Below are 130686 nucleotides of genomic sequence, written 5' to 3' on the forward strand. Positions count from 1 at the left end.
GTTGTGAGATAAAAATTTGTATTTGTGGAGGGAATTCTTTTAAATTATTCTTTCAAAGGAACCAGTGAGCAAAGTTTCTGGTTCTCTCTTTAGAAGAGTCAATGACATGCCACATTTTTTATTCTCTCTTTAGAAGAGTCAATGACATGCCACATTTTTTATGGAAAGACTGAAATATTTGAAGAAATGATCTTCCAGCAGCAACCTGGTTTTCTCAGGAGGTCTCCCATCCAGGTACTAACCAGGCTCAGCCCTGCTTAGCTTCAGTGGGCAACCAGTCTTTGGCTACAGGGTGATATGGCTGCTGGCTCCATATGAATTGAACTAATCCATATGAATTGAGCGATTTAGTCCAAATATTCTGAAGAGACTCGGTCGCTTTATCTGAACAGATTGAATTTAGGCTTTTATTCACATAAAAATTTATCAACTCACACATCAGTTGTGGTAAACGGAAGCTTAAGCATGTTCGCTTTCAAGCAAGAACCAATGAGGTTCATTCTTGTTACATTTGAGCTTCTGCGAGAACCAATGAGGTTCATTCTCGTGTTACGCAGCACGTTTGAGGTTCATTCTCGTGTTACGCAGCACGTTTGAGGTTCATTCTCGTGTTACGCAGCACGTTTGAGCTTCTGCGAGAACCAATGAGGGTCATTCTCGTGTTACACAGCACGTTTGAGGTTCATTCTCGTGTTACGCAGCACGTTTGAGCTTCAGCGAGAACCAATGAGGGTCATTCTCGTGTTACGCAGCACGTTTGAGCTTCTGCGAGAACCAATGAGGGTCATTCTCGTGTTACACAGCACGTTTGAGGTTCATTCTCGTGTTACGCAGCACGTTTGAGCTTCAGCGAGAACCAATGAGGGTCATTCTCGTGTTACGCAGCACGTTTGAGCTTCAGCGAGAACCAATGAGGGTCATTCTCGTGTTACACAGCACGTTTGAGGTTCATTCTCGTGTTACGCAGCACGTTTGAGCTTCAGCGAGAACCAATGAGGGTCATTCTCGTGTTACGCAGCACGTTTGAGCTTCTGCGAGAACCAATGAGGGTCATTCTCGTGTTACACAGCACGTTTGAGGTTCATTCTCGTGTTACGCAGCACGTTTGAGCTTCAGCGAGAACCAATGAGGGTCATTCTCGTGTTACGCAGCACGTTTGAGCTTCTGCGAGAACCAATGAGGGTCATTCTCGTGTTACACAGCACGTTTGAGGTTCATTCTCGTGTTACGCAGCACGTTTGAGCTTCAGCGAGAACCAATGAGGGTCATTCTCGTGTTACGCAGCACGTTTGAGCTTCTGCGAGAACCAATGAGGGTCATTCTCGTGTTACACAGCACGTTTGAGGTTCATTCTCGTGTTACGCAGCACGTTTGAGCTTCAGCGAGAACCAATGAGGGTCATTCTCGTGTTACGCAGCACGTTTGAGCTTCAGCGAGAACCAATGAGGGTCATTCTCGTGTTACACAGCACGTTTGAGGTTCATTCTCGTGTTACGCAGCACGTTTGAGCTTCAGCGAGAACCAATGAGGGTCATTCTCGTGTTACGCAGCACGTTTGAGCTTCAGCGAGAACCAATGAGGGTCATTCTCGTGTTACACAGCACGTTTGAGGTTCATTCTCGTGTTACGCAGCACGTTTGAGCTTCAGCGAGAACCAATGAGGGTCATTCTCGTGTTACGCAGCACGTTTGAGCTTCTGCGAGAACCAATGAGGGTCATTCTCGTGTTACACAGCACGTTTGAGGTTCATTCTCGTGTTACGCAGCACGTTTGAGCTTCAGCGAGAACCAATGAGGGTCATTCTCGTGTTACGCAGCACGTTTGAGCTTCTGCGAGAACCAATGAGGGTCATTCTCGTGTTACACAGCACGTTTGAGGTTCATTCTCGTGTTACGCAGCACGTTTGAGCTTCAGCGAGAACCAATGAGGGTCATTCTCGTGTTACGCAGCACGTTTGAGCTTCTGCGAGAACCAATGAGGGTCATTCTCGTGTTACACAGCACGTTTGAGGTTCATTCTCGTGTTACGCAGCACGTTTGAGCTTCAGCGAGAACCAATGAGGGTCATTCTCGTGTTACGCAGCACGTTTGATTAAAAATGTGTTCATCATACAGGCATCAAGTCTGAGAAAATGTGGACTTTACCACTCAATTCATTTGGGTTAGTCAATCGGTTCATTAACTTTTTGAAGAGTCAAAGTGGTAGTTGCGTAGCTGTCAATAAAGGGACAAAAATATCTTAGATTTCATCAAAAAGATCATTTGTCTTTCGAAGATGAACGAAAGTTTTATGGGGTTGGATCAACATGAGGGTGAGTAAATGATGACAATTTAAATGTTTGGGTGAACTAACCCTTAATGTAGAAATGTCAAGGTGGAGATCATAAGTCTCATGAAAAGACTGAAATATTTGAAGAAATGATCTTTAGTAGTGAGACGATATTTTCTTTATTTTGTAAAAATATGTAGTGAAGCAATTGTTTCAATGTCATGTGGTGCAACTCTCCAAAAAAAGTTTTCAAAAACTGTTTAAAAATAATACACATTCATAGTATACATTTTTTTTATTACTTTTTATTTGATGTTACAACACATTTAAAGTCAGTAAATGCTTTTCTTGAAAATTGTGTTTTTTAAACCCATAAAACCAACTTGAATTCATTTCTAAAAAACTGACATTTCAAGCAAAATTTTTATAGATTTGTCCTTTTATTATTGTCTTCGACTACCTTATTTGTCCCAGAAATATTTTTTATATGAAATGAAGTAATTTTTCCACATTTCAAAATGACATGTCATTGTCTTAATTATCTTCAACATGCATAAATATTTCGGTCCAAATGGAAGGTTTTTGTTTCCTATTCTGAGGGCTTAAATTACTCCGACCATTCGTAAGTTTTCTTTTGTCCTGGTAAATTGGCACCTCAGGAATAGTATAATAGTGCCTCTATCTCTCCTCGGCAGGGACGGTCCCCAGTATCTCGCCTGTGAATGATTTCACAGCACTGTCTCCTGCGTCTCAGAAGCTGTATGGTGACACAAAGAGAGTGACTTTGGTGACGTATCGCCCCAGCAGAACCTTTCTTTCCATTTCGCTCATCTCGATGTCGACCTCTAGCGTGGCGGGACCCTGGACGGGCTTCACCAGCACCAACTGCCCCGTCTGTCTGCCGGCGCGCTGGACGCTGAAGTGCTGAACTCCCCGCTTCCCCAGCAGGCCAAAGCGCAGCTCGTCGCCCAGGACACGGGCCGCAGACAAGCGGAAGAGCACGGTGGGCGCCGACATGTTGGACACCACAGCCATGAAGTGGAAGTTAATGGAGACCGGCGCCTGCAGACAGGAGTGGTCTCCTTGGACACACGGGTTACGGTCACAACGCCTGGGCGGAGGAAGAGAAACCAGAGAGAGGCGGTGGGAAGCCAGACCAAACTTTAACCTGGAATTATGTCTTGGAAATATAGCAAGTCGATCGGCACAGAGCAGGAAATCCAGAAATATAGATTTAAAACAAATGTGGAGCAAATTATAACTTAGGGAAAAACTATTGTTTCTGCAAACAATGTGTGCAATAGCGGCCCTTGCAACAATGTTAAGAACACGTTTCCCATCTGTACCATCCCCATCCCATCAACTCGATTTTCAAATCTGTCAGTATGAACTGAAATTGAGCTAGCATAGCTAAAAGAGTTTGAGTTTACATGTTTGTGTTGTTTTTCGGTCTTAATGCAGCCTTCGGATTAATTGTTTGGGTCCCACTTTATATTAAGTGGCTTTAAAGGGATAGTTCACTTTGAAATTAATTTTTGGTATGTTTTAGCTTACCTCAAGGGCATCCAAGATGTAGGTGTCTTTTTTTCCGCAGTAGTTTCAATTTTTATATTTTTAGGTCAAACCGTTCTTGTCTGTCAGTCATATAATGCAGGTCTATGGTCACGGTCTCAAAACACAAGCACAGAGTCCAAATTAAAACAATTCCCCGTCGTCCAAATGAAACAATTCCCCATCGTAAGTACACATTGATGGCCTAAGACACGAAACGAGCGGTTTATGTGAGAAAACGAACAGTATTTATATAGTTTTTACCTTTTATACGCAGACATGTCCGAGTGATCTGATCTGACGTGTGCGCAGACTGGTGCATAGATACACACTAGATGTCACCTTGTCTACGGCAGTTCATTGGAACGAATGTCTTTAAGGTGACATCTAGTGTATATATCTATGCACCAGTCTGCGTACACGTCAGATCAGATCACTCGGACATGGCTGCGTATAAGAGGTAAAAACTATATAAATACTGTTCGTTTTCTCACACAAACCGCTCGTTTTGTGTCTTAGGCCATCAATGTGTACTTACGATGGGGAATTGTTTCATTTGGACGACGGGGAATTGTTTTAATTTGGACTCTGTGCTTGTGTTTTGAGATAATGACCATAGACCTGCATTATATGACTGACAGACAAGAACGGTTTGACCTAAAAATATAAAAATTGAAACTACTGCGGAAAAAAAGACACCTACATCTTGGATGCCCTTGAGGTAAGCTAAAACATACCAAAAATTAATTTCAAAGTGAACTATCCCTTTAAGTACTAGCCTATGTACTTATGTTTTGATGCAAGTACAATGTACTTATTGTGTTCATGTTGTATTGTAAAACACTTTTGCTGCTATTGAGGTGTGATACGGGTAAGGTTAGGGACAGGTGTGGTGTATGGGTGGGTTAAGGTGTAAGGGAAGGGTCAACAGTGTAATTATAAATCAATGTAATTACATTAATTAATTACAAGCTGTTATTACATGCAGGTATTTTTTAAATATAAGTACAATGTAAAAATGTATATACACAAGTCCATTTATATTAAATTATTAATTTCCATGTTAGTATACAGTAGTAAAAAACACTTAATATAAAGTGGGACAATTGTTGGTCATGACAGTTTGTTTTGTAGACTTCTACAGCCAGCTCTTGAACACCGCTCACCCTGAGATCAGGGCTAATCTGAGAGACGCTGGTGGTGCTGTAACTTACAGCGGTGAGGTTTTGATGTATGTGGCGTTGCGGAAGCGAAGACAGTCCACCGGCTCACAGCGATGACCTCCGTACGTGTTCACACACACCTGCTCGCTGCTGCAGTTATGGCTCGCCCTCACACACTCGTCAATGTCTACACAAAGTACAAACAACTTATTTAAAAGGTTCCTTTTATCTACTATGAAAATATTAGACTTCAGTTTGCCCATTTTTAAGTTAGTTGACTCATATCTTGGTCAATCTAGCTTTGTTCTAAATGAGCTGTTTACCAAGGCAGTATTTTAAGGCACTGTCTCAAGATGACGCTCAATGTAGATAAACACAAGCGTATAAGTAGTTTGTAAGTTTAGGGAGACTTATTTTGCCATGATTTGCGCTTCCATGTTAACTGTGTCTCCTCTGATTGGTGGATCTCTCTCTGGGATTATGGGTAATGTAGTTCTCCACAGGGAATTTGGCATATACATTATTTTTGTTACCTCTGAAACAATTCTCTATGGAGACAACGGATGGGGTTTTCACCTCCTGCTGTGAGGTGTTATTTATGTGGCGTGTAGAACTGATGTTGATGTAGAGCGTTACAAATCACTCCATCACTGAGGAACGTTGTGTTTCGGATGCTGCCCTAGAAAGCCGCTGCATCTGTGAGCAGCGCACTAGATAATGAAACAGAGCCTCTGTCGTAGTTTAAGATGATAATACAGGAGCAGATAATGCAGGTTTGGTGATGAACGCACCATGGCAGCTCCTGCTATCGCGGCCCAGGCGGTATCCGGCGGGACACTGGCACTGGAAACTTCCAGCTGTATTCACACAGGTGTGCAAACACAGACGGCCAGGTGGAGTTAGGCGGAAGAGCTCGCATTCGTCAATGTCTGAAACACACACACACACACACACACACACACACACACACACAGCGCTGCTTTAGGTCAGACGTCGCTGCTGTCATTTAAGTCCTAACACGACTGCTGTGGCATTTGCGTCTGAAAACTGTTCAAAAATGAAACTCATTAATCATACATCAAACCTACCATGCTGTATTAATTTCTGTTCTGTTTCATTTCATACATGATCACACTGAATAATTTAGCATTTTAAAAATACATTTAATTGACCATTGGCTGACATGCTGTTTTATCACTGGCATTGAGAGCCAGGAACAACACTGGAATAAGCTGACTTTCATGGCAGGTATTATAGAAGCAAAAATGATAGTATAAAAATAAAGTATAAAATACAGTCCAAGCAGAAGTCTGGTCTTCCACTGATCATTATCAACATTTATTCTCCTGCTGACTCTCGCCAGGTACTGTACATACTCTGTGTAATACTGGATACAGATAATAACCTTTCTGAGAGTTGATAGACGATCAATACTGAGTGTTTACTGGGCAAACAGATTAATTGATTGTAATATTAATTCTGCTACATCGAGTTAATTCTATTAACTGATCCAAATATTTATTATTAATTATGAGTTCAAATTAATTATTCACATTTTCCTAATTTGCTACTATATATATATATATATATATATATATATGTGTGTGTGTGTGTGTGTGTGTACTGTGTAAATATATATACCGTTGTAATCAAAACTATTCAACCCCTATTGCAAATCAGGTTTATTGGCAAAATTTACAGACTTTCAGCCGTTTGCAATGAACAAATCAAACAAAAATAATTAAAATAGCTCAACACAACAAATCTTTCAAGGGGGTTCCCCAAATTCAACTGAAAATGCAACTTTTAAAGTCCCCTTGTGGTGAAAATCAAGTTTTTTATGTTTATATGTGGTGTTTTTAATACGCTTTAAGACAAACCATGTGTAAATTCATAAGTCGACAGCTTTGCTGAGTATTTTCTCCTTAAAACTGCAGTGAACCAAAGACAGTCTCAAACACACACTTTGAAATCGCTGGTGTTTCTGACGTCACAAACTACCTTGTAACCAATCAGATCAACGTGTGATCGTCAACCAGTGGATCGCTGAGTGAGTGAGTGGAGGCGGGGCTCATTGCATATTCATAGAACCACACATACTAAATGAGGCAAGGGTGTCGAATTACATTCAAGATATTATAAGCCATGAAGAAATGTTTTTCACAGGAAAAAACGTTTAAATATGTAATTTTGGTGATCAAAGATGAGTTTTAAGGGATAAAATTATTGACTACAGGGGGACTTTAATGACTTATGCAGTCTCAAAATGATTTAATCCCTTCATGGCAAGCATCTTTAGTACTTAGTATAACACCCTTTTGCTGTTATAGATTTCCTGATCCTTCAATGAATCCATCTTGCCTTCCACGCGCTGCAGGTTTCCATTGCCGGAGGATATAAATCAGCCGCAGAGCATCACTGATCCACCATGCTGAACTGTAGACAGTCTTTTCAGCATATGCTTCATTGTTCTTCCTCCAGCCACACCGCTGATCCAGAGGGCCGAAAAGCTTTTTTTGCTTTTGTTTCATCGCTCCACAGAACAGAATCCCAAAACTGCTGCTGCTCATTTATATGATTTTGTGCACTTTTCTTGTGCTTTTGGGTCAGTAGTGGTGTACGTCTTTGAGTATATGCATTTAGTACGGGCCTTACTGTGCAGCTGAGACCTCATCAAGTCTTGCTGCAGGTCTTTTGTAGGCACTCGAGGGTTTTATCTGAACCTGCCTTCTCAGAAATCTGGTCGTTGATAGCTGCCTTTTTCTGCCCCGTCCAGGTAGTGTAACCACTATTCCTTTAACTTTGAAGTTGAAAACTTTGCTTCCTACTTGTTTCTATAGGAACATTTAGTGCCTTCGCTCTTTTTGTATCCTGTTCCTTGCTTGTGAAGGGCGATGATATCTTTATTTTTATTTTTTGGACCATCTTTCTAACATGCAGTCAAACATGACACTCAACAAACCTAGCCAGTTCAGATGTTTCATGTGTTCTAGCTCAAGCACACCTGGTGCAGCTAATGAAGCCCTTGATTAGTGAGACAACACCTGTTTTGCAGATTTGTGCTGTTGTGATGGACTCTATTCAGGAGGTTGAATAATTTTGAGACTGCATAAGTCATTAAAAGTTGCATTTTCAGTTGAATTTGGGGAAACCACTTGAAACATTTGTTGTGTTGAGCTATTTCAATTACTTTTGTTTGATTTGTTCATTACAAACATCTGAAAGTCTGTAAATTTGGCCAATAAACCTGATTTGCAATGAATAATTCAGATAACAACGGTATATATGCAGTGTATGTGTGTGTGTCACCTGTGCACAGTGTGTTGTTGTGGCTGGAGATGCTGAACCCCGGCTCACAGCTGCAGTGACTGGAGCCCAGAAACTGGATGCAGTGGGACGGCCTCACAGACGCTAATAGAGCAGCGGATCCATCAGTGTATCCATCAGTGTTTACAGGGGCGTCCACAACTGAGACCACACAAGCAGAACATGCTTATACACTGACCTTTGACCTTATAGGCTTCAGTCAGGGTAGACACCACATTTAATATGACAGCATGGTCCCGATGGAAGTAAAGTCCATTCAGTGTGTCATAACATGTCAAATATGGCTTTGGTTTGAGAAAAATAGAAATGGCCCCACAGCAACACAACAGAACACTGGATGAGCTTCATTCATTAAACCAACATGTGACTTTAAGTAAGAAAGTTGTTAAAAGGATTTACACAAAAAATGCTCAGCTGGTTTTTAATGAATGATTCTTAAATTGTTTTAAATGTGCACATGCAAAATATTTTATGAATAATTTATTCATGAAACAATAGAGGAAGGAATGCCTGTGTAAAGCATAAATTGTTGTTAACCTGAATGTAATTTATGCAAGAGGTTTTACGAAGGATTTACACTAATTTGTTTGGCTCGTGTTGAACAAATAAGGCATAAACTGTTCTACTGAATTGAATGCAAACATTTATGCAACAGATTTATCTTGTGTTTCATGAATGATGCGTACATTGTTACACAATTAATGCCAAAGGCTTTATGAAGGAATTACACAGATTTTTTATAAACAAGGCATTTATTCTTGCAATTAATTCAATGTTTTTGCAAAACGTTTTACAAAGAATTTACAGTATTTTGCTCAGCTGCTGCTGCTTAAATTAAGTGTATTTTTTGTTTATTTGAACGCAACAATTTATGAAACATTTTTTGGCTTGAATTTCATGAATAAGCCATAAATTGGTACATTAAATTGAATGCAACAATTTAAACAAGGTTTTTCAGATTTGTTCTGCTTGTTACACTGAACTGACACCAAGAGGTTCACAAAAGATTTACACTGAACATTCGTTCAACTTACAGTATATTTCTGAAGTCTCTAGACCAAGGCTTTTCAATCTCTCAGATGCCACTGATATGATAATATGATATGAAATATGACCAAGGCAGTTATATGATTTCATAGGGCAGTCATGGCCTAGTGGTTAGGGAGTTGATCTGGTGACCCAAAGGTTGCTGGTTTGATTCCAGAACCGGTGGGAAATGACTGAGGTACCCTTGAGCAAGGCACCTAACCCCTAATCGCTCCCCGGGCGCCACACAAAGGCTGCCCACTGCTCTGGGTGTGTGTATCCACGTTTGCAGTGTGTGTGTTAACTACTCACTACTCTGCTCTTTAATGTGTGTGCATTAACTTGGATGGGTTAAATGCAGAGGTCAAATTCCAAGTATGGGTTACCATACTTGGCCATCACGTGTCACTTTCAAAAAGACCCATATATTACTGTGGAAAATGTATATTATAAATGAGTAAAATATTTAGTTTCTATGACATGTCTACTCAGTGCAGTGCTGAACTCTTATATATATGAACTTTTTATATTTGTTTTTTGTTTATTTTCTTAACATTTAGTTATTTAGTTTTTTCCAATTCATTTTATTTAGTTACATGAAACTGTATTTATTTGTAACCATTTTGTATTTATTTTAATCAAATGTTTTGATTGATTTAGTTATTTCTATATTTAGATTAAATGTTTTTTAGGTCTCAATTTTTTGTTTGTCAAATGTTATTATTAAAAAATTTGTATTTTAATCAATTTATTTTAAGCTAACATATTAATTAATTGTTTATTTATTTACAATTTGATTCATTTTAATAAAAAAAAAATTTAATCAAATAAATGTATTTGTCGTCCTGATCTGTGTTTGTGTTTTGCTTTGGTTGGACTAAGGGCGTTTTTCCACTGGGTTCGTTTGCTGCGGTCCGAACCCGAGTGCGCTAGTTCCCGGCGCCCCCCGCAGCGTTGGTCTGGTTTCACACTCAATTAGTTGTATCGAACCCAGGTGCGTTTGCAGTGATCTTACGTCATCGCAAACGCACATGGAAAATGCATGGATAATACAACTCGACTGAGCATAGCTGTAATTTGTCTGGTTTTTTTGGTGCTATTATGCACAACATAGAGACATCACCTCTTCAGTGTCCCACAACGTTCCCCTGCCACTCATGGTTGTCGTGTGTGAGGAAACAATGATATCGACAGTGATACGCATGCGCGGGATACTATACTTCCTGAACAAGCGCGCACCCGAGTCCGTGTTGCTTGCACATTAACGCGAACCGCGCCACGGTTCGGGAGCAACCGAGCTCAGACCACCTCCTCCAGGTAGTCTCGGGTTCGGTACTCTAGTGCGCACCCGGGTCCGATGACAGCGTTCACATTAGCGATTTTTCATGCGAACCGTGCCCCGGTCCGCACTAAACTGCCAGTGTGAAAGCGCCCTGAGTTAGTTTTGCACTGTTCTCAGTGTTTTCTTTCTTCATGCTCATCTGTTGCCATGGTTTTTTATTTGCCCTCATGTGTCTCACCTGTGTCTTGTTAATTACCTCTTTAGTCCCTGTGTGTGTGTGTGTGTGTGTGTGTGTGTGTGTGTGTGTGTGTGCGTGTGCGTGTGTGTGTGTAGCCCTGTTTCACTTGCCAGTGTTTTGTTTTTATTTTTTACATTTTCACACTGCTTTTCTTATTTTCATTTATTTAAATCAAGTTTCATTTTAGTTTTGCCCTATTTGTTTATTTAATTTATTTATAGAAATTGTATTTTTATCTAATCAAATGTTATACATGCATTTATTTAAATACAATTTTATTCATTTGAATCAAATTGTTTTTATTTAAAATTGTATTCATTTTAAACTATTTATTTTAATTTAAGAATTTTTTTATGTACAATTTTATTTATTTTAATACAATTTTAATTTAATCAAATTTCTTTAATTATTTTTACACTGCTTTTCCATGGACTAGCACTGGACCCTGAGGGTCTCTGGAGCTCAGTTTGAAAACCCCTGGTCTAGACATTCATGTGTCAAACATAGGCTACATACTAAATACTGATGTCAGAGTGGAGTGTGAGTGTAAATGACAGGTAAAGTGTGTGTGCAGTAGTCGTACCCCTGCAGGACGGCTTTGCTCCGCTCCAGCTCCGGGACTCCAGGCAGACTCTGGTCTCCGGCCCCGTCCGCTCAAAGCCAGGGCTGCACACGAAGTGGACCTCATGTCCCGACTCAAACACACTCCCAAGGACCCGGCCGTTAGCCAGCGGTTCAGGAGGAGGACAGGCTGAGACTGGGAATGAGACGAGCAGATCCTACAGCCTGTACTTCAACACTGACATGGTGTAAAGGACAGTGATCTGTGTTGGGCCGTGGCGCTGCTGACCTCACCTGTGCTGCTGTGTTTGACTGTGCTGTTCTGCAACAGGCCCAGTTTCTTGCGGAGGCTCCGCAGACTCTGTAGGAAGGACGTCTCGTGGGCCGAGAGGAGCTTCTGCACCTGCCGAAGAGCACTCAGCACCTCTGGACCACTCCGACAGACCTGAGCAATCAAACACAGAAACACACAACACCATCTCACGCCACCTGTCACAACATATGAGGAAAGGCTAATCATTCACATAATTATCTGTAGATGGTTTTATTAGACTTTTTATATTTTAAGACTAATATTATAAGATAAATGCTAATATATATATACACACATACATACAGAGTGCATCCGGAAAGTATTCACAGTGTTTCACTTTTTCCACATTTTGTGATGTTACAGCCTTATTCCAAAACTGATTAAATTCATTATTTTCCTCAGAATTCTACAAACAATACGTGAAAGAATGTTGTTTAAAAAAAATTATTTTTTAAAATTTATTACAATGAGAAGAAAAAAAATCACATGTACATAAGTATTCACAGCCTTTGCCATGACACTCAAAATTGAGCTCCGGTGCTGTTTCCACTGATCATCCTTGAGATGTTTCTACAGCTTGATTGGAGTCCACCTGTGGTAAATTAAGTTGATCGGACATGATTTGGACATGACTGGTTACGTGCCAGCCTTTTAGTCTAGGGGTAATAGGCATAGCCGTAAATTATGGAGGGAGAGAGAGAGAGCACAGGAACTTCTTGTCTCCAGCCCCAGTAACACACGTCCAGAATGAGTGAACTTAAGTTGGTGTTTATTGAATCAAAAGAATATAAAATGGGAACATAAGCTTCAGTAGGGGGCAAAGGCCAACACAAACAAAAAGGTGTCTAACTCAGTTACCCATAACTTACCTATACATATACAGTTAGGGGCACTTGTCAATAACCTTTTAACAGGTCTAATTTTGTGACATATATAGCAGAGCCTACTCTGTCAACATAGTCCTCCAACCGAGGAAGAGGAAAGGAGTCAGGTTTCGTTAAGGAGTTAACCTTCCAATAGTCCGTACAGAAGCGTTAGGAGCCGTCGGATTTGGGCACTAATAGACATGGCGAACTCCATGGACTATGACTATTCACCGGTAGTCCATGCTGCAGCATATACCCCACTTCAGATCTCATTATGTCACGCTTTCTGGGGTTTACTCTATAGGGATGTTGCTTGACTGGATGAGATTCACCTACATCAATGTCATGTTTTAACATTGTCGTTCTGCCAGGCACATCAGAAAAGAGTGAAGGATAGTCACGAACCAATCTAATAATCAGCTCACTTTGTTCATTTGTCAGGTGTGCAAGAAAGCTCTTAAGTCACTCAATATGGCAGTTTTGAAGCTGCTTAGCTGGAACTTGTGCACCTTTTTCAAGTAGTTCATCCTCAGGCAGTACATGAACAGTAGCAACAGCTACAGGTGGAACAGAGGAGGAAGCAGGTTTCTCGCCACGCACAATAAACTGCTTCAACATATTTATGTTCGCCGCGGTTAGGAGTTTGAATGACATAATTAGTAATTACATAATTACCCGGATCGGGTAAGAAAACAAGAACACTGTCACCCAGATGAAAACTACGATATTTACTTCTCTTTTCATAGTGGGTCTTCATTTTTGACTGATCTGTGACCAAGTGTTCTCTAGCAATTTCGCAGGCCTTATGCAATCTCTCACGAACAGTGCTGATGTAGTCGAGTCTTTAGCTAATAATTGCTCACTTAGCAACTTCAAAGGGCCGCACAGTGTGGCCGAAAACAAGATCAGCCGGACTAAACCCAAGACTCTCTTGCCCTGCTTCATGGACAGCAAACATAAGGTACGGAAGACCCTCAGCCCAATCCTTCCCATTGGCTATGCAGTAGGAGCGCAACATTGATTTAAGGGTTTGATGAAATCTTTCAAGCACGCCCTGCGATTCAGGGTGGTACGCGCTTGAGAGTTGGTGTTTAAACCCTAACTCAGCAAGGGTCTGCGCAAATGTCTTTGAAGTAAAGTTTTGACCCCCTGGTCAGTTTGCACAACACGGGGCAGACCGAAGGTAGTGCAGAACTTCACCAACTCTTTAATTACTACTTGGGCTCTAATCAAGTGATTTTAATCCGGGCCAATAAAAGTCCCGGGAAACTCGGCGAAAGGTTTTTGTGACACACTAATGTCCTAATAGCACATATTTATGAGCCAGTTTTTAACACCTGCTCTTGGTAACCAGCTGGCAATACAATTTGGAGCAATTCTTGCGAATCATCATGCCTCCACTTACGCATGAGCACAGAATCTTCCCAAAAATAAGCTACCTTTGCATTAGACACTTGACTAAGGGGAACAGCAACTTCAATGCATTTTACCAATGAGGGGTCTAATTTCTGTGCAGCAGCCAATTGTTCCTTACCAACTTTTAAAGGAAATGTAACTGCGCTCTCGCTGTTAGGGCAAACTTCTGGCTCTACTGGTATCTTCCACAGATTCATCATGCAACACCAAAAATGATTCAGAGAGATCCACCATGTATCTGAATATAGACGACTGAGCAAAAGTCACAACGCACGCAGGGAACGCTGCAGGGAATTGATGTGCTAAGTCCGGTTGCTCACTCACGCTAGAATTATGGACAACAATTGGACGGGGAAAAACTTCGCCCCCAGTGAGGTCATTTCCGAGAATAATGCCCACCCCCTCGACAGGTAACTGAGAACGCACGCAAGTTTTACAGTACCTGTTACAAGATCTGATTTCAAGTAGACATTGTGATGAGGAATGCTTCCACACATTACAGTCAGAAATTAAATGACTGGGATCGAGACATTAAAAGCAAGCCCGTTTATCGCTTAAGTCATTTTTACGGCCTGGCCTCGACTGGCCCTCACCTTTGCCAATGCATGAGAAAACACGTGTCGCTTCCCTATCAGATATTTCGCAAACGGAAGGGGACACACTAACACGACGTGCGGGAAGGAACACATTCCGATGCGTCAACATGAACTCATCGGCCAAAACCGCGGCATCGGAAAGGCAACTTTCTGCTCATTTGAATGGACAACAACATTTTCCCAGAATACTACTTTTGAAGTCCTCCAGCAAGAACAGCTCTTGAAGCTGATCAAGAGTCGAGTTCTTGCTGGAGAGACACCATCTCTCGAAAAGGGTTTTCTTCTCCCTCGCGAACTCAACTAATGTCTGTTTGGCTGTTTTCATATGTGATCTAAAATTTTGACGGTATGCCTCAGGTACCAACTCAAACGCTCTCAGAACAGCAGATTTCACTATCATAGTCAAGAGACTGATCTATTGGTAAGGCAGAGCAAACCTCTTGTGCTTTACCAGTAAGGCTGCACTGCAATAACAGAGCCCACACGTCTTTTGGCCACCGCAATTTCGTAGCGACCTGTTCAAAGGCAACGAAATACAGATCCACTTCCACTTCTCTAAATGGGGGCATGAGTTTACGATATTTTCCAACATCAAAATCCCGCTCAGAAATCGTATTATCATTACTTTGAGGAGCAACAGGTGAAGTGACAGGAGATAAAGTAGAGGGGAGTCTAGAGCGAGGCATAGGAACTGGTTTTCGATTTAATTCCAGAGCACGCAAGTCTAACTGACGCATTTCAATGTCGCTAACTGTTTGTGCCTTTATGGCATGAAGCCTGATCTTCTGCCCTTCACATTCTTGTTTTTTTTATAAGGAGGTCTAACTCCTTCAACTTAACAGCTAACATGGACCCACCCAGAGACCCAGTTGGAACCAGCCCAACCCAGCTGCTTGTTTTACTGTGAGATTTTCCCATGTGGATTGTACTGTGTCTGTGGTGTTCTTTCGACGCACCCAAAAAATCTATTGGACGTCTCCAATAAACACGATATTTCCCTAAATATCTCGGGTTCACTGCCTCATCAGTCCGCACCCCAAAAACCCATTTGTTGAGAAGCTTTAGGAATGGAATCAATCCAGTCCGCACCCCACAGAACCTCGAGTTTAACTCACGTCAAACTCACTACTTGAGGGACTCCGCATGTCATGGATGTCCACTGAGACTTATGGTCTCCTATACTCACATAATAACCTCTTCCTCCTGAGTATGACCTGAACCATTTTAGGACTATCCCAGAAAGCCCCACCCAGTTTTCCAGCCTGTCAAGAAGTATGTTATTATCAACAGAGTCAAAAGCAGCACTGAGGTAGAGTAGTACCAGAATTGATGTTTTGCCTGTATCACTATTTAACCGAATATCGTTTATTATATTTATGAGCGCTGTCTTTGTGCTGTGATGTGGTCGATTGAAAATTGAAAACCAGATTGAAAATTGTCAAAGTATCCATTTGAGATTAGGAAGTTGTTCATCTTATTGAAGACAACTTTTTCAATGATCTTGCCTATGAAAGGAAGATTTGAGATTGGTCTGTAATTGCTCAACATGTTGCTATCCAGATTGTTATTTTTCAGGAGGGGCTTGACAACTGCAGTTTTAAGGGACTTTGGAAAAGTCCCAGAGAGAAGTGAGGAGTTTACCACTTCTAGGAGATCTGCTTCTAAGCAGTTCAACACACTTTTGAAAAAGAAGGTGGGGAGTGTGTGAAGGGCGCAGGTTGATGTTTTAAGGTGCTGTACTGTTCCTCCAAAATTTTACAATCAATTTCTTCAAAATCAGACATAGTAACTTTCTGAGGATGTGGTGTAATCTGTCTTACCTCAGTGCCACACAAGGATATGCTGATCGCCTTTCTGATATTATTGATTTTCTCAGAGAAGAAGGAAGCAAACTCACTGCATTTGCTGTCTGAGAGCATTTCACTGGGAATCTGGCTTGGGGTGGGGGGTTGTTAGACTCTCTACAGTAGCAAAAACAGTGCGTGAGTTATTTATGTTTCTGTTTATAATATTTGAGAAGAAAGTCTGTCTAGCTTTGCCTAGTTCCACATTGAAAGCATGAAGGCTGTCTTTATAGATGTTATAATGGACTATAAGTTTTGTCTTCCGCCACATGCGCTCTGCTTTTCTGAATTGTCTTCTCATATTTTGCACTGCTGTTGAGTTTCTCCCAGGTGTTTTTTGTCTGCCACTCTTCTTCCTGACTTTCACAGGAGCAATATCATTAATTACACTCTGTACTTTTGAGTTAAAGGACTCAAGGAGAAAATCAGAGTCCGCAGATATGCTTGGTGTTAAAGATATGGCCTTCATAAATAGCTCACTAGTGTTTACATTTAAGCATCTCTGCTTGACAGGCACAGATTTAGCTTCAATAGTAGGACAGATCAATAAATCAAAGAAAATACAGAAATGATTAGGCAGTGCTACGTCCTTAATAACAATCGATGAAATGTTTAGACCCTTACTGATAAGTAAATCTAGAGTGTGTCTACGATTGTGTGTGGGTCCACGTACATGCTGAGTCAGATCAAAAGTTTTTAAAACAGTTTTGATGTCTTTTGCCATATTGGTTTCTGCATTATCTATGTGAATATTAAAATCCCCAGCAATAGCAAAAAAGTCAAACTCTGAAGAAAATTGTTGATAACAGTTCTGTAAAGTCCTCAGCAAAGGCTGGAGAGTATTTTGGAGGCCTGTAAATAATGATGAGTAAAATGCGTGGAGCACCTTTTAACACAATACCCAGATATTCGAAAGACGGGTAATTCGTCTTAAGCCATCAGCTTACTTTTCCGTAATGTAAGCTGATGGCAGTGGGAGGCTGGTCGGATAGGAAAACCGCTTTTTTTTTTGTAGTAATCTTCCAGTCACAAAAGTTTCTAGTTTTTACGTTGATGCCAAGCTGTCGATTTAGCACTGTGCTGATTTGCTGAAGAACAGTAGCTAAGCAGGAAGCAGTGGTGTTGTATGGTGCAGTGGTGCTGGCCACTGTATGGTAGAGTGGCCAGACGGAAGCCACTCCTCAGTAAAAGGCACCTGGAGTTTGCCAAAAGGCAGATGACAGCCACACCTGAAGGACTCTCAGACCATGAGCAACAAAATTCTCTGGTCTAATGAAACAAAGATTGAGCTCTTTGGCCTGAATGGCAAGCGTAATGTGTGGAGGAAATCAGGCACCAATCTTCACCTGGCCAATACCATCCCTACAGTGAAGCCTGGTGGTGGCAGCATCAGCTGTGGGGATGTTATTCAGCGGCAGGAACTGGGAGACTAGTCAGGATCGAGGGAAAGATGAATGCAGCAATGTACAGAGACATCCTTGATGAAAACCTGCTCCAGAGTTCTGGACCTCAGACTGGGGCGAAGGTTCATCTTCCAACAGGACAACGACACTAAGCACACAGCCAAGATAACAAAGGAGAGGCTACGGGACAACTCTGGGAATGTCCTTCAGTGGCCCAGCCAGAGCCCAGACTTGAACCCTATTGAGCATCTCTGGAGAGATCTGAAAATGGCTGTGCACTGAAGCTCCTCATACAACCTGATGGAGCTTGAGAGGTTCTACAAAGAAGAATGGGAGAAACTGCCCAAACATAGGTGTGCCAAGCTTGTAGCATCATACTCAAAAAGACTTGAGGCTGTAATTGGTGCCAAAGGTGCTTGAACAAAGTATTGAGCAAAGGCTGTGAACACTTATGTACATGTGATTTTTTTCGTGATTTTTATTTTTAATAAATTTGCAAAGACTTCAAACAAACTTCTTTCACATTGTCATTATGGGGTGTTGTTTGTAGAATTCTGAGGAAAATTATGAATTTAATCAATTTTGGAATAAGGCTGTAACATTACAAAATGTGGAAAAAGTGAAGCCTGAATACTTTCCGGATGCCCTGTATATATATATATATAGGGGCGGCAGTGGCTCAGTGGTTCATGTAGATTGTCTACAAACCGGAAGGTTGGTGGTTCAATCCCCGGTTCCACCTGACCAAGTGTCGAGGTGTCCTTGAGCAAGACACCTAACCCCAGCTGCTCCCGACGAGCTGGATCGCCTTGCATGGCTGACACCGCCGTCGGTGTATGAATGAGTGAGTGAATGGGTGAATGTGAGGCAATATTGTAAAGCGCTTTGGTGGCCATTGGGTCTGTGAAAGCGCTATATAAATGCAGTCCATTTACCATTTACCATATATATATATATACGCACAATTTTCACAATATAGGCACAATATGTATGTGTTAATGTGCATTTTACAGAAGAATCCAGAGTCCGTTCCAAACAAAGTTTAAGGCTATTCTGAGCTTAATTACCCTGTCATTTGGACTGTCACTGCAAATCTGGTTAGTCTTGGACTAGATCTACTCTGTGTTTTGGGAAAATATAAGAGCCTGGTGTTAAAACCAAAGGCAAACACCACAGCGGTTTCACAGTGTGAAAAAAATATTTGCAGACTGAGCTGGGAGATGTTTTCAAGTGAGAATCATGATGTTTATGAAGAGAGCTTAACTGGAACTTTGTTATGACTACTAAACTCATTAATATGCTATTGATTTAAAATGTTGAGTATTCAGCATTAGGCCCTGGAGAAGCGGAATAATATATTCATATTTTGATTAAAATACTATCATATTTATATTCATTCTTGTATTTATATTGATATTCATAATAAAATGTATAATATTTAAATAAAACATGTTAAAATATTATTATTAAAAACATGAATTGATGAAATATTATATAGGCCAAATATATTATAATAGATTATTATTATTATTATTATTATATTATTAATGAATACAAATTAAAGACAGTGAACATTGATATATTGATATAAGCCCAATAGAAAATCTCATGACAGCAAGTGCAAATTATTTGTAAAAAGCTTATTTAGACTATATTGTTTTAAAGTCACTTACTTGCCCCTGAGATGTGAAGAGTTGGCTTGTAAAAATGATAATGAAAAAAAATACCACCTTCATCCTTAAAACAAAAGTCCTCAAAATCCAGAGTGAATGTCAGAAAACTCGAGATTACTGTCGTTCTCCCAGTGTAGAATAGATCCAGTGTGAGTCCTGACTGAACATCTGTGCTGTCTTTGCTTGTTTTGAGAAGATGTTTTCAACCCGCCCTTCAGATCAGAGCGCGCTCACATCTGCACGAGAACTCAAGCGTCAAATAGATTTAAGAAAGAAGATATTTTAAAAGAGACTCTGTCTTTACGAGACGGCGTGTGAAAGATATTGAATTCGATGTCGATTTAATATCTTTTCATTTGGATAAACATGGATATGTGTTCATTTTTTTCAAGGAAAAAATCTAATGTTGCAAACTACAGCTGGTACATTTTAATTAAAGGTTAATTAATAACTGATTTGTAATTGCATATAAGGCGGTTTTATTATAATAATGTTATGATAATAAAAATGCAATGGTATTTGAGTAAAAATATATTGTATGTATAGTGCTTTTTTCTAAATGCTCTTCTCTAGATCAGGGCCGATTCTGATTTTAGTATTATGAGGGCTTATCTACCAATGAGAGTATGATTTAATATATATATATGTATATGTATATGTATATGTATATATATATATATATATATATATATATATATATATATATATATATATATATATTGTTTGTTTGTTTGTATACTATGGTAGGCATGAACAAAACAGTTAGTTCTCGCATCAAGTAAATCCCTGAATGTTTAATTGATTTAATTTTAAATAACCAGCTAATATTCAGTATTTATATTTATTAAGAATATAGACAAACTTTATATTACTGTAATTGTTTAAATTAGCAATATGTGGGTAAAACATTTATTTATTTATTTTCAACACGTAACGTTTTAAATTAGTTTTTTAGTTTTTTTTTTTACTATTTTTTCATTTTAAAGAAGATCTAAATTTCTGATTTTCATTCATGGAGATGTGGAAAATGTGCCATGCTTTAGTGGAGGATTTCTGTCACCTGGTGGAAAACAAACACTTTTAAAGTCCCCCTGTAGTCAATAATTGTATTCCTTAAAACTCATCTTTTGATCACCAGATTGACAAATGTAAATGTTTTTTCCCCCCCCAAAAAAAATAAAATAATTGTCTTCATGCCTTAAATGCCCCGTGAAATCAAAATGTAAGTTTTTTTTGCTCTTAGGATGAATATGTTAGCCTTAATGTTATGAATAAGCTGGTGTGTCCAAAACAATGACACAATTTGCATAGGAGATATAAGCATTCAAAATTTACAGTCTCTCACTTCCGCTAAAATGGATCAGGGATTTTTATGACATCACTATTCCTTTTCTTCTGTGTGGGCCTCTGAGTCAAGGGGGTAATCTTTCAGAAAAAACTGAAGCTTCCCCGGGGGCCGCCATTGATTAGCGGACCATCACCTGCTGTTAGCATGCCATTGACTCCCATTCATTTTGGCGTCACTTTGACAGCGAATAACTTTACATCTGAAGCGTTTAAAGACTCCATTTGTCCATTATTTATTTCTAAAGAAACACGAAAATGTATAAAAGGCTCCATTACCTTGTATCTTACATTATGGCCCCGTAGAAGCAGTTTTAGTAAAAAATAGGCTAACGATTGCGTCATAACCACGCGACTCTCTGTCACACAGTAGAGAGATTACCGTATGGACAGGAGGAGAAGCTCGCGGGCAATCAGGGGGACGTGGAGGCAAAGTGACAAAATAATTAATCAGAATACTTAGCGAAAGTTGCTCCTGCTCCTAGCTCATGGACACCTCCTACTCACACTCTCCGTCTCTGCAAGATTCGGAAGGGAATTATTCAGATTTCTCATGCCACAGCTACTAGAAGACAGACGGGTTGCTCATATCACATCTACGTCATCAAGCTCAGTTTGAGTCTGTGCAGTACGCTCGACCATCAGGAAGTGAGAGCTTCTAATTGACTTCACTTTTCTCCGTTAAATCCAATGGGGTCGCTGTGTCCAGTTTATATACTGTCTATGCTCTGAGTGAGAACGTAGGCTTACTATTGGCCAGCATCACACACATGACCAGCGTCGGCCAATAGTGAGCCTACGATCTGACGTACAACCCAGAAGCGCTGCGCTGTTACACTACGTGAACTCACTCAGAGAAACAACTAACTTTCTGGGCCGGCAAGTTTCAATTACAGAGAAGCCTATGGAGGAGTGAGACAGCTCTCAGATTTAATAAAAAATATCTTGATTTGTGTTCTGAAGATGAACAAAAGTCTTACGGGGTTGCAACAACATGAGGGAGAGTAATTACTGACAGAATTTTTATTTTTGGGTGAACTAACCCTTTAAACATGCAAATTAACATGAAATTTCAATATCTTTTAATTGTTTGCATTTCTGAAACAATATATCGAACACCAAAGTTGTAACCTTCCCAAAAACAGACTAAACAGAGAGTTTGTTGAGTAAAATTAAATAAAAAACTGAATTAGAATGAATGAATAAATGTTACTGAAACTTATAGGTTCTCTTACGAGAGGTCTCTCGTACTGCGTAAGATATCTTACGCTAGGGGAAAATCCTTTTCCGCGAGATATTGAAGCCAAAAATTATCCTTAATTTTGTAATAATGCAAAACGCGTTGCAGCAGCAATGCAGACATAGGCGAGACAGCTCGCGCGCCTATTGGCTGCTCTGCGGCAACTGCAGCAGCCTATCGAGCGAGGCCTGGCGTGACGTCAGACCCAATCAGGGCACTTCGCGCCCGCTGCGTCACGTCCCGCCGAAATGGGCGTGGTCTAGGCCTATAAATATCGCTCGCAGGCAGCTATTATCTGATTTTTCATCCTTCAAGCGAAGCACACGCATCGCTGGAGCTGGAATAAGAAGCCGCGCCGTCTGAAAGAGAGCACCTTCAGCGGGACGAGTCACTGAAGTCGCTGGCCGCGCCGCCTTCCTTGCCTTCCTGCTGCGCTATCCGGCGTTATATCCTTTCTCTGCTACTGTGTTTATGTATGTGTGTGTGCTCGCCGCCGCGACACACACTCCCATTGCACTAAAAGAGCTGGGCGTCTTTTTCAAGACGCCCCTTTTCCTGATCACGCAGCTCTCGCACTCGCTGACGGCGACTGCCCTCACTGCGAGTTAGTTACTGCCTATGGTGACTCTGAGGACTCACCTGGCATCCTTCTCCGAGACTGCTCCTCCGCCTTTTTCTGGTCCCGCTGCGGACGGACCAACCTCCTTTTTTCCTATACATTTCCCACTCCCCTCTGGAATTCAGGCAACTGGAAATGTCAATATTGCAGTGAACAAGCCTGTTGTAATGCACGCAGGCCTGCAATAAACGCCAGCATGTTGACGCTCTCTGTTTCTATGGCAACTTCTCGCTCGTTCAGTTCCAGTAAATGTGACTGTTCCAGTGTATCCTGCAGTAAACAAGTCGGTTCTGTCACCCGCTTGCCTGCACACAAACGCCGTTTTTACGGCTACCCAGATAAATCCCATAAGTGTGAATTTTTCTGGTGCCCCGGCCACGGCCGATGGTGTTTTATGTGTAGAAAGAATGCCCACTGCCCAGTGCCCATCTCTACACACAAGCACAGCCCGTCACACAGGGCTCGCGCACATGAATCGACTCAGATCGATTGCGCTTCAAACATGGTGAATGTGCCCACTAACACCACGTTATGCATGTCTCACGGTTTCTGTAAAAACGAAACTTCACTCAAGCGAACGATGTTTTCAGTGTGGTAAATGTGCCCGCTGTCCCGCGCCCACATCCACACATAGACATGACAGTTCCTACGGGAACCGCCCAGCCCTCCCCCTCGCGGTTGACCACCGCAGAGGAGTCGAGCGCGGGCAATCTGCCCGCTGTTATCAGCGCGCCCCATGCCTCAAATGTCACGAGCGCGACGCTTGTGTTACAGCACTCCGAAGCCTCCCCATCGCTGAGCGAGCGGAGCGCGCTTCGTATTCAACCCCTAGCTATTCATGCGGACGCATGGGCAAAGCTGCCCGGGGTTTCGAAGTGGGTGCTGAACATTATAAAAAGAGGCTATTCGCTACAGTTTCGCCGACGCCCTCGCCACTATGTGGCGCGCGTCGAGACCACGGTAAAAACAGAAGTAGCACATTTACTTCGAGCCGAAGTGGCGAAACTATTGAGCAAAGGGGCCATAGAGCCTCTCTCTCAAGTTCAGAGCGAAGGAGGGCTATACAGCAGATACTTCCTGGTACCGAAAAAAGACGGGGGTCTCAGACCCATACTAGATCTAAGGCAACTGAACAAAGTGCTTGTGAAGCGACAGTTCAGGATGCTCACGACCAGACAAATCCTTGTGCAGATTCGCCAAGGAGATTGGTTTGTGTCAATAGATCTGAAAGACGCGTATTTTTCAAATACAAATAGCGTCACGTCACAGGCGATATTTGAGATTCGCCTTCGGGGGCCAGGCATATCAGTACACAGTCCTGCCGTTCGGTTTGTCCCTGGCACCCCGTACATTTACGAAGTGCATGGATGCGGCGCTCGCACCCCTCAGAATGAGAGGCATGCGAGTACTGAACTATTTGGACGATTGGCTGATTCTAGCGCAATCTCGCGCAGTGCTCATAGAACACACGACCATTTTACTCGATCACCTCGAGGATTTGGGTCTCAGTGTCAATTGGGCGAAGAGCTCTCTGTCACCCAGTCAGAAGATATCTTTCCTGGGCACAGAATTGGACTCGCTGTCCATGATAGCGCGACTATCACCACAGCGCGCGGTAGACATTCAACGCACAGCGAACTCGTTTCGCTGCGGCGCGTCTGTCCCGCTCAAGAAATTTCAGAAGATGCTAGGTCTCATGGCCTCAGCATCATCAGTGCTCCAGCTGGGCCTGCTCCGCATGCGCCCGCTGCAGTTTTGGCTGAAAGCGCGAGTCCCACGCAGAGCGTGGGCATCCGGTTCGCTTCGCCTCAGGGTCAATCAGAAGTGCGTCACAACTCTGAAACCTTGGAGAGCGAACGACTGGTACCAATCAGGTGTAAGCCTGGGGACTTCCTCGAGGGTGAGAGTGGTGTCCACGGACGCGTCCACCTCGGGATGGGGAGCGCTGCTCGAGGGCAGACCGTTCTTCGGCCAGTGGTCGGAACGGGAAAAGCTCCTGCACATAAACTGCCTCGAAATGACCCACAGACAGTCCAACTGCTGTGGAAGAAATTCGGCAGAGCGGAAGTAGACCTGTTTGCGTCTCAAGAAAACGCTCACTGTCCGGAATTTTTCTCCAAGAGCAGGAACGCGCTGGCCCATGTGTGGCCCCGCCGCCCGCTCTATGCTTTTCCCCCCGTCTCTCTCCTGCCTCAGGTGATAGAACGGATCAGGGAAGAAGGATGCTCAGTACTGCTGGTAGCACCGTTCTGGAAAAACCAACCTTGGTTCCCAGTCGTGATGCAGTTAGCAAGTACTGCCCCGTGGCCAGTACCAGTGAGGAGAGATCTCCTCTCACAGGCCCGCGGCTCGATCTGGCATCCTCACCCGGAACTATGGTTCCTTCATGTCTGGGCCATCAACGGGTACATGTTGGACTCCCTAAAGGAGTATTAAACACGATCACGCAGGCTAGAGCTCCGTCTACAAGACGACTCTATTCTTCGAAATGGTCGGTGTTTTCGGGCTGGTGCACAGCCCGTGGTGTGTCACCCACAAACTGTGGTGTGACGGAGGTGTTTTCCTTCCTACAAGAGCTGTTGGATGGGGGCAGGGCCCCCTCCACGCTCAAAGTTTATGTGGCGGCTATAGCAGCGTTCTCAGAAACAACGCTTGGTCAGTCAATAGGAAGGAACGATTTAGTCATCCGCTTCCTTAGAGGGGCTAAGAGACTGAATCCTCCCAGACCTCCCTCAGTCCCCGTATGGGACCTTTCTACGGTTCTGGAAGCCATGAAAGGTGCGCCATTTGAGCCTTTACAGTCAATCGATTTGAAACACCTGTCTTTCAAGACGGTGTTTTTGCTGGCTCTCGCTTCAGTGAAGCGCATAGGGGATCTGCATGCGCTCTCTGTGAGCGCGGCGTGCATGGAGTTTGGGCCCAATGACTCAAAAGTTATACTCAAACCTAAGCACGGTTATGTTCCAAAATCCCTCAACACACCGTTTAGGGTGCAGGTTATCTCCCTGTCAGCCCTACCGGTCCCTGATGAGGAAAGAGACGCGAGCCTCCTTTGCCCAGTCAGGGCATTACGAGCTTATGTGTCTCGCTCGTCTGTTTTCAGACAGACGGAGCAGCATTTTGTTTCGTTTAGCGGACGTTCTAAGGGACTAGCCGCGTCGAAACAGAGCCTATCCAGATGGATAGTTGATGCTATAGCGCTGGCATACGCCTCCAAGGGCATGCAGTGCCCATTGGGTGTCAGAGCGCACTCCACGAGAGGCATGGCCTCTTCGTGGGCCTGGTCAAGTGGGATTGCCTTGCAAGATATTTGTATGACGGCAGGCTGGGCCTCCCCGTCTACATTTATAAGGTTTTATAACCTAGAGGTTCCCGCCCTGCAGGCCAGGCTGCTGTCGGTCTAAATTTACCAGTATTATCTGACCTGATGCGATCAGCTCAGAATGCTGCGTCTGCTGAGCACAGCTCAATGTTCGACAGTATAAAGCTGGGCAAACTGTGTAAGACCCACATTTCCCCATCAGTTCAGGCCGTACCCCGCCCTGTCTGTATGATGAAATTCGCGTCCCATCGACGCTGCTATATGTGGAAGAGTGAGGCTGCACCCCTCCCTCTTCCCGGACTCCCTGTGAGTTCCCTGAGTGATTGTGCACTATATGTACCCCGGGCTTTCGCCCTTGGGTCTTTGGTGTCAGATCTCAGCATGCACGGCGTTTTACATTGGGTCCCCTAGCGTAAGATATCTTACGCAGTACGAGAGACCTCTCGTAAGAGAACGTACTCGGTTACTAACGTAACCTCGGTTCTCTCTAGAAGAGGGAACGAGTACTGCGTATCTTGCCGTGCATGCACACGCTCTGGTTGCTTCGATGATGAAAAACCAGATAATAGCTGCCTGCGAGCGATATTTATAGGCCTAGACCACGCCCATTTCGGCGGGACGTGACGCAGCGGGCGCGAAGTGCCCTGATTGGGTCTGACGTCACGCCAGGCCTCGCTCGATAGGCTGCTGCAGTTGCCGCAGAGCAGCCAATAGGCGCGCGAGCTGTCTCGCCTATGTCTGCATTGCTGCTGCAACGCGTTTTGCATTATTACAAAATTAAGGATAATTTTTGGCTTCAATATCTCGCGGAAAAGGATTTTCCCCTAGCGTAAGATATCTTACGCAGTACTCGTTCCCTCTTCTAGAGAGAACCGAGGTTACGTTAGTAACCGAGTACGTTCTTGGCATGTTTTTCTGCCATGTCCAACATCAGGCCATTAGGGACTACAGGTGGAAAGATATATATGAATAAACATATTCTGGTTCTTATAAGAGAAGAATTTGGTGTACTTAACTAAAAAAAAAAAAAATTTGATTTTTATTAATCAGTCACATAATATTACATTGAAATTATACCAGTTTATACTTCAAAGATTGGATCATAAATATGTTTAGACCAGTTTGCTTTGATGTAACAGTCATTACATCTGTTATGCTAATATTTTACTTTTTTTAGAAAATATTCTAATATTTTAGAACCCCCCCAAAAAGTAAATGTGTGCTTCCACTCCTCCCATGTGTTTCTGCTGTTCAGTCTGGCAGAAATTATGTGTGGCTCCAAAATATATGGTCAAATGACAATACAAGTGTTTGGTTGAGAAGATAAAGGGGGTGGGTCAACTTACCCCCTGGCTCATCTTACCCCACTCTCTCCTTTCTTATGGGGGACCTTAAAAGTGGCCAATGTATGGTTGGTCCTCTTTGAATTCGACAGAAAGTCACATGAGGGTGAGTAAATGATGTCAGGATGTTTTATTTTTGCTTCATTTATTTATGTTTTAGTTTTAGTTATAGATTCAATTATTGCTATCGAAGCAGTCAACGAAACGTTATATCTTTTCATAGAAATCCAGTCGTCCACCCAGCTAGCAAAAATTGTGCGGGCCGAGAGCGGCCCGATTAAGGCTAAAACAATCGGCCAATCCTCGGCATGAATCTAGGTCCGATTGCTCTGCGAGCGCTCGGTTTTAACGCGGCCCGATTAAGGCTAAAGACACTCGGCCGAGCGCTCGGTTTTAACGCGGCCCGATTGCGGAAACCCGAGTGAGAGGACGTATAGCTCGCCTCCAATCCCGTTCCTTATTTGGGCTTATTTGAACTTTGATTTCCATTCATATCAGGTTAATACTAAAATTGCTTAGCAGCCGTTATTTATGCAAGATAAACAAAGTAAAACAGCACAAGGAAGACAGGTTTCATGTTTAATGCATTTTTTATTGGACCACACTACAAAAATAGGATAAACACACTTTTTAATAACAGATTTGAATAGAATAGAAATATCACAGCATTAATGTAGAATCAAGGAGTTCAAATACCATTTTCCAATATCAACATTTTTAACTTTGAAACATTTAATTCTGGCCCACTGCATTTGAGTTGTCTACGCACACACACTTTTTAATAACAGATTTGAATTGAAAAGAATAGAATAGAACAGAATAGAATAGAAATAATATCACAGCATTAATGTAGAATCAAGGAGTTCAAATACCATTTTCCAATATCAACATTTTCACTTTGAAACATTTAATTCTGGCCCACTGCGTTTTTGAGTAGTCTACGCACACACTTTTTAATAACAGATTTGAATTGAAAAGAATAGAATAGAAATAATATCACAGCATTAATGTAGAATCAAGGAGTTCAAATACCATTTTCCAATATCAACATTTTTAACTTTGAAACATTTAATTCTGGCCCACCGCGATATTTGAGTTGTCTACGTTGTCTGCCTGTTCGCCCTCTGACTTCGGCCACCATCCCTATCAGAGGCTAACCACAGACACCTGGTGATGAGCAGCTCTGTTTCCTCTTCTGTAGAATCTTTGGTCAGGGCATTGCGGCGGACTGCATCTGAGAAAAACACAAGATAGAAGAGGGCAGCATGACCACGTGATGTTACTCAGCAACAACCAAAACTTAATTTGGATGCAGGGCTCTACACTTACATTTCTTTTTAATTTAAAAAGTTTAGGAGCACAGTCAAATTTAGGAGCACCTTCTGATCAATGACAAATTAACCTACCCATTAAAAGGCGGTATTTGATAAAATGACTTGCCGGGGCATTTTTTTTTTTAAAAGCGCATTTTCTTAACTAAATCACAGCCTTTGTGATTTCATGATAGCACTATGCTATATTATGATTGTAAATGGTTTTAAATAGATCGCGTAGCCTTAGAAAACGGTGTAATAATGTTATTCATGGATTCTCGTCTGTGGAATGCGCCACTTCCGGTATTTTGCCGGTTACTCAACACGGGTAAATTGCTATTGAGGATTTTTTTTAATCGAGTGCTCGACTTTAATCGAGGAATCGTTGCAGCTCTAGTTTCAATGGAGGGTGCACCCATAGAACCTGATCAGGTCAGTCGCACTGGTGCTCCTAAATACTTTGTCACCGTCACAGCCAGTAAATAAATAAATAAATAAATAAATAAATAGGTTGCACTGTAGAGCCCTGGGGTGTCACCACAGTGCAGTTATCCAGCACTGACACTCACCCAGAACCACACTTTTAATGAGTCTTGCCAGCGAAGTGTTCATTGCTCTTTTCAGGACCTGCCCCACAGTGTCTTTAAGAGTCATGCCTCCGACCATTCCAAGGAGAACAGTCTGAAACAAAGACATGTAACTCGTTAGTTATTTAAGGAATATAGCATGAGTGAGAGTGGGGACTGACTTTTAGGAATGATCTGATTAATGCATAATTTAACTCACCAAATTCTTCTTCTCCTCTGGATTCTTTAACGTCTCCTCCAAACATTGTAGCTCCTCAATAGTTGAAAGTAGGAGCCCAAAATGTGTTGGGTCTGGCGTGAAGTCTGGAACTGCTGGAGATTTGTAGGAGCTGCATCAGGATGAACAACTGCTGCTCTCTGATAGAATCAAGCTGGATGAGGATCTCCTTAGCAATTGCTGTAAGACACAAGAAAAAGCAGGCATAACAGATTAGTAGCAAAACATTGTACGTAGATATGTCAGAGTAAACCGAGAGAGTTCACTTTGTAGAATTCCTACCTGTAGGCACAGCCTCCTGAGAAGACCTGTCTTTTGTGTCTTCCATGGTGTTGCTTTCCATGGTTGTGTTGACATTTCTGCCTTTATAACTGAGGGGATTATAATCAGAGGAAGGTTAAGTTTAAAATAAAAATGTTGAATGTAATATATTTTTCTCCTGGTCCTTATTTTAAATAGGTCATAAAAAATATCAATATTATCGACTGATATGAAACGCTTACATCATGATACAGTTTTCAGTCATATCGCCCAGCCCTAGGGTAGCTAATAAACTTTTCAAACCTGTCTGTACAGACCGCATTTAGCCAAAGGTAATGTTGATGTTAGCTATAAAGTGCGATTTCAGTTTGCGCCATAAAAGTACAACTAGAGGCCAATTCACACCGCAGACAAACGCCAGCAAACACCAACAAAAAAAAGTCACCAACAAAAGTTGGTCGTTGTATTCAGAATGTTATGAAAAATAAGTGTCATGTTCACACTGCCCCAACAGAAACCGACAAACTCAAGCACCCACGGAAAAACACGAGATATTCATTCATTTTAACCAATACAAGTAAAAGATTGCAGCTTTCAGACACAACTTTCTTCTCGTTTTATATTGTTAAATGTCGAGAGTGCATCTGTTACAGGCCCCTGTGCAAAAGGCCATTAAATGCACTTCACGACGTCATACACAGCGTTCACAAAATGGCGGACGGTCTGCACATAGATCTTCACAAACCCAGAACATTAATACACAAAATATTTGCAGCATGAACATATGTTGTATCATACCTGTAAAACCAGGAGCAAACGTGTCAGCGTAATCATAATCCCCAGCAACTGTGAGGTCGCCGGCGCAGGCGCAGCTGCTCCTCTACCGTTATAAGAGTCCTCAGTTCATTTTCATAATAAGAGTCCCGATCTCACTCAGCAACAGACATGACCCAGCTTTCAGCAGACCAAAGTCCCACATCATTCCTCTATTTACATAAGTAAAATAAATATTTTCTTACAGGATCAAAATGTGCACATACTTTAGGACAAAACGTGTTTGTTGGCGTTTGTCTGTGCGGTATGAATTGGCCTTAAGCCAGCTAACATTTGTTCCACTTTATTTTCTTCCACAGATCAAAGACTGTGCTCGTAAATATTATTCACGTAAATTGCATTCAATAAAAATGGTGTCTAGCCTAGCAACTAATTCTTTGCCAACTAGCAGAACGAAAAAATGAGCTGCTAGCGCAAAAACAGCGCAGCTAACGTTAGTCAATGTTAGCTTCGTTAACTTCGCGCCATAAAAGCTTTCATATTACCCCCATTTGCACTACTTTACTCAGACAAAAATTGTATATTGTTGTCCTAATTAATAGAATTCGAGTTCTGAATTCTTTCTTTTCGTTTCATCTAGGGAAGCACTGTCAAATGAACATGAACAAAGTTTAAACGGATCGATAATAATCAACATTTAATCAGCAACAGTTCGAAATATGTAGGTCGACGTAACTCGATTGAAACTATGCTCGGCGTGAAATGTTGATGCTTTTTAAGGAAATTGAACACAACTTACCTCAAGTTCACTGTAATGACGCAGGATCGAAAAGGGATGATTTTAAGTCAGGCGTTGAGTTTTATCTCACCGAAAGTTGTGCACACGTCTTGCGTGCTGACGCTCGCTGCAGCAACTGTTGAAATCGGCTTCATACCGGTAAACGCATCTGAGCCGAGCGCCCAGAGTTTAACCGTCACTGCTGGTAAACATTTGAAATAGCCAGTAAAATGAATTTTAGACTCAGTGTTAATTTTAGACTACCCAACTACTCAGCCGATGCGCGACTGCAATCACCGTGACTGTGCGAGTGATGTCGAGCGCCCATGCATTTTTAAAATACACGTAAAGAATCTTCATGACAACTAAATATTTTTGCTATGGTTATAAATATTAAAAATTGCTCTGTGCAAAATGACTCTATTATTATTATTATTTACCGCATATATTTTGTTTTGGACAACGACATTCGACGAGTATAACATACTAAGATACAGTCAGGAATTTACGTCAATTTTAAAATAATTTTTATGTTAATTATTGCTACATTAAAACCATCCTTGATTTAACCTAAGCCGAGTCATTTCCAGAAGTGGTCCAGATCATACAGCAGAGCCGACCAGTTACGGTGAACATGAATCGGCCCAGTGCTTTACAGCCGTAACAAAAATGCATGTGCCAGAGCGAGCTGCGGGCCACAATCGGCCCGGTTAACACACGCCGATGCCGAGTCTGAGCCGCAGGCGCCGCGGGGCAGCCGAGCTCGGGCCGATTATACATGCTATCTGGGCATTAATCATCTGAATGTGTTCCCAAGACTAACATGCTCAGAAATCACAGCTGTCACAGACCACAGCTTTTTAAATCCCAAACCCACGACAGTTTTACATCATCAGCATTTTATAAGCGTGATTTCACCCGCTCGAGCTCAAGCTAAAGTTAGTTTTCATCTGTCATCCTCTCAGTCACATTAGCGCAGAAACTGAGGGGGGGGAACTCGAGGGAATGAGTTTAAAGCTCCCTGAATAACAAGAAAAGAACCAGTCAGCTGGATCATGTTAAAACGGGAACCGACAGTTTTATATTAAGTTATCGTTTCATTGATTTCCTTAATAAGGGCGCCTGGAGGAAATGTGGCAAACGAAAGAACAGAGGCTGTGTGTGTGTGTGTGTGTGTGCGCACGCGCGCTGAGCAGACAGTGATTTATGAGGTCTCAGCTGAATTTTGCTTTACAACTTTCATTTTTCCCGTCTGTATTCTCCTATCCTCTCCTGTAGGAAATGGATCCGTCCAGAAGCCCCTTTGAATTTGATGGTTCGACCCCCAGTGTATAAGACATAGTAAGAGCTCGGTCTCTCTCTCTCTCTCTCTCTCTCGCTCTCTCTGAGGTTAGACAGATATAAAGAGAGCATTTCGAGGGAATCTACAGAGCAGATGAACAGGATGAGCAGAATATAAGACTCTAATGAGCCTGTGAGAAGCCAGCATCGCAGCCTTCAGTGTAAGTCTGAGTTATTGTGTCATTCTCCTCATTCTCCTCATTCTCACTCATCTCATCAGAGATGTTGTCAGATGTGTGCTGGTATTAAGAAATGTCTTATTCTGTCTCTGTGTGTGTGTGTGTGTGTGTGTGTGTGGAGGGGGAGAGATAGAGCTTTTATTACTACATTTAAAAACATGTCTGTCACATTTAAAAAAAAATTATAATAAATAAATAGAAAATTAATAAGAAAGAATATTGTGCGTAAAGAATATGAAGAATATTTTGCATTGTAAAATTATCATGACAATTAAAATCATTTTAGCTGATAAAAAAATCATAAAAATATATTTTTGTGTTTGGTTTTGGGGTGAAATAAGACCTGGATTTTTATTTTATTATTATTTAATTACTACTGTAATATTTTTTTATATTTTGAGTTAACTTTTATTTTTTTTATTAAATCACTTTAATATTTAGTAATTGTGTTGTGTGTTTTTTTTTTTGTGTGTAATTTTTGTATTAGTTTTTGGTTTTGTAATATTTTTATTGAGCTTTAATTGTATTGAGATTTATTAAAGCCCAACGAACACAAGGTTAACATGAAAGAATTTTCCGTATTATTTTTTGCTTTGTGTTGTGTTTTAGCCATGTCCGTAAACTTAATAGATAATGTCCCGGCAGAAAATTACCTGTACCTTTTACCGCTTTTTATTTTTGTGTGTACTCGTAGTACTTGAACTTATTTGATTTAATTTCTAAATGTACCGGTATCTAATTTTTGAATAAGACTTTTTTTTTACCTATTATTTTTCGAATTAAGCTTTACATTTTCGTCAAAATAGATTTATATTTTATATTTATATTTTATTTCAGCTTTATTTCAATTGATGAAAACTATTTTATTTGTATTTTTAGTACCAATAACAACACTCTTAAATCGACTACTTCAGATCAGACCAACATACGCAATGTTGTAATGCTCAGATCAGGAAGACCTCTCACAGTATAACAACTGCACAGTTTCACTTTCTACACTCTAATAACATATAAATAAACTAATATTAGACTACTGCTATAAGATGTATGAGACTAATATTACTACTGAACAGTGACTTTCTGCAGTCATCTAATGATTTAGCCACTGCTATTCTACTAATGTGTATTATTTCACATGTCAAGACAAGTGAAGATCAACTTTACAAAGTAAAAAGTGCACAGGACAAACACTGCAGGTGTTTTATTGTAGTCATTACTTGTTAAATGGCCTATATCACTAGGACAATGATGCGTTAGTGGTGAAAGTGCACTGAATAGTGACAGAGATATTAATCTTGAGAAACACAGATGATTAACTCTAACCAAGCAACAGATGTTGGGTAACGTCATTTGTGTTCATACTGACAGTGAAATAATGAGACAGTGTTTCTTTAAATATATTTGGACAATTTTCATTGTCACTAAAGATATATTGTATGTCTATTTTCGCCATTCTAACACAAAACTCATGTTTCTTGATATTCCAGCACACATTCAGTGTTGCTGTGACAGAAGGAGGGCTGTTGTATTATTCAGCTCATAGTGCTGTCTTTCCTATTTAGACCAAAGCATGACGGGTGTTTTGCGAAGCTCCAAACAGAGACCCGGTATGAAGCGCCCTCGAAACGAGCCTTACAGGTACAGACACACACATTTCTCATTTCTCATTTCTCACAGGCATATTTCACAACTCGCGTCATGAAGACATAAACATCTGCTCTATTTTTGACATTCTGTCACTGTGATTTTCTCATCTTTGTCTTTCTCTTGTCTCTCCATCTCATTTCATTCCTCGCCAATATCCATTTCCGGGTGTTTTTGCTAGTTATGAGCTAGACTGGACAGTTAGATGTGTGTGAGGTATTTCTGAAACCTTGTCTCACATACTGTAGACAAACTTCTGACTATGGGCATAAAGTCTGGTCCAGTCGGCAGCTTGCTAGCCCACTTTTTTAGCGGCGCTGGTTCCTGAAGAATTTTTCCCATTAATTTTTCCCATAGGCATTTTAAAAAGTCTTTGTTAAAGAGTTATAAGCCATGAATGAATCTAGCCAGCCAGCAACAAGATAATCTGAAGCACAAATGTATTTGAACATAGGACAAAAATACTTAATTTTGAATTTGTCTTTTTTTAATTGTCAATGTTCGTCAAATTTAGTCAAGTCAAATCAGCTTCATTTATATCAGAATCAGAATCAGAAAGAGCTTTATTGCCAAGTATGCTTGCGCATACGAGGAATTTGTCTTGGTGACAGTAGCTTCCAGTACACATACAATATAAAGTGACAAGACAAGTGACAAGTAACATAGGTATAAATAAAAAATAGAAAAAATAAAAATAAAATAAAAATAAAAGATTATAAATTATAAATATATATAAAGTTATAAGGTGCTATAATGAAATGTCTGAGGGAAGTATTGCACATGTTTGTTCCACAGTAGGGGAACATTTAAGTGTTCATGAGGTAGATGGCCTGGGGAAAGAAACTTTTCCTGTGTCTGGTTGTTTTTGTGCTCGGTGCTCTGTAGCGTCGACCAGACGGTAACAGTTCAAACAGAAAGTGTGCTGGGTGTGACGGGTCCAGAGTGATTTTGCGAGCCCTTTTACTCACTCTGGATGAGTGCAGTACTTTGAGTGTGGGAAGGGTAGTGCCAGTGATTCGCTCAGCAGTCCGAACTATCCGCTGTAGTCTACGGAGGTCGGTTTTGGTAGCAGAGCCGAACCAGACGGTGATGGAAGTGCAGAGGATGGACTGGATGACAGCTGAGTAGAACTGTACGAGCAGCTCCTGTGGCAGGTTGAATTTCCTCAGCTGACGCAGGAAGTACAGTCTCTGTTGGGCTTTCTTCACAATAGAGTCTATGTGAGTGTCCCACTTCAGATCCTGAGAGATGGTGGTGCCCAGGAACCTGAATGACTCTACTGCAGTCACAGTGCTGTCCATGATGGTGAGTGAAGGGAGTGCAGGGGGGTTTCTCCTGAAGTCCACGATCATCTCCACTGTTTTGAGCGTGTTCAGCTCCAGGTTGTTATAACTGCACCAAAGAGCCAGCTGCTCCACCTCCTGTCTGTACGCAGACTCGTCACCGTTCCGGATGAGTCCGATAACAGTAGTGTCGTCCGCAAACTTCAGGAGCTTGACAGAGGTGTCTTTAGAGGTGCAGTCATTTGTGTACAGGGAGAAGAGCAGTGGTGAGAGAACACATCCCTGTGGAGCACCGGTGCTGATGGTGCGGCTGTCGGACGTGATTTTGCCCATTCTGACTAGCTGTTGTCTGTCTGTCAGAAAGCTGGTGATCCATTGACAGATGGAGCTAGGGACAGAGAGCTGGGTCAGTTTGGTCTGGAGCAGTGATGGGACGATGGTGTTGAAGGCAGAACTAAAGTCCACGAACAGAATCCTTGCATAGGTCCCTGGTTTGTCCAGATGTTGTAGGGTGTAATGCAGTCCCATATTGACCACATCATCCACAGACCGGTTTGCTCTGTAGGCAAACTGCAGGGGGTCCAGCAAGGGTCCAGTGATGTCCTTCAGATATGCTAACACCAGTCTTTCGAATGACTTCATGGCCACAGATGTTAAGGCAACAGGTCTGTAGTCATTGAGTCCTGTGATCTTTGGTTTCTTCGGGATTGGGATGATGGTGGAGCGTTTAAAGCAGAAAGGGACTTTGCACTGCTCCAGTGATCTGTTGAAGATCAGTGAGAAGATAGAGGCCAGCTGGTCAGCGCAGGTTTTCAGACAGGCTGGTGAAACACCGTCTGGGCCTGGTGCTTTCCTTCTCTTCTGTTTCCTGAAGATCTGACACACATTATCCTCACTGATCTGAAGTGCAAGGGGGGAGGGGAGGGGGATGGCTGGAGGTGTTGATGGCTGTGTAGAGAGATGGTCAGGGCGGGTATGGGGTGTCTGATCGGGGGTCTCAAATCTACAGTAAAAGACATTCAGCTCGTTCGCAAGATGCTTGTTGCTGTCGATGCTGGGGGATGGTGTCTTGTAGTTGGTAATGTCTTTCAGACCTTTCCACACTGATGCAGGGTCGTTGGAGGAAAACTGGTTTTCCAGCTTTTTGGCATAGCTCTTCTTAGCCACTTCAATCTCCTTTGTCAATGTGTTCCTGGCCTGATTATACAAGATCCTATCCCCACTCCTGTAGGCATCTTCTTTGACCTGACGAAGCTGTCTGAGTTTTGGTGTGAACCATGGTTTATCATTGTTGAATGATAAGTAAGTCCTGGTAGGGATGCATAAATCCTCACAGAAACTGATGTATGATGTTACAGTCTCTGTGAGCTCGTCCAGATCGCTGGCAGCAGCTTCAAAAACACTCCAGTCAGTGCATTCAAAACAGGCTTGTAAGACCTGCTCTGTGTCGTTGGTCCATCTCTTTACAGTCCTTATTACTGGCTTAGCAGTTTTAAGTTTTTGCCTGTAAGTTGGTAGAAGATGAACCAGGCAGTGATCGGAAAGTCCTAGAGCTGCTCTGGCGACGGAGCGATATGCATCCTTTGTTGTGGTGTAGCAATGGTCCAAAATATTATTGTCTCTGGTGGGGCATGTAATGTGCTGTTTGAATTTAGGAAGTTCACGTGTGAGTTTTGCCTGATTAAAGTCTCCGAGAATGATAAGAACAGAGTCCGGGTGTCGTTGTTCTGTTTCTGTGATCAGATCAGCCAGCTGTTGCAGCGCCGTACTCACGTGTGCTTGCGGTGGAATGTAAACACTGATGAGAACGAGCGAGGAAAACTCCCGCGGCGAGTAGAACGGCTTACAGTTAATGAAAAGCACTTCCACATCAGGACAGCACATTTTCCTTAACACAGTTACATCAGTACACCACCTTCTGTTGATGTAAAAGCATGTCCCACCACCGCGCGTTTTCCCCGTTGACTCCATATCGCGATCCGCTCTGAACAGCTGAAAGTCCGGTAGATGTAACGCGCTGTCCGGAATGGCTTCGTTCAGCCAGGTTTCCGTGAAACACAGAGCAGCAGAGTTGGTAAAGTCCTTGTTTTTGCGTGAGAGCAGAAGTAGTTCGTCCATTTTGTTAGGGAGAGAGCGGACATTCGCCAGATGGATGCTAGGCAGCGCCGTTCTGAATCCGCGCTGCCTGAGCTTCACGAGTGTGCCGGCTCGCTTCCCACGCCTGCGCGTCTTATACTGTTTCCACAGTGCAGCGGCGCAACCGACGACAATGTTCCGCAAAACGCCAGAAGAATCAAAAACTGGTTGGTGATCAGTTGGTGTGCACTGCCGAATGTTCAGCAGTTCGTCCCTGGTATAACTGATAGCGAATGACAAACATAAAACAGGACAAACTAACAAAAACAGTGTAACAACTGGAGAGCTCAACACCGAGGCAGCCATCCGCGGCGCCAAATGTAAGCCGATATATCACTTTTAACAACGTAGATTGTTCCAAAGCGGCTTTACAGAGATACAAGGATAGTTTAAAGTGACAGAGATTGTTTTGGCTTTATAGCGGTTCTTTAATAAAGTTATTTTCCAGCTAAAGTTAATTTGATTGATTCACTTCCGGCCGCTAACACGACACCGTTTTAACAGGAAACTCTACACTGACTTTAAAGGCGAAACCTGTGAGAACGCTGATGGCGTGCACATGCGTATTACGAGTTCAGTCTATTGGTATGCGCGTTTGAATATATGTGCGTAAGTTTGTAATTCCCTACAAACCAAGCCTTAAAAAACGACTTGTCTGGCCTTAACATTTTTGATACAGAATTGTATCACTTCGGGGCAGATACGCAAACCGAATTTTCCCGACAACGCTTTATCTGTAGAGTGGTAAAGGGATCCTCCATAGGGAGAAACTAGTTGGCACTTCAGCACCCCGCTATGACATCGGGTCCAGGCGAAGGTCCTTCATCAGATCTGGATACGGCCTGGATCCGGCAGGCTGCGGGAAAACCTCGGGATAAACAAAGACACTAAAATTAGCAAAGATGCCATTCTTCTTATGATGTAATGAGTACATCAGGATTTATGGGAAGTGTTCACGGTTCCGGCTGACCTAATCTATGCAGCCTAACATTGAATTATAGTTAAAAACATTGAATTAAATTTAAAAACAAAAATCCACATTTGAATTTAAAAAGGGTGCATTTGAATTTTAGGTGTGCATCATCAGGCAGCTTTATCAGTGGCGCACGAGATGTGATGACGATGTAAGCGTTGTTGAGTTTATTTGTTTTTGTTAGTCTATCGTCGAACCCACTTGATGCGACGCTGCTGCGCTGTTCATTCAAATCAGTGGAGAAATAGAGAAGATAAATGCGGAGAAGATCTTAGTTATGTCAAAACCTTAACCAAGCTGCTCACTTAGATTTCCTAAAAGAGCAAGCATGGGCGAAGAGCGTCTTTATGTCTTTCTGTCCGTGTGTTTCTGGATGTGGTCGTTTCCTGGCTTCATCTGACGGCCGCGATCGCTGTCTCACATTTCTGGGCCGAGAGCATGTCCATGTTGGCATTGCGGTCGCAACTCTCCTTCTTTGCTTCTCATAGCAGAGCCGCGGATCTGGTTAACACTTTGGGAGGCCCGAGGGCACCTTGTGTCTCATTCGACGCTCCAGATGTGGACCAGATGTCAATCGCTGCATCAGAGAGCAGAGCGGGCTCCTCTGGAGAGGATGATGAAGATTATCACCCCTCGGGATTGGTTGCTCACGCTGAATCGGATTCAGAGTTGGCGGTCATGCTTGCCTGGGCATCGGGCTCGAGTGGGACCCTCCACCTTACCTTGATTGCTCACGGTTGGATGATTGGTTCCTGGGTGCGGTGCACGGTTCACAGCATCGTTCTGCCCTATAGTTTTTCTTCCCGGAAGAGCATGAGGAGGTTCAGAAGTCGTGGAAGGCACCTTTTACTGCCCGTAGCCACTCTGTAGCCTCCTCCACTCTCACTGCCCTCGATGGCGGGACCGCCCAGGATTACATGGAGATCCCACAGGTGGAGTCCTGCCCACAGAGTCCTGCCTGTAAGACGACAGCAGCCCTGGCTACCATGGCCATCCTTCAGGTCCATCAGAAAAAAAACTCTCAAAGAGCTGCAGGGGGGTAGTTCTGAGCCAGGGTTGATGCAGGATCTGCGCACCTCGCCCTCCGGGTGACGAAAGTCACGTCGTCGGCCCACAGACAATGTCCACCTTGGTGGTCAAGAAGCACCATCTCTGGTTGGACCTGGCTGAGGTGAAGGACGTCAACAAAGTTTGCTTTCTTGACGCCCCCATCTCCCAGGCCAGCCTTTTCAGTGACACAGCCCAGGACTTCGCCCAGCAGTTCAGAAGCAGACTGAGGCCATAAAACACATCCACGACCTGAGTCCTCATCCCGTTCGCCCCGTCGAGCCTCCGCAGGAAGGTGAAGCAGCCCATCCAGGCCACCTAACCCTAACCCATCCATCTAAGCTGCCCTGAAACGGGTGGCCCCAGAGATGGAGAGAGCTGCTCTGAACCAGGAGAGAGTGAACGACCCACTCCTTCCCCCGGAGTAGAACGGGCTGGAGAATCTTCAGTTTAATTTTATTCCTGTTCCAGTACCCACTTTCTCAATAAAAGAGCAGTTTCCTCAACCTCTTCCCCACTCCCAGCGACCCCTTATCTCTACACGGCCCAGTCCTGAGATGGGCATGACTATCACACTGAGCTGTAGTCAGACATTCAGCCCCTGGTCAGACCTTGCCTTTCTCCGGGCTGGAGTGCCCTTAGAACAAGTGTCCAGGCATGTTGTTGTTACAACAGATGCCTCCAGAATAAGGGTTCAGAAAGCTTCAAAGCTTCAGATTTTTTAAAGTCGACATTTATGTGATGAAAGTCAACTAGTTGCTGATGACGTCATTAATGAACAAATAAGCCTGAGCCTTGTGCTGAGACTGAACGCAGGTTGCCTTGTGCACAGCTATTGCATATGACACAGCGCTCCTACATTACAGCTTTTTTTTTTTTTTTAGTTCATTTGTCTTTGGGTCATTATGTTTCTCACAGATTTCTGTGAGAAATATAACTTTATAGATAAAGTAGCAGAGTAAAGATTAAATTTTTATGAATGCATTAAACTAGAGTAAGCGATTGCGTATGAACTGCACCTAGCAGCGTCTCTCTACTAATAGTGAAGCTGTGGGTTTTAAATAGTAAGAAATATATGCTAGAATTTTTCAGTTTCTAAGCTATTTTATTGATAAATCACAGAACAGTGTTGACATTAAATTTCTGCGCTACTGAATGATTCTGTGTGCACACAATCTTCACATGATTTGCGCGCTACTGTCTGTGTGTGTGTGTGTGTGTGTGTGTGTGTGTGTGTGTGTAATGCACCTGTACAATAAGTTTTTTAAAACGTCCATTCACCCGATCAATTTTGAGCATCCAGATGGTATAATCAAACATGTCTTGTGGAGCGCTCTCGGAGTTTGCATTTATTTGTCACTTTAACTGCTGTAAACAGAGCGTAAAAGTGGACTTTTACACTAAAAGTGGAAATAAAAGATTTCTTATCCTGTTGCGCCCTCTATTGGCCAAGACCAGTGACTAGTCGACGTCAAGCTTAAAGCGTCATGGCAGAGCATTAAAGTTGACTAGTCTGTTCAACCCCTACTGCAGAATGGGTTGGGGTTCTGTGTGCAACGGGCGTGCAGCTTCGGGCTCCTGGACGGGACCTTGACTGCACGGGCATACAAGTTGCCTGGATTTGCTGGCAGTGCTGTTGGCCCTGCGCCGGTTTCAACCATTGCTTCAAAGCAAGCACGTGTTGGTCCGCACGGTCGCATGTCGCATGTCACAACTCGCCCACCATCTTCTCCTCTGGAGTCAGCAGCGGCTCAAGCTGTTGCGCACTGTTCACATCCCAGGTGAGCTAAATTGTGCGGCCGATGCGCTCTCACGACAGCTCACGCACCCAGGAGAATAGAGACTCCAACGCCAGGTGGTCCAGCTGATCTGGAGTCGATTCGGGGATGCACTGGTAAACCTGTTTGCCTCCCAGAAGTCCTCCCACTCCCACTGCAACTATTCCCTGACCGAGGGGACCCTTGCCACGGATATGCTGGCACACTACGCAAGTAGCATCTCTAACCGCGTTTCCACTGCAGGAACTTCCCCCAGGAACTAGGGACTTGCTTTTGGAATCAACAATGGAGTTTAAAAAATACGACCGATGGACTGATGACGAGGTTCAGGCTTTATTAAGCTTAAATTCAGAGGATGAAATCCAGCGGGAACTGTAAAGTAGTGCGCAGTCCTACGTCACCGGACTAATTTGCCTAATCTTCACGGTACATTAGACCTCGGTGGAAATGCAGACAGCAACAGGTCTGTGGGAAAAAAGTTCTTGGGACAAATTGTTCCGGCTAATTTCGGTGGAAACGCGGCTTCTGATGAACATCTATGATAAGCCCTGCAGACTAAATTGAATGTCCTTTATCTACCCATAATGCACTTTAAAAAGTACAAGGTCTATAATGCAGTTTCACAGTCCATTTAATCTCATTTACCTCCCTAAGCATCCTAGCAGCACTTAAACACACACGACAGGAATTTACTCCGCTCATCTGCATAATGTTACGGGGCGGCTTTGACTGGCATCTTCTCTCTTGGCTCTGGGCTCTGTGTGACTCACACTGCTGGGCTTATTTGCATCTTGTTAAGTGTTTTCACACATCAGGAACTTTCTTCTCTATTTCAATCTCATCAGAAGATCTGACGTCTCATTGGTTATTGCCTGCGGCCAGATTCGGTGGTGGGTTGTTGTTACTGCATTAGTGTGTGCTGAGATTCAACACTACCCCTGGATTCGATCTGCATTTTAAACGCCCTCCCGTAGGGCCATGCATCCCGTTGTATAGAGAAAACCTCTCACACGCGTTTGGCAGCATGCATTAGTGTGGCACAGAGCCGTCTCTCCGGTGGCCGCTCTTTTTAGATTGGAGATGTGTGTGTGTCTGCCATAACAAACGTCTAAATTTAACCCTCAACTGTGCAAAATGTTGCCTCTGGCTAACAACCCCATTTTCTTCCCTTTAGAAGCGTATAAGAGAGCAATAAAGTGTTTCACAAGGGATTACTTTGAATAAACAATAAAAAGGTATTTCTTGGCGCTCATCTTTTTCTGTCATCATGTCGAGGATGCACATTTTTGCTGCTCACAGAAGATGCACTCTTTCAAAAATATGATTCACATTTGTCAGTGAGTGAACATTTGAAAAGCGTCATAAAATATTTGCATGTTGTATCGCAGCTGAATGAATATGGATGCAGCAATAGAGAAAACTGCAGTTCATATGAGTTCATATCATACAATATTTGTGGGCTCCACAAATATTGGCACCCTTTGTACTCAAAAACAAGAGAGAAACATACCAATAAATCAAACATGAAGACCAGGGAACAGAAAGTTTATAATAAAATGTAAAAAAAAAAATAAATACAAATAAAAATATTTGCATAAATACAAATCTGTCTTTGATTATATTATTAATTTTTACATTTTATCCTGAATTTTTAGAAACCTGACCTGACCACATGCACACAAAAAAGGAAAGGAAAAAGTTCTGAAAAGAAATAGGAGATAAAAAGTCACAATAACTTTTTTATATTTTTATAATATTGCAGAAAAAGCTTCCATACTGTACAGCAATGCCTCCATAAAAAGCTAAATTATACAAGAATTTTTTTTTGTTTGTTTTGTTTAATGAAATAAAGTTTATGATTATCATAATTTCTAGATATTAACTAGATTTTTACGTTTTTTTTAGTTAAGTGTTTTTTATTTATTTATTTATTTTCATGTTGCCATGCAGTTTCCGCTGTGTTGTGAGTGGCTGATATGTGTAACAGTGTTTGTGCCTGAAAAAAGCGCACAACGGAAAAATTGCAACAAAATAGTCTATTTAAATCCACAAGGAAACACAGGAGATCGAGAACTAAGAACTAAGGAGAACTCAAAGCTTTAATAAATGGGAGCTAACTGGAATAAAACCACGGATGTTGTGCAATGAAATTTAACGTGTAGGTATGCAGTTTAGTTTAAATGACGAAATATGAGTGACAGTAATAGTGATGTTGGCTTTTGCAGGTTCAGACACAGTGTTTGTGGCTCAGATCTGCAGCCGAGAGCAGGTTATTTTAAGAGCTGGATGTCGGTATCGTAAGACTCTTTTATCCTCGAGCTTAGAGCAGCAATCTGACCCGCTCTGATCCCACTGCAGTCTAATGTATATCTCCCTCAATCACCCTAGTCCTCCGAGGAAAAGTCATTTTCAGCTCTCTATCTGTGGATCAGAGAATCTATCTGGACTGTGTTGGATCCAGGGAAAACTGTAAGGCCCATAAAACAGTGGAATAGGACTAATATACTATTTGAACAACACTTTAAACCTCAGAGCAAAGCAAAAACCCACCTGTGATCTCTCAACAACACAATGAATGTATTGCATTCGGTTTACATATTTCAACCTGCACAAGTGTAAATAAATGATATGGTCATTTCTCAGTTTATGGTATATGTACGTATGAGTGATGGAGATTAATGAAATTTATAAGCAATTTTATGCTGGAGAAACCGAACAGGGATGCTGTATATTGTTCATATATGAATATGCTTATTGTGGTGATAAACACATGTAAAGGTGTAATCCACCCATCAACTTACCAACCAACCAATCTACTTTACCAACCAGACAACCAACTACCGATCAATCATTCAGTTAGCTGGTCAACCAACCAACCAACCAACCAACCAACCAATCAACCAATCAATCAATCAATCAATCAATCAATCAATCAATCATTAAGGGTATGTTTACACGACAACGCTATTCTTAAAACGGAGAAGTTTGAGTTTGAGTTTTCCACGTAGACGACACCATTGTCAAAACGATCCCCAGTCACACGGATCTGTGAAAATGCATAAAAACGCTGTATTCTGCTGCCAGGCCAGTAGATGGCGATGAAACACTATAGATTGAACAGGTAATACGCATGTGCACGACGTTGTAACACTTCGTCTAGTATTCAAACCCAGACTAATTGCCACAAGATTTATATTAAGGGAGGGAACCACTGGCTACGGTCTGTGCTAGTCTAAATACTCAGTAAGACAAGAAATAGATGCAAAAGTGAGTATAATTCGCAAAAGAATAGGTAAATAATACATACAACCAGCAATACATGAAAGGAAATCACACACATAAAAACCAGAGTCGAAGCATTTCAAAATAGAAGGAAAAAGTCACACATCAACAACACTATTTACAGAAGCAGTAATTTCTGCTGTACTCAAGTGCACGAAAGTCTTGTAACGAAGTTACATATAATCCATCATAAATCATGTGCGTAACCAGACCTTTCTCCTTGTACATCGACCCAGAGGATAACAAGGAGGGTAGAGGTAAATCCTCCTGGATATTATCAGGAAGGACTAAAGAGTCCTTATTGGCTGAGCAGAAAATCCCATAGATTCCCAGTATGGACTCTAAGAGTGGCACGCAGACACCATCCACCATGCTGTTAGCCCCAAACAAATCTCACTCCTTCTATCATTACCTTACTGATATCCTAGAGCAATAAGCACACTACCTCCCCCTAGTGTCAGGTAAAGCTTTACATACCAAAGGGAAACTAAGGTGACAGACCAAGACTGTTACAACGTCATCATCTTCAGAGATTCACGTTTTTGTTGTTTACACAGAGACTGTTTTCAAAAACTTGCACTCTGAAACCCGTTTTCAAAAGTTTGCGTTTTCAGGCACCCAAAACGCTTTTGTCATGTAAACGAATGGCCAAAACACATAAAAAGTTTTACGTTTTTAGTTGAAAACGTCAACCCAACAACCTACCAAATTAACCAACAAACTCATCAATAAAACAGTCCGTCAGTGTACTCAGCAACCTACCAACTGTTCTATCAACCAACCAGTCAGCCAAACAATCAATTAGTCTACCAATCAACACACAGGGGTGTGTTTCCCGTATAACGCAGTAACTCGCTGCTTAACTATCATAGTACGTTGCATCGTTGAAGAAATCAACTAGCTAGTCACGACTGTTTCCCAAAACCATATTGTAGCAAATTACAGACATGGCATCTGAGGAATATTTCTCATTTTTCTAAGTTAATTTGCTCTATTTCCAGATTCAATCATAGGCTCGATTTTACATAGTAGAGCACGTTCACACATGCGCACTCTTCAAAAACGGTGCTTAAAATCTTTTGACAAACTAAAAGACGTAAATTACATTTGTATGTATTCTAAATAAATTATATAGATTGCACTGAATGTCAGCTTGCTTATTTTGCTCAAGCTAAGGGGGTTATTGAGTCCACATGTCATGCAGACAAGAAACTCTGCTTCTATCCACAGGTCGAGATCTGTCGTCCCAAACACACAACTCTGCGATGCTGTTTGCGAATGTTCGTTAGAACGATGGTTTCGGGAAACACCGACTCGTTGAATGCAACGACTATGCTGTTACCAACGGAACTTGCAACCATTGGCGAACGATGCTTTTGGGAAACGCACCCCAGATTGTTCTATCAATGAACCAAACAACCAGCCAGCCAATTTTCCAATCAATCTATTAGTCAGTAAGTCAGTCTACCAATCAGCGAGACAACAAGCCAACTAACCTGGGGTGAGTTTCCAGTACAATGACGTAACTCACTGCTTAACTATCATAGTACGATGCATCGTTGAAGAAATCAACTAGCTAGTCACGACTGTTTCCCAAAACCATATTGTCGCAAATTGGTCCTTCAACCACGTTAGTTAATGATGTCACGCATGTGGTGGAGTAATAACTACTTTTAATAAATCTGTTGGAGATCAAATTAATGCTAGATGTTTTGCTATAAATTACGGACATATCATCTGAGGACTATTTCTCATTTTTCTCATTTTTCTCTCTGTCTTAGCATTATTCCCGCTCATTTGCAACGCTTCACACACAGGATTTAGCACAGGTTTTATGTCCGATGCCCTTCCTGTCACAACTCAGCACTATGCTGGGACACGTTCACAATCACGCTCACACTAGGCATATCCAATGAACCTTTCCTGCATGCAGTGGCGGTTCTACATTGAATTACACCCTGGGCGAGATCCTTCCGCTCTCTTCCCTGAATTGAAATGAAGTAGTGGGCTGTACTTTCCACACGATTGACATCAGGTTCAAGTACGCCCACAAGCCGTGCGAGTTATTCGTGTATTGCAGGTTGGCTGGTGGTTATGTTGCCCGCATACCGCCTCCCATGGCCGAAACTGGTATTACGACACCTGTCGGGCCGTGGCTAGTAATGCTAACAGTAATTAAGGTTGATATCTCTGCAGCACTATAAATTGACTTTTTTTTAATGACATCATCGCCCTTATTTCTTCTCATTCTTTTGATGCGTGTAGCTCATTTTTTGGATATTTTTACCTCAATTTTTACACATGGCACCTATAAGCAAAAACTAAATTTTTATTTATTTCCCCAGAAAACAAGACTTAATATCTTATGTAATTTTACTACTTTAGTAAAATAACGTTATGCATCTTTATTTAAGAAATGTTTGATATTTGGACTGGAAACAAGACAAAAATACTAAGTAAGAAAAGCATTTTTGCAGTGTAATAACTGAACTTGCAACAGTTTTGTTGCAAAGAACAATATTATGGTGAAATTAGATCTCGTGTTTGAGTTAAAAACGAATTATTGTTAAGCATAGCAAGAATCATAGAAAAAAGGCTAACAAATAAGAGTTATACCCACCAATTAATATTGCCCCTTCATTCATGACATGGATACCGTAATCATAGAGTAAACATAGTTGCATTGCATACCTTTATCTTTCGCTCGTTTCTAAATTGGGCACCTGATGGCTTTGACCTTTCTTGTCCATCTCTTATTTGGCCCTCGACATCGACAATCAACAGATCCCCTGATCCCCCCATAACTGTCACTCACGCTCACGAGTCACGACCAGAAGTCAAGACTAAACCAATTCACCTTGGTGGTGGTGACCAAGTAATCGTTTTGTATTACCTATTTTTATTAGCCATTCAGACCATTCAGAAAAACAAAAATGTGCAGGAAATATAGAGGCCCGTATTTATAATATTATGAATGAAATGTGCGTTATCTGGAAGAAAGTCGAGGAGTGACTGATAACTTCGATAACTATATGGATCCCCCCCTTGTCCGTTCCATTTGGGAGAGACCCAGAGGTGAACTGTCATCCGCGCCCGCGCCTCCGCGCCCCGCCGCCCCCTCCCCTTTCCCCTTCTCAAACAAACAGCTTCTGTGCACGGCATCTTCTCAGCAAGCAGGGGCACCTGCAGCTGCAGGGGGCGCAAATTTGCCAATTCCCCACACAGTAAAATGATAGATAATACAAAACGCAGATTTGTATTTTTCTTTCTGCTCGTGCCGGCGGTGCCGCCCCCCAAAAAATGCCGCCCCGGGCAATTGCCCGGTTCGCCCGTGCCTAAAACCGCTACTGCCTGCATGTCTTTAGACTGTGGGAGAAACCCACGCTGACAACATGCAAACTCACTCCACACAGAAGGGCCTCCTGGCTCAGCCAGGGCTCGAACTGCAGACCTTCTTGCTGTGAGGCGACAGTGCTACCCACTGAGCCACCGTGCCGCCCTCATTTTTCTCAGTTATTTTGCTTTATTTCCTGATTCAATCTAGGCTCATTATTACATACTAGAGCAAGTTCGCACATGCACACTCTTCAAAAACTTTCCTATCAACTAACCAACCAACCAACCAGCTAGCCAGTCAATTATCCAACCAATCAATTTGTCAGTCTACCAATCAACATAAAGTTCTATGTTCTATCAATGAACCAACCAGCCAGCCAATTAACCAATCTATCTAGTAGTCAGTAAGTCACCATTTAACCTACTGGCTGTTCATTCAACCAGCCAGCCACCAACTAACCAACCCATCAATCCGTCACATTTTACAGTTTTAGAGTCAATTTACTGTAAAGCGGAAGGTTGATGTAAATAATGGCTAATAACACTTTACAGGTTCAATTTGTTACAGTAATATCAGCAGTTAATGCCTTAGGTATCATCAACTAGAAATTACCAGCAATTGTTATTAAATAGTTTATTAACAATTTATTAATCTAAATTCTGAATAAGGTACTGCATTAAATAATGTTAACATATAAAACATTATTGTTAAGTGTTTCCGAACTGCAGAACTATTTGCTACCTTATCTGCTTCAAAACAAACTGTTTTTAATCCATGTACAGTATATTTGGCACATTAGCAAAGCTCAGCAGGAATGTGTGAGTCAACTCTCCATATTGTGATACTAATACAAATGATTATTTATGATCTCTCAGGTCATATTGTAAGGCTTGCTCATGCATCCACAGGCAGCAGCGTTTACAGATTTCAGTTCTGTGGATGCAGCAGTGTATTTGAGTTCTTGCCATTATTTTCCTGTTCATCTGAATTGGCCATGTTTTGATTTTTAACTGCTGAAATAGCAAAAGATTTCCTTCCACTCCATTAACCTCCATCCCGCTTCTGTGATCCCCATTCATTTCAGCGAAACCACTTTCCCCCTGTGTGCACACTCAATCTGAATTAATCGATCTGAATTACCTCAGGGAGAGAATCAATCATGTCCAACACATGAAGGACAAGTGAGCAGTTTTGCATTTACACCACGTCCCAATATCCGTTCAATGAGCTTGTCCCATTTAACACCTTCTGTCCTGCAATGATTTACACAGCAAATTTAGTCAACAACAAACAGATGCGCTAATGATGCAGCAAACAATTTCTGAAATAGATCAGAATGTTTCATGCCAATTCGATTTTTTTTTTTTTTTAGCTCATAAAGAGAGATATCATCGCCATGTCTTTATGGCTCCTGCTGTTCTACAATTTATTGAACTGCTTTGCAATAAAATGAAAGCAGATATCTGTCCAAATGTACATGAATGAGCGTTGATAAAAAACGGCATACAGTGAAGCGTTTGACCGAGACGCGTCTGCCGCTCGCTCTCTCCCTGTGAGCCGTCAGACAGAGACTGAACTCTGGATAATGAAGCTTGTCTGAGAGATCAGCCTGTCACTTTACAACAAAATCTCATTAGTTTGAAGAGACCTCTCCGTGTGGCGTGTGATCCCATTTCCTTCTCCGAGAGAGAGGGAGAAAAGAGCATTAGCAGTTATGGAGCCATGGCCTAGCGGTTAGTTCAAGCCGTGATGCTCATGTGGGAATCTGAGGTTTGAATCCAGCCTGTTTTATGTCCCAATTCCATTCCCTCTTGTTTCTCAATTATTTTGTGTATCTTAGTACCAAAGACTAGTTCTTATCGGCTTAAATGTACCAAGTAGGGGTGCACCAATAGGATTTTTTGGGGCCGATAACGATACTGTCACAATTACTTACTATTACTTACACTGATCTTTTATTTTGACGGGCTGCCGTGAAGACCATCGAGTTTCTGTGTTTGATATGACGATAGTTTTGTAAAATGAAATAGTAAAATACTGATGAAGTGACTCTGGAGATGAAGTTCATGCATTCATGCCCTCATATAGTGAAAAACACCGCGAGCATCATGCGTGCTTCAATGTGTGTGTGTGTGTGTGTGTGTGTGTGTGTGTGTGTGTGTGTGTGTGTGTGTGTGTGTGTGTGTGAGGTACATGAAAGCACACGTCTGCACCATTCATTAACACAGTAATATGCAGAACATGCAGGATTCATATTTAAATTGTTTTTTCACAGACACTAGTATATATCACGATTTTATTTAAGTTTACTGACCTACTTTTTATTTATTAATCAAAACTTTGACAAATTCCACATTGCGAAAATCATAGGGCCCTATACATATTCATCCTTATGAAAGTTCCAAAGGTTATTTAGTCAAGAGCAGTGAGTGATTTTTTTGTCTTTTGTTGTTTGATTAACATTGAAACGCAGACAGGAGCGCAGCAGGAATATTAGAGTATAATCTTGGATTATGCAACAGACATTATACAGCTCAGTGCTTTCAATCAGTTAATTAATAAACCTTCAATTTGTTATTTAGCCTACTTCATGCAATAGCCAATATGCCAATGGTTGTAAATTGATCAAAAATCGGCCGATACATCGGTGCATCTAGTACCAAGTCAAATATATTCTTAATTATGCTGGTTTAATATGGTGTAAGATGAAATCTGCTGTGTTTTATTTAGGTGCAGATTCCACCCGGCGCTGCTTATGTCTCTATTTCTGTCAGGTCTCGTTTCTTTGGCCCTATCCTACCCCGTTTTTTTTTTTTTTAATTGCATGCTCCATCACGCTCTTGACACGAGCAGCAGATTCCTCTCATCTGCTGATATCTCTCTCCGGTCACAAACCGCTAGGCCCCAGGGCATAATGGGAAAACGCTCCGGTTTCACAGAAACCGCTAATCTTTAAATAAAAGCCTTGCGATTTTTGAGAAAGCTCTTTGTTGCCAAGTTTTTTCCGGAGACGTTCGCAGCATGCCGAGGATGTGACGGAGCGTGTGAAGCGGGAGACAGAGTGATCAGTAAAGTGGCGTACTGCTAATGTGTGTATCATGCAGAATCAGCTGTGATGTTCCTCAGTCGCAGACCTGGAAGTAGGCCAGAGCCTGCCGATAATAACCAGGCCTTGTGAAGCACAACTTAGAGCATCGTGGAAGAAAATCGTACTCTTTCTTTCAGTTTGACTGATCTGGTTTTCATTTTCAGGGTTTTCGATTATCAACATGTTCCGGTCTCTGTGACGTGTGACTTTGCTCCTTTCGGACGGACGTGTTCCTCTCCCTCTCCATCTTCTGCAGACCTGCGGCAAAGCAGAGACAAACCTCAGAGCAAACACAAGTCCAGGAGCAGAGGAACCCAGCGTAAGAAGCACCGGCGTCTTTCAAAGCCTAAAGAGGACCTGTAATGCACTTTCACAAAGTCTTGATGTTGTTTCAGGCTCTACTAGAACATGTTTTCCTGCTTGAATGTTGATTATTTTCCTCATATTCTCCATTGTTGCAGCTCCTCTCTTCCCAGTCTGTCAGTAACGCTCTGTTTACTTCCTGTCTCTATGAAGCCCCTCCTTCTGAAAAGCACACTGTGCTCTGATTGGTCGGTTGGAGCAGTGTGTTGTGATTGGTCGAGCACTTCGAGTGTGTTTGGGAAATGTCCCGCCCCTTTCCATAACCGCCACTTTAACACACTACTGACTAAATCAACCAGGCCCCGCCCCTTTATTCTGCGTATGAATTATTTAAATGAGTAATATTGTGACGTGTTCGTTCCCGGAAGAAACTCAAGACTACAATGGAGGCGTTTCAGGGAGTTCAGAAACACTGACACTGATATAGAGAATAACTGGAGCTTTCCAGAGCTTTTTCATGCTCAAACAGAAACATTATACACTAAAGAAAGATGAGCATGGAGAAAAGCAGAATAGATCCTCTTTATGACATAATCAAGACCCCATTAAAACAAAAATCTAAATTTTAAAGTGTTCAGTTTTGGAAACTACAACTAAATACAACTTACTATATTCAACTCATACTATATATTATAGTAAGTATGTATGTATATATATATATATATACATACACATTTAATCAATTGATTTTTCTCTTCAACGAAAAAGGGCTGAAAATATTGATGACATCATCTTGCACTAAGGGGAATATGCAATTTTTTTGTCCAGTAAAATGCTCTCAAGAATAAGAATTTGACTAATAATAACAAATCGTGGTTTTGCTGCGCTACTTAAACTAAAGCCAATTTTTTTTTTTAATGTTAGCACAATCTAAACTTCACTGGACAGAGCTATTATAGATGACAAATTTAAACTGTCAGTATGTTTATAGCAATCTCCGCAATTTTTTGTTAACTCTATCGCCCCCTTCAGTACTGGAGTCTGTCACTGTAATCTGTCTGTGTCTCCGTCTCATGATAAATATCAGCATGTCTCTCGTCTCCATGTTTTCTACCTCAGGATTGTGTTGGTATATGTTGCATATATAAGTGTGTGTGTGTGTGTGTGTGTGTATATGTGTACGTGCATGCATGTCTCTCTGCTGTTGAACTCCAGATGGTTTCTTCATTAAAATCCTCCCTTCGCTATAGGACTACTCCCTCCGTAATCAAACCTAGCCTATCACCAAAAGCAATTATAGCAAATTAATAGTGCATAACCAATAAGAAGCGTTTATAGTGCTTTATTACAAGGCCTAATAGTTTTTACTGCCAGCAGATCACAGTAGAATGAGTTTGCCTTTGTAGCTAGGAGGTCAAACCTCTTTTTAATGGCTGCTGCTGAGCTGGAATGGGTTTTTTTTATCCAGCTGGGATTGGAGGGGTGTTTGTGTAGTATTATCACGCTGTGCAGAAGAGGTCCAATCTAAGTTTCCATCATTAGAGACATTAGAAGAGTTGCTGATATCTGGGCTTGTACAGAGAATGAATTAATCCCTGAAACATCTCCTTATTTGACTCTTGAAAGTCCAGCAGTTTGACTTTGGTTCCCTAAAAAAAAAACGTTTAAAGCTAAAGTAAGTTATTTTTATTCTAAACGGTCCTTAAACCCTCATCCTTCCCTCCTTTTTTCTTTTTTCTTTTTTTTAAATTGAGTGTTCATCAGAGGAGTCCAAGACCCCAGGGCCCGTATTCATAAAGAATCTTAATGCAAAGAGTAGCTCCTAGTGACAAAATTCTAAGAAAATTCTTAGAAATGTGGGCGTTTACTCTTAAAATTAAAGAAAAAATCCTAGTAAAGAAAAAAGTAATTCAGAAAGCATCTTAACCCTTAAAAGAGATCTTAAGGTCAAAATTGTTAGGAGCACGGACGAGGACTTTTAAGAGGCTTAAGAGTTTCTTTAGCAGAGGAGAAAATGACAGAAAGACGAAGAGGGAGAAGAAATGTGTTGCAGACAATGAATAACAGTGAGTTAATAAGACGCTATAGATTAGAACGTGCAGGGATCATGTTTGTGACTGATCTTATTAGAGACGCACTAACATCTCCGACACAGCACAGAAATGCCATAGCGCCAGAAATGAAAGTAATCACTACATTACGATATTTGGCAACTGGGAAAATTCCATGTTTGATACATTAAAACCAACATTTAAACCAACATTAAAACCACCACTTAAATAGACATTCCAGCAATCAGTGTAATTGGCTTAGAATGATAAAAATTGTTCCACTCTTTCCAATCAAATACCTTATAGGAAATTAACTGCATGGTAAATAAAAAAAAGGATTTATATACACATATATAATGTGTGTGTGTGTGTGTGTGTGTGTGTGTGTGTGTGTGTGTGTGTGTGTGTGTGTGTGTGTGTGTGTGTGTGTGTGTGTGTGTGAACGGTCAAATAGGAAAAAATTACGCATGTAATTTCAAAGTGAAGGCTTAGAATAGACCCTATACTTAAAATCACTTTTTTTTTTTTCTTCTTGGACAACCAACCAATCACAGTCTTCAAAAGATTGTGTCATACATAGCAACGGGGTCAACCCCGCCTCCTTACTAAGATGAAAGTTTTTGTCGTTTCCTTACTCAGAGTTGCTCTCAGATCGGTCCCGAGTCGCTTTTAAGCTAAGACTCCTACGTAAGCTAAATTAAGAGTTTTCTTAGAGGATTCTTAGAATCTTTATGAATACGGGCCCAGGACTTTTGTGGCACTTGAACCATGAATACACACACACACACAAAATTGAATTGATTCGATTTGTGGTTGAAATTTAAAAAAGTAACAATGCGGGTCAATTTGACTTCCTTAGGAATGAATGGAATGCGAGGAATGCTTCAGTACACATAGAAAAACTGCTAAAAATGCTAAAACTTGACCAAAAAACAAAAACTGATTTTATGATGTCTAGATGTGTGTCTGAATGCAAACTGAATGAACTGACTTTAGGACCCAGCGGAACAGCTCATTTGCTCCATATAGAGCTATAACGCCATCTAGTGGCAAGAGTTATGAAATATCATGTTATATAATTTTTTTCCACAAGAGGTCGGCAAACACACCCAATGTAAGATATTGTCAGCTGAATTACAGTTTTTCTGAATTGCTAAAACACATTTCTTGGAACCATCACTCACTTTCTCAAAACCTTAAACACAACACCATATTTTCAAACCACATTCAGAGAATCTCTGTCTCTTCTGGCAAAACCAAACAATTGACTCAAAACCATTTTATCTGTGCTCAAAATCAAACAATGCTTTCAGATCATACACACAAGAGTCAATATTATAAACACGACAGATCATTCATTAGACACTGCATCAAAAAATGGAGAACACAGAATCCAGAGCGTGCAGTTACAGAAAAAAAGTATATTGTAACAAAGTAAACAAATTTAGCAATTACGTAAAAAAGTATAGTAATGACAACTTGCAGTTGTAAGGTGAATAAATACTGTATGCACTGCAAGTATAGCATTGTACTGAATACTGTATAGTATTTCAGCACTTGTGTACTGTGAAAATACAGTGACCCAACTGCAAAACCCAAAAAGGTCATAGTAAAAAAGCTCTAAATGAAAAGCATGTTACAGTAAAGGACACTCAGAAGAGTTGTGCAACTGCAGAATCACGGTCAGTGAGAGATTGACTCAGCATCATGTCTTCATGTTGGTCCGGCCGGAGGAGTTTCTCCACATCTCAGACAATGTCATCTCTGCAGGAGAAGAGAAAAACCCTAAAGCAGATCCAGCCTTGACAACACTATACACACCTGCTCTTCCTCGTCCTCATCCTCTTCCTCCTCTTATACTCATACTCTTCCTCCTCTCCCTCTAATATTGTTTCCATCCATTGTTGGGATCAACATTCAGTGCAACATTTTGAGACTCTGAACTGACTTGTATTATGTACAGTTGGTTTGATCACATCATTAGAAATAAGTGTGAACAACAAGTTGAAAGAATGTGAGGAATGTGTATTTATTATTTATTGATCAAATCTAATAATTTAAAAGGTAAATAAAATAAAATATAACTATTTTCAAAATTAAATTAAATAAGCTCTAAAAAAAAACAAAAAAAAAACGTAAGTATAATTGTAGGGCTTTGGTTCATTTTGACCCGCAAGGGAAAGATGTGTTACAAAGTGCGAGGGAAGGATGAGGGTTAAAATGGTGAAAACACTCAATTGTGGCCTAACCAATGGTGTGTGTTTGGGGCGGGGCTACGTGTTTGTCCAACCAATGACAGGTGGGAGGTGGGACAGAAAAGGACAGCAGGGAAACCTGTTTGGAAACAACTGTAATTTTTGCAGTTTGTTTGTTTTTGCTACTGGCACAGAAATTACACACTTATGTACTGATGTCCTGAGAAATCATCTGTCTCTGTGAAAGACCTGGACACTGTGAACAGCAAAGAATAATCCTTTTGTTTTTCAGGCAAGGTTCGTGTAAGTTAGCATCAGTGGTGTAGTCTAGTTTTTTGTAGTGAGTATACTCTAATATAACACCCCCAGCTCCCCCCCCCCCCCCCCCCTCCCTCGCGCCGCCGCCGCCGCCGCCGCATACTCACCCAGCCCAGAGCGTCACCCCATAAGCACCACCACACTCACTAATGCATACAGTATACATCGACATGTAATTGAGAAGATTATGAAATACTAAGTGTTATCAACTTATTTATTTGTTATATGAATATGGTCCCTAAAGCACAGGTTTTATCAGTTGACAATTATCAACAATTTAAAAAAAAAAAACATTAAAGGCACAAATACAAATTTACTTTTAGAAATTGTGTTTTTGAAAAAAAATTTTATTTTAAAATACATTTTACTGTGCAATTCCTTTCTAATTAATTTGAGTTAGACCGAACTTTTATTTTGGTGGGTTGTAGACATTTGAGTTTCTGTGTGTTTTAATAAACTATTATTATTATTATTATTATTAGGCCTGAAGTATACTCTGTGCAATAGTAATATATTTCTGTTATATTTTCTTCAAGTTATACAGAACTTTTATTTTGACAGGTTGTCGTAAAGACAACAGTTTCTGTGTGTATATGAAACGAATGAATGACGATAGTTTTATCAAATGAAATGGTGAAATTCTCATCAAGTGACTGGGCAGCTCTGCGATGAAATGCACATGTGTAGCCTACATCATGTCTCAATACAGTGAAACGCTGAAAACACCACGAGCGTGAGTCACGCGTGCTTCTCTCTGTGTGTGTGTGTGTGTGTGTGTGTGTGTAGTGGAGCACACACTGAGCGCTCATTCCCAGAGACGCGTAGAACAATTGCAGTCTCTTTTAGCTTTAATATTCATAGACACTAGTCCATATCGAGATTTGATTCATTGTACAGCAGCTACTTTTGATTTATTAATTCAAAAATAGCCTAATTCCGTGACGTTCTGCTTTATATAGCAAGTTCCATTTGTGACTGGATTCCGCGATTCGATCCGTCGCTTCGCAAACACAGACGGGGTGAATTTATGAATGAAAGTGTGAAAGTTCTGACACAAAACGAAGTTGATACGTATCCTCACGCTTTTTTTAAGTGGGTATACGCAAATCCTTGGCCTTTTCTAGTGGGTATACGGCGTATACCTGCGTATCACGTAGACTACACCACTGGTTAGCATAATGGCTACATCTCAGCGTCTTAATTTCTACTCCATAGCGGTGCCATAGTTACTCCATAGTTGATTGGCCTGACATAGCAATATTGGTGTAATTGTTTTTTTCTCCAATGCCTTTATGGAGCGGGACCATTTGTCAGACCGATAACTTCTGGAACACATTGTCCTAATTACCACACATACTAGCCTACATGCAAACCCAGAAGTTCTACTTGGTGCTGTTTATGCCAAATTAAACAAAACCACAATACAAGAAGTCATTATGCAAATACATTATTGATAAAATGTTAAAGTTTATTTAGCAGGACATTGGACATAAGTAATCCAACTCTGTAATAGCTACATTAAACTGTATTGCATGTCCTTTGCTTATTTTTAGATTGAAATTGCATCATTGGTGTGAACGTCTCTAATGACTTGAAAACATTATTTATTTATTTTTTAAACATCACATTTCAACTTTAATGTAAGTACCTCATATGTTTCAGCTGCTGCTGATTGTCACTGTATATGCTGAACTCAACAGATGCACTGACCCTGTCCTTCTCTCTCCGCAGTAAGAATGGAGGAGCTGATGTGCATTAAGCAGGAACTGACCGTGATTAAATCACAGATAGACGAGCTGCTGGACAGTCTGGAGCAGATGGACCCTCAAAACCAAGAGCTGTGCGGTAAAACACTCATTCTTCCGTCATCAGAGCACAACAGGGGATTATGAACCAGGCCAGAGACTGGCTGATATTTGTGATGTTATGTCTCACAGTCTGGGCAAGTGGGATGTCCAAAGAGACGGTGCCTTGTCTCTGTCCATGATCTTCTGTTTGATGCCATTTATCGCTCTTGTGTGTGTGTGTGTGTGTGTGTGTGTGTGTGTCTCAGGAGACGGTGTGGCGTTCTCTCCGCTCCACGGCTCTGTGAGCAGTGCGGACGACTCGTCTGGTAGCTCTCCTCCCTCGAGGACTGACAGAGAGACACAGAGTCCACAGACAGCAGACAACAGTGATGAAGACAGACAGCATGTAAACACACAAACACACACACACACACACACACACATTGTGTTTTCATGTTTTATGAGGACTTTCCATAGACATAATGATTTTTATACTGTAAAAACTTTATATTCTCTCCCCTTACACTAACCCTACACCTAAACCTTCCCATCACAAAAAAACTTTCTGCATTTTTATATTTTCAAAAAAGCACAATTTATTATGTTTATTAATACATTTCCAGCCAGCGGTCCTCACAATGTAGGTAATCTCAGATTTTACTATCCTTGTGGGGACATTTGGTCCTCACAAGTATACAGTAGGGGAAATAATTATTTGATTCCCTGCTGATCAAGAAATGAAGGGTCTATTTATGAAGGGTCTGGTTATGTGCCCATGTGGAACACAGATTAGTCCTCTGACTTTAAGAAAGTATTCCTAATGTCAGCTCATTATGTGTATAAAACACACCTATCCACAGAATCTGTATCTTCCATTCCAACCTCTCCACCACCATGGGCAAGACCAAAGAGCTGTCAAACATCAGGGACCAGATCGTAGACCTGCACAAGGCTGGAATGGGCTACAAGACCATCAGCAAGAAGCTTGGTGAGAAGGAGACTTTTGTTGGTGTGATTATTCAGAAATGGAAGAAATACAAAATGAAAAATCAGTCGCCCTCGGTCTGTAGCTAGCTCCATGCAAGATCTCGCCTCATTAGGTAAGGATGATCATGAGAAAGGTGAGGGATCAGCCCAGAACTACACGGGAGGAGCATGTTAATGATCTCAAGGCAGTTGGGACCACAGTCACCAAGCAAACCATTGGTAACACACTACGCCGCAACGGATTGAAATCCTTCAGCGCCCACTAGGTCCCCCTACTCAAGAAGGCACATGTAGAAGCCCATCTGAAGTTTGCCAATGAACATCTAATGATTCAGAGAAGGCTTGGGAGAAAGTGCTGTGGTCAGATGAGACCAAAATTGAGCTCTTTGGCATCAACTCAACTTGTCGTGTTTGGAGGAAGAGAAATGCTGACTATGACCCCAAGAACACCATCCCTACAGTCAAGCACGCGGTGGAAACATCATGCTCTGGGGCTGTTTCTCTGCTAAGGGTACAGGACGACTTCACTGTATTGAGGGGCTGATGGACGGGGCCATGTACCGTAAAATCTTGGACGAGAACCTCCTTCCCTCAGCCAGAACACTGAAGATGGGTCGTGGATGGGTCTTCCAGCATGACAATGACCCAAAACATACTGCCAAGGCAACAAAGGAGTGGCTCAAGAAGAAGTCAAGTCAAGTCACCTTTATTTATATAGCGCTTTTTACAGTACAGATTGTATCAAAGTAGCTTCACAGTAATAACATGAAAATAATACAACAAAGTTTGTTTCTAGAAGAAAATTGCATCATCGTCCACCCTAAATAAGGCAGATCAGTAATATTGTTGAATATTAAAAGTCCCCAACTAAGGCCCCGTCCACACTACTGCGTTTTAGTTTAGAAACGGAGAATTAAAACGAATACGATCTCCGTCCACACCAGCGTTTTAGCTGCGTATTAGAATTGATCTCCGTCCACATTAAAACGACTGAAAAACGCGGATCACGTGACCATTCACCAACACTGGGCATGCGCGTGCCGGTGTAAACACAATTTCATTGATAAAAATGATCCCACCATGCGCTGGTTCTTCCCGGGTTAACCCAAAACCGACGCTCCATGTACGGTCGGTACCGCCGCTGCACACGGGAATTGTCACAGATCGCTCGAATAATAGCTTGCCTCCGGCGCATGTAGGCAGTTATAGCATTGTAAAATGCAGAATTTACTTGCACAACAGCTGCTAGCAAAGCTATACGCCATGACTGATGATACCCAATCATAGAGCCGAGCGTGAGCCTCTACTACGTCATCGTTTCTAAAGTCCTCCGTTTTGACCCGTCCACACTAAAACGCCCTCCGGAGATTCAAAACGAAAAACGGGTCAGCAGCGTTTCTAAACTTCTCCGTTTTGGGTCTCCGTTTTTGCCGTTTTAGTGTGGACGGGAGGTGCAAACGTAGCAAAAGGTCTCCGTTTTTAAACGAAAACGCAGTAGTGTGGACCGGGCCTAAGCAAGCCAAAAGCCAAGGCAACAGTGGCAAGGAACCAAAACTCCTTCAGGTGACAGAATGGAGAAAAAAACCTTGGGAGAACCCAGGCTCAGTCGGGGGCCAGTTCTCCTCTGGCCAACGAGCGAACAGTGTATGATTATGATCCAGGCAGCGTTACAGGTCAGAAGTCAGATTGGTCGTGTCGATGAGGCCTTCACAGGGCTGATGAGGCTGGCACTTCATGGTTGGGTCCAGGTGCAGATCCACCATCTGATCTGGATACGTCCGGGGTCCACCTCACTTTAGTAAATGGAGAGACAGTACTGCGTTGTCGTCGCGTCCAGGCACAGGTCTTTCATCAGATCTGGATACGGCCTGAATCCGGCGGACTGCGGTAAACCTTGGTATAAACAGAGAGACTAATATTAGCGTAGATGCTATTCTTCTTATGATGTAACGAGTACATCAGGATTTATGGGAAGTGTTCCCGGTTCCGGCTGGCCTAATCTATGCAGCCTAATATGGAATTATAGAAGTCTATAATGTGTTATGTGTATGCTAGGTCAAAGAGATGTGTTTTTAGTCTAGCTTTGAACTGACAGAGTGTGTCTGCTAGCCAGACAATGTTAGGAAGACGAGTTGCGACATATGGCGGGAGCGTAGACCACCTTGACGGTTGATGTACGCTACTGTCGCGGTATTGTCTGATCGGAATAGTACGTGCTGACCCCTGAGCAATGCACGGAAGCGGTGCAGGGCGAGACGTACAGCCAGCAACTCGAGGCAATTGACATGCCAAAGGCGCTGGGGTCCTGTCCAGGAGCCCGCGGCAGCATGTCCATTGCACATGGCGCCCCAGCCCGTGGTGGAGGCATCTGTTGACACAACAACATGCCGGGAAGCTCATTCTAAGGGCACTCCGGCCTGTAGAAAACTGAGGTTCGTCCACGGGGTGAAGGTCTGACGGCAGGCCGGAGTCACTGGGACTCGGAGCGTACCGTGATGCCATGCCCACCTCGGGACTCGATCGCGAAGCCAAAGCTGAAGCGGTCTCATATGAAGCAATCCGAGCGGCATTACTGCGGCTGCGGATGCCATATGCCCCAGGAGCCTCTGAAATAGTTTCAGTGGAACCGCACTCTTGCCCTCGAACTGTCTCAGGCAAGTCAGCAGTGACTGCGCACGCTCGCTCGTAAGCTGCGCACACATGGCGACCGAGTCGATTTCCATACTGAGAAAAGAAATCCTCTGCACGGGGCAAAGTTTGCTCTTTTCCCAGTTGACCCGAAGGCCCAGACGGGCTAGGTGCCGAAGCACTAGGTCCTTGTGTTCTCAAACCTGATCTTGAGAGTGAGCCCAATGGCCGCGGCTGCCCGGGAAAGCATGGCCGTCATCTCGGGATCTGACTCGGGCAATGCTGGAACACCCGAAGGTGGCAGCACAGCCGAATCGTCACTTCCCGAGGACTCCTGCCCACCTTGTGATGCTGTGATTGACATTGCATCCTCTTCTGGAGCGCCGAAAGAGACACGCGGGGCCTGGGACCAGCGGTCTCAATCTGAACATTCTCGGGTAACAATGCTGGAGAGGGGGGTGTGGACCGCGGACGAATCGACGGTTTGTTCCACACCGTCACCCTCAGGTCACCCTGGCCACCAGCCGAAGTACAGCCTCTCGCGGAGACTGTAGATCGGGGTGTGGATGAGGAGACTCTCGCTCGAATGAGTTCATTGAGTCTCGACCGTAGCGTTGAGATGGTCATGTTCCCACAGTGAGATCATGACTCATCCACAAGCGCTGCTTTAGCGTGATCAATGCCCAAACACACAAAGCAGCGATTGTGCCCATCAGAATTGGAAACATTGCGACCGCAACCAGAAGTGCACGGGCGAGGCATCTTTAAAAAGACGTGCCACGTGCAAGCTCTTTTTGTGAGAGGAAAACTCTGCGGATGTTGAAGCGACCAGGGAGAAACACACTTACTGGCAGATCACTGCACAGATCAGCAGGCAATGTGCACTCGCTGGAGATCGCCGTCACACCAACACCAGAGAGTCGCTCGTCTCGAAGAGTCTGTAGAGAAAGAGTAAACTCAGGCTTTGGCTTTGTGGAGTGAAGAAAAGCTCTCGGCTCCGAAGCGAAAACATATCTGCATGTTGCCGGTGTACTTCCTTATATACCCACGAGGTGGGGCCGAGTTACGCTATGCAAATTCCGCAGACCCATGGCATTTCATTGCCATTGGCTCGTTTTATATACTCGAAGGTGATAGGCTTTCTAAGCGAAACCCCATTCGTCGTCGCTGATGTAACTCGTAGTGACCACGAAAGGGAACTATATATTATTTTTGTGTAGTAATGTACTTAGTTATATTTCAGTGATTCCCCATCTATAAAGTTAACTGAACAATATGAAGCTAGTAACTGGTTAATTAGTGCTGGTTTACTGTTATAAATTGCTAAAATAGTGTAATAACTACAATTTTACCCCCTGTTCTAAAGTGAAAGTTACATCCTCATTAATTATGATACTTATTGAGTGATTTTTAAGGTTATTGACAAAAATAAGCCAATAATTATGGCTAAACTGTCACTAATACTAATAAAGTAATAAATACTAATGCTTTCGGGGTGCCTGCCACATCTCCTTTAGACAACAAGAGGATGATGTGTTCCTCAGGCGCTCTCTTATACTCGCGGTCGCACATGTAGTGACGACATAGGCTTTGTTAAAGCTGCCATCGTAACATAAAGGGTAGAAAGCCGGCTAAAACATGACGGAGGAATAAACTCACGTAGCCATCGGGTTTCGTTTGACTGGCGTGCACACTCACAGGGGCATGCAGTCATTTATTAAATTGCAACACCTGAACAGCAGTAATGAATGAACCACACCCCTTAGACTCATACCCCCTTAGGCAACAGTCATAATAAGAGCACATTCAAGATCACCAATGTTCAACACCCCCACTTGCTCTTAGGCTGAATAACATACAGTTATCATGTACATTTACATCACACCAAAAATAAAACACACAAATCTATCAAGCATGGCTTTGGTTACAGGTTTAGTCAGAATATCTGCAACCATGGCTGCTGTAGGACAATATTCAATAGTTATCTTTCCATCTTCAAGTGCAGATCGAACAAAATGATACTTAATATCAATATGTTTACACCTTTGACGGCATATAGGGTTCTTGGACAAAGCAATTGCCCCTTGATTGTCCTCATAAATTGTCACTGGTGTGTAAATACATTCATTGTCCATGTTGTTTAATAACTGGACAAGATATAGGCTTTCCTGTGCAGTAGCTGCCAAAGCCATATACTCAGCCTCACATGTAGAAAGAGCAACTGTGGATTGTTTCTTAGACCTCCAAGAAATAACAGGACCAGTGGCAGACAAACTAAAACAGTAACCAGTTGTACTTCTTCTATCATTTTGATCTGCTGCCCAATCAGCAACACTAAATGCAAAGAGATTAAGATTTACATAATTTCTCCTATAACACAATTCCTTGTTCACAGTTCCCTTTAAATATCGCAATACATGCTTAGCAGCTACCCAGTGTTGGTTCTTTGGTTCAGAAAAGTGTTGTGACAGCTTACTGACAATGAAACCTAGATCTGGTCTAGTACAGGTCATTAGATAGATCAAGCTACCAACCACTTCTCGATACAGCTTTGGATCAACACATTCACCTTCATTATCAAATTGCATTTTGTTTTCGCATGGAGTTGACCTTAGTTTACAATTAATCATATCAAACTTCTCCAAAATCTTAATAATGAACCTTTTCTGGTTCATTTTTATTTCCCCATCTCCTTGTGCAAAATCAATACCCAGAAAATGTGTAAGTTTACCAAGATCTTTCATTTTAAATCTTTCCTCCAACATTCTTTTCACATTTCTGAGTGTCTGACTATCGCTTGCTGCAATAAGAAGATCATCAACCCAGACTATCAGTATGATTTTCTCACCTCCAGTTTGTTTACTGTAAACACAATGGTCAGCAGGATTTTGGATAAAATCATTTTGAATCAGAAAATCATCTAGCATTTTATTCCAATTCCGCCCTGACTGTTTCCAACCATAAAGTGATTTGTTAAGTCTACAGACAAGCCTCTCACTTGTTTCTGACTTGACCTCAAATCCTTCTGGCTGTTCAATGTATAATTCAGTGTCAATAGGGGCATGCAAATATGCAGTCTTTACATCCATTTGATGCCGTTCTAAACCATATTGAGCTGCAATTTGCATTAAGCTACGTATTGATGTCATGTCAGCAGTTGGAGAAAAAGTTTCCTTATAATCAATGCCTGCAACTTGACTATACCCTTTCGCCACATACCGAGCTTTGTATGTCGTTCCAACTGGGTTTTCCTTCACTGTGTAGACCCATCTGCCCCCCACTATATTTTTACCTTCAGGTAGTGTTGTAAGGGTAAACGTATCATTCTCCTTAAGAGAGTTCATCTCCTCCTGCATGGCCTTACTCCACAATTCTGACTCTGGTGAACTTATAGCCTCCTTTAGAGTGTGGGGTACATCACATGCAACTCTATAACAATAATCAATACTGGTTAGTGCATGGTCATCATCACATTTTATTCCACACTCATAATCCCTCAAATACTGTGGAGGCCTCTTCTCTCTCTGTGGATAACGCCTGCTCTCAACACTTTCCCTTTCACCTGTGTTGGGGCTTGGGTCACACGTTTCAGATTCTATTATCTCAGGTTTTGGTAGGTGAGTTTCAGCGCTCTCCCTACGTACATCATCTTCACACATTAACTGATCTGTCTGAGTGTGGCATTCTGTCCCACTCTTTGTAAGAAACTCCACCAACCTGCTTTTATTCACTTTTCCTGAGTCTGGATAGAAAACTAAATATGCAGGGCTATTCTTGTCATAACCAATGAAAATCCCTTTTTCACATCGAGAGTCTAACTTTTTCTTGTTCTGTTTGTATGCATAGCACTTTGACCCAAATATTTTCATTCTTGAAAGATCAGGCTTCTTTCCAGTCAGCATATAGTATGGGGTCTGTCCTACACGTCTGTTATAACATCTGTTGCGAATAGCAGCTGCAGTCTGGATTGCATACGTCCATAACATTTTTGGTAAGCTACTCTCGATTAACATACACCTTGCCATGTCAAGCAAAGTTCTCCAGCTCCTCTCAGCTGTCCCATTCTGATGGGGTGAATAGGGAGCTGAGGTTTCGTGTCTAATTGCATTTCTACTGAGGAGGGACTGAAATTCCCTGGATGTAAACTCGGTGCCATTATCAGATCTCATACATTTAATTTTACCATAAGGTGAAACATCAGCAATGAACTTCTCTGTTCCTTTGACTGTATCACTCTTTGCTCTCAAGAAATATGTAAATATTGCACCTGAATAGTCATCAGTAAATGCCAAGATATATCTGAAACCATCTTTTGCTATCGGCTCCATAGGTCCAGCTAAGTCTGTGTGCACAAGTCCAAGGGGAACTTTTGCTTTTTCATCTGCCTCCCTGTTCCTACTCTGAACAAATTTACCCTGTGTGCACACTTCACATTTTAGATTAGACATTTCAGTTCTACCTTTGATTTTCATCCCCTTTGTAACATTTTCCAGCTTCAACACATCCTCATAATTACAGTGACCGAGAATTTCATGCCATGTGCGGATATCATAACATAATGACATTGATCAACATCATCTGTAACAGTGCTTAAATAGAAGAGTCTATCATACACCTGGATGTCAAATGTTACACCGTTCTTATGAACAAGTCTGTTCTGACCTTCTTTGAAAATGACCGTCGCTCCCTGGGACGTCGCTGCCTTGACTGAGAAGATGTCCTGTGGAAAAGATGGGACGTACAGCGCCCCCATCAACATCGTTTCCACCACTCGACCTTTGTTGTCTCTCAGGCGAACTTTGGCCGTACCTTTCCTCAAGGCGATACCGCTGGTCTTCTCTCCATCAGCCAGCTCTAGTATGTGCTTGTGTGGCTCAAAACTTTTGTCAAAGTCCTTGAACTGTGTGATGTCCCGGATGATATGCGACGTGGCTCCTGTATCAACCATGAGGCCTTTTTCCTTCACTCCGCTGACCAGAACGGCATCCACTTGGCCCACCTTAAAAGCAAAGGTGTGGTCCTCCTCATCCACCACCCGCTTCACGTTGTCCCGCTTTCTCCGTCTGCAATTCACATCCTTGTGCGTGGAACTCTTGCAAAGATGACACCACTGTCGCTGTTCTCTATGCTCGCTCGTAGCAGAAGTGCACTCCACGGCCTTATGTCCCTTCTGCCCGCAATTAAAACAGGTCAGTTTCATGTTCCACCCGTCTCTTGCTTTCACCTTCATCACGCTGTCTTCCTCTGAGCAAGCAGCACTAAACTTTTCAGTGCTTTCATAACTCCTCAGCTTTGTTTTAAACTCCGTGAAAGTTATCTTTTCGTCACTTTGGGTTATGTGAATGGAAAATGGCTTAAAAGAGTCCGGTAGGCCCTTCAAAACCATTGCGATCAACAAGCCATCACTTAAAGTCTCTTCCGCATTTCTCAAAGCTGTAATAGCGGTCTCTGCGCGAATGACATAATCTGTGACGCTCTCATTGACAGCTTTCTGGAGAGACGTAAGCTCTGTGTATAAGGTGATCACTCGTGGTTTCCCTTTACCAGCATAATGTTCTCTCAGAATCTTCAGCGCCTTTCGTCCATCATCCGCTGCATCTCTCATCACAAGTGAGAGGCTTTTATCATCCAACAGCTGAATCAGTTCTGCATACGCGTCCTCATTTTTCTCTGCGTCTTCTTCTACACCGTCATCATCAGATGGTTCGCTCAGTATGGTATTCTTCAAACTGAGCAGACGCAGGTGCACCAGAAACTTAGTTTCCCACAGTTCATAATTTTTCTCATCCCCGTCAAAACATAAACGGTTCCACCGACTTCCAAACTCCTTTCTGGGCCCATAACCTGTTAAAGCTGCCATCGTAACATAAAGGGTAGAAAGCCGGCTAAAACATGACGGAGGAATAAACTCACGTAGCCATCGGGTTTCGTTTGACTGGCGTGCACACTCACAGGGGCATGCAGTCATTTATTAAATTGCAACACCTGAACAGCAGTAATGAATGAACCACACCCCTTAGACTCACACCCCCTTAGACAACAGTCATAATAAGAGCACATTCAAGATCACCAATGTTCAACAGGCTTTTGCCGGCCAATACAATTGTCGTGTTTGAACACGTGCTTCAGACACCGGTCACGCTGAAGAGTCCTGTCCCCTTCTCAATGACCCTAGGTTACATTTGTAACCCAAGATGTTTTATAAATGTACAGTCAATATTCCATTACAGATATTGTGGCTGCTGTTAAAGTAGTTAAATTTGTAAGATTGTGAAGCTTCTTATAATTACTGAAGGAGATTTTGTATTAATTTATTATGATTTTACAGTAGTTGAGTCAAAACCTGTCAAGAACGTGCCCAGGTTTCCTGAGACTCGCCTAGTAACAATATCTGTAGTAATAATGGTGTTTTAATGTAAACTATGGTTACCTTGGTAAATTTCTGTTATTGTGATTGAGCAAACTTATTTTTTGGACTAAAACATCTTCCTACAATATTTCAGGATATACAAAAATGATATAATACTATAGCAATTTAAGAGTTTTTGTGTAACATGTATCCATGCGTGTGTTTGCTAGGTTAATGACTATGAACCAGATTTGTTCTACATGTAAAGACTTCAGGTAAGTTAAAACCTGTAACTATTTGTTTTAAATAAAATATGAAACTGATGTTTTTTTCTAAGTGCGCTGTTGCTCTTTCTCAAAGACACGCCAAGTTCCTTGGGAAAAGCCACAGGATTAATCAGTGATGGTGTAAAGAAAAGGACCATTAAAACCGAGGAGAGATGTTTGGATAATTTCCACTGATCCGCTGAAGCTGTCATCTTGTAAACTAAACATGAGCGCAGAGCTGAATGACATCAGCTCGTATCTTCATGAGTTCAGTGGTTCAGTGATGGACTGATGCTGAAACACTCATTCAGGATCACTGATTTCAGCTTGAAGTGTTTGAATCTGGTTTGAATCCAGTTCAGGAACAGCTGTCTAAACAGACCGAAACAAACTCAACTACTGTATTTTGTTGTCAGACGCTGCTGATGATTTTATGACTTATTTTAACCAAATGGTGTTTTTCCATGATTTCAATCAGTAAAGTACAGATACAATAATATTGAAGGAGATGGAAACACAGACACACCATGTTATTGCAAATATCCTACATACATAATTTTACGATATGTACGCAATAGTTATGGGTTACTGATATGGGTTATTAAACGGCTGATGCCAATAACGATATCTAAATAAATCTATATCAACTGATAACCCCATACATGACCCTGATATATAAAAATTAATTCAACTACTTATATTTATTAAACGTATGTGACACTTAAGATTTAAAATGAGATGTATTTAAAACACTTATTTGAACCCAAATGTTATTTACTATCTGCTCATCAATCAGTCTGGCCAATTTAGTTTTATGACTAGATTTATGATCAGCATATGTCATTTTTTTCCATGTAAAAATGTAGCACTTATCAAAACCGTTCTTTGAAATAAGGCATAACATGGTAAAGCGGTTTCCCGCTGCATGCTTGTGTATCTTTCGTAATATATATCTGTGATTATGTAAAATATAATGGGAATGCTATTTGTTTGTATCACACAATTCTGAATGTATTCACCAACAGAAATAAAAATACATTCATGTACAGTACTGTATGCTGCCTGAATATGATGACAGAGTTTTAATACGTTTCAAAAGCCATTATCTGTACAATCATGGTTTTGAGGGCAGTCTAGGAGAGGATAGAAGGCAGTCTAGGAGAGGATAGAAGTTCAATCTTCATGACATTTTAACTACTTGTTAACTTTATAACTAATGATCTGTTGAGCACAATATAGTGTAATAATGTTAGTTAATGTTCTTAATGGGATAAAATGTAGCTCTGGCTCTCTGAAGACTGAAACCACTGATCTAAATTCCAGCTGTTTTGTCACTGTGACTAGCGTTAACCTTCATGTTTTTCCACTCATCTAAAGAACCAAATCAAACAAGTTACTGGAGGTCAAAGTCCATCTGCACTCTAACAGGATTTCAGCTCGCTTCTTCCACCTTTCTTGTGTATGTAAACGACTTCAGGGTAGGACTGTAGATTCAGATATCTTGTCTTTGTTTTGTAGTACTTTATATTCTAAAGGTTTGTGATACTGTAACTTTTTAAGACCGGTTTGCTTAAATATTAACCCTGCATGTGTGCTTACGCTGGTTTGTTTTGTTGATTAACTCATTGAAACTAATCAAACAGTGTCCAGATCATCCTCATATAAACGGCGACACACAGCCAGATGACACTGACTTCATAACAGGTAAGATCTTAATATCTTCAGTAATTCTGTTAGAGAGGGCTGATGTAGAAAGCAGTGAGTCCAGTCATTTTAAATGTGCTTCATGTTTAACATCTCCAGGTAAAGATGTGGAAGTTGCCTGTACATGGTCTCAGTTTTAAACGGTCTTATAATAAATGCATGTGACGGGGTGATCTCCTGTGTGTTGTAGGGTTGAGAGCGATGGGTTCGGTGAAAGGTCCCCTAACTACACATGTGCTGAACACCGGGGACGGGGTCCCAGCGGCGCGGATGGCCCTCAGTCTACACCGGCTGGACCCCCACATGACCATCTGGAGCCTCGTGACCATCGGGTGAGTCCACGCATGTCGTCTCTGGCTGTCTGTGAGTGTTCGAGCCATAGACAGTATATAAACTGGACACAGCGACTCCATTGGATTCAATGGAGACAGGTGAAGTCAATTAGAAGCTCTCACTTCCTGATGGTCGAGCGTACTGCGCAGACTCAAACTGAGCTTGACGACGTAGATGTGATATGAGCAACCCGTCTGTCTTCTAGTAGCTGTGCCAAGAGAAATCTGAATCATTCCCTTCCGAAACTTGCAGAGACGGAGAGTGTGAGTAGGAGGTGTCCATGAGCTAGGAGCAGGAGCAACTTTTGCTAAGTATTCTGATTAATTATTTTGTCATTTTGCCTCCACGTCCCCCTGATTGCCCGCGAGCTTCTCCTCCTGTCCATACGGTAATCTCTCTACTGTGCGACAGAGAGTCGCGTGGTTATGACGCAATCGTTAGCCTATTTTTACAAAAATTGCTTCTATGGGGCCATAGTAAGATACAAGGTAATGGAGCCTTTTATACATTTTCGTGTTTCTTTAGAAATAAATAATGGACAAATGGAGTCTTTAAACGCCTCAGATGTAAAGTTATTCGCTGTCAAAGTGACACCAAAATGAATGGGAGTCAATGGCATGCTAACAGCAGGTGATGGTCCGCTAATCAATGGCGGCGCCCGGGGAAGCTTCAGTGTTTTATGAAACAGTGCCCCCTGGTTCGAGCGGCCTGACGCAGTCACACTGGCTCAACCAATCATGTGAGTTTGGGGCGGGGCTATCTGTTTGGTCAACCAATGGCAGAAAACCTGTTTGAAAATAGTCATTATTTTTGGCAATTCGGAAATTACACTTCACCTTTAACTGCTGCAAATGTGTTAGAATTATAAGAATAAAACTTTAATAATATGAATAATAATAATAAAACATTGCCTGTATCCTACATGGAGAAAGCAATTTCAGAATGTGTAGCAACAAGCTCAGTGAAAAAAATCATCCAAAATGGAAATAAATATACTTGAAATCTTTCAAGTATTAAAAAGTATCAGTATTTATTATTCAGTCTCATTAAAATGGACTGGTTTACCCAATATTTAGTAAATGTTCATGTTTATTAGAGTCGTGTACAGGCTTGCATGCCGACTAGGTTTTACAAAAAATTACACTATGAATAATGCTAACACTCAGCTCTGTTGACATCACTTGTATCAAGTTTTCGCTCTGTACAAAGAAATGTTTAAATTATTGTAAGTGTTCTGAAAACTGTTGCCATTGAAACTGTCCAAAGTTGTTTGGGTCAAACTCTGAGCGGTTTAAAATCAAAACCCTGGAAAATAAATATGTCATTTTGTTAAATACGGTGTCACTGATTATTCCAGAAACACGAATGAGGACGGACGCTGTCCAGGACTGATAACCAGCGACGCCTTCACTCCAGGAATGTACAAGATCCGCTTCGAGACGGGCCAGTACTGGGAGAGTTTGGGACAGTCCAGCTTTTACCCATATGTTGAGGTCTGTAGGAAAGACTAATAGTGAACTGATTGTATTTACACAGTCTGAATGCTAATGTGTTTATTCTTCTTCATTTAGATTGTGTTCACTGTAAGCGCTGCTGATCAGAGCGTTCATGTGCCGCTGCTGGTGAGCAGATACTCATACAGCACCTACAGGGGGAGCTAGAGAGCACACACACTGCATTCAACACACTGTGTTTCATTCTTCACATTACAATGGGTCCAAGATATCACCTCGTGCTGCAGCCAGCTTCAACACCCCAGCGATCAATTATCCAAACCTCATCCTCTTGTTGTTTGTTCAATATTCTTTTGAATGGCCAAAAAATAAACATTTTTATTATTGTCTAAAAGTGCTAAAAAAAAGAAAACTCAAATAAAATAAAATTATATTCATATAATTGTTTGTGTCAAGGTTTTTATGCATTCAAATTACTCTTAACTAGGTCATAACGGTTCTTAAAACAGGGATGTAATTTTTCTGTTTTTACAGAGTTTTGTGTTTTCCAACAATTTCCTGCTTTTTTCTTGCAGCCAGTATACTTATCAGTATACTTAAAGTATGTAAATGATTAGTATTTTAGTTGTAATTAAATTGTAATAAAGCATCATTTGAAGTGTATTAAGTGTACTTTTGTGTACTAAATTGGACCAACTTCAGGTATATTTGGTGTACTTTAAGTAAATGCATGTGTAGGGACTAATTACATGCTTGATTAGGGATATTAACTTTATACGTTGGCTGGGGGACAGCATACTCTTGGAAAAGTTCACTCTGAGCCCAAGATCTAGATGATCTAGATGCAAATCAGACGGACCAAACAAAGCCCAATTTTCAACGTCTATTTTTGGGCTAAATGAAGGCTATGACGGGCCGACGTGATTTAGCCCAAAAAACAACGTCTTAATGACGTCTGTTTATCACGTCAATGTTAACGTTACAGGCTATGTTACTGTTAGCCGCTGTTGTGATGTATTCATACTTAGCGGCAACAAGTATTTACCGACAGACACCTAACGTTAATTAATTTTTTAGCCAAACCGGACTTTTAGCCTTGTTCGGTGCATATGGTGCTTGGCGGGTGTTTATTTTTGACCCTGCATTAACCACAGGTTAAGTTAGCCAACACGGCTAATGTTAGTAACTTACATGTTCCAGTCGACGTAGAAAAAAACAGCATAATGGCCGTTAAAAGTTAACCAAACCGGCCAGGTTGCACGTGAATAAACATGTAAATGGCAGAGAGAATTTTGTTTTCAATGCCAATTGTAATTTTTGATGCCAAATTTTAAAGTCACCGCCGCATAACGCGACTGATTGGAATTAAACGAAGCTTCGAGGCAGAGAATTTGCTGACCTCCCCCAGGGAAGTTTTGAACATTAATGACTTCATTTCCTGTATTCGGAGACACTTTAATGCACCAATTTACAGAGGAAATACCTTTATTTAGCCAATGTGAAGATGAAAAACACAAATGACAAAGTATGTTGTTGTGTGTCATTTCGCATTCTTAAGTGGATATATGGAAATCCTGGAGCTTTCTTATTGGGTATACTGTGTATACCTGTGTATCACGTAGACCTGGGGTTTTCAAATTGGGTGAATGTGAGCCTCACCTTAAGGCCAATTTATACTTCTGCGTCGGGTGCGCGTAGAAGGTACGGCGTAGCATACGCATTGACGTGTACCATACGTTGTACCCTTCGCCGTACCCTGACGCGCACCTCCTCAAAAATGTAACTACGCGTCGCGGCGACGCGGACCGCAAGATCTGTGATTGGTCGGCTGGATAGCATCGCGTTTCCTCCTACGCATTTCCGGAATGATCTTCTGCACTCTGCACCGCCCGCCCGCCATTTTTAAATTCCGAAGATCAGTGAAGAGCCATGGAAATAGACCAAGTGACCGAGAGATTGCTTGAAGAAGTGCGGAAATACAGCCATCTGTATGACTCCTTCAGTCGCCATTGCTCGTAGAAACCTAAACTGAAAATAGCCATAATCCCGTCAACCAGCAGCCATATCACCCTGTAGCCCAAGACTGGTGGCCCACTGAAGCTAAGCAGGGCTGAGCCTGGTTAGTACCTGGATGGGAGACCTCCTGAGAAAAACCAGGTTGCTGCTGGAAGAGGTGTTAGTGAGGCCAGCAGGGGGTGCTCACCCTGTGGTCTGTGTGGGTCCTATTGCCCCAGTATAGTGACGGGGACACTATACTGTCAAAAGAGCACCGTCCTTCGGATGAGACGTTAAACCGAGGTCCTGACTCTCTGTGGTCATTAAAAAATCCCAGGATGTCCTTCGAAAAAGAGCAGGGGTGTAACCCCGGCATCCTGGCCAAATTTGCCCCTTGGCCTCTGTCCATCATGGCCTCCTAATCATCCCCATATACTGATTGGCTTCATCACTGTCTCCTCTCCACCAGTAAGCTGGTGTGTGGTGGGCGTTCTGGCGCAATATGGCTGCCGTCGCATCATCCAAGTGGATGCTGCACATTGGTGGTGGTTGAGGAGATTCCCCCATCTATGTAAAGCGCTTTGAGGTCTCAGAAAAAGCGCTATATAAATGTAACGAATTATTAATTATTATTAATTATTATTATTATTATTATAATTATTATAATCTGGCCTAATCATAACTGGTCTGGCAAACCTAAGGCCAAGGTTTTGTTTCCAGATGTGTGTGCATGGTGACTTATGATGTGGGGGTCTGGGGGTAGGGTGACCACCCGTTCCGCTTTGCGTTGTACCGCACATCATTTTCACCCCTTGTTCCGCACGTCGCATATTGAGAAAATGTCCCGCATTTTCATCAGTCTATTGGTTTTTAATTGTCATATTAAGAAAATGTGCATGTGTTCTTTCGCCTTTTTAACAAAGCCTTTTATTTATTATTTTTGTGGCGTAGTTTTTCACCTATATTCGTCAGAAGTACAAATACTGTACAGCGCTTCGTCAGAAGTACAAATACAACAGCCGTTTTTTTAATCCTATCCAATGGTTGAAAGGAAAGGAGTAAACACGGTCATTAGTAGGCTGTGACGGCTGTCAATCAAAATGTGGACCGGTGATTCGTTCCATGTGTTCCCTGTCAGAAAACAAATGGATAATTAAAATTTTAATTTAACAGAATTTATCAACCTGTTGCCTGCTGTGTTTTAATTCACATCCTTTCTAAAAAAAATATGAGATTTTGGTTTGATATATTCTCAATATATAAGACTGTCAATGATCTAATTTCATTTTGTTTTATATTTTATTTGTTCATTGTTTATTTTATTGGAAAAACTGTTTCAGAAATAGTTATCTGAGTGCCGCCTTTGGCCTCAGTGATGTTGAATTGTGACGTAAATTTAAAATAAAGACATGTTATGTTACATTGTGATGTAATGGTGTTTTCTGGAAGGGACTAAAGAACAAAGAACTTTTATCAGCTGAAAGGCAGAATACAAATGTTTTCATTAAGTTAGATAGACATTATATAGAGTGATATCAGGTAAAATGGGCCATCATCTGTGTCACTCACAAACACACATACACATGTGTTTGAGTGTGTGTGTGTGTGTGTGTGTGTGTGTGTGTGTGTGTGTGTGTGTGTGTGTGTGTGTGTGTGTGTGTGTGTGTGTGTGTGTGTGTGTGTGTGAGGGTGTGTCTGTGTGTGTGTAGTCTCAGCCTCAGACGTCACGCCCACGGAACGTTGGCTAAACGTCTGATGCATATGGTACCATAGACATCATATAGATAGACGCCCTATCGACCGCTACTGGCGCGGGCGAGCCGTGGGGCCGCCATCTTAGACCGGTCACCCGCTCCACTCAGTGTAATCTGTATGGCAGGTGCAATGAACTGTCAGCGCATTTAATTAATCATACCTCACTGAATACCGAACTGAGTTTCACGCGGGTTTTTTTGCTGCAAAGGTCATTCATGTAGCTATTATACAGGACACATGGTTCGGCGTATTTTAATATTCATAGTAGGCTTAACAGTAATATAATATTCTGATATAAGATATAAAGTGACCAGACGTCCAAAATCTAAATATGTGATGAGTTATTTTATAAATCACACACTATAAATATGATAAAGAAGCAGAAACAGATAGTTGCAGTAAAGTAAGATATTTTAATAAGTTGAAGAAACGTGTGTGTTTTACATTTACATTGCTTCCTGATATCACGTGCGCAAACACAAATAACCTATATATATATAAAACAGTTATGTCCGGTCGAACAATGTATGAATTAACTTAAGATTGGATTGCGGTAAAAGTAAGTTTCGTGCCTCTAACAAGTGCTTTCGAACTTCTTTCTGATCTGAATGGTATGTGGAAAACACTTGAGTTGAGGGAGGGAGAAAACACGCAACTGAATGCCTTTTCAAGCGTCTCAATACTTGAAAAACCACAGGAAACTACTTTTAAACACGAAATTACTTGATTTACAGAGGGTCTATTCGCACGTCTATTAATATAAACGTTACCGGAGGTAATTTTCCTGGACCTTTTTACAGAAGGTAAAAGTCGCCGTAATCTTTACTGACATTGTCCGAAATGATTACTGAGATGGCACATTCGGACGGGACTAAAATAACCGAGAAGCTCTGGTAATTATTACTTTACCCCACCTCTCCATGTCAGGTGAACACCGGCTGGTGCAGTAAACATTGCCTATAGCTAACGTTAGCTGGCTACGATATCAGTACAGTAATATCAAAGATCCTTGCTCCTTCTCAATTATCTAGTAATATTCTATTCACAAAATACAACCAATAGTACGGTAATGTTAAAAGTAATCCCCTGGGCCCTATTTGCGATGGTCCGCCGATTACAGGAAAATACTCCTCAGTGCTCTGGCATCTTCACTGCTGCCACGCAACGAAACTAGGAATACGACCGGTTTAAGATGGCGGCCGCATTTCTCAGTGCCCAGCGGCCAATAGGGCATCTAGTCTCTATATAATATCTATGTATGGTACACTTAACTGGAAACACTTCAGGAATGTCGAAGTCGTCATCTGATTGGCTGAATTTTATCGGATTTCCGGGGGGCGCGAGTGTCGCGTTTATTTTCGGTCCGCCGGGAAACAAATGTCATGACGCCAAAACCCCTCGTGGAAGAAGAAAGCCGTTGTTTTTACAACTGAGACAATGAGCGCTTACCACGATCAACTAAACGCTGTATTTTCAAAAGTATGTGAAGTTCGCGGCTCCATTGATGCAGTAAACTTGCACAAGGATCTTGAATGAATAATTTATTAGATGCACGCCGGTCTGTTATTGTAGGGACATAAAAATTATATTGTCACGCCCCTAAATATGACGCGGTACAAAACAAACTGTGATTGGTTGTGTTACATGTCAGTCAAACGTCCTCTTGGGCGGTCCTTGGCCAAGAAATGCTGCGATAGAGTCCAGACCCTCTGCCGTCAGTCTGAAGGTCTGGCTATGCGAGACTAGTGTGTGTTTAACTAAATAACTATATTTAATTAAATAATAATTATTATAATAGTCACATTTCCATTTATGTCCTCTAATTATATATATATACTGTAGATATAGATACATCATCATCCTCTGCTAAACTCATCTTTAATGTTACAATTTAACAGCTAATGCACACTGTTTTCAAGAGTGGCATCTTACTACATCTTCTTACCCTGCTTAATGCATCTAAGGTATATATTTACATAGATATATTTTTCCAACCCAAGCCAAGCCAACCCAAAAATGTATATTTTTAATTAAATATAGTTATATAGTTACACACACACACACACACACACACACACACACACACACACACACACACACACACACACACACACACACACACACACACCACTGACATCAGTTCACTGATCTATGCTGTTCCAAAATTGACTTTTTTAAATGTGGGTTTGCACCCAAAATGTTTTTTTAATGGCACATATTAATATGTTTGTTTAAAGCAACATTATGTAGCTTTTCAACCTTCATAATATATTTCCAAAACCCTTGTGATGGTACATCGACTTACAATAGGTTGAATGACACGTCTGCCATAGCCTGACAGGGTCTGTATCGCTTTCACTGGCACTATGTAACTTCGGGGTTCGGGTAGTAACCAGAGCACAAAAAGAACTACAAAATTCGACTGCTTTACGGCATACGTCACTTCCCCCACCACTTCGTCAAATGTGGACGTGAGAGGCCAATCAGCATTTGTTTTCGGCTTTCGTGCGTATGTTTTTGACATGGGAGCTGTTTAAACCTGGCCACTTCATGCATTTTCTCAAATCGGATAGCTATCTGATCGTGAAAAGACCAGGTGTAAATGTCCTCCGAAACGCATTCGAGACGGATTTGAATCCTATCGCTCAAACCACTTCAGGAGAAGATCTGAGACGCATTCCAGACGAAACTGGACAAGTGTAAATGCATCTGGCTGTTGAAACCACAGATGTAAATTGTACTCCTCCCAAAAATGCTAAAATAAATAAATAAATAAACGTGTGAGAGCGTGTTATAGGCTATATGTAATGTTATAGCCAGATATGACGACGCAACCGGAGCACGCATCACCGCAGATGAGAAGCTGAGCATCTATTCATCAAGAATGCTTTACAAACGAGGGTCAGTAAAAAGCTGGTTATTTGCTAAGAAGCTGCTCCTGAAAAAAGGATCAGTACCAACTATTCGTGTTCCTGCTGCACCTCCAGAAGAACTGAAGTGAGTGTAACGTTTTATTAATCTTTATATTAATCTTTGCAAATCGCTTGCACGCTTCATGATGAATGCGGCTATTTTTACACTCAGGGTACATTACGGCATGTTTTCTATGTACGACGTTCTCAATATAATTCATAATCCCACGTTTATAATGAACAACGCGTTATGGTTATTGTGTTATTGTGTTACAAACGGTGTCCGCACAGAGCAGAGGGGCGGGGTGAGCAAAGCTCATTATCATTTAAAGACACATGCACTGAAACGGCGTGCTGAAAACAGAGCTGTTTTTTACCAGGTACAATTAGTGTTTTCTTACAATACTAATGAGAATTTTTAATTAAAGTATTTTACAAACTTTTAATTTAGACCCTAAAGAATCATATTAGCTTGTACAAAAATTACATTATATGACCCCTTTAAATATGCATATAGCGCGGGAACTGAAGATCGGATTTAAATCCGTTTCGCAAAAACACATTTATGCAGAGGTGGACAGTAACAAAGTACATTTACTTGAGTACTGTACTTAAGTACACTTTTTGAGTATCTGTACTTTACTTGAGTATTATTTTTTCTGGAAACTTTTTACTTTAACTTCACTACATTTGAAAGACAAATATCGTACTTTTTACTCCACTACAATTCTGTCAATGTCCTTGAGTAGAAAGTAACATCAGTCAGTGGATGATTTTGGTTGCAGGGGTTGCATTTTGGTTGGAAATGAAAGTCGGGTTGACGTCAGAATTCTGATTGACATCTGATTGACATCAGAACCCGACGTCAGATTGACGTTGGATATTGATTGAAAATAAAAGTCGGGTTGACGTCAGAACCCGACTGATGTTGGTTTCTGACGTCAACCCAATTTTCATTTTCAACCACAATACAACGTCTGTCCAATGTTGGAGATCAACGTCAATCTGACATTGGATTCTGACATAAACCTGATTTTCATTTTCAACGTTGGGTTTAGTTTTCTAAATGCGAATTTTTTCACTTTTTTGGAGCACACTAGCTTATAGATAACAGTAAGGCGAACATATTCATACTAAAAGCCAAAAAACTTTAAATAGGGCAATATTTGAGGGAACAGCCATTTGGGTGTCCGAAACCATTGTGGACGTTATTGAGTGCACTTATTCAGTCTCACATTCAATCCCACTACTGGAACTGTGTTCTAGAAATAAATGTGATATTGATATGAGGGTAGGTAGGCATAGATTCAGAGGCATAAGGTACTGTAAGTATTACATACAACAATGCAACAATAATAAAACAATGCATTGACATTTACTTTTGATACTTAAGTATTTTTAAAAACGAGTACTTCTGTACTTTTACTTAAGTAAAAATAGGTCTTTACAACTTTTACTTGTAACGGAGTAATATTTGACCAGTAGTATCTGTACTTTCACTCAAGTAAGGAAGTTGTGTACTTCGTCCACCTCTGCATTTATGTGACCAGGTGTAAATGGAATCGTTTTGATAAATCAGATAGCTATCCGATCTGAAATAACACATGAAGTGCCCAGGTGTAAACAGCCCCATGGCCAAAGCAGCAACGGACAAAAAAAAAAGTCAGAAGTAAGCCTATGTCTAAACGGCGTGTACAAGTTTGGTAGGAGCAGAGATGGGCATAAATACATGGAAATGTATTTAAAATACAAATACAAAATACTGTGTGAAAAAATTTATTTAAAGGGATACTTCACCGTTTTTTCATATTAAACTATGTTATTCCCTTAACTAAGACGAGTTGATACATACCTCTCTCGTCTCAGTGCGTGCACTAAATCGCTCTGTCTTGCGGCGAAACTTTGTTAGCACTTAGCTTAGTCCAGTTCATTCAATATGGGCCAAGCAGAGAAGCTACCAAACATCTCCACGTTTTCCCTATTTAAATACAGTTACTCGCGTAGTGTAACTCGACCTAGGACGGTGACACAAAACAAAACGTTGCGCTTTTCTAAGCGTGTAAAATGGATAACTATATTGTATGGCGGAATACCATAGCAAGTGCTTGTAAGCACTTCGACTTCGGCGCAGTAATATCTTCACTCGTGAAAAATCCTCTCACCGGCCCCCGCTCCCTCTAGTGAAGATATTACTGTGCCGAAGTCGAAGTGCTTCCAAGCACTTGCTATGGTATTCCGCCATACAATATAGTTATCCATTTTACACGCTTAGAAAAGCACAACGTTTTGTTTTGTGTCACCGTCCTAGGTCGAGTTACACTACGCGAGTAACTGTATTTAAATAGGGAAAACGTGGAGATGTTTGGTAGCTTCTCTGCTTGGCCCATATTGAATGAACTGGACTAAGCTAAGTGCTAACAAAGTTTCGCCGCAAGACAGAGCGATTTAGTGCACGCACTGAGACGAGAGAGGTATGTATCAACTCATTTTAGTTAAGGGAATAACATAGTTTAATATGAAAAAACGGTGAAGTGTCCCTTTAAATACAAATACAGTATTTTGTATTTTCAAAATACACAAAATACATGTGAAATTGGCCATCCAGTGCAGGTACAGCTCACAGTGAATGAAGAAACTACATAGGCCTACTGACTTTTCATTCCTGGCCACATCTCTGCCCTCTCTTTCTTTCTTTCTTTCTTTCTTTCTGGCAATTACAAATAAACTTATGCAAAACAGTAAGCAGCCATTTATATTTCTGGTTACAATGTAGTCTATTACTTGTGGTGAACACTATTAAAAAATGCATACTGTATGTAAATTTGTGGGAACCTTTTCTGCTATCTAGCAAAGAATATGGATGGGCGATTTGACCAAAATCTACATTTTACTTCACAGTATTTTAGTTATTTATTTTTTGCAGGTAGTCCAATGCTTTTAAAGTAATTTTATGTTTATTTTATGTAAAGTTTATTTGTTTCTATAAGTTTATTAAAATTAGAAAGTGTATCTAAAATTTTTAATTAGAATGAATTTAGATTCATTTGACACTATTTACCCCCTTTTTTCTGCATGGATAAATTTGCCTATGTAAGCGATTTAGAAAAAGTTCCATTGATTCAGACTTTATATCATCGCTATGATATGTGTCATATCACCAAGCCCTAACATGCAGTGATGCTTTAAACACATTTGACAAGCTAGTTGATAAAAATCAACAACCGGTCAAGACTGATTGGCTAATGCTATTTTCCCACTTGTCTCTGCTCTTTTATTCTTTTATTATGTTAACTGAAGAGAATTTTAACTTTAATCAACAAGTAGAATTGATCATGACATTCTCACCTTGCTGATCCAATGCTGAGCTAGTGAATGTCTGAACTAGTTGGTGCACAAAATCAATACCCTGATAAAGAGGTTGATGGGCAAAAAGTATTTTATGTATTTTGAAAATACAAAAATACTCATCTTAAATGTATTTAAATACAAATTACATTTGATTTTTTCCAAAGGCTTTAAAATACAAAATAGTATTTTGTATTTCAAATACGTATTTTAAATACATGTATCTGAAATACTGCCCATCCCTGGGTAGGAGCTACATTCTTGCAAGTAAATAATACGTGATTAGACGGACAAAATCATCTTTTAGGCTAAGTAGCCTAATGACTGCAGGCTGATAGTCATGTATGTTTATTTATTTTTCTGGTGAAAGTGTCTTGCCTCAGGCTATAATGCAAATCGATTTTTCAACTTTGCAGATGAATCTGCAAAGTTGAAAGCTTTGTAGCTTTATATAAAAAAATCAAGCTTGTAGCTTGATATAATAATATTGACGATATATGGCTATTACCTACCACACAAACATTGAATTGAATTAGCATTCTGGAAAACAGTAGCCAATAGGCTACTATAATGACGCTGGCTTGTAAACGTGAGCTACGCGATATTTTGGCATTTGAAAAAAATAAAACCCATGAAATTATATTCATATGACATGCTGACATACATGCGTACTGTACCTGGGATGAAGACATTTCACACGCAACGCAGGCAGTCTGCCCAAGACGTGAGAACTCCTTCTGCAGAGTTCAGGGGTATCGGCTTGTCAACAAATGCACGTGTATCCCCTGGTGTAACCGTGACAGATTTTACGACAGTAGTAGAAGACAATACTGTTTCCCAACTGTAGGGGGACCCCGAGAGCAAAAGTTACCTGGTGTTGCTTTAATTAATGCAGTTTAAATGTTATGTGGCTGTATAAGCAATTGTGTTTTAAAATTGATGATAAATTACTGTTTCCCTTTGCAGTTTGACTGGCCCATTTTACCTGAAACTGCTCATGAAAAAAAAGTTGGCACAGCTGATGTTTCAAGAACTGTAGGGCCGAAATAATTATATTTTATTACATAATTTCAACACAAAATTATCAAAAACAGTCATTATTAATCATAAAAACACATGGAAAAGGTATGGTATTGTATTATTGTCCCAAACGATTTACCAAAAAGTGGCCCAATTTAGCTGATATCACCCCTAACAGTTTCAGGTTATGTTTTAGTGTTGGTAACATGTCCCACATTGTCCCTCTCAAACTTATAATCGTCCCACATTTGGTTTGTTTGATCTGGGGGGCAACCCCGAATTTTTTTTAGCATTAAACACTTAATTTCCTGCATTCTGGTGAATGTTTATGCACCTTTTTCTACCTTTTTCTGAATCAATATATGCTGTAAATATCTTTATGTAAAGGGAAACATATATTACAATCCAGATATAAACGCATAATGGAATATACTGCAGTAAGGCATCGTTATGATTCACACATTTGTTGGCAAAAAACAAGGAGTGTGTCTTTAGTTAGTAATTCTTTTATTAGTTTCTTGTCACATTATCTCCATCTAGTGATCGGATCAAGAACAACAGAGTTGAGCTGAAACAGACTGCAGCAACTTAACAGTTATAAATGGTACTTTAATAACTTTAATTATTCATATTTAATTATTTTCAGGACCTTCAAGCTTTTAATTAAGTAAAATAAACAACTTAGTTGATGATTTAAAACTGAAATAAAATTTTTAGTCCAAATAAAATGGGGCTTTAATATTCAGATTATTATATTTAAACCTGGTGTATTTCCTGTATAGTGAGTTGTATATAGTACAGTATATTTAATAGTATAGTGACTGTTTGGGTCGTGCTAACATCAGCTGGAGAGATTCAGGGAAATGAGGACAGAACAACAGATCAACACATCATCCTCCAGCTTTCTAAAGAAACAACTCATCTCTGCTCAAGACCACCTTTGTCGAGTTATGATTATGGCAGAATTGGCGGTGTGTGAGAATCAATGAAAATGAAAGGTAGTAACGTTAGCTGGGCACGCAGATGCAGGGCGTGCGAAGATAATCTAGTGTGTGATTGGTCATCAGGTGGCCAGTGTTTTTCACTTTCCCTCCAATATTATTATAAACATAATAAAGACACCTGGACTCGGTCGAGACTAAAAGCCATATTTGGCAAGACCAGTGGCAGAGACCGAGACAAGTCCAAATACCAGCGAGTCCGAGACAAGTCCGAGTCTCGCCATAGTAGGATGGTCTGATGTTGTCATTCTGCTTAATAATTAGCCATGTGCTTCTGTTTAGGAGAATGTGTAGTATATTTTTGGAGAAACAGGCCTTTGGAGCAATGCAAGTTTGTTTATGTGATACCTAGCTGTCGGACTAACAGACTTTCTGTCCAATGGGACAATTTTCGGACTATTGGGGCTTTGAAATTAGGAGCTGTTGGAGAGTCCTGGTTGTTCCAGACTTCTACCCTTTAAGAGTCATGGAGGCCACTTTGCTCTGACACAATCCTGTCTCTGATCTCTGCAGGTCCTTCAGCCTCATGGTGTGGTTTCTGTCAGCTGGGAGTCTATAGACAGATGTGTGCCTTTCCAAGTTATGTCCATTCAGTTTAATTTACCACAGGTGGACTCCAATCACAGCACAAGGGCCTGAATACTCATGTCAATGTATTATGTAAATTTCTTCTTTTTAATATATCACAAAAAAATTCTAAAATTCAGTTTTCTTTGGCATTATGGGGTATTATATGTAGATTATTAAGGGAGAAATGTATTGATTTTAGCATGAAGCTGCAAATAGAAAAGCTCTGAATACTCTGTGAATGCTCTGTGTGTGACAAAGATTGAACTGATTTGTAGTTGTTAGTGACCACGACGGATGAGGTCTAGAATCTTCTTCAGTTTGGCGTTGATGGTGATGTCAGGCACATTGTGATTTTTGATAATAGCTGGGACGGTTTGGTTCTCAATCTCCTTTTCACATCTGTCTCCATGGTAACTAGTAGGACACTCACACAAATATTCAGTGGAGTCCAGCAGCCTCTTGCACGTTCCTCCATTCACACATGTGTCTTTGTGGCAGGGAGACATGTTTTCGAATTTATAAACATAGAGCTTGTGATCACTTGATAATTTATATTCAGCTAACATACATTTAAAATCACTAGGGCTTAAAACCTCATGGGCTTTTGGGACTTGAACAAACTGCTGTTTAACACTAGCGTGCATCACCTTAATTATTGAATCTTTATCTTGAAGACCTTTGCAGTCGAAGTCTTTTCCAAAATGTTTAAGTTTTACACAAAATGAGAACTTATTATTGGAGCATTCAAATTTTCCAGCGCGTAAAGATGCTTCCAGAGTGTAGCCCACATTGACAGTGATCTTACCCACAGGGATCTTTATCATATTATATAACTTATGATTCTTTTCTTCATCTGTGTACACCATCACCACCCAGTCGTACCAGAAGTACTTCTTATCCAGAAACTCTTTCACCTGATTAGTAATGGCTGTTGTGTCGTCAGCACTGAGTCCGTTGCTGATCCTCAACACGTCTTCCTTCATGTAGTGCTCATAGTTGTCCAGGCATTCAGCTATTAGAGTTGATTTCTGAGCTGCGTAGACATTGTTAAACATCTGGGTGTGTTCGGCTTCTATTCCTAATGAATTGAACCTGATCAGTTTCCAGTAGAACTGGTTCAGCACCATCCCCTGCCACAGCAAACGACTGAAATAGACGTTATATTTGCTGATATCTTGAAAGTCACATTTAAACTTCTTCCTCAGCAGTTCGTTGAGGTTTCCACTGAGAGACGTGTCTTTGACCGTCAGGTAATGGTAGAGGTTGGCCACACTGCCCTCAGTTCCTGTGTTCTCATAGTAGTTGACAAATATCTCTGCCAGTCGGAGTTTGTCCTCTTCACTTTGTACCAACAGACTCTTCTGAAGAAACTCCTTGAACTTCTTCCAGGAATTGAGGATGCGGACTTCGTCCTGAGAGTAGACGCTGGCGTAGTTAAACCATTCTACGTCTGTTGCCAGGTTGGAGATCTGGATGGAGAGCAAGTCCAGCTTTCTGTTCACTTCAGCAAACCCTTTCTTCACCTCGTTCAGCACCGGGTCTTCCTGAGGGATGAAGATCAAGACCATGTTGACAACAGCCGCAACCAGACCTCCGATGCCGGGCGCCAAGCTGGCGAATTTGCTGAGACTTTTCATCACATCTTTTATCTTATTGGCATCAATCTTTTTAATCACTTTATTGACCTTATCTGCTAACTTATTGGTATCAATCTTTTCAGTCACTTCTTTGACCACAGTGAGGACGGTGTTTGCCACGGCCAAAGATTTCTCCACTTTTTCTCTAGTACTGGGATCCAGGTCTCTCTTCACCCTGTAGGATGGTGAGACGACAGAGGACGTGTGATCATGTGACCGAGCTGAGGATGTCGTCCAGTAGAGAAGAAGGATCAATGAAGCTAACAGCATGGAGGCAGACAGCTGAGGGAACGCCATGACTGCAACACAGACAACACAACATGGAAAAAATATTACGGTGTTTTTTATAGTCTGTGAACCAAACAAATCTGCCGAGCTGGTGTTTTATTTTCTCTGACAGATATGACTGGCTCTCCTCACATTCAGAGAGATTATAAGATGAAGACAACCTTGGCAGTACAATCACAGAGGAGCGTCAACGCTCCAGATTTGAAAATTCAACCTCGCCCATTTTGCTACTCTGATTGGTTTTAAGATACTGTATATGTGTGTGTGTGTGTGTGTGTGTGAGGGTCATATACAGTATACACCATCAATGCCAAACTGAAACAGACGGATAACAAACTGCATTTGATTCGATACCCCTGTGACACACTCTCTGGTTCCCCCCGATCACCACGTTGACTTTTGTGGTCTTATACAGCATTAGTCACTGTGGGGCTACTACCGAAAACTGGCATTTCTTTAAAAATCTGGAAAACTTCTGTTGTGTGGATGCCGACATTCAGTAAATATGTGGAATAAGTACAAATTACAGTGATTTACTTTTGATTACTCTTGGTGCATTGCAGCGCCGAGCGCTGGACCTCAGTATACACCAGATGCTCAGATATGAAACCTTGGCCCAGAGCCAACACCCCTAAAAAAATATAGAAATCATGGAATACAAATCTACCACCATTTCATCCTGGAATATACATTGTTGAAAACCGCCGGCCTTTGGGACTAAGAGCAGAAACCCAGACTTCATCAAACAAATCGCCAACACAGACATCATCGTCCTACAAGAGACATGGCACAGAGGAGACGGTCCCACATATATAATTTTGTATGTTTATTAACCCATTTCCCTCATGGGGACCGCTGGCTGGTCCCCACAATGGAGGAGATCTCAGGTTTTACTATCCTTGTGGGGACATTTGGTTCCCACAATGTAATTTAAACCAAACGCACAGACACACACCGCTCAGACAAACACACACACACACCGCTCAGACAAACACACACACACACACACACACCACTCAGGCACACACCGCACAGGCAAACACACACACCGCTCAGACACACACCGCACAGACAAACACACACCGCACACACACACCGCTCAGACAAACACACAGACACAGACACACACACACACCGCACAGACAAACACACACCACTCAGACACAAAACTGCACACAAACACACCGCTCAGACACACCGCACAGGAAAACACACACACACACACACACACACCGCACAGACACACACCGCACAGACAAACACACACACACCGCTCAGACAAACACACACACCGCACAGACAAACACACACCACTCAAACTGCACACAAACACACACAGCGCTCAGACACACCGCACAGGAAAACACACACACACACACACACACACACACACACACACACACACCGCACAGACAAACACACACACACAGACACACACACACACCGCACATAAACACACACACACCGCTCAGACACACACCGCACACAACACACACACACCGAACAGACAAACAAACACAGACACACACACACACACACACACACACCGCACATGAACACACACACACCGCACACAAACACACACACCGCACAGACAAACACACACACACCGCTCAGACAAACACACACACACCGCACAGACAAACACACACACACAGACAAACACACACACACACCGCTCAAACACACACACATCGCTCAGACAAACACACACACACACACACACACACCGCACAGACACACACACATAAACACACCGCTCAGACACACACAACGCACAGACACACACAAACACACACACACACACACACACACCACACCGCTCAGACAAACATACACACACACAGACACACACACACCGCTCAGACAAACATACACACACACACACCGCACAGATAAACACACACACACACACACACACACACACACCACACAGACAGACAGACACACACCGCACAGACAAACACACACAGACACACACACACACACACACACACCGCACAGACAAACACACACATACACACACACACACACACACACACACACACACACACACACACACACACACACACACACCACTCAGACAAACATACATGAATTACGACCCCCCTAGATGAGACTTGGACCCTCCCAAAAGGGATGGAATAATAGTTTGGGGGGTACTGAAAAAAAATTATACAATATAATGTTAGCCTACCCAAAATTATTATATTATGTAGCGTATTTATATGCAGTATTACCATCACCAACAATTCAGGAAATAATCTAATGAAATACGATTTTCAATCCCTCACTACGTACCAGAGAAATGGCACAGCCCTCCCCGTTGGGCTGTACCATTTCTCTGGTACGTTCAGACTGTTTCTTTGATATCACCAGTGTTGCCAACTTAGCGCTTTTCAGACCCCCTTCACGACTTTTAATTTTTTTATTTTTTTAAATCGACTAGCGACAAATCTAGCGACTTTTTGCGGTGTTATTGGAGACTTTTTGTTACTCTTCTCAATGAGCACGGGTGCTGCCGTGGGCCCCTCCCCCGTCCGAAAGCACTCTCAGGCGGGCCAGTCCTCGCACAGCAGTTCATCCCAGCTGCAGTCAGAGCAGGAGATGTTAACCCCTCCGCGACTCCAGACTGAAAATGAATCGCACATGCGGGAAGCCCCGCTGGCTTTTCCCTCCCAAAATGTAAATGTAATTTGTTTAAAATAAATCACTGTCTGCCCTCCCCTCTCTTCTCTCTCCTCATGCACTGCACACAGTGCGCAGGCAGGTAGAAAGGGGAGAAGGGACAGGGTGCGGGGGCCAGTGTAGGTAGGAGAGACAGTGGGACGTGACGGGAGAAAGACGCTGCTGAGCTGGCCTGGCCCTGGGCAAGCAAGCGGCAACCTCCCCGTCTCTCTCTTGAAACCAACACGGAAGTGAGTTAAACTGCAATTCGTTGACAGGTCGCTTGAGGCTGGTGTCAAAAGTGAGTCAAATCTGTATCTCCCCCATGTTAAAATGCCAAATTTTACAGCAGAAAAAAACGTGTTTACAGCCTGGTGTCTGTATGTGGCTTTGGTCTATACAGCTAATTTTGCCCTTCATGACAACTGTGAGGGGGGTGAATTTTTTTATAACTCATCCGTTTAGTTGATTAATATTTAAAGTTCTGCATAATTAAGGGTGTGTCCACTAGAGTGACAGGTGGATTGCCGCGGATGTCAATGCTAGTCGTTTGTCTGCTGTTACTAGCCGTCACTTCACCTCAGCATATGTTAGCTGCTGAACTTGCCATCTCTGCAGTGTTTGTGCTTTTTTTCGGGATTATTTCATGCAATTTAACTTTAATACACCCATTGGATTCTGTCGTTGTCGTCGAGTATCGTTCGAGAGAACAACCAGCGCTGTATTTCAGTTGTTTTCCTCTGTGAACATGCACTAATGGATGTATGACAATTTCGTTGCTTTTTGGAGTTTTCAGATTTAAAAACGTCAATAAAGGCTCGTTCGTTCTGCTCTCACGGAACAGATAGATTATAATATGCTTATGTACCATCAGATGAAATCCTGCAGGTGTCGGCGCTTTCTCCGTCCATGCAATAAATGCACATCCTTGAATGAGCGCGGATTTCCAGCGCATTTACTTGAACTTCATAGGTAACGTTAATATATCTATGGTTTAACCCATTTGAGAGGCGGCCAAAATAAGAATTTAAAATGGACTGAATAAGCTCTCTACGAACTTGACGAGCGATGCCGCGCTGACGGACCATACACTATAAAAAAAGAGTGACTGACATGTATGCACATAAATCACTGTCACACACACTGTGTCTAAGAGTAATATTTAGTTACTGCCAGGGATGGGCAGTATTTCAGATACATGTATTTAAAATACGTATTTGAAATACAAAATACTATTTTGTATTTTAAAGCCTTTGGAAAAAATCAAATGTAATTTGTATTTAAATACATTTAAGATGAGTATTTTTGTATTTTCAAAATACATAAAATACTTTTTGCCAGTCAACCTCTTTATCAGGGTATTGATTTTGTGCATCAACTAGTTCAGACATTCATTAGCTCAGCGAATTTTTTTTTTGTGTGGTTTTTTTTTGGGAATAAGGTGAGAATGTCATGATCAATTCTACTTGTTGATTAAAGTTAAAATAGTGCATTATTCACTTCAGTTAACGTGAAAGAATAAAAGAGCAGAGACAAGTGGGAAAATAGCGTAAGCCAATCAGTCTTGACCGGTTGTTTATTTTGATCAACTAGCTTGTCAAATGTGTTTAAAGCATTACTGCATGTTAGGGCTGGGTGATATGACACTACGGGCCCTATCTTGCACCCAGCACAATTGACTTTGTACACCGATGCATGTATCATTCCTATTTTGTACCCGCGCTCAGTAGCCTGGCTAACGCCAAACCAAGTCTCATTTGAGACTTAGTCTGGGAACCACATGTTCATTTTCTCGTATTTGAGGCGTGGTTTACGAATGCCCAGAGCCGTTTATTGGGCGCTATGAATGTCTATCAAATGCGCCTGTACGTAGCTCATAGCCAATCGTTTCAATTATACCAGATGACATATGTAGAGTGACAGAAATTCGACGAGGAAAAAGACGATGGGTCAAAGATTTATTTGTACACAGAGCCGATCCTTACCTCCCTGGGGCCCTAAGCAAAATTCTGTTTAGGGGCCCTCATACCTGACCCATGAGCCATGAACCATTTGCCATTGCCACATAGTCACACCTGACACCCCAGTGTTCCCACTACAATCCCTCCTTTAACTAGTTCTAGTGAAAATGTAATTCCTGATATCAGAAGACATTGTTACTAGTAAAAAGTTCATTCTTAATATCAAGAATTCACATTTTAAATAGTACAAATTGAATTATTGATATCAAAAATGCATATCCTGTGAATGAATAAAAGCTAAAATGGCGCCATAGCATGTCACTGTGTTTTAAATGATAAAAGTAATTCTTGATTCTTGATGGTTATTATTTACTGAGGGATGTGCATCCATATTGACCAGAATCTCCAGCCAATCAACATTTTAAATTCAATGGAGCCTATCAATAGTCAATGTCAATACATGGCTTTCATTATTGCATTAGTGCAGAGTTGTAACTAAACCTTGACTGAGCGACTAGATAATCATCGTCTTGTTTTAAAACTATAATCCCGACAGATGTTTCTGCTGGAAAGTGCACGTTTCATTTCATGCACGCGCATATGAACGCGTGACGCGGTTATCTTTTCCGAGCTGCAGTTTATAAACAAACACCGTTGTCCTTTGTCGTTTTTTAAGCATAATAAATCAACTCACATCAACTTAACTTTAGCCTACTGGTCTTTGCTGACATCAAACTTTGAGAGGAGAGAACACAAGTCTACCTGAGCTGTTGCCGCAATTAACTCTCATGGTGTTTTTTTCTCTCTCTTTTCGTGACCAGAAGGATAGTTCCGCTTCATTTTGTCATATTGTAAACATTGATTGACGCGCTTTGACACGAGGGGGAGGCGGGGCCTTGAGTAATTTGCGGGGCCCTACGCACCTTGCGTAGTGTGCGTATAGGGCTGATCGGCTCTGTTTGTACACGATGGCGTTCAGCGAATATTACCGTTTGTGCAAGATAAACATGAGGGTAGAGGTAACGTCGAGTCTGATGCCATGTTGGATCCATAGATATAAACAAACTGCTTCGGTGTCGTCATCGTCTTGCTGCTCCCTCCCCATTCTGTGATTGGTTCCCTTTTTCAGGGGAAAATCTGGTCCATGGTGTCCAGGCTGCCTAGCAGCGTGAATAAAATCGCGCTGCGAGCAAGGCAGCATCGGAAAAACCCAGGCTACGTGCTCAGTGGACTTCAGGGGAAATCATTGTTGTGTCCATGAAGATGTGAAAAAATAGGCATAAATCTAGCTTACACATTTACCCAAATTATCATACGCCTGTTGTGCGTATGCACCACCACATCTGGGTGTGTTTCTCCATCCCCAATGTCACTTCTCTGTGTTTTACGGCCCTGACGAGAACGTCGCTCTCCTCGGCTGTGAACCGCTCCTGGCGTGCGTCTAGCAAATCCGCCGTTATAATAGCAAATCCGCCATGGAACAAGCGCGCCTGCTCTTAAAGGGAATGTGAGATGACGCTCTGATTAATTATTTATTTTTAAAAAATCAAAAGAGTTTGAAATTCAGTCTATGCTGTGGAATCAAAACTGATATGGAGAATTGTGAAACCATGATATTGTTACTGTGAAGTAAAATTGAGATTTTGGTCATATCGCCCATCCATATTCTTTGCTAATTAGCAGAAAAGGTTCCCACAGTTTTACATACAGTATGAATTTTTTAATAGTGTTCACCACAAGTAATAGACTACATTGTAACCAGAAATAAGTATATAAATGGCTGCTATTTTACATAAGTTTATTTGTAATTTCCAGAAAGAAAGAAAGAAAGAGAGGGCAGAGATGAGGTTAGGAATGATAAGTCAGTAGGCCTATGTAGTTTCTTCATTCACTGTGACCTATCCCTGCACTGGATGGCCAATTTCACAAGTATTTTGTGTATTTTCAAAATACAAAATACTGTATTTGTATTTAAATACATTTTTTCACACAGTATTTTGTATTTGTATTTAAATACAATTTTCCACACAGTATTTTGTATTTGTATTTGAAATACATTTCCATGTATTTATGCCCATCTCTGGTTACTGCATATACATTTTCAACTAGCAGAATAGTACAGAATCACGATGTACACAGTCTCACTTGTTGCCATGTCTTTTAACTATTATAATATTTTGAAGGGCAAAAACAGGAACTTTTAATTGGCTTTACATCATCAACTGTCACTTTAGCGCGAGGCCCTGTGCAGTCGCAGACTTGGTACTGTCAGTAACATATAGCATAGCATTACCTCCCCACCCGCCCCGCCTCTTTGCCCATTTTCTGTTATCCGGGAGTGACGCGAGGCCAAGATGGCGACGGCCGGCCACTTTAGGCTTCAAAAATGCTCTTCAGAAACCTACGGGTGACGTCACGGACACTACGTCCATATTTTTTTACAGTCTATGTGGGCAAGCCAAGCCTTCTTTGAGAATTCTTTATAGATCTTTTTCCCTCCCTTTGTAGAATTTCTTTTTTTACAAAGATAGGCTACCTAAGTAATAATTATTAGGTAAAATAAATTCCTGTATTGAATTTGTGATTATTTGTCTAAAGATATCTATTTCTTTCTATCTACCACTAAGCTTTATGCAAATTATTGCATAATGACATCATAAATATGCAAATGAGCGTATGACGTCATCTATAAAAATAGAAATAGCTGTACCCCCCTTGAAGCTCACGGTATGATTTGAACACTGGGTAACAGCACAGTGGATTATTTCCTCACTGACCTAAGCCTAGAGTCTCTCAGAGCTTTCACTGTCAGCCCACTAACCCCCCTATCTGACCACAGTCTACCTAAACACATCCACACAGAATCAGCTCATATCAACACCAATCAAATTATATAATATTAATACAAGATATAAATGGAAGGAAGATAGTTTGGACATATACAATTTTCTAGAAAAAACCTTCCAATGTCATAGTGAGGACGTCGGTGGGTGGCTAAACCCATAGACATCATATAGATAGACGCCCTATCGATCGGTACTGCCTACTGGCGCGGGCGGCGATTTATTTATTTTTTTTCAGGATGGTAGGGGAAGACTCATGAATATTCATTAGGAAAGTCATCCCTGATTGGTCTTAACCCCAGTGACGGGTAGGTTTAGGTTTGGCTTAGGGAGGTCATAAGCCCCCCAGTGACGGGTAGGTTTAGGGGTGGGGTTAGGGGTAGGTCATCAGACCAATCAGGGATGACTTCCCTAATGAATATTCATGAGTCTTCCCCTACCATCCTGGGAAAAAAAATATCGAGCCGTGGGGCCGCCATCTTAGACCGGTCACCCGCTCCACTCAGTGTAATCTGTATGGCAGGTGCAATGAACTGTCAGCGCATTTAATTAATCATACCTCACTGAATACCGAACTGAGTTTTTTTGCTGAAAAGGTCATTCATGTAGCTATTATACAGGACACATGGTGCAGCGTATTTTATTCATAGTAGGCTTAACAGTAATATAATATTCTGATATAAGATATAAGTGACCAGACGTCCAAAATCAAAATATGTGATGAGTTATTTTATAAATCACACACTATAAATATGATAAAGAAGCAGAAACAGATAGTTGCAGTAAAGTAATATATTTTAATAAGTTGAAGAAACGTGTGTGTATTACATTGCTTTCTGATATCACGCCAAGTGCGCAAACACAAATAACCTATATTTATATATAAAAACAGTTATGTCCGGTCGAACAATGTATGAATTAACTTCAGATTGGATTGCGCTAAAAGTAAGTTTCGTGCCTCTAACAAGTGCTTTCGAACTTCTTTCTGATCTGAATGGTATGTGGAAAACACTTGAGTTGAGGGAGGGAGAAAACACTTTGGGGGAGACTTCTCCTAGTGTCTAGAACGCAACTGAATGCCTTTTCAAGCGTCTCAATACTTGAAAAAACACAGGAAACTACTTTTAAACACGAAATTACTTGATTTAAAGAGGGTCTATTCGCACGTCTATTAATATAAACGTTACCGGAGGTAATTTTCCTGGACCTTTTTACAGAAGGTAAAAGTCGCCGTAATCTTTACTGACATTGTCCGAAATGATTACTGAGATGCACATTCGGACGGGACTAAAATAACCGAGAAGCTCTGGTAATTATTACTTTACCCCACCTCTCCATGTCAGGTGAACACCGGCTGGTGCAGTAAACATTGCCTAGCTAACGTTAGCTGGCTACGATTTCAGTACAGTAATATCAAAGTAATATCCTTGCTCCTTCTCAATTATCTAGTAATATTCTATTCACAAAATACAACCAATAGTACGGTAATGTTAAAAGTAATCCCCTGGGCCCTATTTGCGATGGTCCGCCGATTACAGGAAAATACTCCACAGTGCTCTAGCATCTTCACTGCTGCCACGCAACGAAACTAGGAATACGACCGGTTTAAGATGGCGGCCGCATTTCTCAGTGCCCAGCGGCTAATAGGGCATCTAGTCTCTATATAATATCTATGGCTAAACCAACTGTCCATTTCCGGGGCTGTCAACGCTGTGTCAGGGCCCCTATCTATAAATATCATTAAAAACCATGCTGTGTATTGTAAATAACATAATGATGTATACTTAAAATATCTGTGCAAGTAGTAAAACAATACAAACCCCCAAAAAATGCTTTTTAAGTTTAGAAACATTTTGAGTCCCCCCTCCCTTGCCTCACAGTGGTTTGGTCCACTGCCTGCTTGGGTGGACCACAGGAGAGAATACGCCGTTATTTTGAAATCGAAAGCGAGGCTCCGGTGGGAAGAAAACCGGAAGTGTCGCCTTTAATCACAGGAGAGTTGTGAATGCGATGGCGTATTGTTGTGTTTAATGATGTTGTGTCAATTCTAAAAATGTACATACATTTCTTTCATACTTTAGACTATATACAGTGAAATTCATTTATAACTAAAATATTTTTTTTATATATAATTCAGAATGTAAAAAAAGAAGCAGGAATGAACTATATACATATCCTGTATTGAATATTAACATCCAATAGTGTAAATCGCGGCAGCAGCTTCAGGTTGGTAATCCAAGGCATTGTTGTTTATCTTTACTTCCGGGGTTCTTCCCACCGGAGCCTCACTTTCGATTTCAAAATGGCGGCTGCATGAAATCAGTTGTGGAATGTAGGTAGGTGGTTCAAGGCTATTTTATTCACATTAATATTGGATGAAGTTTTTCTTTTCTCAAATAGAAATGATGTAGCCTGACTTCGTCATACTCATATTCTAGTCAGGTTTGCACTTTATCAGTAATAACAATGTATTGTATAGATCAGTTGTTTTAACTATTCATTAACATGAATCGGTTCAAAGGAGTCATTAGTTCGCGAATTGGACGTGTCATACGGTTGTGTGATTATCCCAGCAGTTAGGACATGGACATCCCACAAGGTTAGTGTCAACACAGAAAACATTACATTACTGGATAGGTTTTTTCGTTTATTTAGAGAGTAATTTTATGTCAGCTGAATGTGCGGAACGCTTTTCAGAGAAGATAAGGCAACGTATTTTAGCACAATTCACACCCAGCGGTAATTCAGGAAAAAAAAAACTCTGAATGCTCCACATGAAACTTTGGTCTTCCGACCTTTTACCATCATGTCGTTTTACTTTGATTAATATGCGTGCGGGAGAGAGAGGAAGACAGCGCTTAATTTGGAGACGGTGAAGTCTTGTTTACACTTTCGCCTGGCTCTGAAGAGAGTGCGCGCACGCGACCGGGGCTCGCTCTCTCTCCGCTGTCGCAAAACCTCAACTGTGCGCATGCGTCAGTGGAACCAGACGATGTTTCCCGGCTTGACTTTTAAAAGCAGATGATTGACTTTCCAGCGGGAGGGGTGGGACATGTGCATACAACCGCCATCTTTGCCGTTACGGGTTTTCCTTATATAGTTGTATTGAGGATTGAGGAAGTGGCATGTCTCTTATATAAATTGTCTCTGGTGAGTAGGAATGAGTGAGAGTTAACAGATAAAATAAGTACAAAATTGTAATTAAGTTGGCTTGGGAAAGCCAACTTACTGAAATCCTATTTAAACTAATTATTATTATTCTGAGACTAAATTTACAACTCTAACTCCTCCTAGAGCTTTAACTCTACATACTCCAAACTCGACTCAGACCTTCAGACTGTTCTGACTCTGTATGCTATATCTTTTCTAACTGATCCGACATACGGTTTCCCTAAAAATGACGACTAAAACACGGAAAAATCCCATTGACTTTAATTGCAGAATGTTCAAATTGAGCCAAGGCTACGGTGGCCCAGAAGTGTACAACACAAAAACTCAAATCTAAAATCCCTGAAGCCTTAGACTCAATTAAACTACATTTACATTTACATTTACATTTAGTCATTTAGCAGACGCCTTTTTCCAAAGCGACTTACAAATTAGGACAAAATTCAGCGAGTCATCATAAAGAGGCAAAAGCAACAACAACGCAAGAAGTGCTCAAAATACGAAGTTCAGGTATTATTCAGAGTAGCATAAGCCTGATAAGTGATGTTTCAAAGGGAAAGGAATTTTTTTTTTTTTTTTTTTTTTTTTTTCTATAAGGTTAAGTGCTCACGGAAGAGATTGGTTTTCAGCTGTCTTTTGAATGTTGTCAGGGATTCTGCATTCCGGATGAGGGTTGGGAGAGCGTTCCACCAGCATGGAACTGTGAATGAGAATGTTCTGGAAAGTGATTTTGTGGCTTTCTGTGATGGAACCACGAGACGTCGCTCGTTGACCGATCGTAGGTGTCTGGTAGGGATGTAGACTCGTAGGAGTGAGTGAAAGTAGGAGGGAGCTGAGCCTGTGATAGTTCTGTAAGCAAGCGTCAGTGCCTTGAACTTGATGCGAGCAGCTAGAGGTAGCCAGTGCAGAGAGATGAACAGAGGAGTGACGTGGGCCCTCTTGGGCTCGTTGAAGACAAGACGAGCTGCAGCATTCTGGATCATCTGTAGGGGTTTGGTCGCACATGCTGGGAGTCCAGCCAGAAGGGCATTGCAGTAGTCAAGCCTAGACTAAACTACCATTGTACTAATATGTACTAATAAACTTTATCTATCTATCTATCTATCTGTCTATCTATCTATCTATCTATCTATCTATCTATCTAACTTTTCTTTCAAACTATTCTTTCTTTCTTTCTTTCTAACTAATCTATCTATCTATCTATCTATCTATCTATCTATCTATCTATCTGTCTATCTTATTAACTTTTCTTTCTTTCTAACTTTTCTGTCTTTCTAACTTTTCTGTCTTTCTAACTTTTCTTTCTTTCTTCTTTCTTTCTAACCTATCTATTTCTTTCTTTCTAACTAATATTTCTTTCTTTCATTCTAACTAATCTTTCTTTCTTTCTTTCTAACTAATCTATCTTTCTTTCTAACTAATCTTTCTATCTTTCTTTCTAACTAATATTTCTTTCTTTTTCTTTCTTTCTTTCTAACCTATCTATTTCTTTCTAACTAATATTTTTCTTTCATTCTAACTAATCTTTCTTTCTTTCTCAATAATATATTGTTCTTTCTTTCTCACAAATCTTTTTCTTTCCAACTAATCTTTTTCTTTCTTTCTAACTAATCTATCTTTCTTTCTTCATTTCTAACTAATCTTTCTTTCTAACTAGTCTATCTTTCTTTCTTCCTAACTAATCTTTATTTATTTCAAACTAATCTTTCTTTCTTTCTAACTAATCTTTCTTTCTTTCTAACTAATCTATCTTTCTTACCTTCTAACTAATCTAACTTTCTTTCTTTCTTTCTTTCTTTCTTTCTAACTAATCTATCCATCTTTCTTTCTTTCTAACTAATATTTCTTTCTTTCTAACTAATCTTTATTTATTTATATATTTCAAACTAATCTTTCTTTCTTTCTAATCTATCTTTCTTTCTAACTAATCTTTCTTTCTTTCAAACTAATCTTTCTTTCAAACTAATCTTTCTTTCTTTCTAACTGATCTATCTTTCTTTCTTTCTAACTAATCTTTCTTTCTTTCTAACTTATCTTTCTTTCTTTCTAACCATTTACATTTACATTTATTCATTTAGCTGACGCTTTTATCCAAACCGACTTACAATTGCTATATATGTCAGAGGTCGCACGCCTCTGGAGCAACTAGGGGTTAAGTGTCTTGCTCAGGGACACATTGGTGTCTCACAGTGGATTCGAACCCGGGTCTCTCACACCAAAGGCATGTGTCTATCCATTTCTTTCTTTCTTTCTTTCTTTCTTTCTTTCTTTCTTTCTTTCTTTCTATCTAATCTATCTTTCTTTCTTTCTTTCTAACTTTTCTTTCTTTCTAACTAATCTTTCTTTCTTTCTAACTAATCTATCTTTCTTACTTTCTAACTAATCTAACTTTCTTTTTTCTTTCTTTCTTTCTTTCTTTCTTTCTTTCTTTCTTTCTTTCTTTCTAACTAATCTATCTATCTTTCTTTCTTTCTAACAAATATTTCTTTATTTCTAGGGATGGGTACCGAAACCCGGTTCCAATAGAGAACCGGTTCCGACGTAAACGGTAGTAACGAGACCGAATAAGAACGAAACTTTCGGTGCCTGATTTCGGTGCCTGACTTTTTTTACCGCCCCCTATAAAACATCTCGCGGCACGAATGATCCAATAACAAAACATCTCCAGTTAACCAGCAGAGCATTCACGTTCGTTTGTTAAATAAGAGACGATCTAGCGCTGAAATGTGTTTTTTAAATCAAGTGATCAAAGTGCTCGTTGCCGCTGCGATCAATGGCGCTGATACAGTGTTTTCTTGTTTGGCCCGCACTATCTTCACTCGGACGCGCGCTTCAATACGCTGCGCGCTTCAATACGCTGCTTGATATACAACCACTGATGAGCATAATCGGTTTAAAAAAAAAAAAAAAAAAAAAACTGTATGAATGCGGATTAGAACCCAAAACCTCTGACACGCTTGACTTAAGTTCAAGTTCAGCTGCCAGTGTCGTGGTCTAGTATTTTAATGCCAACTGCAAATCTTGCATAACAAGTATTAAGTATATCAAGTATATTTATATGAGGCTATACTGTGTGTGTTAAATATTTCTGCTCAGTGTCAGATATTTCTCTGTTTAAAGTAAAAGTCATAATATGAGAAGACAACATTTTTATCTTAACTTAAAGGGATACTTCACCTCTGGGAAGATGAATGTGTATTTAAAATAGGTCATTTATGTAGAAGAAATGTGAAGACATTTTTTAATTTGGAGCTTTCTAGACTGAGAAAAGCCAGAAAATGTATTTTTGGCTTATGTGGATGAAAGACAACAACTCCCAGAATGCACTTGCTTCGCTGCCCTAGGAGGCCACGCCTACCGGTAAGACAGCGCAGTTGAAAACAAGGTTAGGCTACCCTATGAGGCTACCAGTCTGCCTGGGATTTCGGGATCACCCAAAATGTCCGGGATTCGGCTTTTGCGTTCTACAGTCGCCATTCATTATGTTTACTGTGGCGAGCAGGACGAGGCTGACGGCCGCAGGAGAACGGCGCGAGGCCGGTGGCGTCATTACTGAGACACGCCGGTCTCGCAACGGAGGTGCGGGAATTTTCTTAGCAATGTTTTAAACGCACATCAACCATCACTTGTTTAGCGTTCATGTAAACACTACATTCAGATTCACCGATCGGAATGAATTCAGTTAGATTGAAACATGAGGTGTGCATGTAAACAATGAATGGCGACCGCAGAAAGCAAACGCCGAATCCCGGACTTTTTGAACGATCCTCGCCCGCCGGACATGTCTGGGAAAAGGAGGATGGTTACCCCTACTTACTCAGCTTTCTCCTACTATTCAGCTTTCTCCACAGAACAAGAGCCTGCTAGCTTAGCTTCCAAAGAAAGACGGCTGACTGTGTGTACATTCTGTGAGTGAGATCCCACCCTCTATGGGCGGGCTGAAAACATGCGGAACAACGCCATCTACTGGCTGTAGTCTTTAGCCTCTGGCCAGAAAATCCTCCGATGACGCAAAATGACGATTTTTGCGTCATCGGAGGATTTTTTCCAGACAAAAAATACATAAATCTCTTGTCTCAGGGGGATATGAGGGTGGAAAGCATGGTAATTCGAAAATACTACAGGTTTTCTACTAATACAAAGCTTAATGCTAAATCCTGAAGTATCCCTTTAAGTGTTTTAGGCTACATCAGTAGCCTATTAAACGGCACCATTTTTTCATTTAATCAGAAATCAGAAAATCTTTAAAGATTTAAGTTAATATTGTGTCCAGTTTGGACACACATACACACACACACACACACAGGTATTTTTTTTTTTATAAAGTGTGTGTGCTTTCGTTTTCTTAAGTACCGGTTCAAGAACCGTTTAAGCACCGGAACCGTTTAAAAAATACCGAGTAGGTACTGGTATCGGATAAAACCCAACCAATACCCAACCCTATTTATTTCTAACTAATCTTTATTTCTAACTAATCTATCTTTCTTTCTTCCTTTCTAACTAATCTTTCTTTCTTCATTTCTAACTAATCTTTCTTTCTAACTAATCTATCTTTCTTTCTTCATTTCTAACTAATCTTTCTTTCTTTCTTTCTATCTAACTAATCTTTTTTTCTAACTAATCTATCTTTCTTTCTTCCTTTCTAACTAATCTTTCTTTATTTCTTTCTTTCAAACTAATCTTTCTTTCTTTCTAACTAATCTTTCTTTATTTCTTTCTTTCTAACTAATCTATCTTTCTTACCTTCTAACTAATCTAACTTTCTTTCTTCCTTTCTAACTAATCTTTCTTTATTTCTTTCTTTCAAAGTAATCTTTCTTTCTTTCTAACTAATCTTTCTTTATTTCTTTCTTTCTTTCTTTCTTTCTAACTAATCTATCTTTCTTACCTTCTAACTAATCTAACTTTCTTTCTTTCTAACTAATCTATCCATCTTTCTTTCTTTCTAACTAATATTTCTTTCTTTCTTTCTAACTAATCTTTCTTTATAACTAATCTATCTTTCTTTCTTCCTTTCTAACTAATCTATATTTATTTATTTATTTCAAACTAATCTCTTTTTTCTTTCTTTCTAACTAATCTTTCTTTCAAGCTAATCTTTCTTTCTTTCTAACTAATCTATCTTTCTTTCTTTCTAACTAATCTCTCTTTCTTTCTAACTAATCTTTCTTTCTTTCTTTCTAACAAATCTTTCTTTCTTTCTAACCAATCTTTCTTTCTTTCTTTCTAAATAATCTTTCTTTCTGACTAATCTATCTTTCGTTCTTTCTAACTCATCTATCTTTCTTTCTTTCTTTCTTTCTTTCTTTCTTTCTAACTAATCTATCTTTATTTCTTCCTTTCTAACTAATCTTTCTTTATTTCTTTCTTTCAAACTAATCTTTTTTCTTTCTAACTAATCTATCATTCTTTCTTTCTTTCTAACTAATCTATCTTTCTTACCTTCTAACTAATCTAACTTTCTTTCTTACTTTCTTTCTAACTAATCTATCCATCTTTCTTTCTTTCTAACTAATATTTCTTTCTTTCTTTCTAACTAATCTTTCTTTCTAACTAATCTATCTTTCTTTCTTCCTTTCTAACTAATATTTAATTATTTATTTATTTCAAACTAATCTTTCTTTCTTTCTAATCTATCTTTTTCTTTCTTTCTAACTAATCTATCTTTCTTTCTTTCTAACTAATCTTTCTTTCTTTCTTTCTAACTAATCTTTCTTTCTTTCTAACCAATCTTTCTTTCTTTCTTTCTAAATAATCTTTCTTTCTGACTAATCTATCTTTCGTTCTTTCTAACTCATCTATCTTTCTTTCTTTCTTTCTTTCTTTCTTTCTTTCTTTCTTTCTTTCTAACTAATCTATCTTTATTTCTTCCTTTCTAACTAATCTTTCTTTATTTCTTTCTTTCAAACTAATCTTTTTTCTTTCTAACTAATCTATCATTCTTTCTTTCTTTCTTTCTAACTAATCTATCTTTCTTACCTTCTAACTAATCTAACTTTCTTTCTTACTTTCTTTCTAACTAATCTATCCATCTTTCTTTATTTCTAACTAATATTTCTTTCTTTCTTTCTTTCTAACTAATCTTTCTTTCTAACTAATCTATCTTTCTTTCTTCCTTTCTAACTAATATTTAATTATTTATTTATTTCAAACTAATCTTTCTTTCTAATCTATCTTTTTCTTTCTTTCTAACTAATCTATCTTTCTTTCTTTCTAACTAATCTTTCTTTCTTTCTTTCTAACTAATCTTTCTTTCTTTCTAACCAATCTTTCTTTCCTTCTTTCTAAATAATCTTTCTTTCTAACTAATCTATCTTTCGTTCTTTCTAACTCATCTTTCTTTCTTTCTTTCTTTCTTTCTTTCTTTTTCATCTTTCTTTCTTTCTTTCTTTCTAACTCATCTTTCTTTCTTTCTAACCAATCTTTCTTTCTTTCTAACTAATCTTTCTTTCGTTCTTTCTAACTCATCTTTCTTTCTTTCTTTCTTTCTTTCTTTCTTTCTTTCTTTCTTTCTAACTAATCTTCCTTTTTCTTCCTTTCTAACTAATCTTTCTTTCTTTCTTTCTTTCAAACTAATCTTTCTTTCTTTCGAACTAATCTATCTGTCTTTCTTTCTTTCGAACTAATCTTTCTTTCTAAATAATCTATCTATCTTTCTTTCTAACTAATCTTTCTTTCTAACTAATCTATCTTTCTTTCTTCCTTTCTAACTAATCTATATTTATTTATTTATTTCTAACTAATCTTTCTTTCTAACTAATCTATCTTTCTTACTTTCTAACTAATCTAACTTTCTTTCTTTCTTTCTAACTAATCTAGCTTTCTTTCTTTCTTTCTAACTAATCTCTCTTTCTTTCTTCCTTTCTAACTAATCTTTTTATTTATTTATTTCAAACTAATCTTTCTTTCTTTCTAACTAATATATCTTTCTTTCTAACTAATCTTTCTTTCTTTCTTTCTAACTAATCTAGCTTTCTTTCTTTCTAACCAATCTTTATTTCTAACTAATCTTTCTTTCTGTTTTTCTTTCTTTCTAACTAATCTGTCTTTCTTTCTTCCTTTCTAACTAATCTTTCTTCCTTTCTTCCTAATCTATCTTTCTAACTAATCTAATTTTCTTTCTTTCTATCTTTCTAACTAATATTTCTTTCTTTCTTTCTAACTAATCTGTCCATCTTTCTTTCTTTCTAACTAATCTTTCTTTCTAACTAAACTTTCTTTCTTTCTAACTAATCTATCTTTCTTTCTAACTAATCTTTCTTTCTGTTTTTCTTTCTTTCTAACTAATTTGTCTTTCTTTCTTCCTTTCTAACTAATCTTTCTTTCTTTCTTTCTTTCTTTCTTTCTTTCTATTCTTTTTCCTGTTCTTTTACAGAAAAGTCTATTTTTGCAAAAGAATTATATATTTTTTGCGTTTTTAAAACTACAGGAAAAATCTGTAAAATCATAAATGACATTTTACACAATGTAAAATTTATTTTGACAGAAAGCAGAGAGTGCAGACCTGGCGAGAGGCTCGGTGATCTGGACACTGGCTGGGTGGTTGCTGGATGTGATGGCGGTCTCTGACGACAGTCTGCAGGTTGTTGAGTCTCGGAGGAAGCCCCTGATCTCTGAGCCCAACAGGACAGAAGCAGTCCTTTTTAAAGGAAGCTGATTGGCCACACCTTCTGACAGGTGGAGCTGCAGATGCACAGGTTTGCCATGTAGGGACAACTCTCTGACACAACGCTGAATCTATCTATCTATCTATCTATCTATCTATCTATCTATCTATCTTGCAATTGGGCATTGTGCATTATAGAAGTTATTTACCACAGTATGAGTTAATGGGAAATGTGCAATCATTATCAAAATAAGTGCAATACGAGGGGGAGGTTTTTCAACCACAGATGTATTTGTGTATCAAAATATGGAGTTGAAGGGGAAGTAGTAGAAGAAAACGATTGATAAATGTAGGAAAAAAGACTGAAAACTTTCACAGAGATCAGCAGAGCCAGTAATAGCAACAGTGGATGGTTTGACCAGTTTGTTTATCTCAGCTTTAGGTTTGCACTTAGCTTTGTTGATAACAGTAGAAAGATAGTTAGAGCGTGCAATGTCAAGTGCTTCTTTATATTCCACTACTGCATCAGAAAAGGCCATGGCATGGACAAGAAGGGAAGATTTTTTGTGAAGTCTTTCAAGACGCCTACATTTTGTTTTCAGAACTCAATAATACAATAATACACAATAATACTTATTGCAGTTATTACATTATGAGTTGCTACATGACTCAAAATTAGTTTACTGGAGTTTAAAAAATGGCCCTCCTCTGTACAATGTTCCAACATGCTTTACCTATACCATACTTTTTTTTATTTTTGTATGGCTGATGATGTTAAATTGAAAATTCTCAGTCTCAATGCAAGCGGCCTGAATAATCCAGTGAAACCAGTTGCTATTTTTGACTTTTTGCAGAAAACAAAGAATAAATATAGCCTTCTTACAAGAGAGTCATTTGGTCATGCGGGATACAATCGCATGTCTATTCGCTTTTTCTGTGTTGCTCCTCAGCTTCAAATAAATCTAAACGGGTGGCGATATGCCAGGGCACCTATTTATGCAAAATTCACTTTTACATGGTGTTTGAACATAAATGTGTGTTGGCAGTGTGTGTACACAACCACCCTATAATGATAAAAATCCAACCAGTGTTTTTTTTTTTTTTATTTATCCCCATAAATCATAAGCAGTGTCTCGCCCACGACTGTTGATTGACACTGCAGTTTGAGCATAGACACCCTGGCTGCGTTCCAAACCGCATACTTCCCTACTATATACAGTAGGGGAAAGAGTAGGCGAGCGAAAAAAACGAATCCTTAGTATTCATAAAAGAGTAGGCGAGAATTACCTGGGCGACGTACTAATTATTGCGAGATTCAGACGTACACTAATAGTGCGTTCGGATATGCCTACAAATACATACAAATAACAAATTGGTTATTCCAGTATAAATGGTTTTTGATGTATTGCTAAAAATAGCAAAAAGTGTTACAACTGTCCCTGGTCTCCCATACTGATGTTTAGAACGTACTTTTGCCATTTTTTGCAATACATCAAAAACCATTTATACTGGAATAACCAATTTTTTATTTGTTACACTGTTCAAGTGATTTGGGGATATTTTTTTATTACAAAATTCTTACATATTGTAGCTTTAAAAACAAGTAAAAAATCTGTCAGCTCATGCATTTTGGGAAGAGTAAAAATGACTTTAGCTGGAAATGGAAAACGCATTTAGGAACTTAGAAATTTAAGGAATTTAAATTTAGGAATTTAGGTAAGTGGTAACATAAGCTATGTTTTATTTTAGGTTGAAAAGAGACAACTTACAGGGTAACAGTGGTTATTGTCATTCTGATTTATTAAATCACACAAAACTTATAGCCTAACTCAGTATTTGATGAAAGATGAAAAAAAGACTAATTGTATTTTATTTTGAAGTTTATTTCATAGAGAACACTGTTTGTAACAGAGGAGGATTTCTATTGTGAATGTCTAATAAATCCTCTCTGCTCTTTCTGCTGAGCGAGATGAAAAACGGACGCAGAGTTTGTCCTGTCTCACTTATTTCTCCTGTTTCAGAGCATATAAACTGATTACGTGGTGCCAGCCGGTACCTGTCACACTTTGGATAAAAGCGTCTGGCAAATGATTAAATGTAAATGCACTCAGGATCATTCTCATTTTGTTAAATGTGCAAATGACACAGTTCTTCTATCAAGTTCGGAGTATGATGATAGTTTTACACTTTATGAATTTATTATGTTGTACAATGGAGTTACAACTACCCAGCTAGAATTTTTTTTGTTCTAAAAATGTTCTGAGAACATTTTCTTGCAGTGTTCTAATAATGTTTTCAGCGGGTAGTTTTATTTAAGTTCCCAGAATGTTCTCCTAAAAGGTAGGATAACATTCTCTAAAACATTCTAAAAATGTTTAATGATAACATTGTTAGAACATTATTCCCTAATGCTCGTATAATATTTTCAGCGGGTAGTTTTATTTAAGTTCCCAGAATGTTCTTCTAAAAGTTAGGATAACATTCTCTAAAAATACTCTTAAAAATACTACTTAACATTCTTATAAAGTTTTCATTGGGAAGTTTTATTTAAGTTCCCAGAATGTTCTTCTAAAAGGTAGGATAACATTCTCTAAGAACACTCTAAAAATGTTTAGTGATGACCTTCTATAAAGGTTTAATCATAACCTTTTTAGAACATTATCCCTTAACATTCAGTTTTTAGCAGGAAGTTTTATTTTTATTCTTAGAATGTTCTTCTTAAAGTTAGGATAACATTCTCTAAAAATACTCTTAAAAATACTACTTAACATTCTTATAAAGTTTTTAGTGGGAAGTTTTATTTTTGTTCCCAAAATGTTCTCTTAAACATAAAAAATGCTTAGCTATAACATTGTTAAAACATACAATTTTAGTCATCTCAAAAATAAAACATCAAAATCTAACAGGTTTATTAATGGCATCCACATAAATTATTAGAAGTTCTGCGTACAGTAGATGCCCAACATTACATGAAGAACTCAGTAAAGTCCAATGTGCAATCACACGTCTCGACTGCTGTTTGCTCAGAGCACTCATCATCAGTCTTTGCTTGTCTTGGTTCTTGCAGAAAAATAATAGAGTCATCTGCATTAATAGGTGTTCTACTGTTCTTCTCTTCTAGTTTTCCAGCTGCTCTCCCAGTTAGCAGAATTGAGCTCCATTCTCTGTGTGCATGGTAGAGTTTTTCCTCATAGCCTATAAAAGAAGATCATGCAACAGTGTAAACAGAAAGAATAAATACATATTACATATTAAGATCACAAGCAATATTGATTTTGAAAACTTTCAAAATTAGCCAGCCTAATTATTAATCAGAAATTATGTAAAGATTAATTTATTGAAAGTATAAATATGATACCTTATGAGTATCTATTTTGTTTTTGTCATTTAAAACCTATACTTAATCCATTATATACATGTTAATAACACAACTAGAGGCTAAATTATGTGAACAAACTTTGATGTTGGCTTGAGAAGTGTGAACCTTGAACTCAGGTCTCCTTGAGCACAGCGGCAGCATGTCACAGCACTGCCCACGAGGCTTTTGCTCTGACGTAACAGCTCATTTTCATCAGTTGTATTGTCTATGGGTTGTTACATTTCTTACAGATTTCTGCTCGTTTTAAATCAGATACAGATAAAGTAGCTCTGCATTTGAATGCATTGGCGATAGAACAGTTTCTAGTGTAGCTGTGTATCGTCTCTTTGCTATTAGCTAAGCTGTACGTTTTAGTTACTTCAAAAGCAGAAAGAAATATATGCTATAACTTCTGTTTCTAGGCAGGTTCTTATTGAGAAATCACAGGACAGTGTTGACACTAACCTTCTGTGCTCCAGTAGGTTTCTGTGTGCGCACAATCTGCACGTTAAATGTGAGCTACTGTCTGTGCGTATGAAAGCTTGTTTCCGGCATGGAATACAATTTTAAAAAAAGGTAATTGCGACTCACAATTCAAACTTTTTTTCTCCGAAATGCGAGATATAAACTCGCAATTGGCTGTTTGAAAGTCAGAATCACAGGATAAATCTGAAAATCTGAGAAAAAAATTAATTCTGGCTTTTTTTTGTTGTTTTTTTGTCTTTGCTCAGAATTGTGAGATATAAAGTTACAATTGCAAGTTCAATTGACCATCTGCAAAGACCCGCCCCCTTTAGTTACTGTTGCTATGTCCAACAAGCCATGGCGCTCTCACGCCACACATCATGTTGTCACGCAATGAAAAATACATTGGGGATCAAAGAAAAAACGGTCAACGCGCAGAGACAAGACAGAGCAGGTTACTTTTGATATGAAACAAAGTCTCAACATTTAAATTGTGTAATTTTTTTAAAGAAATGTAAAAAAGAAATACCTGTCAATCAAACTCCCTCGAAGGTTGAATTCTGAGGGGAGTAAAAAAGTCAGCTCACAATTCTGATATGTTCTTGCAATTGTGTGTTTCTGCATCACGTTGTCATTTTACTGATGGAAACAGACAGTAAAAAAGTGGACTTCAAAGATTTCTTATTCTGTAGCTCCCTGTGGGATTTTTTTGATAAGTCCATAAAAATGCATCCATCCATGATAAAAGTACTCCACACGGCTCTGGGGGGTTCATAAAGGCGAAAGGTGAAGCGAAGTGATGCGTTCGTGTAAGAAACATATCCATATTTATAACTTTATCTACTAAAATAACTAGCTTCCGTCAGACAGCCATATGCAAGTCGAATTACGCCCAAAGAGTAACTCTTGACGATGTATGACGTAGGAGTAGCGTAAGCTTTGACGGATCTCGCGGTTCAAACAAACAGGGCTAGGCAATATATTCAAGCTCCTCCCACATTTCTCTTAAGTGAAAGTGAAAGTGAAACGTGACGGCCAAGTATGGAATTTGACCTCTGCATTTAACCCATCCAAGTTAATGCACACACATTAGGAGCAGAGTAGTGAGTAGTTAACACACACACTGCAAACGTGGATACACACACCCAGAGCAGCGGGCAGCCTTTGTGTGGCGCCCGGGGAGCGATTAGGGGTTAGGTGCCTTGCTCATGGGCACCTCAGTCATTTCCCACCGGTTCTGGAATCGAACCAGCAACCTTCGGGTTACCAGTTCAACTCCCTAACCACTAGGCCATGACTGCCCCCAAAATTCTAAAATAAAAAAAATCTCATTTTAGACTTCTAATTCATGCCTGGTGTTTAGTTTTTCTCCATCCTCTGCACTTCCGCGTTCTTCAATACGTTGTGCGTCAGGTCAGTTTCTCACTTACTCTTAATGCACTGTAAATCAATGCGTACGGCCGTCTGTCGGAAGCAAGTTATTTTAGTCGCTAAAGTTTTAAATATGTATATATTTCTTACACAAATGCATCGCTTCACTTCAGAAGGCCTTTATTAACAACACATCAGGCTGTTTGTAGGCTGTATATAGTTTCTGGAGCATGCACTTGCATTATATTGGCTTACAATAATGGATTTTTTTCTAAAAATCTCTGTGGAAAGAAAGTCAGATATAAATCTGGCACGAGGGAGAAAAAAAGAGATCATTTTTATTTTGGAGTGCATTGTGCCTTTAAAATTGACTACAGTTTTGTAAACTGCAGTGGATACTTACTAGTGATGGACTTGGACTTCTCTGTTGGTGCCTGTTCTGCTCCGTAAACATTGTTCCAATGCTTGATCTTAAAAATAAATTTTTAAAAAGTTAAAAAGTGTGTTAATGTGCTAATGTGACTATTGATCTGGGTGACATAGCACCCATATAATGGGTTCCTTAAGTGTTATATAAATCTGGAGAACCCTTACTAACATTAACCATGGTTTTGCTACACTAACCAAATGGTAATAAATTATTGTAATCAATCCACCATAATAACATGGTTTCTACACTTTTACTATAATAAAAACCATGGGTAATTTAGCAAAGGACCCTAGGAACATGTCCTAAAAAGAACAGCTCATACAAAAAATAGAGTTCCCTCATTATTTACTCACCCTCATGTTGTTCCAAAACTGTATGAATTTCTTTTGTATAACCTTAATTAAGATATCTTGAGAAATGCCTTCACTGTTTTGTTTTTTTCCATACAATGGGTTCCAATGTTATGGGTTCCAGTGTTGTTTTATTCCCAACATTCTTGTATTTCACAGAAGTAAGTCATACAGGTTTGAAAATAATTTCATTTTGAAAGTACATTTATGTTTGGGTCAGCTAGGCCCGTAAACTCATATCAAGAAGACAGGTAAAATATTGTCTGAAGGGTTTGGACCAGTGTGCCTTTGAGCAGAGTTTACATGTTCTGCCTCTATTTCATGTGTATTTCACTAACATTGCAATTACAGGAAAAGATGACATGTTTTAAAAGAAAGAATATGAAAAAATTTACACGTGCTATTTATTTAGTTGTATTTGTAGGCTGGCTGTTATATTTAATCAATTGGTGGTGTTTTCATTGCAGTGCATGATTCAAAATTAAACTTACAATAACTTATATAACCACATATATTTACCACTGCTCTATCAAACAGCAATTTAAAAGAGCAAACATATTATATATTAAACAGAGCAAACATTGCATATGTGACCCATAATGATCCTTTTGCACTCTAACAAATTTTAAAATATGTCAGTGCCATTGTTTTGTCTCAAGATGCACACCAGTAATGTTTCTTTTTTCTTTTTTCTAAGGCACATTTTTAAAAGCTAATTAAATGCACTAAGGCCTTATCCTGGCTTAATCTAAACTCTGTGAAACCGGGTCTGGGTTAGAAATTAAGGGTTAAGGTTAACCCTAACTCTAACCCTAACCCTTGTCTACAGACTTTTATTTAACAGCATGGATAGACTCCAAGGTGTTGACTGCAGTGGTTAGGCCTTTAGCGTTGATACAGGACGAATAACTTCTCACTGTGACAGTCTGTAATGTATTTTAGCAAAGAGTGTTTGTATGGATTGTCCCTCATTAAGCTAGAGCTATTGGTGCATTCAAGTCATGTCATAAAGATCGTATTTACAAGTTGAACGCACATGAACGGCAACACAATGATGAGAATATGAGTAGGAAGCTCAGGATTTTCTTTAAGCCCCGATCTTAAAGAGTTAGGAGTGTGTCAGTGAGAAACATTGAGGAATACCACTATACTTAGATATTCAGCAGTGACATGTCAGGCTTTTTTACAATGAAGTAAGCTGATGCCTGCACAAAATATGACAGCATTATAATATAACAATATAGTATTTGATGATAAAGTTTACAGTGGCTTCATAAATTAATTTAAAACATAAAAAAAAATTTTTTTTTAAAACCTCATAAATACAAACTTCCCAGGAGGACTTAAACACACCATATGTTCCACCGTGAATCCCTGTTGACCAGCAAGCTCAATTTAACAGTAATTGTGTAGTTTGCTTTCTAAATGTTACATTTTAAATGTTAAAGCTAGTTTTGTTAACACGTCACATTACAAGAACGTTTTCTAAAAAAACCCTCCATCATCTCAGGTCTCAGTGACATCCTCAAAACATTTTACGAACATTGATTTGATAATGTTCCTCCTCTGTTATTATGGAACATTGTGCCAATGTTTTATAAAAGATCATTCTACAAACTTTGACCTAAACAACATCCTCAAAATGTTACAGTTAAAACATTATATTTTAGCTTACATTTAACCTTTTGAAATGAGAAAACATCCTTAAAACATTCTTTGAACATTACATTCAAATGTTTTCTCTAAAACATTAACCAAACTTGTAGGGAATGTTAGCCAAAGTTCTGAGAACGTTCTCTGCTGGCTGGGTAAATATCTCTAAAACAAGATTGAATTGACTTTAGGAAAAGTGCTCCAAGGTTGTAATCTTATGTACATTCATGATAAGGCAGGTGATGGAGTGGAGGAGGACTGAGTTTAACTGTTTTATGAGCAGCAAGTGATAAGGAAAGGCAGGAGTGTGATGGACATTAACATGCGCCCCCTGAGATAATACCTTTATCTCAACTAGGCAGTTCAGAAGTTTTGAGTGTATGACCAACCACTACAAGTTTACTTTTGTGACAGAGCCTATCGGTCCTTGTCATTTGAAAATGTTAAAGTATTCTTAATGTGTTATTTTGGTATTTAATAACGAGATGTGACGAGGCTCGTTATCTCATCTTAAAGTTTCAGGAGAACTAGACGAGATATTTGCACAATATTTTATAGAAATCCTCAATGACAAAATGTTTTAACTACTACTTTTCTAATGAATGTCATCTCGTGGCACATGGCAACACAGCTAAACGGTTCCTATATTTGACCATTTCATGAAAGTAGTTGATGCATTCACAAGCTCTTGTAAAACTTGTCGAGTTGAGTCACAGTTTTTGTAACTGGGTCATTCCTACCATTCAGTGCCATTTCAGCTTGGTACATTTCTATTAAAAACATTTACAATTTCTATGATTTAATCATTTTATCTGAAGAATGGCTTGTTACACTACCAATATATTGGTCCAGCTCAGGATAGGACTCAAAAATTTTGACCAAATTTCTCACACATGCAAAGGCCAAATGTCCACCCTGTTACAGGACATTCTCATCTCAATTAATAAAGGTTTTGAATTCAGTTATTATAATATTTACATTTTCTAAGAGCTTAAATGTCCCTCACTATACGATGCAGTTGTATTTCAACAAAGTGTTCATTAACAAGCATTATCTTGAAAAAAGTTGTTGTATTTTAAGGCACAGTGTAATTACAACACATTTCTTTTGGAATAAAAAAATTCCTTTGAAAAAATGTCAATGGAATTTTGCCCCATTTTTTAATTATTTGTTCATTCCTCAAAATTGACCACAAAGATATGCATAACATTCGTTTAACTTATTTTATTAACTTAAAAAAACACAGGGGTAACAGGGTGGACATCACACCACTGAACAACAATAAATGCCATCAAGTCATTTACCCCTGAAGAAGAGACTCGTGTCCACATCAACATTCAGACTTCATTTTCAGAGAACTTAAAAGAGAACATTTCACTAATTCTGACATACACCCCTCCAACACACATACAGTACACGTGCACACACACTGCACAGACACACACACACACACACACCGCTCAGACAAATACACACACACACACACACCACTAAGACACACACCGCTCAGACAAACACCGCTCAGACAAACACACACACACACACACACACACACACACACACACACACACACACACACACACACACACACACACTGCACAGACAAATACACACACACCACACACACACAGAGACTCACACACCGCTCAGACAAACACACACACACACACACACACACACACACACACACCGCTCAGACACACACCACACACACACACACACCGCTCAGACAAACACACACACACACATTGTAGTGAAAAAATCATCACAGATAATTTAATTCCAGTTTCTACCTAATCAACAAAAGCATTCAATGGTAAACTTTAACCTTGAGGGCCCTGGCTGTGGGACATCTCTTGGCTCTGGGGGAGGAGTGGTCAATGACTGGATCTGGTACAATCCCTCTGCTATTTCTTCTTTTCTCACCATGTTTTTCTCTGTGCTCTCTTCTCACTTGAGGTATTGAGGTATATCTGCCTTTTTTCAAGGTCTGCATCACGACGTGCCCTGTAGCGTCGCTGCTTTTCTGCAGCAGATAACAGTGTCATTTCCTGACAAATACTATTTAAGCTACTCTTTATTGAAGGTATTTAACAAATAAATGTAAAATACATAAATTATAAGTAGCAATTCAAGCTGTAAACACTTATTTATTTAGCATTTACGCCCACTCTGTTAAAGGTATAGCGGAGGATGTTTTACTTCCTGGTGGGTAACCTATACTATTGGTCCTCCTAATTGTCAATCATTCTGGTGAATCAATCAAACTTTTCAAAAAGTGGAGAGGGCGGGTCTTATCTAAAATTTGGAAAGATCCTCCGCTATACCTTTAAGTTATGTCCACCCTGTTACTGTGCAAAACAGGGTAGACGGTAACAGGAGGAGGATCACTGAGGAAGATTTTTAACACAATTATTAACCATATTTTCAAAATTACAAACAATTATCAGTTTCCACTATAAATAGGCATAAGGGTGGACATGTTATGCTTTATCACATCAGTGAATCATTCTAAAACATTGAAAAAAAGGGTGAATTAAGGACTGAAACTTAGGGTGTATTCACACCTGCCTTGTTTGGTTCGATTGAATCGAACTCAAGTTCGTTTCCCCCCTTGGTGCGGATCTTTTGGGCAGGTGTGAATACAGCAATCGCACTCGGGTGCGGACCAAACAACCGAACCGAGACCCAGCTGAAGAGGTGGTCTCGGTACGGTTCCAAACGAACTCTGGTACGGTTCGTTTACAGTGTGAACATGAACCGACCCAATTGCAGAAAACTGCGCCTTTTTATTTGACTGCTCTTATGAGGATACTTAACAAAACGGACATTTTGGTATAATGGTGTGTGTTATTGTTCGTTCAAGCGCGAAAGAGAATTCCAGCGCGCTGTCTGTGCACACGATAGGCCAACTGTTGCGCATCTTTCTGCGCGTCGTGTGTGCATCAGGACATTCACAGTGCACATTAATCAACATGAGGACAGAGTCCAAAATGTAAATGTGCCAGATTTAGCCATACAGGCTAATTTTCATCTGCAGTCTCTAGGTTGATGGTTAAGAGAAAACAATAAATACACTACAACAATACAATAAATACATATCAACAAGAAAGCCTTAGATATAGATAAGTATAACACCACTATTCCCGATCAGGACATCTGGCAGGTTGATAAAAAATTATTTATTTTTTTAAATCCTGTCCAATGAATGGACGACCTTAGCACACGCGTGGTTTTGTTTACAAATTTTGGTTCACTTGCAAAAAGAGCAGTGTGAAAGCGAACCGTACCAAAAAAAAAAAGAAAAAACATTGTATTTGGTCCGGACCAAAGCAAGTGAACTATCGGACTTTCCTGGTGTGAATACACCCTTACTCTGCTTCTTCAAGATCAAAAGGTATTGAACTTCCTTGGGTCATGTGATTAGAGGAACAGTCAGGGCGTGTTCAGAAGGATTTTCCATCAGAGTAACAGGGGGGACATTCAATTCAGGGACACAACATATTTTAAAGATTTTAAGCATTAAAAATGAATTACTAACAAAAAGTACAATATTAAAAAAAGTGGAGTTTATTTGATTTTTATCACTTATATTTGTGGCTGAAGTTATGCAAGCTTACTTGGGGACATGGCAGTTTAGCCTACTTGCACTAGAATCAGAGCAATTATTTTTTAATGAATTAATCCTGGGTACATATTATTGAAAGGGGGTGTCATGATCCGGGTTTCTTTCTCTCTGTTTTCCTCCTCATCTTTCTCAAATGCTGAGTCCCAATTCGCATACTATCCGTCCTAAATAGTATGCGAAACTAGAATTAGTACGTCCCAAATCGTAGTATGTTGAAATGAGTATTCCAAAGATACCCGGATGGTCTACTATTTCCGGTTAGAATTCGAAGTGCAGCTCAACCAGAGCCCGTCTACGGAGAGCCTTGGCACTTCCTATTAGCCCCATTGTATCGATCTTGGTTGCAGTTCCATTAGAATTCCACTGGAGGTGATCGCGGGCGAGTGCAGACTGAATGGGAGTCTATGGGGCTAGACGGCTAAATTTGTTTCTTTCACCCGATTGCCGTTGAGAAATCTCAGATTTTATTGTAGGTTTTGCAAGTTCAACATGGGTTATAGGTCGAAAATTGAATGAACGAGTACTTATGTCCTTTCGATTTCTTACAGGTTGAGTTGTTGTTGCCCATAACACGCTAGCATTCTGCTAATGAACGCTGATTGGTCAGTGAAGGACTGATTACGACCAGAGATGCCGCTTGATGGCATCGTGGCATCCGAAGCGGGACCAGAAACAAACAAAACAAAAACTCTTCTAGCACGTGTGTTTACCTGTGTCAGCTGTGTTGTGTGTTTACCTGTGTCAGCTGTGTTGTCGATGCCTCGAGAGAAAAGAAAGTGCAGAGCGCGAAAGCACCAAAGTGACTGAAGGATTGCCGTGAAGCAGTATCTCTGGTCGTACGATGTGTATGACGTGTATGACAAGACTTTTTAAAGCAAATAAGTGACTCTAAAAAATACTCTCGTTCTTTGAGTGGTATGATTTAATATTGTAAATACGTTTTTTTTTCACTTGGATGTGTGAAGATTGTACCCAGTTAACGAGATCTCATAGAACAGTCTTGGCAGAGAATAGTCTGAAATGCTAGGTTGTCTATGCACAAGTATGCTAAGTTTTTAATTAATTTTCCATTTCTGTATTGGATCAACACTTGTACTCTAATATAGTTAAATATAAACATGCTCATTCTAATCATATTGTACATCTGTTCTTGCTTTAGGTGTGGTGAATGTCAAAAAACTGCCCCAGGCTGTAAGAGACATGTGTGTCCCTTTTAAAATTGTACAATGCAGAAATTGCAGATGTTTTTTCAAAAACTGGGTGGGGTACTGTGGAAACGGAAGACGTGGAGACCTGCGAGGGTTTTATACAGACCCTGAATTTCCTGAGCATTGCCCAGACTGCCATTTTTAGGGGGCAGGAATGAGGTGTGGTGTGCACAGTGTGCAATAGTTTATTTGGAACTGTTCATGTTTTATTTTCTCTTGAAATAGGGACTTCCCCCACAACCTTACGGGCCTGACTGTGGCATCTTCATTCTGATGGTCAGATTTGACTAATTTTACTAATTAGATTGTGTAATTTCCAATAAATATTGCAAAACCATGAAGTGTTAATTTGATCTGGATTGTTTGGTAAATTGTCTGATCATGTGAATCTACGTATATTTTAAAAACAGAAGTTACAAAAAAAAAAATAAGAATTGAATATCCAAATGGGCAAGGCAAAAAACTGTGGTCAATTAACATGTACAAGTCTGTTGTATTGACAAAACGTTATAGTCCATTGATCTAGGCTGAATTTAAGTCACAACAAATAGTGATATGATCTGAACAATATATATTTTCAAGGTGGTTCTTGTGAATGCAGTTTGCATGAATTATTGATGTTATAATATTAAGTATATTATTGAGAATTGTTTTATGTAAAGAGATATGATAAAGATCATATTTCAATTTGCACACAGCTTTTATATTATATATTTTAAGTCATAAAAGTAAAATGACAATACGGAAAAGACGTGTGCAATTAAGCCTGCAAAGAATGCTGTCCATCCACTGGTGAAAACAGAAAATAAATATATGTCAATCCAGAGGTGAAAATATAAAATAAATATGCTGTCTATCCAGAGGTGAAAATATAAAATAAATATATGTCAATCCAGAGGTGAAAATATAAAATAAATATATGTCAATCCAGAGGTGAAAATATAAAATAAATATATGTCTATCCAGAGGTGAAAATATAAAATAAATAAATGTCTATCCAGAGGTGAAAAAATAAAAAATAAATATATGTCAATCCAGAGGTGAAAATAGGAAATAAAATTGCTGTCCATCCAGCGGTGAAAACGGAAATTAGCGGCGAAACGGAAATGACGGAGAAAATGGAAATGACGTAGGCTGTCTATCCACTGGTGTCCAGCCAGTGGTGTCTAGCCGCCGTAGCCGGAGGTGAGTCTGCGGGGCTGCAGCTGGATGCTATTGAACCACGTTCTCGTTTACGTTGCATGACGTCATTGAAGTATGTCCCAGAACGTGCATACTCTTTTGCTACACACTCAAAAGTATGTACTTTTTCATCACAAAAAAAGTACATACTTTTAGGCGAATTGGGACTCAGTCACACACACACACACACACCACACTCAGCTGATCCTCATCATATCAGAGCTCGCGCTGCGCACTCACTCCCATTCATGTTTTCTCTCGCTCACTCTACCCGCAGCTGTTCCTCATAGTAATCAGCACTTACGCTGATCCTCTTCTCACCTGTTCACTCTTTTCCCCTAATTCACTTCTTTGCTACTTCTAGTCACTGTTTTCTCTGCTTCCTTGCTAGATTATTGTTGAACGTTGAGCCTTCGCTCAGTCTCTTCGTTGGCTACCTCATGTACCATCTCTCACGAGAAGTTACTTTGTCCTGTCCTGTCCTGTCCTGTCCTGTCCTGTCCTGTCCTGTCCTGTCCTGTCGTGAGTTATTTGTTGGAGCATTAACATTGTTCTCTGCCCAGTTTACCCGCTGTTTGTGGTCCTCCACCTTACCAGCCACATGAGAGTTTCTTCCACCTGGCTCGGGGACTGTGCTCTGTTGCTGCTCGCTACTTCACTTGTACTGAATTCTTCGCTCCTGCTGTTCTTCAGTCAAACATTATTATTTTGTGTTGAACACTGATCTGCGTCTGCTGACGGCAGTCTCCTTTGTTACAAGTTACGGAGAATAAACTCTATTATTGCATTCACCTCTGCTTTTGGGTCCTCTGTACTAATCCTGACAGGGGGATTAACTATTTAAGATGATCCTTTAGAAACAAGTATTAGCCCATTTTTACTCAAATTATACCACATCATGTCATGGGGACTCAAATGGCACGGAATGCTAAGAATGACCCAACTCCGCTAGGTGGCACGTATGCCGCAGAAACCACAATTCAAATGAATGCCAAAGTGTTCTTATTTATTTATAAGGAATTAAAAATAAGTATAATATAATAAATATTAGTTGCATAATAAATAAAATATAAATAAAGTAAAATAACATTAGAATTAGATCTGTCTAATTCTGTGTAAATACTAATCAGCGAGTCCATGAATGGCTTAAATATAAATATATAAAGGTATATTGTATTATAATAGATAGTATTTAAATAAGTTCAGGGTAGTCGTATGCCAGCATCACCAAATGGCTTCAGCCACCATGATGGCACAGCATGCATTCATAGAACAATGTGTGTTTTAAATGTAAGTGGCCTACTTTTAAAAGCAAGAACTTTTACTTCAGTAAAAATCTGTCTTCACAACTTTCACTTGCAATAGAGAAATATTTGACCAGTAGTGTCTACACTTTCACTCAAGTAATTAGGGGCCAAGCACCGAAGGTGCGGAGGCACCTATTGTATCTGTTCCCGTTCTTATTATTAGCTAGCGAAAGCGGTCATATAGAGATTGTCAAAGTTTTTTTTTTTTTTTTTTGTCATCTACTGAATTTTTCGTCAACGATACCAGGGACACCGAAACACCGGGGAACATGAAATTTGGTGGGCATGTAGCCCCACTAGACTTTTACGGAAAAATTTCGTTTGGTCCCCGGTTGCCACTTTGCCCCCGGGGGCCACGGGGGCCACCCCCCCCCCCCCCCGCTGGGCCCCCCCAAAACCCAAAAATGCAGTTTTTCCTAAATAACTACCTGAACCGTGGCACCGAGGATGAAGACATTTTTATGGTATGTTGGTCTTAAGGGCCCACATCAACCTAGCCCATAATCACTCATTTGTGATTTGCACCCCTCCCATAAAAAATGAAAATGCAATATTATTCTGCTTTAATCGCCCCTATCTTCAGTTGAGATGTTCAGAACTGCACCATATTTCATGTGTATGATTAACTTGACATCCTCTGGGGGTATGCTAAGTTTCGTAGAATTTCATCCATGGGGGGGTAATAAAATAAATTCATTTATGTGCACATTTAGTGACTGTACACTCATCGGCCTGTAGATGGTGGTGTTGAGCGAAGGGTTGCTGGTTTAGGATGATACTGTCACACACACACATGCAGGAATACAAACAAACGCAAGCATGCACACACACTGACATCCACACGCACAGACACACACCCATACACACACATACAAATCCACATGCACAGACACACACACACAAACACACACACACGCGCACACACATGTACGCACGCATACATACACGCACAGACACACACACACACAGACACACACATACACAAACACACACACATACACACACACACAGACAGACATGCACATACTACTACTTTTTTTTAGGTATATACATAAACACGCAATACAGCCAAATTGCTCCACGTCATTTATTTTTGTGGAAAGCCAGTGCAGGCCTGAGCGGCGGTCATATTTTGTACCACCATGCGGTACATCTAGTTATTCTTCCATTTCCGTTTCTTCTGACTGGGCGTCTATGGCAGCCCATGGAACCGTTTGCGGGAGAGTTATGAAATTTGGCACACTGATAGAGGACAGTTTGAACTGTCACCATAACAAATTTGGAGTCTCCAACTCATTCCCTCTAGCGCCACCAGCTGTCCAAAGTTACACTCATGTTTATCCTAATAAGTAAGACCTATCAACAAAAGACGTCATTTTCCGTCATGGAAATTTTTCCGCCATTTTGAATTTTCCGAAAAACATACTTTTTCAAACTCCTCCTAGGCCGTTGCTCCGAATTTCACGAAAATTGAACCAGATCATTTCCAGACCAGAAAAACCGTTCCCGAATACCGCGCAAACTCATTTTACAAAGTGCTTGCGAAAACAGACGTAAGGCTGTATCTGCGCAACGCTTTATCGGATTCAGACCAAATTTGGTACATGTCATCACAAGCATGACCTGAGGCTACATGCTGTGTGTCGGCGCAGTGCCACCTACTGGTCCGGAGATATACAAAATGGCTATTTTTGCTTATAACTTCTGAACGGTTTGTCCAAAAATCATACAAGTGGTGTTGATCGATTCAGGGCGTCATGCCGAGTCGAATGATATCACATTTTCTCAGACCGGCCATTTCGACTGTCGGCCATTTTGAATTATGTGCTAAAATGCTGTATTTTATCACGAAACTCGTTATGGGTCATCAACATAATGCCCTAAAGGAGCCTGAGAAGTTTCGAGACAGCGTCACCTGTCAGGGCCAGCAGTCCAATCCCTTGCGAAAGTTAGTTACTCGTGCCGTAGAACGTTGTATCAGGGCAAAAAGAAAGCTCCACTGGACTATAATGTCAAAGGATAACAAAAAATGACCGTTTATTCAGGTCCCACAATGAAATCTTCTTACAGGAGTAATAAAATAAATGTTTCTTAAACCAAAACTAATGCTGTCTGATATTTCTAAGACAATGTAACGTCCATAGGCTACGGTAAGAAAACTATATCGCTCAGGTCCTAGTTCACCGCTGGCTCCCAGCGTCCAAAGTCAGTTATGACGCTTCAACGGTATTGCGGGAAACCCAGCACAATTCTCTTAAAGGGGCGGTAGCCCTAAATTCAACCTAAACCCTGAGCTAAACATAAAATGGTTTTCATTGTTTCCAAATCACAAAAACAGCATTTATAATTCAAATTATATCAATGATCGTTTTCTGTAAACCTCCTTAACATTACTAAGAAACATAACTGAGAAATAATAATCTTTTAATAAAGTTATGTGTAAAAAAGGCCACCCTTTGAAAATGGACTCTCCCAACTCCCCCGCCCCTGTTCGTGATTTGGACTGTTCTAAAACTTTCCGGGGAGTTGGAAACAAGATTCTATTGAGAGAAGATGTATAGATGTGCTTGTTTATTATAAATAACAGTTTAATTCGGCAGAAATGTTGTCATCTCAAGATTTGAGGATTGTGTGTGTGCGTGCAACTAACTGTAAGTGCATTTGTATATTTTATTGCATAATACGTTCGTAAGGAAGTTTGAGGATCGCTGTCGCGGCATTCCGTCTGAGTGTTTGCATTGTTTGTTATGTTTGCACTTTGTATTGCCGCTCGAATGGCACGTGATTTCCCGCGTTGTTTATCTGTATAGTGTTTTATACATCTGCGTGTTGTGTGGACTTAGACTGAGTCTCGGGGAACATGTACGGGCATGTTTATCTGGCGAGTTAGATGCACTCGCTGTTAGCACTATGTGCATTAGGCATACAGTGCAGTAAAATACTCATTTCTATAAAGAATATATATTTATGTATATTATTATATTTCTTTATTTCTCTAATGCCCTTTAACCTTGCTGATTATACTTATACCAGTATTCTAGTATTGTTTATAGATCTTTGATTTATTCTAATAGGTTTATTTATATTTTGTATATTGTTTTATGTTTACAGAACCACATACATGACTTTAGCACAATAAATCATCTTCAAGTACCCCTGGTGTGAGACGTTATGTTCTAACCGGACATCCTGTAGCCATTCAATACTCTGAACCAGAAAGATAAAAGAGTGAGCAGCCAGTTTTACATGGTCCTTCGAGCCGGAGAGTGGACTGCTACAGCCATGTCTCACCCAGAAAGAGAAGCCCCTGCCGTACGACCAAGGAGACAAGTTAACCTTCCAGCTTACTTTGAAGACTATGAGCTCAGTGGACCTGGGCTTCCTCGACAGCAACCACGGTCGCCTACCTACCATGCTGTACAGGAGGATGAACCGCCAAGTCCTACAGGTTACTCCAGATCCACTTCACCAGTCAGCCAAGCATCAGATCGTTCAGAATGGAGATTGACCGACCGATGGGACAGCACTTATGACAAGCTGAGAGAAGAGAATGCGGCATTGCAACGGCAAGTGAAACAGCTGCCAGAGCTTACAGCTATGTTTGAAGAGATTAAGCGGGAGAACGCAGCCTTGCAACGACAAGCCAGCCAGCTCCCTGAGATCATCACAGCATTACAAGAGATGCGTCAACAGAATGCTGTACTCTGTAATGAGCTTCAAAGCCTGAAATCTGAGCGTGGAGCTCCACCTGAGTCAGTCACTTCACCGATGCCATCACCACGCTCTCACTCTCCATCAGTCAACATTCAGACTCCACAGCCATACCGCCCAATAGCAGCCCCACGCTCCAGGCTACCACCACCTGTCGCTAATCGACATCCATGCCCAGCTGCGCCAGGAGAAAGCTCAGAGCTGATTGAGGATCTGAGAAACATGAACATTTCTTCCCCCTCACATAAGAGAATTCCCTTTACAACACAGTTTAGTGACTCACCGCAGATCAGGTATGCCAACTCTACCCCGTATTCACTTCCCCCTGAGCTGCCTGAATATGTGGTCCCATCACAGGACCGGAGGAGGCCAGCCCATGCAGAATTCAGTTCAGAGCATCTCTTCCCCTCATCTACTAATGAGAAAACTTACAGAGGTCCAGCACCTACCATCCCATTCCTTACGTCCCCTGACCCTAGGGCGTTTTCAAGGCTGAGAATTGCTTTGGAGAATATCCTACCTGACGATGCCACAGAACACTTTAAGTTTCAAATCCTCACTGACCATCTGAAACTGGAGGAGGCCCTCCTAGTGGCGGACTCTTACAGCAATTCGAGGTTTCCCTTTACTAACACTATGAGAGCTCTGAATAAAATGTATGGTCAACCTCACCAATTAGCCCTCCAACGAATCTCTGAGCTGATGGATGGATCTAACATACGCAGTGGAGATATAAAAGCCTTTAGGATGTTTGGACTGCAGGTGCGCTCTCTTGTCAGTATGTTACAACAGCTGGGCCACAAAGGAAATGTAGAGCTGGAATGTGGATCACATGTGTCTCGCCTCCAAAGTAAACTGCCACATGACCTAAGATCTAGTTTCAAAAGATATACCCACCCACTGCAAGTTTCTATTCCCACACTACTGGATTTTGCAGATTGGCTGGAATATGAGCTTCAAGTACAGGAAGACAATAGCCAGTATACTTGTCACCTAAAGCAGGACTCCTCAGCACACATCAGAGAGGTGAGAAGAGAGCCTAAGCAGCCTCGCAGACCAACTACTGTTCTCCTTGGGACTGAAAAGTCACCGTCCACGCTGACATCATCAGCCACATTTAAACCAGCTCCAGTCAGAGCAGAGAAGCTAAAGGCCTTTTGTCCGTACTGTGACAATAACAAGCATTATTTGAATGGCTGTGACAACTTCAAGCTTCTCAGCAAAGACATGAAGATAGACTGGATAAAGACTAAAAACCGATGCTGGCGTTGTGGTCGTGGACATCAAGCAGCCAACTGCACACTAAAGACTCCCTGTCCAACTTGTAACAAGAAGCACCTTCTGGTACTGCATGAAGTCAATGATCAAGTCAAGCCATATCAGCAAAATACAGTTCCTTCTAGTGCAGTTTTGTATGTTGACCGCCCAACATCCAGCAGTAAAGTGCTTCTCAAAGTGGCAAAGGTACTGATCAGGAATGGCAACAGGGCGATGGAGGCTTATGCTGTGTTGGATGATGGATCAGAGCGGACCATCATTCTGCATGATGCAGTAGAGAAATTGGGACTCGTGGGAGAACCCGAGGATCTTATGCTTCGCACAGTGAGACAAGATACCCAGGTCATTCACGGGGCGGCAGTGACTTTTACTGTGTCCCCAACTGCTAACCCCAGTAAAGTCTACAAGATCGGTAATGCCTTCACAGCTAACGTACTCAACCTGGCAGAACATACTCACCCAGTCATTGCACTGCAAAGAAAGTTCACGCATCTTGCCGGGTTACCACTACAACAGCTGAACAAGGTACAGCCTGTGCTTCTCATTGGCTCTGATTGCCCCCACCTTATCACACCTATACAGCCAGTCAGACTGGGGCCCCCTGGTGGTCCGGCAGCAGTGAGAACACGTCTGGGCTGGACACTGCAGGGTCCAACTCAAGAATTGAGCAGTCTTCTTTCCCATGATCAATGCTTCTTTACCTCGCTGCGGCCCGTCAATGACCTTTACGCAAACGTGGAGAGACTGTGGCAAATGGATGTTCTACCTTACCAGAGTGAAAAGGTGATCACCAGGTCACGCCAAGACAAAGAATCCATTCAGCTTCTGCAAGAAAACACTGTGAGAGTGGATGTTGCTGGTGTTCAGCGATATGCTACTCCCCTGCTACGTGTCAAGAACATGCCTCGTCTCTATGCACCTAAGGAAGCGGTTTTACCCCAGTTAAGGGCAATTGAGAAACGACTTGAAAGGGACCCTGATCTGGCTGCAGTATACCAAGAGGAGCTAGTCAAGCTAGTGCAAGCTGGGTATGTTGTCAAACTTAATCAGGAACAGGTGAACAGCACGAAGGAAGCCTGGTACATCCCGCACCACATGGTGCAACATAATGAGAAGAATAGGGTGGTCTTCAACTGTTCATTCTCATACCAAGGGCACAACCTGAACGAACTCCTACTACCTGGTCCAACACTTGGTCCGTCACTTCTGGCAGTCCTTCTGCGTTTCCGGGAGCACTCTGTTGCCATTAGTAGTGACATCCGTGGCATGTTCCATCAGGTACGCCTCTTGCCAAAGGATAAACCACTGCTGAGATACATCTGGAGAGATATGCAAAGAGACAGAATCCCTGATGTCTATGAATGGCAGGTACTGCCTTTCGGGACTACTTGCAGTCCGTGTTGTGCCTCGTTTTCTTTACAGAAGCATGTAATAGATCACAGCCAGCCTGGAGAGGACACACGGGTTTCAGTGGAGAAGTCATTTTATGTGGACAATTGTCTTCAGAGCTTTGCTTCCCGTGACATGGCCAAGAATCTGGTTGACAAACTCTGCAGCCTGCTAGCATCAGGTGGCTTTGAGCTTAGACAGTGGGCTAGCAATGACCCTTCAGTTATCAGCCATCTGCCAGAGGATATTCAATCTCAGAGCAGCATCCTCTGGCTCCGTGACGGTCACCAAGAGGCTCAGGAATCAACACTTGGCCTGCATTGGAATTGTCAATCCGACACCCTCTCATACAAGCGACGCAAACCTGACTGTCAAGTGCCCACAATGCGAAGCATCTATCAGATTCTTGCTCGCCAGTATGATCCACTTGGCTACATTGTACCATTCACCACGCGAGCTAAGGTGTTAGTACAGAGGTTGTGGGACAAAAAGAGGGAGTGGGATGATCCACGACTACCAGAGGACCTAATAGACTCTTGGAAACACTGGGAGAGCGAGTTGGAAGGCCTGCAGCATATCACTTTGCCTAGATGTTATTGCAGCAAGGAACTAGACTGCCCCACTAGTAATAGGCAGCTTCACATCTTTTGTGATGCCTCAGAGAAAGCTTACGGATCTGTGGCTTACTTAAGAACAGAGAACCCTCAAGGTATAGTGGAGGTGGCTTTTGTAACAGCTAGATCCCGTGTTGCTCCCAAGAAACAACAGAGCATTCCTCGTCTTGAGCTGTGTGCAGCACTCACAGGAGCGCAGCTTGCTAAAGTCCTGAAGACAGAGCTAACATTACCACTCAATAGTGTCACTCTGTGGTCCGACTCCACTACCGTACTGACCTGGCTTTTATCAGATTCCTGCCGCTTTAAGGTTTTTGTGGGGACCAGAGTGACAGAGATACAGGACTTAACTGAATCTGACACCTGGCGTTATGTACAGTCAGGTGACAACCCTGCAGATGCCATAACGAGAGGAAAGTCTCCCTCTGATCTCAACAGAGACAGCATATGGAACCAAGGTCCAGCATTCCTTAGACAACCACCAGGAAGCTGGCCAGAGATGCCACCATTAGCTCACACAAACCAAGACAGTGAGCTAAAAAAGTCTAGCTTCTGTGGACTATTAACCTCTGCTCTGCCACTGCCAGATCCTCAGCAATTTCACACATTCACAGACTACCTAAAGGCCCTTATACAACTATCCAATGAGAGCTCTCCCCCTATTTTAACTGCAGAGGATTATAAAGAAGCTGAGCTCAATGTACTCCGTCAGATCCAAGCAGACTCATTTCCTGAAGAGGTGTCCCATTTACAATCTGGTAAACCTCTGCCAAGTAGCAGTCGACTGCTCTGCCTAGCCCCTGATCTAGATTCTGACACACATCTCGTACGTGTTGGCGGTCGTCTCCGACAGATCAGTGAACTAGAAGAAGATGCCATTCATCCTATTGTCCTTGACCCACATCACCCACTCACCAAGCTGATCATTAAAGATTATGATGATCGTTTGCATCACCCTGGACCAGAGAGGGTATTTGCGGAGCTCAGGAGGAAATACTGGGTATTAAAAGGACGAGCAGCAGTCAGACATCATCAACGCCAATGCACTGAATGTCAAAAATGGCGGGCCAGACCACATCCCCCAAGAATGGCTGACCTCCCACCAGCAAGGTTGAGAGTTCACCAGCCAGTTTTCTATTCAACTGGGATAGATTGCTTCGGCCCTTATCTCATAAAGGTGGGTCGCAGAAATGAGAAACGTTGGGGGATCATTTTCAAGTGTATGACCATCCGTGCAGTGCATATTGATCTTCTCACAAGTCTGGACAGTGATTCATTCCTGATGGCCCTTCGTCGCTTCATTGCTCGGCGAGGGAAGCCCTATGAAATCCTTTCAGATCAAGAAACGAATTTCAAAGGTGGGGAAAAAGAACTCCGTGATGCCTTTGCAGCTCTTCAACCTGAGCTCCAGGCTCAACTCGCAGGCCAGCAAATTAGGTTCACATTCAATCCACCCAGTGCACCACATTTTGGTGGATGCTGGGAGCGGGAAATTCGATCTTTGAAAACAGCCCTGCAAGTGGTCCTTGGAGCACAGACAGTCACTGAAGAAGTATTGCGGACTGTTCTCATTGAAATAGAGGGTCTACTGAATGCCAAACCAATTGGCTATACATCTTCAGATATTGCTGACCCAGATCCTGTTACACCCAACATCCTTTTGATGGGGCGGCGAGATGCCTCACTTCCACAAGTGACATACCAGGATTCTGAACTCCTTAGCAGACGGAGATGGAGGCATAGTCAGCTGCTGGCTGATCACTTTTGGAGGCAATTCATCCGTAATTACCTACCTAGCCTTCAAACCAGACAGAAATGGATGTCAGAGAAGGACAATCTACGGGTAGGTGAAACCGTCATGATCGTGGACCAGCAGCTACCTCGTGCACTGTGGCCTGTAGGAAGGATCACACAGGTCTATCCAGGAAAGGATAACCGAGTCAGATCAGCTGAGATCAAAGTAAAGGACAAAACTTACCTAAGACCAGTGACCAAAATCATCAGCCTACCCCCTCTGCCTGATTAACATACCAATTACTCACCACTTAGTAAGGCCCTTTTAATTGTTCAAATTCACGTTGTGAATTTGGGGGCGGCTGTAAAAAAGGCCACCCTTTGAAAATGGACTCTCCCAACTCCCCCGCCCCTGTTCGTGATTTGGACTGTTCTAAAACTTTCCGGGGAGTTGGAAACAAGATTCTATTGAGAGAAGATGTATAGATGTGCTTGTTTATTATAAATAACAGTTTAATTCGGCAGAAATGTTGTCATCTCAAGATTTGAGGATTGTGTGTGTGCGTGCAACTAACTGTAAGTACATTTGTATATTTTATTGCATAATACGTTCGTAAGGAAGTTTGAGGATCGCTGTCGCGGCATTCCGTCTGAGTGTTTGCATTGTTTGTTATGTTTGCACTTTGTATTGCCGCTCGAATGGCACGTGATTTCCCGCGTTGTTTATCTGTATAGTGTTTTATACATCTGCGTGTTGTGTGGACTTAGACTGAGTCTCGGGGAACATGTACGGGCATGTTTATCTGGCGAGTTAGATGCACTCGCTGTTAGCACTATGTGCATTAGGCATACAGTGCAGTAAAATACTCATTTCTATAAAGAATATATATTTATGTATATTATTATATTTCTTTATTTCTCTAATGCCCTTTAACCTTGCTGATTATACTTATACCAGTATTCTAGTATTGTTTATAGATCTTTGATTTATTCTAATAGGTTTATTTATATTTTGTATATTGTTTTATGTTTACAGAACCACATACATGACTTTAGCACAATAAATCATCTTCAAGTACCCCTGGTGTGAGACGTTATGTTCTAACCGGACATCCTGTAGCCATTCAATACTCTGAACCAGAAAGATAAAAGAGTGAGCAGCCAGTTTTACATTATGTTTGACTACTATTACCAATAAGCTATTAATGTAGTAATATAACCCTTATAAATCAAATATAAGGTTATTCCATATCCCAAATAATATGTACAGTGTTTTGGCTCCTATACCACCTTTTGGTCAAAAGTTATAACAAAATTTGCAAAAATGCTAATAACTTTTGAATAAATTTGCCTTTTGTAATGACAATGGTAGAATTCCTTAGATAGAATTAATAGATTCCTTGGGTCACGCCGAGAACATGGATACCAAGTTTACCCTATTTGGCCGACTTCCTGTCGGCCATCTTTATTTTATTTTAAAATCTACTTTTTCGAACTCCTCCTAAACCGTTTTCCGATCTTCACCAAAATCGAATCGTATCTTCTCCAGACTGTGCCGACTAAGGGTGTCACGATTTCAATTTTAAATCGAAATCGATCGAAATGAATGCTCAATCTCGATTATCGAATAAAAAAATGGAATCGTCGATGCTACCACGCCCCCATGTCATGTCAGCTCGGCTTGCCAAGCGAAAAAAAAAAAAAACACACGTGTTGAAGTGCTGCAAGTCAACCTAACAGCTACAACAACCAGCCAAAAGATAGCATGGCAACTGCAGATGCAGGAAAACGCAGCACTTGCAGAAAAAGACGTAAAACAAATGCTAAAGACCTTATCACCCTCTCTGATCAAGATGTGACTGTTCTGGAAGATGTATGTCAGGTACTGAAGCCCCTGAAAACTAAGGGTGTCATGATTCTCCAAATCCTCGATTCGATTACATTTTCGATTCTAAAGTCACGGTTCGGTTCGATTCGATTCTTGATTTAAAAAATAAATTAATTTGAAAGCACAAGCTATGCCATTTTTAGACTTTTATGCAATATAATAATATCTGACCTTTGTTCGCAATGTACCACACACTATGTGTGTTACATAATGTAACAATAACAATAATTTCTCTTTTGTAACTGCAGTCTTCTTCACAGATGATGACATTCAAGTTCACCAAAAAAATAATAATAATAATTTTGCAGTTTCAAGTTCTTGTTAAAGAGGAATATGAAAAGAGAACTGCTAAAAAATATTGCAAAAATACTGTCAAAAATATGAACTATTTACATTTCTATTGGCAGATATTTTTTTTATAGTTTCATGTTCTTCTTTAAGAAAATGAGAATGTCCACATTCTCTGTGGAGAGGGCTGCTCTTTGAGATGTCACAATGTCCCCAGCTGTTGAGAACACTCTTTCACTTGCCACAATTGTTGCTTGTACAGCAAGATAACGTTTG

General features: G+C 40.6%; 4 protein-coding genes and 2 long non-coding RNA genes across 9 annotated transcripts; 2 read left to right on the top strand and 4 right to left on the bottom strand.

Moving 5' to 3' along the window:
* Positions 1–2593: 2593 nt before the first annotated feature.
* On the bottom strand, positions 2594–19642 carry LOC309490495 (fibulin-7). Its single transcript, XM_082159707.1, has 7 exons — positions 19528–19642; positions 11711–11861; positions 11439–11612; positions 8292–8450; positions 5774–5911; positions 5034–5169; positions 2594–3379 (listed from the first exon to the last, which is right to left on the bottom strand). Exons 1-7 carry the CDS (start codon positions 19588–19590, stop codon positions 3019–3021), a joined length of 1182 nt encoding a protein of 393 aa, XP_082015833.1. The 5' UTR covers positions 19591–19642; the 3' UTR covers positions 2594–3018.
* Positions 19643–27673: 8031 nt separating this feature from the next.
* LOC309490953 lies at positions 27674–32109 on the bottom strand. Of its 3 annotated transcripts, XR_014202896.1 has the most exons (6): positions 31347–32109; positions 30572–30759; positions 29795–29883; positions 29495–29692; positions 29278–29389; positions 27674–28629 (listed from the first exon to the last, which is right to left on the bottom strand). It is a non-coding gene; the product is annotated as an uncharacterized lncRNA (long non-coding RNA). The 3 variants fall into 3 exon arrangements; XR_014202897.1 differs by lacking the exon at positions 31347–32109 and having other exon boundaries at positions 30572–31020; XR_014202898.1 differs by lacking the exons at positions 30572–30759; positions 31347–32109 and having other exon boundaries at positions 29795–30507.
* A 580-nt stretch (positions 32110–32689) lies between these two features.
* Positions 32690–69343, top strand: LOC309490537 (uncharacterized protein). The gene is made up of 7 exons (XM_082159758.1): positions 32690–32827; positions 34408–34483; positions 51578–51732; positions 58012–58125; positions 58334–58473; positions 68262–68306; positions 68392–69343. Exons 2-6 carry the CDS (start codon positions 34416–34418, stop codon positions 68295–68297), a joined length of 513 nt encoding a protein of 170 aa, XP_082015884.1. The 5' UTR covers positions 32690–32827; positions 34408–34415; the 3' UTR covers positions 68298–68306; positions 68392–69343.
* A 150-nt stretch (positions 69344–69493) lies between these two features.
* On the top strand, positions 69494–72230 carry LOC309490535 (5-hydroxyisourate hydrolase-like). 2 transcript variants are annotated; one of them, XM_082159755.1, is made up of 5 exons: positions 69494–69775; positions 69941–70001; positions 70192–70333; positions 71692–71827; positions 71906–72230. In XM_082159755.1, the coding sequence occupies exons 1-5, from the start codon at positions 69653–69655 to the stop codon at positions 71993–71995; spliced, it is 552 nt and encodes a 183-aa protein (XP_082015881.1). In that variant the 5' UTR covers positions 69494–69652; the 3' UTR covers positions 71996–72230. The 2 variants fall into 2 exon arrangements, with proteins under 2 accessions (XP_082015881.1, XP_082015882.1); XM_082159756.1 differs by having other exon boundaries at positions 69702–69832.
* A 10899-nt stretch (positions 72231–83129) lies between these two features.
* On the bottom strand, positions 83130–104580 carry LOC309490496 (cephalotoxin-like protein). Its single transcript, XM_082159708.1, has 2 exons — positions 104455–104580; positions 83130–86322 (listed from the first exon to the last, which is right to left on the bottom strand). The coding sequence occupies exon 2, from the start codon at positions 86318–86320 to the stop codon at positions 84665–84667; it is 1656 nt and encodes a 551-aa protein (XP_082015834.1). The 5' UTR covers positions 86321–86322; positions 104455–104580; the 3' UTR covers positions 83130–84664.
* Positions 104581–114732: 10152 nt separating this feature from the next.
* On the bottom strand, positions 114733–116650 carry LOC309491154. Its single transcript, XR_014202945.1, has 2 exons — positions 116548–116650; positions 114733–116504 (listed from the first exon to the last, which is right to left on the bottom strand). It is a non-coding gene; the product is annotated as an uncharacterized lncRNA (long non-coding RNA).
* Positions 116651–130686: the final 14036 nt, after the last annotated feature.

This window comes from Leuciscus leuciscus (genome assembly GCF_965113295.1).
Source record: "Leuciscus leuciscus genome assembly, chromosome: 25".
NCBI classification, from domain to species: domain Eukaryota; kingdom Metazoa; phylum Chordata; class Actinopteri; order Cypriniformes; family Leuciscidae; genus Leuciscus; species Leuciscus leuciscus.

Coding starts and splice junctions, on each gene's coding strand:
- LOC309490495 (XM_082159707.1), bottom strand. CDS start 19,590: ATGAAGGTGGTATTTTTTTTCATTATCATTTTTACAAGCCAACTCTTC. Junction 11,862..19,527: donor TCTTCACATCTCAGGGGCAA/GTAAGTGACTTT, acceptor TTGATTGCTCAG/GTCTGTCGGAGTGGTCCAGA. Junction 3,380..5,033: donor TACATCAAAACCTCACCGCT/GTAAGTTACAGC, acceptor TCCTCCGCCCAG/GCGTTGTGACCGTAACCCGT.
- LOC309490537 (XM_082159758.1), top strand. CDS start 34,416: ATGACGGGTGTTTTGCGAAGCTCCAAACAGAGACCCGGTATGAAGCGC. Junction 34,484..51,577: donor CCTCGAAACGAGCCTTACAG/GTACAGACACAC, acceptor TTTCATTTTCAG/GGTTTTCGATTATCAACATG. Junction 58,126..58,333: donor TCAAAACCAAGAGCTGTGCG/GTAAAACACTCA, acceptor TGTGTGTCTCAG/GAGACGGTGTGGCGTTCTCT.
- LOC309490535 (XM_082159755.1), top strand. CDS start 69,653: ATGTTTTTCCACTCATCTAAAGAACCAAATCAAACAAGTTACTGGAGG. Junction 70,002..70,191: donor TGACACTGACTTCATAACAG/GTAAGATCTTAA, acceptor TGTGTGTTGTAG/GGTTGAGAGCGATGGGTTCG. Junction 71,828..71,905: donor GCTTTTACCCATATGTTGAG/GTCTGTAGGAAA, acceptor TTCTTCATTTAG/ATTGTGTTCACTGTAAGCGC.
- LOC309490496 (XM_082159708.1), bottom strand. CDS start 86,320: ATGGCGTTCCCTCAGCTGTCTGCCTCCATGCTGTTAGCTTCATTGATC.